The 112,021-nt window shown below is 38.7% G+C and overlaps 4 protein-coding genes and 1 pseudogene across 5 annotated transcripts; 2 read left to right on the forward strand and 3 right to left on the reverse strand.

The window, feature by feature from the left end:
* Positions 1 to 2,176: 2,176 nt before the first annotated feature.
* Positions 2,177 to 10,259, reverse strand: LOC103149636 (potassium voltage-gated channel subfamily A member 3). Its single transcript, XM_007568897.2, has 3 exons — positions 5,820 to 10,259; positions 4,078 to 4,148; positions 2,177 to 3,109 (listed from the first exon to the last, which is right to left on the reverse strand). The coding sequence occupies exon 1, from the start codon at positions 8,667 to 8,669 to the stop codon at positions 7,083 to 7,085; it is 1,587 nt and encodes a 528-aa protein (XP_007568959.1). The 5' UTR covers positions 8,670 to 10,259; the 3' UTR covers positions 2,177 to 3,109; positions 4,078 to 4,148; positions 5,820 to 7,082.
* Positions 10,260 to 46,681: 36,422 nt separating this feature from the next.
* Positions 46,682 to 48,112, reverse strand: LOC103149659 (sodium/myo-inositol cotransporter-like; annotated as a pseudogene).
* A 7,505-nt stretch (positions 48,113 to 55,617) lies between these two features.
* ngfa (nerve growth factor a (beta polypeptide)) lies at positions 55,618 to 76,633 on the forward strand. Of its 2 annotated transcripts, XM_007568898.2 has the most exons (3): positions 55,619 to 55,817; positions 73,546 to 73,650; positions 75,365 to 76,633. In XM_007568898.2, the coding sequence occupies exon 3, from the start codon at positions 75,376 to 75,378 to the stop codon at positions 76,234 to 76,236; it is 861 nt and encodes a 286-aa protein (XP_007568960.1). In that variant the 5' UTR covers positions 55,619 to 55,817; positions 73,546 to 73,650; positions 75,365 to 75,375; the 3' UTR covers positions 76,237 to 76,633. The 2 variants fall into 2 exon arrangements, with proteins under 2 accessions (XP_007568961.1, XP_007568960.1); XM_007568899.2 differs by lacking the exon at positions 73,546 to 73,650 and having other exon boundaries at positions 55,618 to 55,817.
* A 4,689-nt stretch (positions 76,634 to 81,322) lies between these two features.
* Positions 81,323 to 97,467, forward strand: LOC103149638 (tetraspanin-2-like). Its single transcript, XM_007568900.2, has 8 exons — positions 81,323 to 81,521; positions 90,654 to 90,756; positions 93,852 to 93,949; positions 94,034 to 94,108; positions 94,182 to 94,265; positions 94,363 to 94,422; positions 94,514 to 94,597; positions 94,678 to 97,467. The coding sequence occupies exons 1-8, from the start codon at positions 81,453 to 81,455 to the stop codon at positions 94,741 to 94,743; spliced, it is 639 nt and encodes a 212-aa protein (XP_007568962.1). The 5' UTR covers positions 81,323 to 81,452; the 3' UTR covers positions 94,744 to 97,467.
* A 1,061-nt stretch (positions 97,468 to 98,528) lies between these two features.
* On the reverse strand, positions 98,529 to 101,737 carry LOC103149639 (mitochondrial glutamate carrier 1-like). The gene is made up of 9 exons (XM_007568901.2): positions 101,595 to 101,737; positions 101,114 to 101,239; positions 100,951 to 101,006; positions 100,725 to 100,815; positions 100,516 to 100,634; positions 100,214 to 100,409; positions 99,961 to 100,118; positions 99,762 to 99,837; positions 98,529 to 99,669 (listed from the first exon to the last, which is right to left on the reverse strand). The coding sequence occupies exons 1-9, from the start codon at positions 101,615 to 101,617 to the stop codon at positions 99,510 to 99,512; spliced, it is 1,005 nt and encodes a 334-aa protein (XP_007568963.1). The 5' UTR covers positions 101,618 to 101,737; the 3' UTR covers positions 98,529 to 99,509.
* Positions 101,738 to 112,021: the final 10,284 nt, after the last annotated feature.

Genomic DNA, 112,021 nt, shown 5'->3' on the forward strand with positions numbered 1-112,021 from the left:
TATATATATATATATATAATTTTCTTGGAATCTTTTTTAGAGATATATAGAAGGAAGAGCTGCTCTGCCTAAACTGCGATGGTTTGCCAATTATCAATGTGGCATGAACAATCTAATTTCCAAGCTTTAGTCCAATAGATTCTGGAATATCCCTTTATCAAGTTTCAGTTCTGAAACAAGAGTTCATGGATTTTACTGACAAAATTTCTCTAGTATGATTTGTGTTACTGGCATTAGTCTGACTCATCTGCTGTTCAAATAATCTTTGCGCTGTGTCTTCCAATCTACACGTGGGACACCAGTCCTCTGTCAGAGACACACATACTGTAACAGATGATTGTAAATATTATAACAAATGCATGACAAAGTTTCACAGCTCCCTCCCTTCTCAGAAGTTGTTCGGACATACAGTAAATGATCTGGCCACTATTAAAAATGCAGACATTGGAAGTAGCTATATCTTCTGTCTACCTGCAGGGCTGAATCTCCCAGTCTCTTCATCTTACCAGCTGTCCTCGTTTGTTTCTATGGCGATATTCTGCTGCAGAACCAAGGGTGGTTGTGAGCTTCTGTGACATCAGATGTATTGTAGTAACATCAGATGGAGCTGCAGACATTGAATGAACATGCAAAAGGCAAAGTAACAGAAGCATACAGACAAGGTTAGGGAAACCAAGAGAGAAACATGTGAGCTAACACTTTTCCAATTTGCCTTATGAAAAAGCATATTGGAAAGGAATCACTAGTAAAGTGGCAGGTTATTCAGTGAAGCACTAACTCATACCTGCTGTTATACAGCATGACAGTGCAACTGCTGTAAACCTTTGTGAGAATGTTAATATTTACCCCTTTGGCACAGACAGGATTTGAAGTTTTCCACTCTGCTCCGGCTCACTTCTGTTATCTTTACGGTCCAAACACGCTGCCAACACAGCAGGGAATCACCACGTCTTTTCCAAGCCAAACATAAATCCCTGTAGCTTGTTCTGCTTTAGTTTTGTTTTTGTTTCTTTTATGTCTGCCACAGTGCGCTGCATCTTTTATTTTCTGTATGCCTTTCTTTTCATTTCATTGATGTTTGCTGACTTTGTGTTCTCTAAACAGAGACTGGACCGGTTATGATCTAACAGGGAGCTTTCAGTTGTTTTGACATCTGTTGTGTTGACGTGTTTCCCTGTGATCCAGAGACTACAGCTCACAACAAAAAAGTGTGAAACTCTGCTTGGTAACGTGAGGTAAATAGTGAGGTTCCCTGTGTGTTAAGGATCCCATTTAGTAGTGTATGCTTTTAACAAAGAGATCTTCAATGACTACAAATATAACAAAGCACTGAAAAAGAGATTTCAATCACAGGACTTTACAAAATGCACTACTTAAAAGCAAGAGGGGAAAACACAATTACACATTCTGTGCATGGTTGATGACAACACAAGGAGAAACATGGTCAAGCTCAACAGCTGTATTCGCAGACACCGGTGAACGACTGACCTTCGACACATTTAAAGAAGTATTTAAAAACAAAACAGAAACATCATACAACTGAACATACTCAGAGGAACTGATCAGATACCTTATGTGATGTCATCAGAGGTGTGTGCATGTAGAAGATTGTCTCAGGTAGGATAGATTTTAACCTGATCATGTAGTGATTAACATTGAAAATTACAAAACAAACTGAAAATCTGACCATCAAATCTTGTTTTATAGAGGACAAACTGTATTTAAAATGAATTTGACTAATTTTGACAGAAAAAAAAGGTCTGGCTAGTAGCTTTAATGTTTTGGGGTTTTTTTCACACAAAAATATCCAATCAATTCTAAAATTCAACCAAGTATTTTTCTTAACATTATTGAAAACGCCTTCAAACATTTAGTCACTTGACCCATTGATCTACTTTTAATTACGCTGAAAGACATATTTTTGTATTTTATTCGGGACTACATTAGAAAAAGCCTAGCTGCTAAGCTTGAATTGTATCTGGGATTAATAAAGAATATTCATTCATTCATTTAAGATGAGGAACTAGATAGTATATTGTGCATGTATGCCCAGTGTATGTTCACAAAACAAGAATAAAGCCTCAAATATTTTTCACAGGCTCGAGTCAGTTCTAGTATCTGTAAATAAGAGTAAACAGGCTGCAGCTCCTGTGAAAGAAAGACAGCACACCTCATAATCTCTTTATATGGGTCATGTTGAAGACAGTGCACAACAACGCAGAATAAATCCAGGCCCACACAGCCTTCAACTGTCAATATTCTGCTGTATCCCAAATGGAAAAAAAAACAACAATAAAAAAACAAAAAACAAAAAAAAGCAAAACAAAGTGCACTCTGGGATAGAGCCGAGACATGTAAACAAGTGTGTGTTTGTGTGTGCATGTCTAAAGTGTCTGTATCGACATGTGCCTAGACGCATTTGTGTTGCTCTTCATGAATACATCAAAAGAATAGCAGCAACCAGCACACATGAGAATGTGTCTGTTTCACATATTTAGCAATACAGAGCACACACATATAACAAAGGCATATGGCTAACAGTCTTTGATTGGTATCACAGTTTCATATCAGTCAAATCACAGATGGACTCAGTTTTTTCTTTTTCTTTTTGTCGCTTCTTTTTTAAACTTGCTTTCAAATATTTCTCATTTTTTATTGTCCATGATTATTATCACCTTTTGGGAAAAATAAATAAAAAACAAAGTAAAAAATAACAAAAAAAAAACCCCCCAAAAAAAAACAATAATCAAAGTCCCCGTAAAGTGAAAGGTGCTTTGCAAAAATGCTGGCAGATTGCTGTGCTTAACTACTGTATGCCATTTAGAAAATGTCCAGATGATTTTTTTTTCTATTTTTTTTTTTTTTTACATCTAAGTGACCTTTGAACCTGCAAAGGTTCCATTCATAGAGTATAAAGTCCAAACTGTGTGCTACAAAATGTTCTGAGAACAGCTTTATGTGCCTGTTGATTATGCATTTTGGATTGAAAAGTGGGAGAATTACTAGTCACCAATTGGAGGGCACCCGTCGAAATTAAGAAGGCAGGGGAAGTAGATCAGATCCACTGGGCCTATCCAGTCCAACAGAACCAGAACAAAGTCTCTGCATCCTGAGGAGAAAAATAGATTCACTACAGGTTAGTGGATGACCTTAACCAACGGTTTACAATCCTGATCCCAGGGGCTGTGTGTTAGACGAGTCTCTACTCCAACACACGTGATTCAGATAATCGCATTACCTCTGCTTCGTCCCATTGAGTGATGCAGTACTGTTTTTATCATCCATTCATTTAAGTTAGGTGAGTGGCAGAAGGGAAACTCATAAAACATGAGGGACAGTGAGGAAAAGTACAGAGAATCTCTGACCTAAACTATGCTGTTTTAAATTTTACCTTAACTCTTTAATCCCAGATGTATTGTTTTTGACATTTCTGAGACCTCTTAAACAAAGTTCTCCCTTTCTTCTGAGACCTGTTGTAAAAGGCAGTTCTTCTCTTATTCCCTCTGGTGGATGATCTGAGTACTACAGGAAGCAAGTGCCAATTGCAATCCTGATCCCAGTGCATAAGTAATTATTTTATGGAGTGCAGCAATCATTTTTTTATATAGTTGGAAAATAACATGCAAAGCAACTAAATATGTAGTCAAGTGAACATTTAGTAGACAAAAAAAAAAAATGCCAAGATTAACTTAAATATCCACAAATTCTTTATTTTTAAAAGAAAGTGAAAATGTGTTTATCAGTTGGACTAAGTTACATTTAAAATTACATTTTATGAGTCACTCTGTCAGTTGTTATAAGAGGATTTATTTGCACTATAATGAAAAATGTACAAAATACAGTCATATCTTTACTTCGACTTCTGTATTGCACTAAATGTTTTTGATTATTCCTTGATGTTTAAGCCAATGTGCAATGTATCAATGTAACACTGAAATAATTTCAATATTTGCTATATATGATTTACCAAAAGCTTTTTCTGAGAATTATTTTATATGTCAGACTTTGTGGGGTCAGGGTAATTTAAAACACATAACGAATTATAATATTCTTTTGTTTGTTGTTTGTTTGTTTTACCTTCAAGGGAGGCAACTGAAATGAGATCACCAGGGGAGCCAGGACGTCTGAGCAGAAACAAATTATTTCACCTGAGGGTTTGAGAAGAGACAGAAAGAAAAGGTGTCAGAACTGTAGAGTATGTTACTCTGATGGTCTCATTAACAAAGGAATCATCAATTATTTATACAACACGTCAATGATAATAGACCTGTTTTGATGAAACAAAAGAAAAACATGCAAACACAGTAATAACACAATTAATAAAAAAATGTCGTATCAGTTAATCACGTGAGCTAAAAAGAAGAGCATGTCTCATAAAATTATTTCTCTTTTTGTCTTAACGGGCGTTTTTAGTAATGGGATACTGATGTAGGTATCTAAGGACAAATAATCTGAATTCCCATAGTCTGTTTCCATTAATAGCTGCATTTTTACTGGTAGCTGTTCAGCTGAGGCACTGTTTTTTTCTTCAAGAAACAAAGTAAAAGTATTTAATAGCATAAATACATAATGTGAACTGCAGCAATGAAAAAGAGAGGTAAGTCAAAGGTAAACTCAAGTGACAGATAAATACAGTAAGAATTAGAAAATTAGAAAAAAAAGTAGAAGTGTGGGTTGTAAATCAACGGGAACCTCTCATAAAATCATAAAGTCCTAAATATTTACATAGCACCACTTAGTTCAATCTTCAAAGTGTGATATGCTCACCCTCATTATATTTCAAATGCCACAGATTGCTCTATTTTTCATTTAACTTTTACATCAAACTCTATTGAACATATAAGCATATAATGTGGTATGACCATAACTTATGTCTAAAGACAAATGTGTAGCTTTATGGCATGTTTAAAATGAGCTGGAATACATCAACTCCACTTAATGTTTTACTTCAAAGGGTAATTAAGTCGAATGCATAGATATTTGTGCACGAAAGCATTTTATATAGCCTCCAGAGGATAAGCCATCACAGAATAAGATAATCCAAAACACAGATGAAGAATGAACTGTTTTTTTTTTTTGTTGTTGTTGTTTTTGCACTTTTTGTGTTTTATCCCAATGTTGGTGAACCTCTGGAGAACACAGAGGTCCTGAAAGCAGGTGTGAGCCACCTGGCCTGTTAGAAGCACAAAGTGGCCACCAGGGGGCACAGTTTAGACGCGCTGATTTGGCATGCTGTCGCTGGTCCTACTGATTTTATATCCAAAGTCAAATGAAGGTGAAAGGCAACCTGGACACAAAGGAAGAACATTTTGCCCTTTGCACAATGTACACAGAGAAGCACACTGGCTGGAAGGCTAAACATGTGAAATATGTGCACCTGTAACTGATCAGAAGCCAGATTATTAGAATTATATACTTATATAAAAAAAAATAAAATAAACTGTGATGGACTGGCAACCTTTCTGCCTCTTGTCAAATGACTGTTGGAGATAGACACCAGACACCTGAGAAACCTGCAAAGAAAAGCAGGTAAAGAGAATGGGTGGATTTATGGATGGATGAATGGATGGATGGAAATATGTTTTCCACAAAAAAGAGATTTACTGATAAAAGCCATGAAACAAATCTAAACACTACAACAACCTACTCTTCCATGTGTGAGGGAGCCGTGTGCACAATCATCGATGTTGACCTGCTTGTTTTTTTGTTTTGTTTTGTTTTTTTTTATCTCAAACCTGTGTCTGACTACCAGACACACAGATATCGAAATACTGTAAGACTTTTTCAGTATAAACAAAGGGATCACAGAGAGAGCTTACCATTTTTGTCAGTGGAGAAACAGCATCCTCCGATGGCCACCCGCAGTAGTGCACTCGGGACAGACGTGCAACGTATTCCCAGTCCATTCATAATTCTTCACACGCTGCCTCTTCCTTTCAGTCTCCCACCACAACACCGTCTTGAGTTGTGACTCGTGATTGTTGGCCAGTTCAGAGTGGCTGAGGTCTTCACTGAATTTTTCTATTTATTTATTTCTGTACCGGCAGTCTTTAACAGTCGTTGAATCTGAATGTGTTTTGGTCTGATTGATTAAGACACCGAAAAGACAAGCCACTCACACTGGAATCTCCAATATAGCTTTGAAACCATCTGGGAGGTTACTGTGGAAACAGTGATGCTATGGCAACGGTGACTTGGGGAGTGGGGTGTGGGGGGAAGGGTTACCGAGGAAACACGCGTCACCATGGAGACTGCATCACAGCGGGCTCTATTTGAGGCTACCACAGGAGAAACGCGCCCCATCTTTGATCGGAGAAGGCGCCCTATTTTGTCTCCCTCCTCACGTGTGTCTAGTATCTATAATGAGACCCTGACGGCCGTCTTGACACTGGTGGTTTACGTGGAGCTGCTTACGTATTAAATAGCCTACCAAGACAATTTATATCTATGGATTTTTTTTTTCTTTTTTAAGACAGTAGTATTTAGACTAGACTTTAACGCACAATAAAGGTATACCACAAAACGGTTTATATGACATAGTATATTATGGTATATTATGCTGGATTACGTCATTCTGAGATGATTTATGCTTGACCACACACAGAGGCTACACATGACTCTGAATATTGAACATATAGGCTATTACTGTCGAATCACGACTCTTGATGCATGATAACGCCGTGTGAGCGTCCTTTGTCAGAAGCATCTACTCGTACTCGTCTTTCACAGTCATAAAGCTTTTATCTCTACCTGTTGTAATGTGCTTAACATGCTGGCCACTGCACGGCGCACAGCAGGTTTGTTACCGCTCATTCAGAGAACAACAGTAGATTTCAAGGTGGAGCTCATTCTCTTTTTGAAAGCAAGAATTACTTAAATATATATATAGATATTTTTTTTTATCCAAATGGTCTGAATGGCGCACAAAGCATCTCTTTAAAACAGACGGATCGTGCCCATTTTATATCCCCCCCTCCCCCCTTTGCGCTCACTTTATCTGCCGTTGCTTCCAAGCGCTGCTGCATATATGTTTTGACTCATCACGTCATCCTGTGCCCAGGGGTCATTTACTGTAAAACTGGCTACACGTCGGTGAAGATCTTTTTGTTTATGTTGACACAGTTCTGAGAGTTGTTCTGAGCGGTGGTCGTGGTGGTCGGGAAGTTCGGCTGCTGCTTGAACGCACTGTTGATCCCGTGCTCCTCTATCACCATGTACTCGCTTTTACTGAGTGAGGAGGAAGACCGAGTCTTCCTCAGCTCCTCCGTGTCCGCCAGGGGTTGACAGCTCCCCACGTGCAGATAGTGCGCCTGCTCCTCGCCGTCAGTCTCTCTGTGGTAGAAGTAGTTAAAGTTGGACACGATGACGGGCACGGGCAACGCTATGGTCAACACACCCGCGATCGCGCACAGGGACCCCACGATCTTGCCCCCGATCGTCACGGGGTGCATGTCCCCGTAACCCACGGTGGTCATGGTGACGACCGCCCACCAGAACGCGTCCGGGATGCTGTTGAACCCCGATTCCGGGTCGTCTGCCTCGGCGAAGTAGACAGCGCTGGAGAAGAGGATGACCCCGATAAACAAGAAGAAGATGAGCAGCCCCAGTTCGCGCATGCTGGCTTTCAGAGTCTGCCCTAAAATCTGGAGGCCCTTGGAGTGCCGCGAAAGCTTGAAGATGCGAAACACCCGAACGAGCCTGATTACGCGCAGGATGGCCAGGGACATGGCCTGCTGTCCGTTCCCCTGCCTCTCTGCCAGCTCCGTGCCCAGGGTGATGAAGTAGGGGATGATGGCAACGATGTCAATGATGTTCATAATGTTTTTGGAGAACGTGGCTTTACTCGGGCACGCAAAGAAGCGCACCAGCAGCTCGAATGAAAACCAGATGATGCATAACGTCTCCACCACGAAGAAGGGGTCTGAGAAGGGGCTAATGAAATAGGGCAGCGTGCCATTTATCAGAGGCGCAATGGTGATCGGGTCCCTGTTCTCATCCCTGAACTCCGGCAGCGTCTCTAAGCAGAAGATGACAATGGAGATGAGAATGACCAAGACAGACACTATCGCGATTCCCCGGGCGGGACCCGAGCTCTCCGGATACTCAAAGAGCAGCCACACCTGCCTTTGAAACTCATTATCAGGCAGCGGCCGCTCCTCCTCCTTAATAAAGCCCTCGTCCTCTCTGAACTTCTCCATAGCCTCCTCGCCCAGCTCGTAGAAGCGGATCTCCTCGGAAAAAATGTCAATGGGCACGTTAACAGGTCTCCTGATGCGCCCGCCTGACTGGTAGTAATAAAGGATGGCATCGAAGCTGGGTCGGTTCCGATCAAAAAAGTATTCGTTCCTGAGGGGGTCGAAGTATCTCATTCTCTTCTTGGGGTCCCCCAGCAGCGTCTCTGGGAACTGTGACAGCGTCTTCAGCTGCGTCTCGAAACGCAACCCTGAGATGTTGATGACCACCCGCTCGCAGCACTCGTGGTCCGGCTCATAGCGGTCCAGAGAGTGGTGGCCCGGCAAAGCCGCCGACTCCTCCAGCATGTTGTCACACGCCACGACCGTCATCACGTCGGCCTCTGTCTCGGTGTAGCCGTGGTTCACCAGGTTGTCGCCTCTGGCTTTGGTTGCGCTCGGCGGGGGTGATTGCAGGAGACTGAGGTGGTCGTCCATGCGCGGCTGAAGTCGCGTGCAGGGGCGGACGCCTCGCCCCCTCCGCGGACCCCGGTCAACCACAGCCGCCGCCACAGCCTCGGTTCTTCCACTTCTCTTTCCCTCTCTCGCTCCTCATGCGCCTCACTTACGCTCTTCTACTGTTGCCGTTCCCGCCCACGGGAGAGAGATCTGGATTTATCAACAGGCGATCCACCCGCCTACGGCGCGCCGTTGATTGCTTTATTTTTCCAATAGTCCGCCAATAGCAGGACGCACCGATACAGAAGACACAACAGACGGACGTCATTCAGTACTTCAGCTTGGGCGTGCCATAGCCTCCCTCTGCCCCCATCCACACATTGTGCTCACACACACACACGCACACACACGAGCTTACACTCTCATTTTAAACAAGGTCATTCCTCACAGACAGGACAGTTTCAATTAGGCTACTTATAAATATATCAGAGCCCATTTATTCTTGAAGTAAAAAAAGAGAGAGAGAGTCTGTTCTCAATTTCCATCATCTTAGGTTACTTCTTAAATTCAAAACCAGCAAAACGGCATACACAAGTATTTGCAAGGTGTCAAATGTGTATATCACTTTGTGGCCTTAAATGTGATCTATAAAAATGAAACGGCATTGTTACGTTTTACAGACAATACATAAAACCAACTTTTAACTATATTTTAACTTCTTACTCTGCTAACAGTGTAAGATAAGTGGCATGGGTGTAAACTGATTCACCACACTGCAGGTTAGCTCAAAATTGTTGGTACCTCTGGCTGATTAAGATTTAAGAGTTTAAAATTGAACCAAGAGGTTCAAGAAATGACCCTGGTTCCTAGATATAATCAACAAGTGGCTGGGCCACTCCCAAACATCAGCATCCCTTCCACTCAGAAGCAAAATGTTGGTAAAATTAAAAGATTTGTTTATTTAGAAAACTCTCTGTAGTTATTGTGCTATAGAGACAAACTGATAACTTTTTCTCATTTCCTTCTTGCATCACTCTTCAGTTTGCACTACTTGCCATTATTTCAGCTGAGAACTTTGTTTTCTCTCACTTATTTTTGTCTCTACAGGAGCTACACCTGATCTGGCATATCACTCTTCTTCCATTTCCCTGTCATGAACATAAATAATAATCCTAAACCAGTTAATCTGCTTTTGTTTCCCTTTTCTTTTTTTCTCCTCTGTCTTCTCAAACCCCCAGTCAGTCTTGGCAGATGACCACCACCCATTTGTGTTGAGCAAGGTTCTCCTGGCGGTTTCTTCCTGCTTTTCCTCTCTGCTGCTGTTACATGCATGCTCGGCATGAGTGATTACTGTCAAGTCAACAATAAAACCCAAATGATTTTCTGCCGTCACAGTGAACTTATCCAAGATGACTGAATGCTACAAGTCAATGACTTGACACAATCTGTTGGGCTTTCTAAGACAGAAACTTTTTAAAAACTACTTTGAATAAAACTAATTTAATTAACTGAGGTTGTGTTACTCTTTGATAATAGGATCTATTATAATGCATGCGTGATTGAATTGAATATGTTTTTTTTTAAAGTGCCTCGTGACAACATTTGTTGTGAATTGGTGCTTTATAAGTGAATTGAACTGAAATGAATTCAGACTGTTTGACTAATCACTGTGGTTTGTTTTTTATGTGCATATTTAGTTTGCCAGGTTTTAATTTGCTTTATTTAATTCAGACAATATTGATTGTGATTTGTTTTGGGAGGTTTTGTATAAACATTACTGTTAGGGACAGTGGTTTGCTGTTTGATTCCCAGTTTAACAATTTGTTTTTCATCCACCAGCTGTGTTGTTTCAGAAAAAAAAAAAAAGCCCAACCAAAAGGAACCCCTCATTGTTTAACAGTCTATTTTTTATGGACACATGAAGCCACATGCAGTCTGTACGGTCGTGTTAAAAGATAGCTTTACTACCTGCATGACGCAGGAACATTTCAGGAAATGGCACAGACTTTTCCATTCCTCCAAAACAACTGAACACCCACACATGATTGATTCTCTCTCAATCATTTGTTGATACCTCTGGCTGATTAAGAGGCATCAACATGCACTGCATGCATGTTTGACAATGCATACAGTGTTTGACAATGCATACAGTGTCAAACATGTATGCATTTGTTTCTGTGTCATGTGCGCTGAGGGAAAACTAAATAAAAGTATGACGGCTGACAGCTAACTGAGCTGAATCTGTTCAGTACAGAAAACACCAAACGGATGAGGCATCATTAAGTACTTCGCCAGTTGTTGTGTTGGCTCTTCTGTTTTTTATAGACGGAGCTGACCTTGCAGATGTGTCCAGCATTTTTATTTATTTATTTTTTTTACCTTCACTTTCTTAGGTTCATTACATGCTAGCACACAGGAATGCACTTTGGCAAGAAATGGAAGGAACAAAGCACAAAAGGGAGGAAAGGGGAAAAAAATATAACCAACTGTGAGAGATGATTGTGCTTGTGGCCTAACAACAGCTGCTTCCTCAAGATTAAATTATAGTGAATAATAAATGCCTGAACTAATCCATAAAGTCTCTCATCGGTGTAGGCAGTCTGTGCCAACACCCAGTCACACACATTCAGCCATACTTATAATTTACAGTGTAAATGTTCAAACTGCTGTTCATCCATATGTGTAGGAACATTGATTTATGTGTTACAAAATAAATATATAGAGGAAAAGATGTCATATCATAAAAAAACAACAACAACAACATAATTGTGCAAAGGTGGTGTAGGGTATGCATTTCCATTTTTTCTTTTTCACGATTCTATACAGATCAAAAGCTTTGATACAAAGTTCCTGGGCAGGAATGTCATTGAAATTTGTGCTTTTAATAATGACATTATTTTTGATGGTCTAATTTTCAAGCAAGGGGGAAAAACTGAGGGATTTTTAGAAAAATAAAGTTTATGAGCACATGTTTGTTTTTATGTTTTTATGTTATATTGCTTCACATAAAAACAATGTTCATCATTGTTGTCCTGTTGGAACATCTAATAATGTCCAGGTTCCAGTCATCAAACTTGAACTCTTGCTGAGAAGAAAGGAAGTTTGTAAGAATCCTCAGAAGGAGCCATCAAAGGTCAAACCTCTCAACTTCCCAGTGAAAAGTGCAAACCAACATAAGAGGCACCTGTACCAAAGCTGATACTTTTAACATTGGCACTCCTCCACTTGGACAAGGCAAATGTTTTGTGAGGACAAGCGTCATGGTTGTAGAAGGCAGATATTTGTAGTCAGAACAATAAGGGTGTTTCAAGGAGTCAAAGAGAAGCTTTCAGGCTGAGCCTCTAAACACACACCTACTGCATATTGCTTGTGAGAACCATAATCTCAGCGTTTTTCATGAAGGCTCTTTTATCAATGAGATACTTCGACTTTGTTTTTTTTTGTTTTTTTTCTCCACACGCTGTTATCTTTGAGTTATATCCATGGATCTTCAGTTGTTTTTGTGGAAGAACACATCAGTCTTTTAACACAGAGAGTGTGCCATATGAGGACACATTTGCCAGGCTTGGAATCCCAAGACTGATGGCAGAGTTTATGTCCTGAGCTGTTTGTTTTGATGTGCTGGCTCTCTCTTATACACACACACACACACACACACACACACACGCACACACACACACGCACACGCACACACACACACACGTCATTTCAGCTTTATGGTGACTCCCCTGTGCCAGCTTAACAGGTCTGCTGTGCAACAACCTTATTTTGGATCATAAGGACAAAACTGGTTATTACATTGTTCTCTTTTTTTTGTTCTATAGTTTTAGCTATATTTACATGACTTATTCTTTCTTTAAAACATTAGCTTAGTACATATTTTAAAGCTTTACTATCTGTTACACCTGGGTTTTCATGACAATGACATTGAATAACCATTTTCTGTAGAACTTAATTACCATCTGAGGAATTAATCAAATGTAATAGCAAATGGGTATTATTTATGGATGTTTTATTTTTCTGTCTTTACTTTCACTGTAAATGTGCAGAAAAGAACAATATCTTATTACTGCTTCAACTTTTTACAATTTGAAACTTTGTGTCTTTTAAAGATCAGTACAACTTTTATTCCTCCTTCACAGTAGGAGTGATTTTAATGGATGCATGTAGCTGTGGCACATTCAGTTTAGACCCTGTTTTCTTATTGAGGCCACATTGAAGCTGTCTTGCAGAAAAAAAGGGCCAGTCAGTCTACAGGGACAAAACTCTGGGACAGCCAAAGGGCCTTCTTATGTGGTTTCCTCCCTCCATGTTAATTATAGGTCCACTCTAGCTCCCTTATTAACCTACAAAATGAGGCTACCTTTCACAGCACTTGAATGCATCCAAAGTGGAGTGTAGCAGACTGAGAGACAGTGAAACAGAGTTGAGAAGCAGACGAAGTCGGGCCATTTGCAGAAGAAAATGCTTTGCTGGCTGAGCTTGTGAACATCTGTTGACACTTGAGGAACCAGACTGGTTTGGATCATCTTTTTATGGAAGCACAGTAGCATACTCTTGAAAGACTTCTCGGGAAAGGATGACAAAGAGGTCTTCTATAGAAATTGTACACTCAGTTTAAGTTTCCACCAGTAAACAATTTCAATTCATTGGAATTTTACCACAAATACAGTAATTAACCTTTTTCTCTTTTCCATATTTTAGTAATACTGCTACTGATATCAGGAAACATAATTTAATAAAATGATAATAAAAACGTTTGATTGGAGTTTCTGGTAATGAAGAAATACAGTTTCTTTGTTTGAATGAAGAAACACAAACTGTGTTTCAGGCACAGTCTGAAACTCCTTCAGCCGCTGCTTTCTTGCTACTCAGCTTTTGCATCTTTCTCTCCAGGCCCACATCCTGTTCTTTACCACATGTCCATAAACAGCAAGTGCACATAAGCACTGCCAAAGAATATTTGCAAGTGGAAGAGTAGGCTTGTGGAGATAGAGCACTTGCATGTGTGAGTAAATTTATTAAAACATTCAAATTAGCATAACTAGTAACACATGATGGCTGGCGTGCAGCTGCACATGATGGGGGACCATGGGAGGTCGATAGGAGTAGAAGCACCAAATGAAAGAGGACAGAGGCTTGACAAAGCTTGACTGGCCAGGAGCCATGTCAGGGCCGACTGTAACCCCAGCAACGGAGGGAGAAATGTGGGAGAAAGGGTAAGTATGGAGGAGGAACATTGTAAAATTTCAACTGGTCAAGACGCTGTGTACTTGTTGGAACTTAATGGACGTTTTTCCATGGTGTTTAGAGAAAAGAATATAAATAAATCTCAAGCACTTGCATAAAGCATGTGTGTGTGTGTGTGTTTGTAATACCTTGTGGGGACGATTTTCCTGACATATACTACGTTGTGGGGACCAATTGCTCCTTGTAGGGACCGGAGCCTGGTCCCCACAAGGGGAAACCCTGTTTTTGGGTCAGGGGTCAGAGTTAGGGCTAAGGTATGAATTGAGTTTTGGTTAGGGTTAGGGTTAGGTATATGATGGTTAGGGTTAGGAAAAGGGTAAAGGTAAGGTTTAGGCTCTAGAAATGAATGGAAGTCAATGGAAAGTCCCCACAAAGATAGCAACACAAACATGTGTGCATGTTTGTGTGCGTGTGTGTGTGTGTGCGTGCACTGCCGCACATGGTTGGTCAAATACTGGATAAACATATTGACACAACTGCATCCTAGGTCAGCCATTATCAAGCTCTGATTTTTGTTTCAATTGCTGGAAACCCACTCTGCCACTATCTGACATTGTGGTTGTGAAACTGAATTAGGCACAGCGAGGGATTCTGGAGAGTTCCAGCATGTGTTTCATGTCATGAATGTGAAGATGCCAAGCACCAGGTTGTATGACGTTATACATAAAACAGAAAAGTCTTAGAGAATCATGGGATTATTTATTATGCTGCAGTAGTAAAACCTGGGTATTCCCTGTTTTCCAGCCATGAATTATGTTTAGATAAAACACAAGAATAGACAGTAAAAAGAAAAAAAAAATGACTTGAGAAGAAAAGTTCACAGAGGCTGATTATTAGAAATGATACATCTCATCTTGAAACACTGGAGGCAATGCAGGATTTATATGGTCACATCCTGCTGAGGATTCAAACCAGGAAGATGTTCATGCTTCCAATAATTAGGTATGTTGTTAACTTGATAACTTAAAACAAAATAACTTTATGAACCAATGAGGTCCAGTCTCTCTGCTTCTTAAGAATGTTTCATTAAATTAGAGACTATGCTCAATTGTGGATTGTGAAACCACTTCATGAGTAAATCCACGCTGGACCAGGAGGCAGCAACAGTTTAGCTAAAGAGCAGCTAAGCATTTAAACCTGGTTCAAAGTTATGCTACATGATCTTTACATGATTATATCACAACATTTAACATGGGGAAAAGTGAAAGCCTCAAATTGTGAAGCCACACAGTACACAGTAAAATCTGCTTGGACTCTGAGTTTTGTACATCCAGATATTGTGACAAGAGAGCATAGCTGCAAAAAGTTGAGAGAGATGACCTACCCCGCTGGCCACCCATCCACCTAGTTTGAGAGGCAATAAGTCATTATGAGTCTGACACACACACACACACACACACACACACCCACACACACACACACACACACACGCACAGATAATTACTTTGTGCCTGGAGCTCCTTGGTGGACTACCCAACCTCAGCTTACATCCTCTTTAAAGTGGCACATCCCTCATGAAGTGGGTCAGCGTGTCTTTGCTTCCTTTTTATTTTGCTGTCTCACATCCAGTTCATCTAATGTTCTGCCATATTATTTTTCTTATAATCACAATAAGTAAATGATTAGCCAAAATGAAATGTTGTTTCATAAGCGGGTGCGTAGAGAATCTAATACGACACAAAATTTCTGAATTAATTGTTAATTTCTATGAAAGCAAGGTCGCCCAAGCAAAATCAGACTCATGCAAGTTAAGCACCCTTCTCATTGAAACACCTGTCTCTATGTTTCAATATTTATTCACGTTTCTCCCTGTTGACTACTTCCTGCTTGAACGAATCATTGCTGAAGGTTTCTTTTTGTTAAATACAATACTGAAATGCATAAGCAACTGTTAAATGCTCAATATTAGGGGTTGTAGCAAACTTAAGGGGGCTGTATTATGTAAAATCAACTTTTTGGACGTTTACATCATGTTATAAAGTTATTCCCTCATCAAAAACATACCTGGAGAGTTGTGTTGATTCTTTCGTGCATGTTTGAGGAATTCTTTAATCTCCCATGGCAACCATTCAGCTGTGCAAACCGCTCATGGGGACTGAACACCGCCTCCGAGATGCAGAGCACTGAGAATCTCCCTCGAATCTCCCTCGGTTAGCAACCGCAGACTAGCCAGCAGAAATTAGCAAACACCTGGTGGAAATGCACATCTGCTGAGCTAATTGCAGAAGCTACTGCTCTGTACCATGACAATAAAAACATTGTTAAAAGGTTAACAGAGGAGCGATGTTGAGTCAAAATGTGTCATTGATTTTGACTGATTAAGACTTACTGAATTGACTATGCATTTCTCTACATTTGCCTTGCAGTGACTTTTGCTGTGAAATGAATTTGTTCAATAAACTGAATTGTTCTGAAGTGAGGTTATCATATGGAAGAAACAGTGTGGCATCTAGATTTGCATATTTCCAATAAAATCTAAGGTGTATAGATTGAAACTCTCCCAAATGTCACTTGACAATAAATAATAATAAAAAAAGAGAATATGGATCTATTTTCATCAATCCTTCTTTGCATTGTCTTAGCATTGCTACCTTGTTTCTGTTTGTATTTTCTTCTGCTTTTCCGAGCCTACAGGTCATTGTTTATTCATTTTCACACTTACTCAGAGTTAATTAATTACTCCCTCAGTGTAAATATACCTCCAGGTTGTTCTTGATCAGATTCACATTGATCCTCGTCTCCTTGTTTGTGCAGTCTCGTCCAGTTCATGCTCAGGAAGGTTTTGTTTACCCTACCATTCCCGTTTTGTTACTTTTGCTTAATGAGGTTTGCCGTAAACCACTTCCCTGCTTCCCGGTTCACTGATTAGGCACTTCTTCTTTTCAACAATAGGCTGTGATGCATTTTAAAGGACAATGCTACATTTTTTTTGTGCAGATGTTTTCATTTTATGTAGATTATTACCTCTTGATCACATTTATTAATGTAGGAAAAAAAATGTTTTTTTTTAAGTTGTAAAAATGTCATGAATGATGTTTGCAGTGGAGTCAAATGCAAAGAAATATTGTTTTAATGAACACAAACCAGGAAGCAGATAACTTGGAAAGAGGCTGACAAAAAACTAGAGGAGCTGATAAGTGACTTGCTGAAATAATCAGACTAAAGAGCGATAAAGCTAAGCCCAAAGTCCATAACAGCATAAAGTAAAATTCATATGTCCAGTCTATTTCTCCTTTATTTAGAGGGTCCCTTGTATTTCAGTCACATGACCAACAACTGCCATGTATCTGAAACCACACTGTCTTTAAATAAAAACCATAGTGTTCTGCAGTTACTACTCACATTCGTCTTCCAAAAGGTGAATGCATGTATTGTTAGAAATGTTTAAACTGCAAGCTGATCACGGTTGCATTATTTTACCTCCAGTTATTTCTGTGACACTACAATAGGAAACATTTAGACGAGTAAGTAATTTTTGACCTCAATGTGGAATCATATTTCTCACAATAAGTTAAGAGGAACGTCTATGTGTTAGTATTAGAGAGACCATTTCGCTGATCTGTTAATGTGCTGATAAGACATTTTGGTTGCATGACCTAAGTGACTGTGTGTGCATGATATTTCTTTAGCAGCCGTCTTCTCCAGCCTCTCCATCGTCCCACTCATCTTTCTTAATCCCCAATCACTGTCATCTCTCAAAGGTGTCGCCTTGATAAATAATTCAGCACTGGCATTTAGGAGTCTGCCCTTATGAACAGAGAACACACACACACACACGCACACACACGCACACACACACCTACACACACACACACACACACACTTAAAAGCCAATGTCACACGTCGGACCTCAATGTACTTTTCTGCCTGAGTAGAAACGATGTAACTGTGAGGTTTCTGCGTGTGTCTAGATGAAAAAACATGCTCAACAAAAGCAGAAAGCAGAAACGCTTTGTGAACAACAAGTGAGCTCAGAATGAAGGATTCCCCCTCTTGGCCGCAGCTGAATGAATAAAAGAGTGAGACATAATGCAAGCTTTCAGGCAGGAGTAAATATAATTAAGGAATTATTTTAATAACATAATAAAAAAACAAAAAACAAAACAGAGACGCTGCTATGGAACACATTGAAAGAAACAAGATGGTTGTTGTAAATGCAACACTGCACGATAAGTAAAAAACAGCACAAGCGTACGACTGAGAACAAAGTAAACAAAGGAGCATTTATATTGAAGGAGGATCAGCAAACAAAGGTAAGTCATGGGAAGAAAACAAATCCAAAATGAACAAAGGAAGAAGAATAATTAGAACTCAAAACTAAAGGTATGAACAGAACATGTCATAAGACCTGGAACGGCACAACGAATACTCTGAACTTTGATGAATATTAAAGCAAATTAGTTTACAACTAGGTCATGGTACATTCATATTCGTGTAACTAAAAGATAACTTTTTTTTCCCTTTGGCACACGTCCCAGATCTTCATTACCCCTGATATTAACATCAAAGATAACTTACAGAACCATTTTAGCAGAAATTCTGCCATGTGCCAATATTTAATAATATTTCATATGTTAAAGTGACCGCTGGAGAAAGGCACCACAATGGATAAAGCATGTTGCATAATGGATGGATGGATATGTTAAAGTATCACATATCCACTATGAAAGAATGACAGGGAATTGTCATAAGAATCACAAACTCAGACCTATGATATCCAGTTAAACTCACTTCTCACACTTGTATTTCGACATATATGTTACCGTGCTACAAATCCACTGTTTTTGCACAATTTTACCAGACAATTTGTTTTCTTCAGTATGAGAAGCCTTATTTTTATATCTTCTTGTCACCTTGCATTTTAATTCCCTCTTCCACCAGGCACATTGTGTGACTTTGAGTCTGTTCCTGGTAATTAGATGCACAAGCTGTCTGCTGCCAGTTGTTGTGGAGTTCAGCACGATGAAAGAAGTAACCCAATTTTTTCCACCACTTCAGATAGAAAAACCTTGAGATCTGATTATCCCCTGTGAATAAAGACACAGAAACATCTAAAAGAGATATAAAAACACACAAAAGTATTCAGTCCCCTTAAGCCTCTTAACATTCGTATCTCATTACAACCAAAAATCTGTAACGGGTTTTACTGGGATTTTAGAAACCAACACAGAGAAAAAAAAGTCTTCGCTGGAAGAGACACTATATGAACACATTTAATATCAATCTATCTTTCTCTACGTATGACATGGTTTTATTTAGATCACATCCCTTTAACTCCTGTAAATAAAGCCCAGTCGATCCAAATGCCTTCAGAAGTCCCCACAGAGTCCACCTGTGTGTAATTTAAATACAGCTGTTCAGCCATGCCTTGGAGGTTTGTCAAAAAAACAACAACAGTGAGCTAATAGCATCACTGATATAAAAAGAATCATTGGGATTGAACACACCAGAAAAATCAGGCAGACGTTCACCTTCCAGCAAAAACCCAAAAAGTACAGATTAAATTAAATGGTTCAGACCAAAGAATACCCATGTGTTCAAATGGTCTAATTAAAGTCCAGGCCTAAATGCAATTGAGATCCATGGCCAGATTAAAATTGTTGACGTTCACAAATGTTCTCCTTCCAATTGGACCGAGGTCAAGCTGTTTTGCAAAGAACAAACGCTTTGGCATTTTTAAAAGTGCAAAGCTGGAAGAGGCACACACAAGAAGATTAAGATGTAATTGAAGTAAACGTGGCTGTACAGTGTGTTTTCTCAGGAGGGGCCCAAAATAAATGCGCACCACATGTTCCCAAATTTGATTTGTGATATGAAATGAAATCTCTGCATCATTTTCCTTCCTGCTATACTGTACATCCCACTCAGTTTGTCACTTAAATCCCAAATAAAATTCATTTAGTTTGGAGTCATAATGTATAGAAAACGTATCAAAATTCAAAGACTAAGAATGCCAATTGCCAGGCAATGTATTAGTAATCGAATGACTAATCCCTCCTGGAATGTGGAAACTGTGAGCCCATGCCAATGACGATGACTCAAACACGCTCTTTTAGATTACTTAGTGTTTTAAAAGAAGGAACATCTGTGCCTTTCTATCACCTCTGGTATGACACACTTCAGAGCTTTTGGAAGTCAATGCTGTTTAGCTTTGAAGGAGATAAGCTGTTCAGAGTACAAACGTACTGTCAGCACCACAGCGTTTTGTTCCAACTTCACCTTTACAAGAGGGCAAAGGGCTAATAGCACTGAGACTGTCAAGGACCTGAGCAACTGAAGGAATCAGGGCAAATAAAAACTGTCCCAGAAATAGCCAGACACACAAATACCAGATGCACTGCGAGGAGCTACCCTCAATTTTCACAAACCCACTTTGACAGATGACTTCCTCAGACATCCAGCAGATGTGAGACAGTGTGAATTGAATTTATATATATATATATATATATATATATATGTGTATAAGGACAAACACACAGGCGAAAGTGCATGTCAAAATGCACACTCATACACACATCCAATAATCACAATGGCAATGACACTTAAATCTCAATAACATTGCAGCCAAGCGTCGTTTTGGCCACCTATCTACTTCTCTATCATCATTTCCAACCTTTTCTGTCTTTAAATTTATGCCCCCCAACACCTGATTTCGAAAGGATTATAAATATTTAGCATTTCTGCATGAGAATCTATTACTGCTACTTTGTGCCTAGATAATTGTTGTATGTTTTAGGGCTTTTGAGGGGTGGGGTGGGGCAGAGGGTGTTGGGGTCATTCGAAGGGAAGACCAGTGTTTGAAATATTGAAAAAGAAAATCATGTCGACAAAACGGTGAGGCAGAGAGGGTGTGAGGCTGCAGGAGCTGTGCTTGTTCTTGAGGAAGTAATTTCAGACGCATGTGGCAGAACACAAGCCTAAGAGTTGTTGATGTCTAACCTCATTTCCAGAAGCACACCATGGCTGAGAGGCTTCAACTAAGAACATATGGGTTACATGATGACAAAAGTACATGGGGTGGGGGGAGTCCAAACAGGTAATAAGCCAAGTTCATATGAATTTTCCATGAAGAACCTTGGACACAATCCTTCATCCTTCAGCTCTTGTCAGTTTGAGTGTTATTTTGGTAAAGCTTTTGCATTGCAAATACAAACGGAAAAGTAAAGTAATGATACTTTTTGAAGATCTTTTATATCAAGTTGTGGCCAGTCCTGCTTCATTTATGTAAAACAAAAAAAAAAAAAAAAAAAACATTGAGGAAGTATTTGATTTAAAAATTTACATAAAGAAAAAAAAGATACAAGGAAAAATAAAAATGCACATCCTCAAAAGAACAGTTGTCTTATACCTATTGTGATTTCACCAGTGGGGAGAGTAGATTTAATTTTTTATTAAGTAGTAACTTAATATAATATAATACAATACGATACGATATGATATGATACAATATAATAAACAGATGGGAAAAAAAATGAAAACCAGTTTTTAATGAAAAAAGTTTACTTTATTTCCATTCCTTACGTTGTGTTGGTGGTTGTAAAGATAGAAAATGCAAAAAGAGTTTGAAGTATTATTACATGTATTTTAATAGAATAATCCACTTTAATAGCACTTTAATAGAATAATCCAAAAAGTACATTATTATTTAGCCTCTGGAAACAAAACAGACACGTCTTACTGCAAAGGCACAGCTGCAAATAGGTCATGTTCAGAAAGTTGAAGTTTTATAAATCTGAGTAATGAGTTCTTACACATATTTTAATTCTAGCGCTTCTTTAGCCAAAACTGCTCTGCACTACAGGTTGAGAAGTAAATTACACTGACTCCGAAAGAGTACCACTAGCGAGATTAAATGCAGTGTTACTTTCACTAAACCAAAGACATGAAAGAGGCATGGAGTGCATAAATCTACAGCAAACTTAAACAAACGTCAACTTCACATGAAAGAGAAACGAGTCTAATTTGTAACAAGGAAGCACAACAGACTGTAGGGACCAAAAGAACGGCATGCAGGCACTGATTTACCGAAGGGAGACAATGGCTAAGGGAATAAAAGTCTGGTAATTGGAAGCAAAGGACCAGATGTGTAGGACGAGTGGAAGACAGGAATGAACACCCGCAGGGGGAATTTCTCAAATTAATGCAGAACAAAACAAGAAAATAAAGTGTGGCAGGATGCAAGATGAAATGCTCAACCAAGACCCAAGGAAGGACGGGATGCTGAACTAAAAACGCTGGGATGGACGGAAAAGGCGACGTGAGTTTGTAAAAGGGAAGGTCTTTCCAATGAACCAATAATTCCCCTGTGCCCTTCACTGGCTCTCCTTATAGTAGCAATACCCAGTAGAGGTATTTTAATAATGTAAGCGATGGTAAAATAAAGCTGCCAATCAAAGAGCTTCAATCCCCAGTGCCCTGCGTGAATTATTCACCACAGGCACTGATTGGTAACAGGCAGACGGACAAGCAGAAAGACACTGACAAAGGTGTGGAGAGCGACAAAAGGATGCAGATTTGGCTTGCAGGAGAGTGGAGAGGATGGCATCCACGTGTTACGTAACTCAGAAGTATAAAGAAATGCTTATTTCAAATAGCTAAATAGGAACAATAAGGCAGAATCTTCATGGAACAATATTCCTCGTACTGAATTGTCATTTAAGTAAAAAAAAAGTTATGAAACTTTTTTGGAAAAAAAGGAACTTTATTGCCAGATCTATTTTTCTTTATGCCCCTTTTATAAAAATTTATTCTGCAGGTGATATATTTTATCAATATATTTTACACATTTTAAAAATATGCAAATTTAATTTCCTTTTAATTAATGAATACATTCAAGATGATTTTTTACTTTTTTTCATCAAGTTAATGTTTCTGGAAGGATTTGTTTTCTGTCACTTCTTGCCCTTTATATGAGAAATGCTGGGAACACATTTCTTCCTGGGAAACTTTTTGTAATTATGATGCAATTAGTGACTTTAACACACTGAGCTCATGTGCAATTTCAGTCTTTATTTGATCACTTCAACATAAGGCAGCATAAGACGTGGAAAGAAGCTTCTAATTAGAAGACTTTGGCTTTAAAGGAAGTGTGCCACGTTCGGTAATCACTTACACATGTGCACACATAGAAAGCTCCTCAATTTTTTTGTTTATTTTTTTTTGCTTCTTTTCAGGTGTTTACCATCCAACCAAGTGGGAAATGAAAATGAAAATGCTGAAACCCTGCACTTCACATCTCTGAGGGAAATACAGTCACCAGTTATTTATTTGTTTTCTTCTTTAATGGAGTTTACGGTTTTTCCAGGACTCAGGGCAACCGTTTATGATGAAGCTGTTAGATAAAAAGTGGGTTACTTGTTTGCACATGTGTCTGCCTTTGGAAAAAAAACAACAAAAAACAACAAATGCATCCTCTCAGGCAAAGTATAAATGTGTTAAAGATTACCAAGTTTACATTAAGGCTTAAGGCAGGGATCTTGGTTTGGGATGGCTGCCTGTCCAAAAAAAATGAACATAAATCAATGCACAGTCCTGTCTCTTTCTCTCTCTTTCCAAGCATCTCTGTGTGTGTCTAGCATGTGTGCATATGTGTGTGAGTGTTTGTTGACGGTGGTAAAATGTTCCTGAGTTCTGTTTATGTCATGATTACACATGGTGGAATAATGCTTCTGGCAAACAGATGGAGTCTCTCTGTGTCAGAGCAACACAATACAATTTCTACTTGCTTTTAATCACGATGAAAAACAAATGTATTGAAAATGTTCCTTGAACCACTTCTTATTTAAATAAGAGCTTTAAATTGTAAAGTTCTGTTTTTGTCTTTGTTTGTTTTTGTTTTGAGGGGCTATATTTCGCTGTCCCATTGCCACAGCACACAAGGAATCTATTGTATATTTTTCCAAATATTTACAGTTTTGTACCTGGCTTATAGGAAAATGAAAACAGAACATGCCATTCCTTTCTTTAAGCATCGGCTTTGCCTTGGACATTTTTGCTTTAGATCAAATTGGTGGCCTGTCGTCAGATTCTGGTAGGTTCCTTTGCCTTTATGATGCCTCTAAGGCCTGAGGCTGATTCCAGTGGCTCTCAGTTTGCTGTTTAGTTCTGCACAGGTCTGTTAGTGACCCACCCATTTAAATCCAATATGATGGGGCAGAAAAAACACATCTGAAACCTTCAGGACATTAGTTTTTGAGAACCAGGATTGGACTTTAGTTACTTAAATTGCTCATATCTTGGAAATACCTGCAAAATTTATTTAGACCCAACACCATTTAGGGTCTGAGAGACCAACTCTAAGATTTTTAAGCAAACAGCTTTTTACAAACAGGAAGTTGGTGCAGCAATTGAAAGGTCTGTGTGACATTGATCTATCAAGACAACATCTATTTATGTACTGGATAAAATATAAACTACAGACAGAAAGGTCTGCTCAACGGAGTAAAACTAGGAACCGTCTTGATTTCTTCCTGGTCATAATTATCCTAACATAATAGAAAATCATGTGCTCAATTTCCTGTCAGCCATGGAGCCTCAGTTAAACCTGATGAATGTGTCTGCAGATCCAGAACATCTTGCTAATTACCACAGACCTGCATTCATGCTCCTTTGTAACACAGAAAGTCCAGTTGCAGAAAAGCCCGTTTTGACCATCAGTACACATGTTGATTGGAGATGCTTCTCTTGAAGTTAACTTTTACAGACTTTCACAAGTTTAAAAAACATAGATTTTTCCCAAACTAAGTTTCCAAGTCAATCAAATTACTTTCATACATACAACTGAAAATCTAAGGAAAGAACTGAAGAGGAGAGTGCAAAGAAATAATTGCAGAAATATTTAAGATTTGAAGGCAGTTCATACGGACTGATCGATCAAAATCACACCTGAGCAATGTGGCTTGTGTCTCCTGGAGTAATCCTGAAGGTGTCCTTATCAAGAAGGGCATTTCGACAGAGAATCTTTTCAAGTGTATAGACATTATTATGCACATTTGTTTTGTTTGTTAATGAGTCATTTGGGTGTGACTTTTTTTTAAATCTGAAAAGCAATTTGAGTTTGAAGTTAATGTGATTTGTAAAAAACTTAATGTTGCCAAGCAAATTCGTTTTGAGTGATTTTTTTGTTTTTTAATCCCACATGTTTGGCAGTTATAAGACTTGATGTGAAATTAAACTCAGGTTTCTAAACAAAAGGTTGAATTACATCTGACTCAACAATGGGGGAGACTTTTTCACAAAGGGCCAGACGCCTTTGGATAGTCTTTTTATAATAAATAAAATGATTACTTCAAAACATTTTGTATTTACTCTGATAATCTTTATCTGATATAAAAATGTGAGTGATGTTCTGGAACATTTGTCTTACACAAAAAAAGGTAAAACAGATTTCTTTCTAGGGAAAGGCTTTTTTTTTTTTTTTACATTGCAATAACACTAAATAAGGCTGCTCTTAGTAATTATGAGCATTAAAATTTTGGAAATTTAATGTAAAGGTTGGTAAAATGCTTAAGAGTAAAACCCATCATTTTTCTCAACTTCAGTTTCTACCATTATTTTTTACCATTGAGATTCTCCAAACAACTGCTGCTCTCCAGTGGTCTGAATTTGAAACTGAAACCAAATTCAGGATAAAAAATAAAAAAAAATCACATTTAAATTCTATATTAATGAAGAATCGTAACAAAAGGGAATCATTAAAGTGGTTCGGTAAAAGAAAAAAAAAAGCTCAGTTTTGACAATGAAATTGTTAATGAAGAAGCACAGAAAGGAAGGAAGGAGTAAGTTTTGAAGAAGAAAAAAAAAAGCAAAACAAACCAGAAGAGATGTAGAGACAGACTGTCTTTGTTCTGCCATACAAAAGAACAGACAAAAAGCCACGGACACCTGATCACCAGAGCCTTCAACCAGTGAGAAACGGTGAAAAGGAATCAAGAGAGAGCCAGACGGGAGCATGAGGTGCATTTTAGTTGTATGTGTGCGTCCAAATGAATGTGTGTGTGCCTTTAGTGTTGAGAAGGAGTCAAAGCCAGGGAACAGGTCCCCATTGTGCAACAGGGAGTAATGAAGGAGGTAATGAGGGTTTGAGTTTCCAGAGCTGCCCATTATAAGTACACCACGCTAGGGCCCGAGAGAGCCAGGGGGCCAAGAGAGCAGAGAGGGGGTGGTGGGCATCAATGAAGATAGGGTAGCTTGATCTAGATAACACTGAACAGCCATCTGTCTCAAACAACAAAGGGAGTGAAGGTGAAAAGTGAATTTAATAACTGAAAACCGCTATTGTTTAATACGTCAAACTCTTATCTTGGATTTAAATAAGTTGTTCTTGCAGATGTTGAAGTAGGATTAACTGGCAGGTCATTTTTGTTTTATCCCTAGAGCATAACGGTTGGCCACCTGGGGGCAGCAGATAACACGGGAGCTGAAACCAAGTCTCTCGCATGTGGAAGGCATTTATCCAAACTGTATTCAATTTTGTATCGATTTTATAAGTTCAGAATTAAGTTTAATAATAACGGCAAATAAGGACTTAGAAGCAGACTTCATGTACACATAAATAACCCTGTTTTTATGAGAAACTGAACAGGAACACAGTTTTTGTTCAACAGAAAAACTCCACCTTACTTTACATGTATCATAGTTGAACCTGAAAATACATTCAAATTAGAAAAAAAAAGGATTTTAGTTGGGTGAACTTAAACACTGATTAAGTTTTGATGAGTGCTTTTATTTCCACTTTTTTTTACTTGATCTTTTTATAATGTTTTTTTTTTGTTTTGTTTTTTTAGACTGACAATTCAACCCTTTTCTAAATTACTTGACATCTCATTCCAACATGGTTGCTGAAGCAATAAACTGGTGACGTCATTATTTTCAACAGAGCAACACGTTGCCAGCTTAAAAAAAATATTTATTACTGCTTCATTTTTAATTGGGACTCAGCAACTCTATTACTAAACTACATTTACTGAAGTTTGATATGATTTATGGCCATAAATCATATAATTTATGGTCATAAATCATATCAAACAGAGCTAATAACATATTTAAAAAAACAAATCATATGTGTACCGACGCCATATTGTGAGCATTGCACAATAAAACTGAGCTGACATGTCCTCTGCCAATCTAAGTCGAGCAACTCCCACCCATCGTGCAAACAAAAAAACAAAAAAAAATTGGCTCATTGGACAAACTGAAAAGCAACAGTGGAAACAGTCTTTAATGGCTAGGTGAGGAGAGATTTAGTGCAATACATGTGTACTCATTATGTGAACGCAAACCAAATTTGAGAGCTGTCATCAATAGCCAACATATTTGTGGGATGTAGGAAGTTGACTTTACAGGAGGGGAAACAAAAGGTGCTTCAAGAGGATTAATATATCATTAATAGTCGGCACACTCATGTGAACTTTAGATTTTCTATTTGATTTTCTATTCTTCCTTAGAGTCCTCCTTCAGTGTTGGATCTACGTAAGATTTTTCTTCCAACACAAATAACCTTTGATTGTTCTCTGTGTATGTAGCTGTAAAGCCTTCAAACGCCACCTTGTCATTAAGTTGCATAGAAGTCTCACTCTGTAAACTCAAGAGACAGACGCAGGGATTTGTGCAGGACCAGCTACCAAGTGGAATGTAAGCATTTGGGAAATGTGAGAACTTGTCCGCAACTTTGCACTCCGCTTGCAGGTCGAAGCATCATTATGGTCTGGACTCATGTGGATGTGTTTATACGTGGTCTGAAAGCTCAAATTGTGCTCCACTTGTGTGAAGAAATGATTCAGGGGTTCTTTTGACAATGACAGAATAATGTAGTAAAAAAAAAAAAAAAAAAATCACTTTATGTCAACATCAAAAGCATAGAAGTTTTTTTTTGTTAGGTACTCTTTCTCAAAAAAGAAAGGCTAGAATGGACAAGTCTGAATGAGACTATGGAAAAATAAAAAGTAACACCTTTAGGTTATTTGGCAGTTTGCCATAGCGACACTGAGAGGACTGTATGCGAGTCTGCAAATCATTACATGGTGAAAAACAACAATGTGCTCACATCATTACATTTGGAAACACCTCTATCAAATCTCAATCACACATGTTAGGTCTCATTTTGGATATTGCAGACTAACATGTTGTATATTAGACTCAGAGGAGCAAAGCCAACAAGTTACAACCCAGCCGGGAAAATGTGTATTTCAACTCTCACAGAGGTTAGAGCAGAACATTATATGAAAATTTTGTTAAGGTTAGACAATTATGAAAACAGCAACAATAAGAATTACATAACCAGACTTAATTATGAAGTCATAAAGGCAGCTAAGGAGTTTTCTGATTCATACAAATATCGTTTCTCGCACCTGAATCTCATCAGGCTCAGTTCCGAGACGCTGACACTCAGCGCTCAGCTGCACCGGGAACCAGCAGCCTGTGGGAAAGAAGTCGTCATGAGGAGCATGATCAGAAGTGAGCTTTAGGAAATGTCTGGTCACATTTTGTTCGTCATCCAATAGGAAATTTTGATACTTTAAACTCAGGCGGAACGAGAACAAGAATGCATTACGGCATAGAAACTGCTGTCTGGGGCTGCTTCAAAATTATAAACTCTAGGTTTTAACATATTAGAAACCATTTAAAATGAACTACCCATGAATATTTAAACATATATATTTATTTTTCAAACAGACAAACTAAAACGATTCATTAGATACTTTGATTTGTTAAATACTTTAGACAATTCTTTTTTTGAGTTCACATCATATTCATAAAACATGAAAGCATCAATGCATTATGTTTAATCAGGTGGGACACAGGGAATGAGAAAAGGAAGTTGTGTTGAATCAACCCAAATCTGTGGTAAGGATTGTTGAGAATAAATAATTCTGTGTTTTCCTTCTATCTCTTTTAGCTAGTTGCTAAGCTAAACCTAAGGGATATTTTCAGGGTATTCAGGTACGTGTTGAAGGTAAATCAATTCTTTGGCCTTGCTTTAGTTCTATAATCACATGGTTTCAAACTGAATCAGAAACAATGTGATTTCAAAGGAAAAAAATAAAATAAATAAAACATACTGATAGACACACATTCCAGTTTCTCTGGGAAAAAAAACATAACAGTATAACAATTTTTTTCTAACAAGTTTCTCTTAATTTCAAAGTCAGAAAATAAGTACGTATCTTTATCAAGAATTAGGGTAAGGTTAAAGTTTTTAAACTGCTGCACAATTAAAACAAAAATATATACTAACAAGAAAAAAAACATACTTATACCAGTCACACATTTTTTTCTACTCCTGTGGCACAGGACCCTAATGCAGATTATTAGATGCACACATCTTAACTGCAATTCTTGCTTCCTTTCCAACATAGTATGCTTGTAATACCCAAGTTTTTGTGGTTGTATAAATTGTAGAAAATGACTGTTACTGACCATGAAATAATGATTTGATTGCTTCTCAGACAAGAAAAACTGCTAGCCAAGCAAAAATATGTTAAAGAATCCCAAATGTCAAGTCTGAAAGCAATCAAAGTGAGCAAGAGCAACAAGAACGTGCATTTCAATCCCAAGTCATTCAGTAACTTGGCCGCTTTCCATACCACTTATTGTGCCCTATTGGCCTGCATTTATGTAACTTCATCCAAATTTACTTATATTTACTATGAGTTAAGTGACTGTAGACAGAGGGAAATATTCTAAGGATTGTGATCAAAGCCTCAACTAGATTTTATTATTTACTGTCAATTTATTTTTTCCCAAAACAAAACTTATCTTATGGTCAAGTGATTGGGACTTTTGGGTTCCTCAAAATACTTTTTAAAATACTGTGCTTTTTCAATGCATTTGCAAGCAGTGAAATAAAAAAAGTATCCAACAGACTTCAGATTTATCTCTGTAAGGTTTGCTAAAATCATGCGTGGAAGATTTACATATATGTTCAAATAAACCTTTGCAAAGCTGGTAATAGTTTTTCTCTGATCATTTTTCAAACGCATCTCTCCGTTAGTGTTCTGGTTGACATGAGGCTGTAATATCAAAAGCCCACTCTCTGTTTGATCCCATGTTAAATTTCAAAGGGGGACACTTGATCTGTGCCCTGGATAACAAGGGTGAGGTCAGAAGGTGTGGGCATGGGAAGAGATAAGTGGCAGACAATACTGAGCTTGAGGAACAATCATGGTTACTTGGTTAGTTACTTCTCTTCTTAGTTTGTCAATGATAAAGTTTTATTAGAAATTAAAAAAAAGTAATGATTTAGGTTCTTGTGCAATCTTTTCCCTACATCCTCATCAATTACTGAATGTGGCAAATTTTGAATTTACATCTCAACATTTACTTTAAACCAAATGCTGGGGACCTCCAGATCTTTCTTGCTATGATAATTAAGGTTTCACAAGCCCTTGCCCTTATTTGGCTAACAGAGATATGTTACAAATTGTACTGTTTTAACCAATATCTGCTGTTCAAACTCAGCCTAGATTAGCCTATTTGAACATCCTCATTGTCACTGATGCGTAAGCCAAACACGCATATCAATGGACGTCTGTATATATGTGTAGACTTCACCATTTTAACCATATTTTTACATTAATAGATGGAAGTCAATAGCATTTGCTCTATTTTTATTCAACTGAAATATATATAAAGGGTAGTGCTGGCTATTTGCAGGACTAACCAATGTGTAGACAGAAGGGGAGATCCCCTGAACCTGTAAAGTGACAGAGTCTACTTCAAGCTTGCTTTTAGTTCTTGCATGACTAGTGGCACTGATGTTGACTTTGAATGTACCAATATGGAATACAAGTAACAGGTTTTATTTGATCTTATCTTGCACTTTTATTAGACAATTCCATTGACATGTAAAGAACGTCTTTATGAAATTCCTAAGTCACAGTAAGCCAAGGTTCAGCATGCTACAGACACTGACTTTAGGGGCCTAATGGTGTTCTGGAGCAAAAGCAGGAATTTTTAGAGTTCAAACTGAGGCCCAGTCGCCTTTTAGTCATCAGGAAATTCTGCCAGAGCATGTGACTGTTTTGCTCTGAGGACTTCATGAACGGCATTGAACTATCTTGGCTGTGACTGCTGAAGCAAAGGATCAAGGAAGTTTTATGTGTCAGACCTGGGAGCAGATGGTGGTGAAAAACGAGCTCGGATGATGCTGCACTCGTAGCATATTTACTGACTTACTTTTGGTGTAAATTTCTGAGCTTAGAGCGTGTTTCTTGCAGTGTTTAGGCTCTGGCATGAAAAGATTGGAATTATCGAACGTAAAACACGATCAAAGCAATGAAACTATCAAAAGCTTAAATCAGAATAAGTGTGTTTTGGCAGGACATTGATAAATCTCTTATTTGAGAGAGCCCATAAATGAAATCACTGTCGCTAGCCATCCCCTAAACCATAAACAAGACAAACTGTTTTCATCTGCCCTATAAAGCAACAAAGAAACCTGCACACTTGAAAAAAACAACTGCACCAATAAACCCTAGTCTAAATGCTCTTTTAAGGAGTTAAGCCACGTCTACATCTGCTAAATATGTTGAAAATACGATTTTACCATAATGTTGTTGACAACTGTAATGAGAGTATTGATTGGAATAAACTACTTTTGCATTTTTCCCCTTTCAAAGCTTTACTGCTTCTCTTGTCACGGAGCTTCTCAAGGGCAGGTACAAAAAGTAGAAACAAAAGTGAAAGTCTGACTAACATGCCTGAGAGAATTTTGGCAGGCACCAGGCAGAGTTTATATGTATGGATGCCAAAATGTTGCGCCATGCCAAATCTTTATGCATTCTAACAGCCCTTTGTGAGAGATCCGATTGGACACATTGGTACTGAGGCAATAAACCACAACCTTCTAAACACTGAAAGATCAAATGAATAACTTTGATTACCTCATCATCATTCCACCTGAAAGTGGGGGGGATGAGTTAAACCGTTAATATTTTGTTCATATGAAGTGATCATGTAGGTGGTCAGGTGTTTGTGTATTGATTACCTAGAAGCATGTGGCACCAGGATTCCCTGTCTGAACAAGGCAAGTTATCCGAAGCAGTGTGATGGTTTTGGCAATATTCTGCTGAGAAGCCATTGTTCCTTCCATAATGTGGATGTTTCTTGAAAATGTGTTATACACACCCTTTCATAAAAACAGCATTCTCCTAATGGTGGCACTGTCTTTCATGGGGGCAATGTGTCCCTCCATAACTGAAAAATATGTTTCAGGGAAGGTGTGAGGTGTAGAAGTTTGAGGTGTTGACTTGGCCTCCAAGCTCAATCCCACCGAGGATCTATGGGATGTGCTGGACAAACGAGCCTGATTCATAAAGGCCCCGCATCCCAATTTACAGTGCTTAAAAAATCTGCGGCTTTCATATTCCTTTGCTCACGAGAATATAACTCACAAGTTTGTTTCCAGTGGTGTCTACCACCATAGAAATTTGCATTATAGTTCTGCCTCTGCCTGTTTCAGCCTTTGAATGAACTTGAACCATGTTACGTTGGAGGGTTTCCACGGGGAATTATGGAAATACGGATAGTTAAATTCAGCAAGCGCAAGGAAAACCTAATGAGGAATTAGCAGGACTAAGAGTCTGGCTTACTCACATAAAACAGAAAGTTTAGATCAGAGGTGGTCTCCGCTTTTCTTTATGGAGTGAATTAATGAAACACGCAACTCATTAGGGGCAGGAGTCAGCATTTTCCTTTGATTTTGCTGTACGCATGTGCTTTTACATGCAGACAGACAGGCAAGCCCCTTACTCATACGTACATTTCCACTTTTATGACACAACTTCCCGAAAGTTTGGGTAATTATCTGTGATTAAATAGAGAAAGTTCACACCCTGGAAATAAAATGCTGTTAAAATGAACTTGTTCTCCCACGAAGCAACTAGAACACGGCTATTTGAGTGAATTATGTTGGCACGCATCGTTTCCAGAGTCCAAGTATTCCTTGGAAAATTCCCTAAGAAGGCCTAGTCCTCTACCGGATCACAAAATAGCTTGATGAAGAAATAAAAGTGAATATACAGGCAAAATACATTAAAAGAAAACCACCTAGCCTGGGTTATTAGAAAACTATTCTTTCAGTCAAACAGTAACATTAGAATATGCCACATAAATATTCACGTCAGCGTAGTGTGACGGTTAATGAAAGTGCCAAAAGCACTGAACACAAGCAAATCTAAACTGGGGTTTTTCAGCATAATCCAGCCTTGGAAATTTGTATTCATCCAGTGAAGATAATGATCCATAATGAATAGGGCGGTGCTGCTTTACCAAAACATCTCAGAATTCGCCATTATGGCTGATTTTCTTTTTGTATTCTGGCCTGTACGATCTCACTGGCTTCCCTCGTATTCAGTCGCATTCCTCCAGATCGGGCCGGTTGTGCAGAGTGTCCGCTCCAAGCTCTTATGCAACCGAATACATCACCTGGCAAATCAAAAGACAGCAGTTACCCCATGCTTTCTATTTCTACATCCAGTACTTTTTTTTTTTTTTTTAGGAAACAATAGTGTTACTAAAACTTTCTGTTGCTGCTAAAATGCATGTGATTTTCATTAGCGGGGAAAACTAGTCTCCTGGTTTAACCCCACCTCACTCAACTCTGACCCATGTTATGGTTTGCAAATTGTAACTCTATCCTGCAGAATGTCATACGGCGGTACAATACGGCGTGGAAGCCGACGCTGTACTCAGCATATGTGGGCAGGATTGGTTTACTAGGGTCCAATCTTTTATTTAGTATGTGCCAAAGTGCTCATGTGTATGTGTGTGTGTACGCTACAAGAACATGCAACTGTTTGAAAGAACGTCAGTAAAAAATTGCTAACCTGGTAACCGCAAATACGACTAATGAAGTTTGACTATACAGTCTGAATTTTGCATTGTTTTTGTGATTTTTTTTGGTTTGTCTTTTTGCTTCATTACATCCAACGAGGGGTCTGTGTGTCCATATGTGAGTGATATTTTATTTAGCAGATGTCACTGCCCCCGGTCACACTCCTCTGAGCAAAAAGACAAACAGTGGCAACCCAAAACCACAGGCCTGAATGGCTCCCTTGTAATAACCCTGACAGCATTAAAAATAAACGGGAAACATGGCAATTACCACCTATTAGAATCAGTCCTGCTCAGCTGCACAGTCTGCAATGAGTACATGGCCCTTGTGTGGAGTTTTTCTCAACATTTCTGAAATAATTGCTCAAAAATTCGGCCATTTTTAAAAGAATTCAATAATTCTCCTAGTGAAATGAGTACATTTACAACATGTTTCTTCCAATCTAAAAAGTCTAAATAAAACAACATTTGCAGCAACACCGATTGAAAAATAAATTCAAGCTGTTGCCACGTCATAGTTCCCGTTAATGGGCACATTCAGAGCGGTAACTGTTTAGTCACTTGCTTTCGGCTGAGGGAGGGAGTCTTGTTTGAAAGAAGTTGTCCCTTTCAAAAATCCAATATGAAGCAATGTCTTCATAAGTGTCAAATCACTGTTAATCAATTTGACCATTTAGTGAAAAAGCTTTCCAAATCAACCTGCCCTTGTTGTTTACATTGATGTGTCTCGAGTCCCCACTGCTTTAAATATTTCTGCAGTAAAAGCTTGTCTTTTTCTGGAAGCGTCTTGAAAATGAGTTTGTTACCAAGAAGTCATACATGCTGCCACAGTAAGACCTTTTTTCATTGCTCTCGTGTGTAAACACTTTGAGACTTCCTGGCTGGTTGTTTTGGCTCTTTCCAACAGGAACAAAATCCGCCATCAGGTTACTCAGTCATTTAGAAATGGTTTATCATTAAGAGAGGCCATACAGTTATACGTCTCGAGTTTTAAAAATGTACTGGGCCCCGAAAGACATGAAAAGTCTAGTTAACAGAAAGACCATCTTTAGCACAACTTGATCTCCAGCTAAAGTCTTCTTGAACCAAATATAAACTTACATCATTTCATACTGCTGTTCTCATTTTGGCTTTTCTCTCTGTTTCTTTTTTCTTTAACATCAGAGCATTAAGACCAAGTTTCAGCCAGGAATGGACGGTAGAACCTAAAGCTAAACTTTGTGAAGTGCTTAACAAATTAGAAGATCCTCACAAGGAAGATGTACAGGGGAAGTGAAGTGGATAAATTTAGGAATCAGCTTGTCCAGTACAAGTTTACTTTGATTGCCTAAAAGTATTTTTTAAAATAATTTTTTTTTTTACAGATTCTAAATTGATTTATGGTGTAAATGAATTGTGTGAAATGATTGTTGTTTTGCCTGCTTTCTTCCACTGACAGCTGAAAACCAGCAACAGCAACTCCAGTTGCTGTGATGAGAATCAAGCTGAAAATTAAACAATGCATAGAAGTTTAAGCTTTAGTTTTAATAAAGATAAATCTTTGGAACATCTCTGCAATAAGCCAGCTTTGGCTTTGTTCATCTCCAGTCAGCTGCTTTGTAGCAGTACTGATTAAACTACTGTTATCCTCTTGACATATCTGACTGACTGAATTAGCTGATTAGCATTACAGCAGGGATTTTCCATCGTCTGGCCATACCTCAAGACATCAAGTGGAAGCCCAGACACTGAGAATCTGAGACAGAGTTATAAACACATGCTAATAACCCTAGACACCTGTGAATACTTTAGCATAAAAAATGTGTTTCTCTCTGGAACATTCCCAAACAGACACATAATCATGTGCAGCTCTAGACAGTCAAGAACACATCTGCATCTTTAACAGCGTAGAGGACGTAGTGAAAGTTGTTCAGTTTCCCCGCAACCATTTCCTTCAGTCTTTGTGATTCATCTCCAAATGTGAACAAGCACACACTCTCACACACATAATCCCTCGTGCAGACAGCTATTGAGGCCACCTGGTAACAATCAGTCAAGGCCAGGGGTTAAAATCATAGCTTCTTCAGTGTAGCGAAATTGGTAAACTGCAGGAGAAGACTGAGTGTAGTTGATAAAGTGTGATGCAGTCACCCCAATCGAGCTTAAACACCTTTAAAATGCTCTTATTTGCCTGTTGGCTCAACCTCTGTGGTTTGCCAAGCGCCAAGTCAGGAATGATAATAACTATGTCTTGCTAACTCTATTGTCAAAAGTTTTTCCAAAGAATATAAAGCCACACAATCAAGAATTTACAACTAGTAGTCCAAATTAAACAATGACAAGTTTAGAAAACAGTATTGTTCAGTTTGGGTCCAAACACGTCACAAGATGACATTTTAAATCTGAGCAAAAGCACATAAAGTGAGAAAAGCTTAGCTAGTTTAGATTCACTGGGGTTATTGTTCAAGCCAACTTTTAAGATAAAGTTAATTCAAAAGCCATGGAACACAAGGTGGACAAAACTGGATTTAAAATAGCACACAAGTTTAAGCCCATTGTTAAGGTTCAGATGTCAATCTGCAGGTAAAATCTACAAGCTTTTAAAGCCAAAGATGAGCGTGTTTTCCTTTTCCTGCAGTTCTTGTTATATTAAGCAATAAGGTCTGTATTGTTCTTTATATCACATTGAATGTCTTTACTTCCATGTGCCAAGTAAACTATGACAATTCTTGTTCTAGCCCTTCTGTATTTGTACATCTGTCTATCCATGCACCTAATGTTAAGTGGAGACACCTGAACTTTTCATCTCCATCCTTTTAAAATTTGAATTTAAGGACAGCTTTTGAGTGACCCTGGTGACCAATGTCAAGAAGCTGGACTCACTGGGAACGGCGTAGGAAGTGCACCCTTGGAGGTGGGTCCGGCAGGCGTCGACGGAGGAGCTCGGGCCTCTGTGGGCGTCGAGAAGGCCGCAGGGACCCGGCAGAGGGCTCAGGAGGGCCAAAGGGAGAAGGCGACGAAAAGCCACTGGGAGCACTGGGAAGAGGAGACTTGGGGGGGCCACAGGGAGGAGGAGGCAACAAGGAGTCACTGGGAGGGGCGGAGAACCCACTTACGGGCCACGCCACCAATGCCGCCTGCCACCCAGGTACCGGCCTGGCCGCCTGGAACCCCATGACCATGGGGACAGAGGAGACAGCGGCGGGTGAAAGCGGGCTCACAGCGAGAGGCAAAGAGTCAGCAGCAGCAGCGAAAGGCGGAATGGCTGCAGCGGTGGCGGGAGGCGAAGATTCTGCTGCAGCAGCATCCAGAAGTGAAGATTTTGCAGCAAGTATCCCTTTGCCTTAAAGGGGAAAGGGCACCCACATTGTTATTATGGCCCGCTTTGTTTTTTTAATATACATTTTTCATCAAGCTGTGTTTGCACTTGTTTCAATTGATTTACACCCAAGCTTCCCCCTTTAGGAAAGTCATCATTCTGTTTTCAGGATGCAAAACATTCGTTCCCATTTTTTTTTTTTTTGCCATTAGGTCATAAGGCCCAGCCCATAACTGCTAGGCCCAGAATCAGACCACTCCAAACATTTCTTTGAGGATATGAAACTCATATTTTCAGTGAGATGTCTCTCTACTGGCTTTCTTTCCTTCAAAGTGTAGAAATGCTAAAAAACACCCACCATCTAACCTTGGATAGTTACTTTGTATCTTTAGGCGAGAAAAAAGAACAAAAACACCACTATCTTCTAATAGTTACTTTCTTTACTTTCTCTTGGAGGTGAAAAAAAATGTTTAAATACCCACCATCTGCCTCTTAGATGGCTACTTTCTTCCCTTAAAGGTGGAAAAAGATTAAAAATACCCACCATCTACTCCTTAGTTCACCAGCAAGTTGGAGCCTGTCCCAGCAAAACACAGAACAAAAGAAAAAAAACAAACAAAAACAATAGAAACAGTCCTCACCCGATAAATTTATTGAGGTTCGTATGGATCCGGTCGGTCAGCAGTCGCAGAGACGAGACCTCAGACTCCCCCCGTTCAGTTTGGAGGTGAACTGAAGACAAACTCCTCAGATTGGCCAATGCATCCGATCTCTCGTCGCCCTTGACCTCTCCAACTCGCTGGTCCTGTTCCTGATGCCAAACTGTTGTGGAAATTTTCTTTCAACAAAGAGTGAGGCAAAACTGTTTCAAGAACCAGACAAAGAATATATTCTTAATCAGTATTTATTCGAAGGCTCAACAGCGTTCGAACGTTCACTGAACGCAGTCAGGAGAAAGAGTCCTGAGCAGAACAAAGCTTACAGTTTCACAAGTAGAGGTTCATTCTGATTGCACAGTTTGATAATCTACTTGGTTGCAGGACAGACAGCAGACTGGACAACAGGCACATGTGTCTTCTTTACTAGGAGCCAGGAGAGATAAAGGAACAATTCAATGACTTCATTGTAATGCTAACAATAATCCAGGCAGCACAGAAAGAGCAGAANTTTTGCCATTAGGTCATAAATAACTGCTAGGCCCAGAATCAGACCGCTCCAAACATTTCTTTGAGGTTATGAAACTCATTTTCAGTGAGATGTCTCTCTACTGCCTTTCTTTCCTTCAAAGTGTAGGAATGCTAAAAAACACCCACCATCTAACCTTGGATAGTTACTTTGTATCTTTAGGCGAGAAAAAAGAACAAAAACACCACTATCTTCTGATAGTTACTTTCTTTACTTTCTCTTGGAGGTGAAAAAAAGATTTAAAATACCCACTATCTGCCTCTTAGATGGCTACTTTCTTCCCTTAAAGGTGGAAAAAGAATAAAAATACCCACCATCTACTCCTTAGTTCACCAGCAAGTTGGAGCCTGTCCCAGCAGATATGAAAAAAAAAAAAAAACACAGAACAAAAGAAAAAAACAAACGAACAAAAACAATAGAAACAGTCCTCACCCGATAAATGTATTGAGGTTCTTATGGATCCGGTCGGTCAGCAGTCGCAGGGACGAGACCTCGGACTCCCCCCGTTCAGTTTGGAGGTGAACTGAAGACGAACTCCTCAGATTGGCCAATGCATCCGATCTCTCGTCGCCCCTGACCTCTCCAACTCGCTGGATCCTGTTCCTGACGCCAAACTGTTGTGGAAAGTTTCTTTCAACAAAGAGTGAGGCAAAACTGTTTCAAGAACCAGACAAAGAATATATTCTTAATCAGTATTTATTCGAAGGCTCAACAGCATTCGAACGTTCACTGAACGCAGTCAGGAGAAAGAGTCCTGAGCAGAACACAGCTTACAGTTTTACAGGTAGAGGTTCATTCTGATTGCACAGTTTGGTGATCTACTTGGTTGCAGGACAGACAGCAGACTAGACAACAGGCACATGTGTCTTCTTCACTAGGAGCCAGGAGCAATTCAATGACTTCATTGTAATGCTAACAATAATCCAGGCAGCACAGAAAGAGCAGAAGGCTAAGGCTCAAAAGAGCTAAGCCTTCTGCTAAGGTTCAGATAGTTACTTTTTTTCGTTAGAAAACTAACAGGTTTTTCGTGACAAAACTAAAGACAGACTTGATGGCAGACTAGACGCAACAAGACAAGGACCCAACAAGAAACACAGGTGGGTTTAAATACACAGGGAGACAATCAGGAGAAACAAGGGAAAGCTGGGGACAATCAGAGGGTAGACGGGACAACAAGAAGACTCAACAGAACACAGAATCCTAAATAAACACACAAAAAACCCAAGTCACTACAAAGCCCATCTTATCCCCTAATCTTATATTCATCAGCAAAAGTTTAAAGATCAGCCTCTGTGCTCTTCTGTGAGTCAATCCTCTCTTCTGTGAGAGGTTTGATTGACAGACCGACCCATCAGGTCAGGTCTGCATGTTTTTCACCCCCAAAAATATTTGGATGAATATTCACCCCACTGTTGCAACTCAGTGACTTTCTTGATATATTCAGCGACATTTCAGACCAAAAAAATGTATATTAGCTAAAATTTAAATCGGCAGGTCGAGCTTTTTAAAGATCGGTAACCAGGGATCGGTCAGAAAACTGCGATCGATGAAGCTCTACACACATATTCATGAGATTCTTTGATTAAATAAATTTCTCTTAACTCCAATAGCTAAAATTTTAATTTATACCAGGTGAGTCTTTCTCCCCTGAGAATATAGACCGATACAGGTACTGGACTGATTCGGAGCCTTCAAATGATTTTAGTAGATGTTTCACATAACTTAGAAGTTGATGTAAAAATAATGTTTGTTTTAGCTACAAAATGATTCTGCTCAGCAGCAAACAACATATCCCCACCTACAGCATAGAGCAGCTCATCGATGCAGCAGCTATGTAGCCTGAAGTAAAAACCTTTTGCGAGACAATGTCAAAGATAGAGAAGTTTTAATTATTGTTATCAAACGTTATCAAACACGGCGTTTTGAAACCAAAACACCTCTGAAATATACAGAGCCAATCATGAGAATCAACTCATTTAAAGTTTAAACTCATTTTCACACAAAGACATAAATGTTTGGCTGTTGAACTGGACCGTTCCAGGTCGCTATCAAGCCAGCAGCTTTACAAATCTTTTACATTACATTAGATTACCAAGGCACATTAAAACAAACCTTTATCTTGGCTTTTTTGTACTCTTCCTCTATATTTTCTCCCTTCCTGGAGGAAGGGAGAAAACATTGTTTTGCTTACTTAACTTCTGACCGGAGCTTTGGACGTTTTGATGCGCTCTGCTCATTGCACGGCAGCTCATGATACCGGCGAAGCGTGCGGTACCTACCGCGCCCACCAGGGGCCCCAAGAGCAATTTATTTTTTTCTTTTTATCCTTAAAATAATGATTTCTACATACATTATCAAATATATATTATTGTAAAAACAAATCACTTCATATTGAAATTGTGTCTTTTTAATATTATAATGATATAGAAATTATTACTTTAAATAAAAAAAAAAAATATATAAAAAATCAGTTCCACTGAGGGTGCCCCTTAGTGGCCCTGGGGCCCTAAGCGGCTGCTTAGTTTGCTTATGCCTTGGGCCGACCCTGTGTGTATTAAAAATTGACTTTGACTGAAAACAGGACACAGTAACTCTCAGTGCCATGTCACACTTTCCATACATGTTTCTCTCTTTGCCTGTACCTTTCCAACATCACTCTCTGCCTGTATTTCTTTTCTTATGTTCGTTCTGTTACCCATTCAGGATGTAAACCAGACCTGGGTCAAATGACAACACGAAACAAAAACCTGTTGCTACAACAATTACTAAAATAAGCAGCTGTTACCAAAGAATAACATCTGCAAAGGGATCTTATTGTACTGCACACCATGCTGGGTTTGTTATGAAGGCCCTTTGCTGCACATTAAGACCATAAGATATAAGTAAAACAAAGTAGCATGACAAAATGCAATTCATTCATTTATCTTGTACTGTTTTTTGTGTGTATTATTCTTTCAACATTGCTGATTTTACTCCTTTTTTTTTTACAATGTTTATAATTAGAACACATTATACTTAAATATGAGTATACTTTGGTTCTGTTTTCTCTTTTACAAACTGAACCACACATTCTAACTTATACAACCCTATTTATTCAGCCACGTTTAGTTTCTCCTGCTGTTGTTTGACATGCTTTACTAGCTAAAGAACTAAGAGTAATTTTTCACTCCTAATTAGAAACCGATTACTATCTTGACTTTATCTAAACACGTGGAACACATTTCTGTCCTGCTTGAATGGATGTCCACCTTTGAAAGGAACTAGGCATTCATCCAGTAGCGTTCTCCAGGAATGACAAATGCTCCGGCCACAATTTTCTAACTTATTATGGTGATAGAAGATTGTTTTATAAGCAATTAACAAATCACATAGCTAAACTAATAAAATAATAGCTGATTAAACTTTGATTTAACATGGGTTCAAACCTAGTTCTGTGTATTTTGGACAGAGTAAACAGACCCAGAAGTGATTGGGTATCTGTCATGCTGTCCTTTTCCAGGCTCTTTAAACAACAATATTTCTTTTAAATTTGTCACACTTTGGATAAAGCTTAGATTGACTCCATATGGGTACACCCCAAACTGGGATTTGATGTCATCACTTAGGTACATGAAATAGCTACATTCTTCATGGACTGACATGAGTTTGTTCTACCCCACAGATGGGCAGAATAAATCAAACACCCAAAATGTACTGATGGGACTTGTGTGAAGGGTAAGTCAAGACAAGCCCTATTGTGCAGTTTTCTACACAGTATAATTTGTGTCTAACTTTCTATTTTTGCAAAAAAAAAAAAAAGAAAAGAAAAAGGAAAAAGTTAAAAACTGGTTACACATTTTGATTTCTCAAAAACTGGATTTATTTTTTAACTTTCCCTCTGCTTCCATAGATGAGCTCAGAACCCAAAAACAATAATTATTTGTAAATCTTGTTTACATATGTTCCAGTTCTAGCGAGGAAGCTTTGAACTTGGAAAATTTCATTTGTTGATGAAACCATTTAAAAGCTTATTGGGGCAGTGTTATTTATTTTCCAGGCACATAGTGCAATTTTAAAGCACAACTAAGTAACTATGTTACCTCCAGTTGTTATGCAAATGCTATATACATCATATGACTTAAGGGGAATTTGACTTTGTATTTTAACCCCTTGAAAAAGGACCCCTGTCTATTTAAAAACTCCTGCTCTTTCTGAAACTCCTTTAGAAAATCCTCACATCACTTCTCTATTAATCCTTTAATTATGTTTTTGCCAGTGTTGCACTGAGAAGTATTTCATATCATGAGCTCAGCAGATGCACAATTTCTCCAAGTGTTTGCTAATTCGTTCTGGCTAGTCTGAAGGAGCTGTGTGTGTGTGTGTGTGTGTGTGTGTGTGTGTGTGCGTGCGTGCGTGTGTGTGGAGGGGAGGGGGGAACTACCTGAGCTTGTAGTTCCCAAACTCAGCAGACTGGGAACTACAGCTTTGAGGAAGACTGTGCCTTGAAAGTGGTGCTCGGTCCACGCAAGCTTTGTGCACAGCTGAATGGTTGCCATGGGAGATTAAAGGATTTCTCAATGTATGAAAGAATCAAGATAATACTCCAAATATGTTTCTGTGAGAGAATAACATAACATTTTGTAAAGCTCAAAAAAGTAGTTTTTTTTTTTTATAGGTTGCCCCAAGTAGCCAAAAAAAGTAACATAATTTATAAGAAAATATATCATGTTCCAGGTCCAAGCATTAATTTTGAATAGGTAGAAACCAAGTATCTGCATAATTCTCCTAAGGTTTTGGAATATGGTGTGAGGATTTGGTTTTTCTGTGTGTCAATTTAGTTCCTGTGTTGTCTCGTCTTGTCTGCCCTGATTTCTCCCAGCTGTGTCTCGTGTTTCCTAATTACCTCTTAATCCCACCTGTGTCGGTGTTTCCCCATCGGATCCTTGTGGTTGCTGCCATTCGTTTGTGTCACTGATTTAGTTCTGCACCAGTGCAATCAGTGATTGAGCTCCTAGTTTTTGCTCACCTGTGCTGCCTGGACTTTTGTACATGCCTGTTATTTTCATTAAATCATCAAATTCAGTTGCTGCCTCACCTCTGTTTTTGGGTCCACATTCAACACCCCAAATCATGACAGTTGGGTCATTTTTGTGACATTTGAGATGTGGTTTGGTCAATTTCAGAGTATGTTTACATATCTAAAAAAATATGTGATTCTGTTAGATGTACATGCTACATTATTGCATGGCTGGTTACTTGGACTCCATGCTGTTTTAATGGTTTTGCATCACAGCAAGATGGTTTCTTGTTCAAATTTCAGCTGGAAAATTTATGAGTAGAGTTTGCATGTTTTCTGGGTATACTCTTACATTCTCCTGCAGTTCAAAAACATATATGATACTTTATCTAGTACATCCAAACTGACCAAAAGCCAGAGTGTGCATGACTGCTGTTTGACTTGCTTATGCCCTTCTTGGCCCCACAAGGGACTTCCAATTTGTAATAGGTTTACCTCGCAATTTGCCTGCAGATTCAGGTAGGCCGTCTCAATAGAAGTGCTATAACCTTAGGGAGCTTGCAGAAAAACTGGTTTTAAAGAAAGAGTTTTAAAAAATACTGAAGACTATTAATGTCCAAAGATCTTTAAAAACACAACAAATTTGATTGTGGAAATAAAATCGGCCATTAAACGCAAGATGAAATTTACTTGAACAAATTGTGTAACACGGTAAGCGGTTCCAAGTTTGTTGTGCAGACCCAGGATATTTGAAATCACTTTCGGCTCCATCATGAAATGATTATGGAACAGTCCCAAACTTCGAAAGAAATGTTGCAGCTCTGAACAGAAAGAAGAGTGAAGCCACAACATCTTTTCCCAGTTAGGAAGGCTTAGGGTGCAGCTATCTCGCTTCATTGACCTGTGTTGATTACAGAAGTATCTGGCACGGAGGCTGGGTGTGTCTTGCCAAGCTCTAACCACCCAGGAACAGCGGAGCAGACACGCATACATCTATGCATATGCACATACTCGAACAACAATAGCTTTTTGAAGCTGCAGCTTCAGGTTGTTCTTATGATTTTTGGGAAGTCATACCTGAAACGGCAATGGGTCATAGTGAGTCTGGACTTCTCATCATTTCCAGTCATTCAGGACTAATTAGTAACTTCATTCCATTGTGGTGATTTTTTTCTTTTTTTCTTTTTCCATGTGATTCAAAAACGTCATATTCATCGCCAGATGCTTTGTAAGGACATTACTGACTTATCACTTAGCTCATTTCAATATTTATTTTTCATTCGTCAATATTATATTGACTTCAGCACAACATTATTAGTCTTTTATTGTGGAGCCTGGAAATGTCTTGTAGACGTTTCAGGTCATGTATGCAGGAATTATGTTATCGTGATTATAAGAAGTGCAAAAGTTTTTTCAAATGTGATAAAAAGGGGATTTATGCAACATGAGCAAAGACTGTCAGAGTTCCCTCTCTCACAACTTCAACACTCCAAACTCCTCCAAACTAGCAGCAGCAGCAGCAGCAATTAGGAAATACCTGGTGGAACTTCTGAGGATATCATAGGAACTACTTGTCAGTGAAATGCTGCAAAGAATGTTACAAAGTAAATTGGAATATGGAGGATTATTATTGCAATGACGTGCTGAGGATCAGAAAAAGCAGGATCTTCTTAAAGAGACAAAGGCCCGATTTCAAGATATTTAATCGCAAAGTGTTCTTTTATGCCTTTGATATATACAGCATTTTTACTAAAACTGAAGGTAACATAGTTACTGTGCGATGAAATGGCGCCTTGTGCCTGGAAAATTCATAATACTATCCCTTTTAAAACTGTTTGGGCATCCTAAAAAAACTAAGCAAAACCACAAATCCTCATAAAGGCAAATAACTTTTTTAAAGAGTTGTGTAATATGAGCAGCTCTTTTTAATCTTTATGTGGCCACAACTTAAATATAGAAAATATGTGCAAAAAGGAGCAAAACTGCAGAAAAGTTGCAAGTTTTTACCAGCCTCAAACTTGCAAAAGCCATTAATTATGAATTTCCTTTTAAAACAATGCAAAGTATATTATGCTTACTACCCCAAGAACAACACTGAGATAGTCTAAACTGACAGTAAAAAAGTAATATAAACATCCCAATTTTTCAGCAGAGAAAAAAAATAGTTTTATTTAACTTAATTTATTTAACTTTTATTTTAAATAGCACCTGCATGTAACCAGCGAGTTCATCAAAATGTCCATTGATCTGAATCATTAGTTCCGTCCAGGCCTCTACCAGTGAACTCAGTGTTTTGATAAAGGCTTAAAGATTCTTGGAAACACTTGTGTATGCGTGTGTGTGTGTGTGTGCGTGTGTGTGTGTGTGTTGCTTGTATTTATTTGTGCTACTGTAAAATATTGCCTTCTAAGCCCATGGCAACTCCAGAGCAAGCTTGTAAGTTCATCTGTATTTCATGTCATGCTTTTTTTCCCCCCCCCCTTTGTTCCCCCAAGGATTAATTTGCTAGTTCAGTCTGATTTATTCGGGTGTACCTGAGAATAGCTCAGATTATATGCCTAAAAGCTCATAAAAGTCTTGGATCAAACAATAGTTTTATGTGCAAGTGATTAAAGTCATTTCAAGTCTCAAAGGTTTGATCTTGTTGAATGCTTGTCATGTGACTCATGGCAATTTTACCTTTACTATGCTTTTGTTACTGGCAATTAAGCTCTTAAAACGCTAGCACACTTTTACATTTAATTCTACTGCCGCATAATGTACAAGTGACATGCTGTACTAAGTTTTATTACTTTAAGCACTCTTTGTCAAGCATAAAATATTTACTTCTTTCTTTTTACCCATGCTTACCGGCCCTTCCAGTGTTGGAAGTTCAGCCTTGCTTGACCAATTAAACAGATCTGTGTGACCACAAAACGCAACCAAGAGCTCTTTTAGTGCAGATTTAGAAGCTTCTGAAGCAAAGCATAATAAATACTCACTTCTGGGAAGATTCTTCCAGGGGCCCATGAACATCCTCAAAAACACTCATACATTTACCATTTATTCTCCTCCTTCCCAAAATCAGCACCCCTCTTTGTTCTCTACATCCTTCACTTGTCTCTTTTTTCCGTCACTCTCCTATCTCGGCTCAGATATCAGATTATAGCTGCCATTCTGGAGTTCTGAGTGGGTTGGGATGATATTGCCCTTTTTTAACTATGTTTTCATCTTGCTGCTGAGCTTGTTTTGGGGGTTATGGAAAGTTTCTCAACAAACATCACCGTTATCTGATCCAGAAGCCTAAAATTGTTAAGAACTTTTTCACCTTCTTGATATGTTCTTTGCCTTTTTAGCTTCCTTCTCTACATTAACTCTCACAGAGTGGTTGTTCTGATTTGTTCTTGTTCCAATGGAAGAGTGGAGACTCTCAATGACAATCAGTAAAGCTGATAACCAAAACAAGAAAGCTGCCACATACATGAACTGGACATCTTTGATGAAGGATGGTCACTCATCAGGCTGGTCGCAATGCAGTTCTATGTGAACAAAGCCTAAAATTATCCACCCAGGTCCAAGAATAAAGCCAACCACTCCAACCCCAAAAAGCACCAGTAATGTTACAGCACTACCACAGAATACCAAGCAGGAATAGTACTGCCATCAGGGGAGAAGGAGAACGATTAAGAAATCTCATACCTCTCTGATATGGTATCAGTGCTACTTCTATTTTAATGATAACCAGCACTGAAGCAACAAAAATCCTGCAATTTATCACTAATTCCTTGGACACAGCATCCTTTCACAGTTAATATGGTGCTTGCAGAGTTGAAGATCAAAGCCATCATGAAGTCCGTTCATGAGGACCTCCATCATGAAGTCAGGAAACTGATGTCTATCAGTCAGGAAACTGATAGACATCACCGACATGAAAAGCTCAGGGTATGTCGCATTGCTGCAGCCATCCCCAGAACAGCACACCACCATACAGTGTTTTGGACTAATGCATGCCAGCTCGTCAACAAAGGAGACCCTGGAAATCATCCCTAATATGAAAATAGGAAGAATTTTGAGGAAGCCCTGATGTTAGAGTCTTTGGCATCAGCGATGTTCTTTGCAGCCACAACTCGCTGTACAATCACCTAATCTGCACACCACTAGATTGAGGCAGGGGTCTGACCCAGCAAGACGTCAGGGCAAGGGAGGTCAGGATCTTTTGGACCTTGCAGGACTTTCAGTGACTTGTTGAGCATCTGAGATACTGCTTGCAGGATACAGAAAATGTCAGATTTGGAGAAGACAGAAAAAAAGGAAGTGATGTTTAGATTGACCTCCATGTCTTTGAATCTTATCCTGCCAAGGCCTTCAATTTGGATAAAGATGATCATTATAAGATGGATGACTTCAGAGATTATCATGAATGCTTTGACTGCGACTGAGTAGATGACAGCAACCAGACCTCCTGCGACTTTCGGCACAGCTGTCATTATGATGAGGGGGGATGATGGAAAGATAAAGGTTCCACCCTAAGGATTCCTGAATGAAAGGGGCTCCTGAATAGAGGTTCACAGACAGCATGGTGTAGATGTAAAGCATGAGAGATAAAGCAGAAAACACACCTTCAGGCACCGTCCTCCCTATTGTTTGGACAGGTACTCTGTCACTGTGTAAACTCCAACACTGAATATACACAGCAACTGAGGCAACGGTAGTGTTGAATTCCCACGCAACCACACTAAACCCAACAAGTCCAATGAAATGCTCACTTCCTCTGGTGCTGACAAGGAGAGATGCTTCCAAAGCACCCCAGTTCATGGATCAACCTGCCTTGAAGTAGCCCCTCACTGTGCCTCTGTTGGCTTGTTGCATTGCCAGGAAGCCAATTCCAAGCACTAAGAGAAAGAAGATTAGGACAATAATGTGGTGATATTGGGGAGCCATAGTTGAAGACATATGACCCCTTAGCTAGCTTCTTATTGACACTACGTTTTAGTCTACATTTAAAACATTTGGAAATCAGTAACACTGTGTATAAATGACCTTATTGAGCTTTACATCATGTTATAATGTTGTAAAGCTCATGTTTGAAGAATTCTCGAAACTCTGGTGGCAGCCATTTGGGGATGCCTAAACGCTTGCTCTCATGAAGCATTGCTTATTTTCACAAAGCTCCTCCTCTGAGCCGCTGATCCCCCGCCGATCTTCCGCCTCACAGAGCACCCCTCCTACGCACCTTTCTTACACAACTCCTCCAGAGTAGAGGTGGCAGCAACTAACAAGCACCTGGTGAAAATTTGAGTATTATACAAGCTACTCCTCAGTCCAATGCATCTAAGAATGACTGAAAACAGCATAACGGCAAGGCATTATTGGGAAAGCAAAGTGTCAGAAAGAGTAGGAGCTTCTTCAAGTGCATCTACTCCAAAACAGCATATATTAGAGTGTTTGCAACCTTGCTGTTGTGCATTTAACTTTCAAACAGTTACTACAATAGCAACAGGCAAAACTGTGTTTGGATTGTTTGTTAGTGATGTGTGGGTGTGAGGTCTAAATTATCATGTTTGTAATGTGGTAATTGAGGTTTTCCTGAAAATACAACCTTACTACATATACAGTACCATCGAAATTCAACTCCCATGCATTCCAATCATATACTGTAATCACCTTCAGGGTTCTTGCATGCCTTCACCTGGTTCCTAAACTATTCAGATTAGTCACAACTGGAAACACCCTGGGATCTCTTAAGCATCATAAGGTGAAAAAAATAGATGTATATTTGTTGGGCTTAAGCTTATAACCCTGTCAGAGAAAGCAACCCTGCAACAATTAATAGCCAAAATTGACAGACTGCCATGTAGCAGAATTACAGTTTTATATTAATACACTTAATGCTGTCACTTGAGCATCTCCACATAAACATGCACTGATACAGAAACATTAAATCTTTTTCATTTCAACCTAAGGAAACACAGCTTCTCATATGACAAGTTGTGTTTGGACCTGTGTGAGCCACATGTGTATAAATGCCTTCCTATTGGTATGTGAGGGGGTATGTGCACGAGTGCGCATGTTGACCCAGTTTAACCCTTTTCAAAGACACTCTGTGGGGTTTTCAAAGAGTAAAGCCAAAACAGCTGCAGCTTTGTTCAGATACCAGGTGTCTTTTTTTTAACTCACCCCTCAAAACTAACTCACATTTCTTCACCTCTTCTCACCCAAACATTCTGTCTATATGTGGTTGAATTTTGAAATTCCTCTAAAATACTAACAAACTTACAATTTTCCTTCCTTAGTTAAATCATTAGTGCGTGCTTTCGAACGACAGGTAAATACTTTCTTCAAGAGAATTAGTAGAAACTTGCAAATAGCAGTGTGGCCTTGGAAAACAGGTTGGGTTGCTGTCTTATTTACCTGGATGAAGCCAAAGATGTAGTCAACAGGAAACAGAATTGCCTCCATCTCTTAATGTTGACAGGTTTTGCCTCAAGGTCTTGTAACTGAGAAAACAAAACCCAAAATGGAGCATTGGTTTAATAGTGTGCTCATTTTGGCAAATGTGCAATGTTGAAACAGGTCTGTTATTTGCCTGACTCATTTCTCCAAGTAGCGAAGGTCCCTAGAGCAAAAGGACATCTTGAATCCAGCATCTGAAGCCTCTCCTTGTCTAAAAGTTTAAAATTTATCACATATCATCAAATCGCCCATTGTTTTCTGATTGCACAGTAATAATGTGCAACTGAACCAGGCTTACGTGATTTAAAAAATTGCTGGTCATAGGCTCGTAAAAATCAGACTTTTCCTGTCAAGTAATGATGTTACCTGTCATTACTGCATGACTCACTTCAAGGTATAAGTTCAAGGTTGGACCTTTCAGAGCTTATGTTTTTGCATGTTGCTCTATACCAGTTGATTATCTTGAAACTAGTATTTGTAGAAAAATGATGTAAATCAGCACATCTGGTGCATTATCTGCCATGACTGCCAGGAACAATCGCCTGACAAAGCAGGTAGCCTGTGCAGCATGGTCTATCCCATCAGCATCATTCCAGTCAAAAACATTGAGAAGAAGACATGCTTCTTCTTTTTTTTTTTTTTTTTCTATAAGATGAATTCACGTTCTGGTCAGTGTCTGGAAAATGCTGAGTGCAATCCCCAGTTTAAAAAGAAAATGTTTCCAATAAATCCAGATTTAATAAGCCCATCTCAAGACTTTACAGTTAGGTTTCATTGTAAAACATCGCTAGGATGATGTTGGCATGACTGGGAGGAAAAAAACAGATTGCATCAACTGATGACAAGTTGATGCAACCTGTTTGCAAGTTTCTGTGGAATTCTACTAGATCCACGTTGAGATGAAGAAACTTTTACTTAACAAAAGAAACAATGGCGCATGTGGTAAATTGAATTACGCCAACTTAGATGTAAACTGGGAACTAAAATGAACATATTTCTCATATTTATTTTCAGTGTGCTTGATGCAAGATGGCAAAAACAGAATTAGGTCAGCAGTCATAGAATATGTACATATAAAAAAATATTTTATTTAAATACAAAATGTTTTTTATTTAAATTTCTTAATTTGTGCAGATGTAAACAAGTAATGCTTGTTGTGCAGCAAAATATGACTTATGTAACTTATTTTATTTTTATTTTTATTTTCAATATTCTGTGCTAGCAGATGGAGTGGCTGGGTTCAATAAAGACATCCACAAGAAGCTGTGATGTGTTTTGATGTTTAATTGTGTAGGATACCAAGTGTTTGCTGGCAACACCACAAATCAACCGATACCTGCTTGTGCTTGCTTATTGCTCAGCTATGCAGGGTTAATGACAAGTGAAAGCGAAAAAAAAAAAAAATCTTTAACAAATTGACAAGAATGATCTTCAAGAGCTTTGTAACATGTTGAGAATATGCTCTTACATGTGCTGCAGTCGGGTGAGTCACATCACTGTCACAATCAATGGAGGGCAATGACCGTTGAAACTGTGTATCTCATATAATCTCTGTAAAACGAGAAATACTCCTTGTGACTTTTGCTTTTCTAGAACCGGCAAAAGTCAAACCACAAAAATGCCGGAAATGCCATGTGGAAATTAGATTAAGGGTTAGATTGTGAGATTGATAAGGTTTTCTCGTTCTGTCTTTGGCTATGCTTATGGTTTAACCACAGCAAGATTTCTCAATTTTGGTGAGGGCAAGTGTTAAGTGATTTCCTGCTCATCATTAATGTCTTTGAACATATCTTTTGTTACTTTGCTAAAATCATTACTAGCTCTGGTTCTTTGACATTGTGTGTTCTTGTACAAGTATTCCATATTGATTTTGTAACTACAGTCAGTAAAATGTTTTGAGAGGAGGCCTGTAAATCAGCAGATTCTCATGCTGGAGTAACATCATGGGACATTTTGTGTGTAGAACAGCCAGTCATTAAACAAGACTTAACACTTATAAAAATGACAGAAAGTTCAAATAAATGCCTAAAAACTTAGTGTCAAATTACAAAGAACAAAACAACCTGAACCACTGAAAACAAAAAGTTTTTAACATCTAAAGCAGATACTGCTGAAGATTGAAAGAGTATTTGAAAGATTCTATTGCCCCTAATCTCAATACTGACTCTCATCCCTTCACTTTGGCAAAGACCCAGATGTGAAATTAACACAAGATGTTGGTAGATTTAAAAATTTCGCAGAGATCTCTGGGAATATGTTTCAGTAGCAGTGGGGCATATCTCGGACACAATGGTGAGAGAGGCTAAAGGTTACTAAACTCACTTTCCCAGTATGTAGAAACACAGTAAGAGACACAGGAACACATAAACACACACAAGGGGGTTGGGTTTAATAAAGTTCTTGATTTCCACTGAGAGAAGATTGGGCTTGGAGGACAAGTGTGGGAACAGCTAGAAAGGTATTTAAATTGTGAAATCATGTTGGAGATCATACACCAGGATATACACGTTTTTTTGGGGGGGTTTTTCTCCGTGCAGAATATGTTTTGCAGTGATTCCAGATCCATCTGTGCATACTGAGCGTGATGTGTCTGAAACCAAACCGGGCTGTTTTCTCCTCTGTGTCCGTCCCTAGTGGGACAATAGCTGAATTCTGTATAGCGAGACCGTGGGTGGAAGGAGACAGAAGAGTCAATGAGTGAAGAGGCTTCTGGGGTGCGTCAGCACAAGGCCATGATGAGGGTGTAGGAGGATGAACTATCTAATGGGCAGAGCAACGGCTATTCAGTTACCTCACAGGACAGCATGCATGCATGGATGTGACTAACTTTAACAAAAGTGCAGATGATATTAAGAAACTAATTTATTTTCTATGTCACATATGGACACCCAGGCAGACGGCCACAATCGGTGATCTTTGTGAAGGTTTTCACTGTGACTCGGGGGGGCAGATGAAATAATGTTTTGAATATGTCAAAAGAATCTCCCTGATGCTCACCTAATTAATAGACTGCCTGTGATTCATACTGTTTTTTTTTTTTTGCAAGCATTACAAAGCACTGCTGATGATGTTGTAACATGTCATAATTATTTGCTGTCAATGCAAAACGTGTCACGTATATTAATATAATTTATATTTCATCCAAACTTTTGTATGTTCAAACATTAACTTAATAGATTCTGGGCTATGTCTTCATTGACCAAGTTCCTTGCATACAGAACATTTATAGAAATGGCATATTTAAAGCCTTAAACACACACATTAAAAGTGTAACACAGACAAATTTAATAAACAAGACAGGATTCATAATTCAGGAAGAGTCCTCAATTACTAAATCAACTGTTGGTAAGAGGGTGTGTCTGGCTTCAGATGAAAGGGAATTTGTCCCATCAAACAATAATGGATAATTGGGAACTTACGAGATCAAATCGTAATTTCCCAATTATCCGTCAAGATAATTGGGAATTACCCATTGGGAACAAACAAGGTCTTAATGTACGTCTTTCACCATTTGCAGAGTAAGACATTAGGAAAATGTTTGAGAAGTCTGGGAAAATCCAAGAGTGTAAAAACCAAGACCGGAAACCAGAGTGAGGGAACCATGCAACTGTCAAGGTTAGATCTCCAGAGGTTTGTGTTTATTCTGTTTTGCACGAATTGCAGCAGGCTGTCTTAGATGAAATGTGCTTGCTGTTGACAAGCCTGCATGCAGTCCATACCTGTCCAATTTTTAACAACTTATTGTGCATCAAAAAGGGAGAAATCTGACAAAATCCAGCATTTGTTTCTTTAAAACCCTTGCAAAAAATGTTCTGCACAGATTGCAAAGGATTTTAAACAGAATGTAAAAGGTAAAGCAATATATAATAGATAATAGATTTTATTCTTGGACAAGAACATTTTTATTAGTTATTGAGATTGACAGTAAAATTGGGGCTTCACAAGCACCTTTGTCCATCTGGTGTTTCACATCTTATTAGACAAAATGATTTTGCATTGTACCTTGAATAAAGAAAAAAAGTTAAAATATTTTGGAAACTGCTCATTCAAGACATTTCCTCTGTATTGCAGTGTTGATTTCTTCTTGAAAAGATAAACTTTTACCATTTCTGAGAAAAATAGTCAAGAAGGAGTTCTATGATGTTCACATACGCCAGAGTAGACAGCAGGAATTGGGGTTAGTCCTGCAACTACATGAGCAAACGCTGTCCAATTTGAGCTCTAACCAGTTTTTACATTCTGGGAAATGGAGTTCTCTTAAAGACAAACAACAGATACATGATTCTGAAGTTCAGAGAAGTAAGAATACTTAGAATATTGTGAACAGCTTGTGTCGCTTGACGTAATAGTTATGAGTGTGTGGACACTCTCTGTCTTGAAACATTTTGTGCCATGGAAAAACTTGTCCAACCACTTGACTGCTATGTCATTCAGAAAATTATTGACAGACTAAAAGGTGTTGTCTGTCAAACAAAGAGTTTTTTTTATGTGTTGTCTAGATTGCATGTCGCTTCATCTATGTGGTATTCCTTTATTCATTGTTACAATGAGAAATTCCCCATTAACTGCTTGAAATCCTGGGCACAAGCACAAAAAAATACTGCACCTTAAGATAACTGCCTCTTGCAGACAACTTATTGTCTCTGGATTATAAACATCTTTAAAGGGGTTTTAAAGTACTCTAATAAATGCAGCTGAGAAAAAATAATGTATAGATTCTATCCAAAAATTTTGCCTAAAACACATTCAAATTTATACACAAATGACATCTGCAGAAGCCCCTGTGTTTAAAATGCCTTAAATATGAGAATATGGTTGCACTCTTGACCTCTTCTCCACCCTCTCAGTCAAAGTACTCAACCCTCTTCAGCCTTTCTCGCCCCTTAACCAACCACTGAGCGGGGTGCAGGGCCATAGTTCAATATCTGGGGTTTCCCCTTTCAGAGGCTTGATAACAAGGACAGAGGCGGTTTTGACAGTGACCGTCTTGTACGCACGGCCAAACACACACAAGCACCCATGCATGCTGGTGGACGTCTGAAAGGGAACAATGTTCGCTCGGGTTTGAAGTCAACCCCATGGGGTCAAAACTCTTTAGCGGTAAGAGAGCCTTCTCATGTCTTTTACTGGTTTTCCTTTCAAGGCTAATTTGAAACCCATAAAGTTTCCGATTGTTCAACTCGATATATCTTAATTTTTCAGATGAAACAATACATTTAATCTTCCCAGCAAGAATAAAAAGCGGTGACAATGACACACAATCCCTCCTTTCTCTTTCTTTCTTTTTTTTTTTTTCTTCTGTTGGTTGGCATGGTTGGGATATCTGAGTGTTCAGCGCTAGGGGCTCTGACAATGATACGGTTCAGGTCGAGGGGAAGCCATGAAAGGGAAGACGCGCACAAAACCAGAAAGACTGTGCAGAAACACGTCCAAGACATTATGATAAGACTTATATATTCGTAAACAAGAAAGTCAGAGAAGTGTTGCGATACCAGAGCAGAGGGAGTCTGCTGAATGCAGGGTGTGGCTGGCAGCTACTAGGGTGATGGGATATCACAGTCGCCCGTTTTGACATTTTTCTTTGCTTTCTTCACATTGTCCGCCAATGACAAGTAGCAGAACTAAATAAATTCCTGACTCCACCAGACCATCAAACTTCTTTTCTTGTACGTGCTTGCGTGTGAAAATAAACTTGTTTTTAGGCACGCGTAATTTTACAAATTCAACTCTCGGGAGTTAAACGGCGTGGGAATTTTATCAAAATGTTTGAGAATGGGTTTTATTGACTTTCACTCCTTCGAAATGTTAGTGGTTAATTACTTATATTCAAACTTTTGCAGAAGGTTATGTCAAGGAAGTTGTCAGACGGGACCCTATAGCGACAGGACTGGTTAAAAGCATTTGCGCGTCAGAAAGAGTCGCACAGAGGAAGGAGTGAAATGAAAGGAATACATGAATGACACCAGCACTAGGACCTGCAGGGAGGAGACTCTCACTAAAGATCACCACAGACTGTGGGAGGCACACACAGACTGAAGTGGATGGCCCAAGACCTGGATGCAGAAGCGGGATTTTGATTTTGGGATAATTCTTCTGCAGCTCTGGGGGGGAAAAAAGTGAAGAGGAATATAACTGACTTACTTTTCAACTTTTATCCAACAGTGGAGAGAGGAGAAGGAGCATTATTGACGTGGTGAGTTTTGCTCTTCTGATTTGGGAGCTGAGGTAAAACCTGAGGAGCGTGCATGGCGTGTATTTTTAAAGACTCTTTTCCTTTTTTTTTCTTTTCCTCCTTTACCTGCTTCTTAGTGAGAGTGAAGCCCTCTTGGTAAGGCTGAGGTTAAGCAGCAGGCAGTTAGTCCTGCTTGCTGGGGAGAAAATTCCAGCTGGAAACAGCACACAGGAGGTGCCATAAAAAAAAAAACAAAAAAGTTTTACAAGATAACACTGCTAATGTTTGTGGTGCCATGTGCTGTCAGCAATTTTGCGTCACACACAATCATTTTCTGGGTTTATTTAGAGAGCGAGAGGGGAGGACCGGGTCGAGCTTCAGCAGAGCAGAGAGAACAGAAATGAAGATTAGAGAAGAAAAAGAAAAGCAAAAAAAAACAAAAAAAAAAAAAACGGGGTTCTCCAAACTTCAATGGGAAGTCATTTACTGCTCAGTAAACTCCTGGGACATCAGGTTACCTTGTCCCCCCACCCCTACCTACCTCTTTTTTTTTCTATCTGTCTTTCTTTCCCACTCATGTTACACAACCCTCAAAAGACTTGTAGATTCTGATGAGCTCCAGTGTCTAACATGAAGTTACGGAGGTTATCTGAGGGAGGAGCCTGGTGCTTGTATGGGCGTGCCTTTGAACTTTTTTATTATTATTATTCTACAGTTTTTCTATATCCAGAGTTGTATTTTTAAGTTTCAAGGCAAGTTTTGTGAATTTAACACAGACTCTACGCCTGCCACTCCTACATGGAATTCTTTCCGGGCTTTGACAAAGCAGGAATGTCATGACGAACAAACATTTACTCACACAAACCAACATTAGACATCGATTTAGCCGTAACCCGAAAGGTGAAGTTGATTTTGTTTTGAATTAAATATCAACATCAAAAAAACAAATGTGAGACTAAAAATAAAAAATAAAAAAAAAATTGTGATTTCATCACTTATTTTTGCACTAACATCAATGTATCTGTGCTGCTATTTCCCTGGGTAATTATGCATCAAACTTGCGTATCAAAGATAAAACTGTGGAAGGTAAAAAAAAAAAAAAAAATCCTAAGTGATTTTTGTGGCTGGTGTGAACCAACATGGAAGCTGACAAGTTTTCAATGACTTCTTTTTAGGACACAAAAGGCAAAAATCCCATGGTGTGGTTCATCAAACCTCCCCTTGGGTTCCTGTTGCTTTTGTTGTTGCAACTGCACATTCAAAATTAACTTTCTAAAGAGTCCTAATTCGTTTTCTTGCTCTGTGAAATAAAAATAAAAAGAGATAATTTCTGCTTGAGAAAAAGTTTATTCTGTCAAATATGTTGCTTAGTGAAAAGAGGTGAACCAAAAATCTCCTAGATCTTCACTGATTCCATACATGTGCTCTAATCAATCTGTTAACTGTGTGTCATGGCTGTGGCCTGCTGGCATAAAACTATGTTTCATTTATGAATAAGTATGAAATTTATTCTTTCAAATTGTTTGACTTTACAACAGATTTGCACCAATTTGTCACGGACTAAGAAGCGAACCCGGTGCTAAAAACAGCTTAAGGCATATGAACTCATGTTTCTATGTGTATGGAGGGCAGATGGACAGTGCTGTTTTCCCCTTCAGACAAAGATGTCTGTGATTATTCATGACCCTCTCAGGTTTCCCTTTGAAGTTGAGTTACTGCTTTCTCTCTGTTAGCACCAGTGTATTCCTGTGTGCATTGTTTATGTGTGTATTTCTGTGCAATTTGTGTGAGTGTGGACTATATGTTGAAGAGGGAGCAAGAGCCACAGAGAACTCTGAAGAGACTTGTACACCATTCTGAATGTCTTGCATGTTAGCGCAAACTATGATGTATGTCGGGTTAGCCAGAGGTTGAAACATGCTACACTATTTACACGTTTGCGGAAAATAACCACTTGTTATTAACGGTCATATCGGGTGTTCATCAGTTTTAAGTTGAACCATTTTTAAATTTGAACTGTTATGAAGCGATATGTGTTACTTGGAGGACGGTAAGATATAAAACAGGCATAATGATGATGACTTGACTAGATAAAAAGCATAATATTGCTAATATAACATAATATAATAGCTTTATCATGTTGAAACCTGACACAGAAAACTCACAAATCTGATTAGGGAAAGGACACTTTGTCTTGAGAACTGGAGTTGGAGATTCCTTCATCTTTTACGCTGGTTGTGTTTTCATCCAAATATTGATTGAACAAAACAGTGACAACTGTGTTGTTACAATCTACATATGTCATCTGTCAATGTTCCCAACCTTTCAGTTTCACATTCTACAAAAATAATCTAAAATCTGATGTGACAAATACTTTATGGTAAACAGGAAAGAATAGATACATGGATTTGTTTTTTTAATCACCTGAATGGAAAAATACATATGTAGTTATTATCTGCATACCATACCATGCATATTACCATTCCGCAACAAATGCATCTGAAATGTTATTGATGAAAATGTTAGTTATAATTTTAACTACTAATGTATTTTTCCAGTTGTCATTTGTAGCTTAATATTGGACTTTAAGTAAATATATTACAATACATTTGTAATTGTTGTAACTATGGGTAATAAATAACCAACTAAATAAATAAACGACATGTCAGCAGGTAAAGGCGTAATTCTTTTCCACATATGAGTGCATTTCTTTTTAAAATTCAACTGAAATTGTGATTCAAAGACTTGCAGGAATCTCATCTGTGTTTTCAATTATATCCTAACTGACTTTTTTCACATTTGGAAAAACAAGTGATGTTGTCAGTCTAAGAGCAGTTGCCTTCTGCTTGATTTTGCTACCTATAATGCAAGTTTTAGAAAAACTGAAATAACTGCTTAATTTTAACCTCACGTTAAAAATTATTGCTTCAGCAGTGGCTATGCAATAATAGTAAATTAATAACTTTAAAGAGATTGAATTGGAATTACCAAGATTTTGTGTCTTAAGCTGATGATATATTTTTTGCAGATTTTGATTTTTCTTTAATAAATGTAGTATAAGAAAATATAAAGACAGACATCCACGTATTTGTATAGCCTTCATGGCCAAAGCTGTCAGGGCACGACAGAGAGGGAAAGACCTGAGGTCGTGTTTTAAAAGTTATCTACCATTCTGTAAATTTCATTCATATGGTGGCAGTAGAAAACCCTTCTTACATGCCAAACAAAACAAAAACTGATCTATACATAATTCTGCCTTCCTAACATTTGCTTAATGTCTTGCGCTTCCTCTCAATCTGAAATAACCACCAAAGTATTTCCACGCTTCATAGACAGTTGACCGTTTCCTTTTAAGGCACTTAAACTTTATTTTAACACAACTCACTGATACCGAAAACACATGACCTCCTTATGCTGGACGTGACACTTTTTCCACTGATCAGAGGTAATGAAACTGATTTAGCTACTGGGACGGTGAACGAGTGACTTGAGAAGCAGGTGTGAAAACTTTGTGGAAGGCAGAGTAACTGGGAAGAAACCTGAGCAGGGAAACTGAGGGAAGGAGATAAATTAACACAGAAACTAACAATAGATGGAGCCAAGCAAGGATCTTATGAACCAAAAGCTAAAAAACTAACACTAAAATAAATATCTAAAGCAATACACAAAAACAGAACACAAGAAATTGACCACAAACACAAGCCAAAATCTAAGCCAATTGAAAAGCAAAAGCACACTCCTTGCCATTTTCTTTAATGTCCTTCATTATAATCTTCTCATTGTTTTCTGTTAGCTTAAGAATCTCATAAAGCAAAAACTTTAATCTGCTGTTGGAGTCGAGGAGAGTTAGAGTAAAGCTGCTGACAGGTATCATTGGCACACCTGGTGTGAATGCCTGTCACTTAAAATATAACAGAAAACAAAACGGCAAGCAATCCGTTGCAGCTGCATTCTCCCTCAGCAATTTCCATCTGAATACAAATTCTCCAAATGCATAAAAGATGTTTGTTTTATTTATATATATATATATATATATATATATATTTCATTGTTTTGTCTTCACTTCACTTCTTTTATTTTAAGATGATGATGATGTTAGGTAAATGACATTTTGCAAGCAAAACATTTTCACACTGACCAAACTCAGATTGCACAAAAGTTTACTCTGCAAGCAAAACATGCAATTAAGCAAGTGGAATATCTCCATCACCCTTCCTGTAGGAAAAAAAAAAAAAAAAAAAAAAAAGATGTTTGAACATATACAGGAAAGGATCTATTTACAAGAGGTAAGGAGGTGATCATTCATGGCTCATAATGTAAATTGAGCATGGTTCTCATTTCATTCAGCACTAGGGTTTAAAGGCATCTGGTGGAAAGCAGCCAATTGTAAGATCTGTCTGGAATCAGTGGGAGGGCAAAAGGTCAGAGTTCGTCCTTGGGATTTCACGTCTGAGCCTATGGAGGAAAATAGGCATCTGGTAGTCATGGAAGGTCAGAATTTAAAACCATAAACACAGGAGCTTAGAGCAGAGACCAGGGCAGAGAATGGGAAATGTGGCCGGCCTTAAAGCTTGAGAAGTGGTTCTTCCTGTGATTGTTTTGTGCATTTTTAATATGTTCTTTTCACTTGTTATGTACAAGCAAGTTGTGCTTCATTATCTATTGTGCTATGTGAAAAATGTAGTTATTGTTGTCGTTTCTTCTATTGTAATTGTTGTTAAAGTGGCTTCATTTTACATTTTCTCACGAAGTCTAAAAGCGAGGTTGCTTAAGAACAGCACCCGATGTTGTTTGACATTTAGATCTTCCTGAGTTTAGACAGACGAGTTGTCTCACATGTGTCGTTTCTTCATCCGGACCAGTTTTTCTGCCTCTTCCTACTATACAATAGGTCAAACCATCATACTCCCATGTTTGGATTTTTCCAAACAGAAAATTGAACCCAGGGCTGTTGCTGTGTGAGTCAGCGTTTGACTATTGGCGCTCTTATTTTTGCTCTTATTTTTGACAGGTGCTGCGTTTAGGTTTTCGGTCTTCCTCCGTGCGATACTTTTCTTGTGTTTGTGAGCACAGTATATATGCTTCAAAAAGTGACACCTAAGTGTGCAGACATGTCTGCACATTCTGCATTAAATGCCTCTCTGGTGCTTAGCTACGAGTCGCTGTCTCTTCATGCATGTGCAAACACAGTAGCTGATAAATCACCAAATCGCTGAGACCTTTTTCAGAGCAAGAATAACTTTGTCATGGTGCTAATCTGTTGACTTAGTGCACGTCTTCTGTTTTGAATTGTTTCGCTGCAACTCTTTTGATATCTGCGCGTCTGTGTGTGTGTACATTTGGATTGTTTTGATGACACCGTTTTTCTTCTCCCTCTTCCTTGCCCTTTATCCCAAATGGTAGTTTGGCTGCAGCTTGTCTGGACATGACAAAAACCTCTACCTTGTTGCCATCATCATGGTAAAATATTTCATTATTTTATGGTGTTGATTAAGAAGCAAGCAACGTTTTAGGCTTTTAAAAACATGCTCTACAGTGAGATGAATTCATAAACTTCCGTTCTTATTCATTTCCTGTCAGAAGTCAAATGAAACAGGCATGTTATTTTTTTAGCACACACACACACACACACACACATATACACACATATACACACACGTTTACTTGTGTTGGATGTGTATTAAATGCATGCACACACCTTAGCCCCAAGGACCAAAGCGAAGCCACTCACTGTGCACTTATTTGGATTGTTCCGATGGGAGAATGCACAGAATGCAGAGGGATGAGCCACTGGCTAGTTGCTACAGACTGCTCTCAGCCAGCAGACAGAATTAAAATGCCGTCCTTGCTTACATCTGTGTTAGCCAGAGAGGATCCCTAAATCACTATGACTTCAAGGACTTTATAACTGCTTTTCTTGGCCTTCGTCTTCAAATTTTCTAATAGGACTGTGATCTAAAATTCGAGTATTCGTGCCGTTTGATTCAGATTTTTCACCGAACACGGAGGTATTTTGAGGAGACTTGATTTTATCAGAGATTACACGCACAACCAGAAAACACAAGCAGCTGAACTGGAAAGCAGGCACTTTATCTCTTTCACCAGAGATCTGCTCACACACTTAACATGGCATGCTGCTTGCAGACAGAGGATGGGCCTGGGAGGTCCCACACAGACAGGTGGTTGACATCAGCTGGAGCGGAGGGAGGGAGCGAGGGCAGAGAGACACAGAAGCACAGAGAGAGAGAGTGATGACAGAGTGATGTAGAGACCACACAGAACAGAAAATGGTGGGGTCAAGTCTTTAGTAAGCATGACGGCAAACTGACAAACACCGGGAGTAACATTAGACTTTTTTTTTTTTTTTTCCTAGCTCGGTTTGTTGTCTACAGAATGCGCAGCAGTCTTGCATGTGAAACTCGTAATACCAGCAAGTAGAGGTAAATTTATGCTTTATCTTGTTCTCCAATAACATTTAGAAGGGTGTCGTTTTAAACGTAATAAAATATCTGGTTAAAAATAACACACACAAAAAACGTGTGATACTAACAAAAACATACATGGTTTACTAGAGTAATTAGATTCACATTATTTATTTTTATTTGCTACGAGAGTAGTCCCTTGCGATTCAAAAAACACATCTTGAAACTCTAATAATATAACCCAGTGCCATTAATCATCAACAAATAATTTACTGTCGTGGCAATGATATTTTAAATTTAAAGATAATTAAAAACGCTTTCTAAATTGAGTGAAATAAAGGGCGAGAGACTGAATATCACTAAGTGGCAATAATTAATTTCAATAGATACTTTTTTAGTAAGACTCCAACCAAAAATTTAAAGATTATTGGTTTTACCATTTAGTTGAAATTGCAAACAGGTTTATATAAAACCAGAAGGACCATTCAAACAATGCACAGTTTGCATATCCTTATTTCTGATGCAACATATACATATTTTTTGTCTACAGGGCCACACCCATGCTTGTGGCACCAGGACAGCAGCGCAGCTGGAAAAGGGCACGATGGAAAATTTTTGGCGGCTGAGCAAGCACATCAGTATCTTTACGCCCACGTCTGAAAACATGCAAATTTTACCCGACAACTTGCTTCTGATTGATTCTCTGTTTTGTTTACTATCCCGCACAATCACAGGTGCCATAGAAATGTATGTGCTTACATGTCGACGGTGGCGAGGTCATTAAAGCGCAGATTCGTAGGAAAATGAGTCAAGGTCGACTCAGGCTGGTTAACCGTGTGACTCACCCTTAGTCAGCGATTTATATTCAAAACACAGCTAAGATTTATTTCATGTAGTTGCTGTTGTTCAGTTTCTCCATTGGAATTAATAATGTACCAACCTCTTCCACACTGTAGTGATTCTGATATTAAGCTAGACTTAAATCAAAGTATTTATCTACTAATGTCACAAAAAAGGTTGGTGGTTTCGAGGTGTGTGTGTGTGGGGGGAGGGGGGGGGGCACCCGAATGTGAGCAAAGGGAGGCAGAAGTGGAGAAAAAAAAGACATCTCACAAAACCAAAGTCCAAGGTTCAAAATTTCAAACACAAAATAAAGACATTAAATAAATCCCAAAACAAAGTAGAAATATGGAGGGAAGAATTACACAGGGCACACTGGGGTAGTTTCAAGTAGAGTACAACAGCTAAGCCAACAAAGAACAATGAAAAACGGTCATCTGATGTACCGAGTGATGACTGGAGAATGACATTGAATGCAGGTGAGTTAATCAGGGGATTAGGAACAGCTGTGAAAGACAGCAAACAGGCAGACTGAGGAGAAGATGAATAATTAACACAGAGGAAGCTGAACTAGACACATGGAAAAAAATGCAAACCATGGGGCAAAAGCACAAAGAAAAGAATAGGATAAACCAGGTAGCTAAATACAGAGGAATTAACTAATATGTCATAGCCCTAATGGAAATAAACATAAAAAACCCCAACATTTTCTTACAGTAATAAACTCAGAAATAATTAGAGTGGAACACAAAAGAAAAAAAAATCTGTCAATAGTTTCTTGAGAAGAAACGTTGTGCTGAACCTCTACCTGGCCTCTATCCATGAGTGATTTTTAACTCCCCAGAAGGACCATTAGCTCAGCTCTTGGATTCAAGTTAACCTAAAATTTTGTCCATTGTTTTTTGCTTCCTCACACTTTAATCTACTTTTTTTATACTCCCAACACAATATAACATTCCCCTTCTCTAGCCTCCCTAACAACTCGGTTCTCCCCAACCCTTCATGTATCCGACTCCTTTCTCTCCGTTTTTCCATCTTTGCCTTTGTCCTTGTCCGTGGCCAAACAAGCATTCTTGCATCTGGCCCTCCTCTCTAGTCAATGCTGTGGGATTTTAGATTCTCTCCAGGAAGGGGGAGTTACAGCCGTAGCTATGCTAAAAGATTAACCACTTGTCATGAGAAGATTGCTGAATGTCAAGGTCATAAAAGCTAGGGTTCTGGAAAACATGTTAATCATTTTGTTCATTCTGCCTTCAAGGCCTTAAAGACTGGACTCCCACGTCCACTGGTCCACTTCAGGGAGAGGGTGGGTTTTACTGGGGCTGGACCCAATTATAGCGAGGAGAGACAGGAGAGAGAGCAAAGCCTTTCCCCAATACAACTGGGATGCTCTGCCTCCAGAGGTTGGTGTCAGCTAGTAGCATTTATTTAGTTTCATTTATTTGAGTACAACTAGTGTAGTTGCAGTAGCCCAATATTGTGGATCTTTAACAAAGTAAATTTATTCTGAAGTATTGCAACTCAATTTGCACCTGACTTTATTTTATTTCTGTCAGATGATATCCCTTTATATGTTAAATCAGATGCTGTGATTTTACTTGAGTAGCCTTTTAAGCAAATACTTTTTTTACTCTTTTTACTTTTACTTGAGTAAGAATGTAGCGAAGTAGCGCTACTCTGACTTAAGTACAATTTTGGAGTACTCCGGTCCTGGAATATGGACAACCTTTAGTTACTCAATTGCTCATATTTACATTTCCTACCCCAAGTGATACAACTATTATCTTTTCGGGGGGGTTTTCTACCCAAACTATTTTACTAAATCTTTAAGTGAATTAATTTCTTGCAATGCAAAAAAAGTAAATCAAATCTTTATTAGATTATAATAATTTTTTGACTTGAATGAAAAAGAAACACTTCAGGAAAAAAAAAGAAGAAAGTATCTCTCGTTTTACTATATTCAAATGCATTTACTGCTGAAATGAAAGTCAGAAGAAAATGTTTGTTTTGGAGTTACTCATAGATGCCACAAAGTGATAGTGCTGTGTCTGTTTGGAATTCCCTTCAGGAATATCACAATGACTCAATCTTACTGTTAGTGATTCATACTTCAACGTAGTGCAAGTGCCTTGAGGTATTGTTTTGGTGTGTCCACTTTAAGTCAGTGTTGCTGTTTAAAAACCCACAACTCTGAAATGGAGACATCATTTCAAGAAATGATATCTAGGATTGTTTGCATTAAACTGTAGATCAAAACCAGATTAGAAAAGATTGTCAAGGCACAGACATACAGGGAATCCTGGGAGTTTTTTTTTTAATAAAATAATCTCCTTCTGTTGTAACATGAGCCACAACACTTATGATGCTCTTCAATATAATCCATGCGATTAGCTGTAGACAGGTGACTTGGTATCGAGGTCTTCCAAGGTTTTAAAAAGTTAGTTTTAAACTCCTAAAATGTTCTATTATTTTGTTATTGTTTGAGCTTTTATTCAAAGTTATATTGTGATAATCTGACACCAGCCCAGCTGTGAAATTATAGGACAGCATGAAGCTGCAAAATCTGTCACAAATTTATCATTATCACAAAATGACCAGATGCAATGTGCATGTTTTTAGTGTTAGCTAATTATTTAACCTTCCCTTGGTCCTAACTTGAAGCTCAGGAGGAATGCAGCAAATGTCACGGCCAGACAGCAGGGATGCTGGGGGAGTTTTCCCATCATGTCATCAGTTTCAGAAACCAGACATACACAAAAAACAAACTCGCAAAAGTGCACACGGGGTCAGAGCGAACCTACCAGACAGAATAAAAAATCCTTGTGGGGACCCCGTCTCTTAAGATAGCAAGGGAGTTAAGTATTAACCTTCATTATGCCTATACTATCTTTGGTGAAACATGTTAAACACAGCATAAACATTTTAGAAGGCAACTGGTAGCAAGTTGTTCTAGTCAATATGAAACTACTTTAAAGTAGTTTAAATGCTAAAATAACGATACCCAAAAGCTCTTTTTATTAATGTTTAGTTTTCCAGAAGCTAGAACCAATTAATGCTGTTTTTTTATGAACCAAAAGAAGAAACAATATATTTTTTTATTGTTTATTGCAAGTCAAGTCACTATTGCAACATTCACTAATATCATTGCATATCACATGCTTTCCTGACACTGTGCAGCCCTAACACAGTTGTACCATATGACAGTAAACAACTCAGACACATGATATTTATGGCAATAAGTTTTTAAATTAACACAACACGCACCACACAGAGATGTAGATTTACTGCAGAAAGCTAATGGGTCAAAAAGAATCATTATCTGCATCATCATCTGCTGTTGTTTCAAACTCAAAAAAGTCATGTTTATTTTTGGTCCATATGGAAAAAGGTAATTTCCTTAGCACATATTTATGTGCATTAAAAGAGGAGTAAAGGCGCTTGTAGACACAAGTGTGTTTTCAACCACACAACTGTCTTAACTGAAGTTATCGGGGACATACTATATAGGATGTGAAGTCTTATCTCATATATAAGATGCTCTTCCAATAGGTCACTGTTTAGCTGCTATGGCACAGTATGGTCATTTTCATCCAATTTCAGTTAAGTTCCTAATGGGAAGGAGACATGTAATCTAACCTTGACCAAAAAGACCCATGGATTTTTAAAACAATGATTGTGTAATTTTCCTCAGGGACAAGACAACGTTAACTCATCCCAGTGCTCTCCACCTGCACGTATGAACTTGCATGGTTCTGAAATCTGTTCTCTGTTAGACACAGAATCTGCTACTCAGGAAGTAACCTCTGACTTATAACTATGAGCCAGGCAAAAAGTGGGGATACAGATAAATGAAAGACCATCAGAAAAAAACTGAGTTGGATGATGACTTTTTTACAATCCCTCCTTTTGATTTTCCACACCATGTCTGTTCTGATTCTCTCAGGATGTCCCTCAAATATACTTTAGTTCATTTTTTTCCACAGCTAGTAATCGAAACATCTGTGGGAACTGATAGTCTGTGTTTATTACAAACTTACTTACTTTCTTTTATTTTTGTTTAAAATTGGTTCATGAAGGATTTAATTTGCTCCAGAAGTTTATTTGCATAATAAGGCTGAATTATGAAGCACTCAGATAAAATCTCACACCTGCATACCTACCCGATTCATTTTTTTTTTTGTTTTGTTTTACATTTAATTGAAATCTCCATTCAAGTGTTTAAAATGCTGTGCCTGTGGGCTACAAAGTTTAGGAATGTTGTAGAGCCCCACTCAATAAATCCATCAAGTTAATACAATTTGATGTGAAGAAGCGGCGTCACCTTTTTCCCCCCTTTGGAGCATTTTGACTCTGCAAGCCTTTGCAAATGTTTTTTGTACTGTGTGTTACATCATTTGACATTTTATTGGGGAATGAAGTGCTTTAGCAGGAAATGTATGTCTGTCACATTGGCACTGGTTGACTCATTCTTCCAGTATCCTGGACTTCAGGGCAGAAAATGTAATGTTTCCAGTATTTCTGATTCACGACAGCTCACTTGGGTCTCAAACCATATGCTTTTAAACATAAAAACATGGAGATGCACATTTTAAAATAAGGCATATCAAAAGTTAATTGAAATAGCTGTTCTTAACTCAGTCCAGAAGCCAAAGATTATAAGATCCTGAGCAAATATGTTTCACCTCAGTACATATTTTCTACAACAATGCTAATTTTTGTTTTTCCATTTGGGTCTCTACTGCTCTTAGAAACAATTCAAGCACTCAGAAAAAAACAAAAAACAAAAAACAAAAAGAAAACACCCAAGCATTTTCCTGAGGGTGTTCTACATCCTTGCTCTAATCGGTGTAGGATGCATCTCCTGAGCTCTTTGTAGGAATTACTTCTCAGTGCAACTCAAAACCTAATGGAGAAATGTTGTGATGGTGTCCTGAAGGCAGAGTGTTAGATAGAGCAGGAGCTTCTTAAAGAGTCAAGGCCCAATTTCAAGGCATTTAATTGCATCGTCAAATTATGTTTCAAGTCATGTTTGATATATTCAGTGTTGTTGTTTTTTTCTTAATTATGCTCTAAAATGGCACTATGTGCATCCTAAATAGGACCTAAAGTAGTTGTATTTTTTTTCAGATTCACTTCCTGCACTTGAAGAGTGGGACCTTATGGTTATTTAGAGCTTTATATAAGTTTAGTTATTCTTCAAAACATGCTTATGCTGTTCAAAGTGTCACTGAAATGTGTTTCAGTGCTGTTTCAAAGAACAGGGAGATTTACTGTTGAGGTTCATACATTTAAATGTGATATTTCAACAAAACATTTCTACAGCACTATCTGATGAAATACAAGGCATCAGAAGTGTTTTCTAACATTGTGGATAGCTTGCAAAACTTTCTGAATTTCAAGAAATTTGATAAAAAAAACACTTATTAATTAGAGATTACAAATTAGCTTACCTTTTTATTGGCATTAAATTAAAGTTGACTTAAAATAATCACCATCTGAAGACAGATATAGGGTATAAAAGTTTAAACATCCGTGGCATAACTTGAGTTTAAAACGTGCAGCTTGATTTAAAGTGAACAGATACCATCAGATTGCTGAGTTCCTTGTGTAAATTATAAATAAACATATAGAAAACACATTTTATGGAATGTCAATATTTTTTAAAGCTGTTTGGTTAAAACGGCACATTTTATTTAAATAAAATATATTCTTGTATATATGTGAATTACATCTTTTGGAGTTATTTGAGGTGGCTGACCCCATCCTGACATCACTTAAGAACACATTTATTTTGACATTGCGCGTTTCCATGACTACTTCTCACAAAGCACCTAAAGATGCTTTTGGAAACAATATGACATCATTTTACGTGACAAAAAACTAAATTTATGGCAGCACCTTGGTGCTTGAAAGATTTTGTGATTGCCTGCTTATCCAAGTGAGACTTTGTTTATTGTACAAACACTGAATAAATAATGATTACAATAATAACTTTTAATTTGAACTAGGGACTTTCATTTCTAATCAAACAAACCCCAAATGTCAATCCCGCTTATGGGAAGCAAGTTGACCTGGCAGCCATCCCACTCGATGATTATTTCCAGTGGTTGACAGTGAGAGGAAATGCATTACACTGAGCTGTTGAGAGACTCAGGAAAACTGTTTACCTTTCTCAGTTTTTTTTTCTCTGCTGTCCCGTCGCCATCCTCTTTGCTCTTCCTCCCTCCTCCTCTGCTGCTGTCACGCTCTCCCTCTCACCCGCTCATAATCTGATGCCGCTGTCATCGTGCTGACAGATGTGTGTGTTTGTTTGACCAAACTGCTGAAGCGACGCTCCTGCTCGTCTTTTAACAGGGACTTGTTACTAATGACTAATGCACGCCACAGATAGGACAAATCTGTCACTTACTGTAAACTAACCTCGCACTGATGGAAAGCAACGCTCGCCTTTCATGGTGTGGGCCACCTGCGTTTCCTTTGCTGTTCGCCTCAGCCAAATGTAATTACGTGGCATGTCACTGGCACATTATATAAGTAGATCTTTTTTTTTTGTTGACTCGCTGACAAAACAAAGCCATGCTACAAGAATCTGTTGTGAGTACCAGTAACCGTATGGCTCCACTGGCACCGGCTAAGAGAAATGTCTCCGTCAGAAGTGTTTCCGTCTCCTACAGGACTTTTTTTTTTTATTATAATAATAGCCTTGCAGCTGAGTAATCTGTGATTTTTCTCTGCTTATACACATTTTGTTCATTCAAACAACCTCTCTCTGCCTAAACAATCGCTTCTTCCTCCATGGGGTGCCTTGCCATGCTCATGCTGTCACCGGATACGATGGGGAGAAACTCCACAACAGAAAACGGTTCTGATTAATTGGGAAAAAAGGGAACCTCCTCTCTTTCCAGTAAACTACGCAGGGCTGCTTCTGCCACATATCAATTCTCTTTGGAGGGTCCTGCTTATTGTATGATTCATAACAACTTATTAAACAATTGCTTTGTTTACATGACTGTGTGAAAACGTGAATCACACTCAGTCTGTTGTTCCTGTTGCTGTGAGGGTTTTGGAATTCCTTCGTCATTATTTGGACACAAAATCATCTCCTTCCAGCGGTCCAACTCTTTCGAGACATATCTCATTGTGTAGAGTATTAAAGAGTGATGCCTATGCACCAAATAAAAATAGGTTTACTTGTGGCTACGGGAAGGAGATGTTGCACTCTGCAAAACGTTTTCCTCCACATTGCTATAGTGTGTAAATCTGTCGCTTTTGGAAAACCGATGTGAACCCTGACAACAGCGGACACAATCTCAGGTGAACCGTCATATGCATCGGTCTGAGCATTAGCAGGAGACACCATAAGCACTCATCATCTGTTTCACCTTCTAAACATTTTAAATGTTTAGAAGACTACTCTTTATGTTAGATAGTTGCGTCAGCTGACAAAAGCTTGGAGGGTTTTGTTTGTACATGTTGCTCTTAAGGTCTGACCACAAAATTTGAATCAGATGCAAATCTTAACTCTTTTTGGCCAATGCGACACATGGTTTTATTTCGTTTGCTCTGCTCTGGATGTTTATGCTGCTAAGTGACCCGTTTTCAACAGCCAGACTGATTACTTGAGTACGCAGAGCGTAGTGGATCAAGTGAAGAAATAGTTGACGTCCGTTCACCGTTCGTGGAAAACAAATGTTTCCACAAACGCGTAATTGCACAGGAACTCACCTGAATGTTTTCCTGCACTAAAAAAACAACAAAAAAACAAAAAACATTTCATGCATGCAGAGATTAGCCCTTACAACAAATTAATTAGACACTTTAAATTAAAAACAAGAATAGTCTCTTCTTAAACCAGCATTCTTAGAGATTTTGAGGCAAATGCTAAGGTAATCCTATAACTCAGAAGTGTTCTCTAAAACTCTCTGACCCCTGTGCTCCTGGGAACAAGTGTTTACTCTGCCTCCACCAATATTAAACAAAAGCCACATATTTTCAACATTAAGATCCTACAGGCTCACCTCGGGCCCGGCTGCCCGTCAACCTGGATCAGTCAGCTTGTCCCATGTTTGGACCACCTCCGGATGTGTATATGCGAAGCCAAGTGTGTTTGATTGTGTTTATTGAAGTCAAAAGATATCCCTGTTCTATCAGTTTGTCAAAACAATAGCTATCTGCATGGCCAAAGATTACGTGCTTGTTTTGGAGATGCAATGCGAACTGACCTTCCACCAGAGTTTCCGTATACATTCAAGCTGCTTAAGGCAGTGAAAGAGTGGGAAAGAATTTGGATGTAGAATCCTCACATTTTATAGTTGTTCTTAAGTAAAACACAACAGAACATCACCAAAGGAGAGCAACAAGAAGTAAAAGACTGAAACCACCGTAAAAAGTTTTCACCACTAATTATTATTATATTGGACTAAGAAGCGCATTTCCCTTCATCATGTAAGTAGGGCAAGAAATGAACTAAAAGTCAAGCATAGTTCATATTTGTCCTGTTGTTTTACACAGTTCGCTATTCATAGGTAGCTATATACAGTAAATAGCACAATTTTCCAAGTTGCAGTCAAAAGCTTCAAATGGATTTTATTGGGGTTTCACGTAAAAGACCAATGCACAACAACAGACAATTATGAAGAGGAAGGAAAACCATACATGGTTTTCAAATTAGTTAGTGTTTACAAATTAACTTAAAAAGCCGGTTCTTTGGACGCCCAAATGTCTCCTCAGATTTTATTGCATAAAAAGTATGTTTGAAATAAATTACCAATGAAAAAATAATAATTATATCAAATGTTTATTTATATAGGACAGCCAAAAAGAAGCATCAGCTTCTATAAAATGAGAAGAGCAGAGTGCTACAAAACAAATAAAAAAATGCAACTAAAAGTAAAGACATCTGAAGTATACAAAAGGGTTAAATCACACATTGTGTTTACTGTTCACAATCTTCAATATAAATTTTTTACTTTGCATGGGCTACAGTCGGCCTTTTAGCTGTCTATCACATTAAAATCTGTCCCGACTTTGTGCAGATTTATTTTGAGTGTTTTCTCCCAGATTTGTCTAAAGGTTGAGTTATAGTGGGGCTTTTGAAAGGGCACCCATCATTATGTTTTAAACTTTTGCAGTTGTGCATGCTAATCACTTTTCAACACCTTTAAGGAGTAAGCACTGTCCTGAACGCTTCAAACTCGGTCCACATGCTAAGAGATACAGTGATGCCACACTGGCAGGATGTGGGGAATAGTGTGTGTGTGAGAGGGTTGGGGCAAAGGTCAAACTTCCTGGGTAAGTCTTGGAACCCATAGGCAACTGCTTGCAGTTCTACATGCATTTGTGGTTGTAATGTGACAATATCTGGTCCAAGTTGCATTGATACTTTTGGAAGCTGTGTCTTAACTGCCTTGCACATTGCCAAATGTGGAAATTGTAGTTTGAAGAAAAAATATAATTATAGCCTTTTACAATATTAGCTTGTGGGAAAATACCTGAGCATGGAATTAAAATGCCAAATTTCTCCTCCGTAGTCCAGTTAAGATTTCCAAAGGGAACTGAGCCAATGATATTTTTGATAAGCCTCAGCTGCCTGTCTTTGTAAGCTGGTGGATACAAAGCAGGCAGTACTGACACATAATGGATCTTGCTAAGTTGTAGACGAAAAAATTTCAGAGGACCTCTGTGCCTCAGAAGGTAAAATTAAAAACAGAAGCCACTGTGTTTTGTTAAGAAATATACCATCGACCACTAACTGCTTTCTGAGCTTTGCTATGTCCAACCAGAAGGCTGCAAACTTCACAAGGCAATAACATTAAACTTGAAGAGGTAAATATTTGCAGCACCCATAAACTTTGTGGTATTTCAACACTGAGACTATAACAGTGAGATGGATGCAGCAAAGCATTGTTGATGAGTAGTAACTGGTCAGGTTTAACTCACCTTAGTGGCCTCTTGAATATTTGCACTATTGAAAGACATATTCTTATACATTAAGGCATCTAAATATGCAAATTATTCTTACAAACACACTCATATGCATTCATGCACATGGATGGGATGTATTTTGAAGTTGGTATGGCAACATTTCTATGCACGTATTCACATCCTTTGAGTGGTGCATGTTTGACGGCTGTATATAGCTTTTAACGATGTGTGAGATGCCCCCAAATACCAATGAGTCACAAGTCTTAACTTTGAAAGTTTTAAATGGTGAGTGTATGCATTTAGACTGTGAAAGCTATACCTTTAATTTAACTTTTTATACAATCTACATTGTATCAGGCTAATAGATGACAGCTTGATATTTTGAGACATTAAAAACCAATAACTTTATTTATCCAATGGTAAATTTGGCTTCCAAAGGAAAAAATAAATAAATACAATATCAACCTAAAAGACTACTGATAGCTACTTGTTTTAGTAAAATTATATTTCTTCTAGCCTTTATTTTGTGTGTGTGTGTGTGTGTGTGTGTGTGTGTATCACAGAGATACGGTTCAAAGGGTCCAGGTGGCGGGCATGAGGGCCCCAGTCTTCGTTGGAGTTTGGCTCTAGAGTCCACAGGAGCTTCTTCAATTGGACACATTTCACAGGTACATATAGACCTTTGCAAAGCAACAACAAAAAAAAGATGCGCAAGAAAGGCAAGACCGGAACTGTTGTGGTCAGTCCTTTTCTGAGTTATGTGTTTATATAAATATTCTAGATAAGTGCCTTGCAAAAGCATACACACCCCTGGATCTTTTTTTATATATACAGTATATTTTTCATGTTACAACCACAAACTTTATTTGATTTCTCATGATAGATGAACACGAAGAGCTGCACCACTAGGAAGAGGGAAAATCGTGTTTTTCCAATTTGTTTTTACAAGACAAAGTCTGAAAAGTGTGGAACTTTTAGAAGGATTCATCTCCTCTAAATGGCTTCTGACAAACTCCAAACAGGACTGCTCTTTCAGAGTTATTTCACATGAAGATCTTATATGTGGAGCGCAAAACTAATAGTTCTCCTGTCTACAGATTCTTCCATAAGCCGTCGCTCTCTGGACGTCCTCCAGAATTACATTGGGCCTCTTGGCTCCTTGCCTGACCTGCCAGTTTAAGTGGATGCTAATGTCTTTGTCGGTGTGAATCTGTCAAACTCTTCTCAATTTAAATAATTTTATCTCTGACATGTATAGTGTGTTCCTTGGTGTTTAAAGTTATTTAACAATCCTATGGGTGTCAGGGTACTTGCTTGTTTGGGATTTGGCTTTTGTATTTTTTAAATATTTTCTGGTGTTTTATTGATGTTTTAGAAGTTGGGCCAGGTTTCCATGATTCGAGTACACAAACTGAAGCAAAGCATTACATCACAACATGAGCGGAACAGGTGCTGGAATGGTCCTGTCATAGTGTGAATGGCTCACGTCCTGAGTCAAGCTGGAAATTGTGTATCGTGCTGGAGGGGGAGTCGTTTCCCTTTGTACAAACCGTGTGATCCAAAACTGATCTTGTGAGTGGGTCATTTTAATTCACTGATTCTAGATTTAAAACACTAAAATGAATGGCCCTCCCCATGATTATTGTTTGATATTTAGTTTATTCTTGTGTTCTCCTCTTTGTGCGTTTGGATTTAGTTATTTTAGACCTGTCTTAATTTTTCCCCCTTTGTTTTTTAGTTCGTTTGAGTTTTAGTCACTACCATCTACCGAGACCGTCTGGGATGACTCCTACCACCGTCACCCCAGACGGTTTCAGTAATTGTGTCTATCGGCAAGACGCTACACCCGCCCGGCCTGCTGGTGGTCAGAGGGTGCCATTTACCGTTTAGTTCAACTCCCTTTGTGTTCGTCTTCCTCTCTTCCTCAGTTTCCATTTTTCTCCCTGCCACAGCTGTACCACATTTTCTCTGATTAGCTTCTTTGTCATTTCCTCAACATTCAAGCTACTGGTTTTTGTTTGTTTCTTGCTGGATTCTTTCCTTAGACAGTCCGTCACACTCATGCCAGTTCCATGTGCTTTCCCCTTAGTGACTACTCTATAAGTCTGTATTTTTATCATTCAAGAAACTCTCCAAACTTTTGCCTCTGGTTCTGCCTGCATTTTGGTCCAACTAGAACCCAAATACAACGATGCCTTCACAGAACACCTGTTTTAGTACTGACGATAAAGTTAGTTATATTTATTAAATGAGTAACTTGTGAAGGATGTTCTTTGAACTTGACTTTTTTTAGGGTTATCAAAGTCTATCAAAAAATTATCAATGAAATACATTACAGTGGTAATAGTGCTAATTAAGATGATGTTTCTGTTTTTGACCCAGGACGTGTGCCCATGAGGTCATCACTACTGGTTCTGCTCCTCCTGATCGGTGTCCAGGCTGTACTGAACATGGGAGGTGGTTTGGCCCGGAACCCTGGAGCAGCCAATCACAGAGCAGGGCAGCAGGAGACAGCAGCAGCCAGGGAACAGCTTTCTCAGGACCAAACTTCATATCAGCAACACAGGACCACCCATCTTAGAACCAAGAGGACACACAGTGCAGCCTCAAACATGCACAACAGAAGCCCTGTCATTGGGGACTCTCCAGCAGGTTCCTCTCCAGACCCCTCCAGCCCGGTGGTGGACCCGAAGCTCTTCTCTAAGAGACATTACCGCCCCTCGCCTCGTGTCGTCTTTAGCGAGGTAATCCCTTCGCATGACGTTCTGGATGGTGAGGGTTATGACTTTGAAAGGGTGAGGGGGCTGAGGGTGAGACGCAAAGCAGGATCACACACCATGCATCGAGGAGAGTACTCCGTGTGTGACAGCATAAATACCTGGGTGAACAAGACGCGAGCGACAGACATGTCTGGAAATGAAGTGACAGTACTCTCCCACGTTACAGTCAACAACAAGGTAAAGAAACAGCTTTTTTATGAGACCACCTGTAGGTCCCCGACGCACAGGAGTTCTGGAACCGTAATCGGAGGACGATCTGGAGTACGAGGTGGAAAGCAAGGCTCCAAGTCAGGCAACTCGGGCTGTCGAGGCATTGACAGCCGCTACTGGAACTCCCACTGCACCAACACAGACATATATGTAAGCGCCCTGACCGTCTTCAAGGAACAGACAGCGTGGCGTTTCATCCGCATCAACGCTGCGTGCGTGTGTGTTCTCAGCCGGAATTCTTGGTCAAGAAAACCGGGACACTGACTGAGGTGGACCGCTCTTGACCACTGGACTATGAAAGCAAACACACATTTCTACGAAACAGCCACTGCAGCTTCTATGCCAATGCTCCTATCATACACCCACTGATGACAGCAGTCAATAAACATACACACACAAACACACACACAAACACGCACACACACAAACACATTTCTTCATTCAGTCCCTTGTTCCCTGACCCTACCTCAGTCAAAGAAGTCCTAGTAGTTTTAAGTTATGAGGACTGCATGTTATATTTATGGTTTATACAGACAAATATAAAAGTATATACAGTATGTGTACATATACAAAATTATTTCAACTTTTTAAATGTTAATGTTCTTATTGTTGTCGTGTTGTCCATGCTGTTATTTATTAAACACCTCAGTGCTTGCCTGCCTGGTTGTGCTGTTTTTATCCCACTCAGACACCCTTAAAATGCTGTGGAAATGTGTTTGCTCCTCCCCTTTCTTGCTTTTTTGCCACACTGAAAAGAAATTACACTAGAAAAAAAAACGTGTGGTGGTCAATAAAAATTAGTTTTTAACGATTATACCTTTGGTGATTGGATATAAATAGCTAATCTAAGCAATTGAGTGAATCGCGCTTGAGGACAATGGTTTCCATCAAAAGTTTGAGATAATTGACAATGAAACTTTTACATCACCACATAGGGATTTTGGTCGACTCCTCCTTGCATAATTGTTTAAAATTAGATACTTCAGCTTAAATTCAACTGGTGGTTCGACATTCTCCTTAAAGACTTTCTAGTAGAGAGCAGAATTTCATTTACAGAAAATCATTCAGGTTCTGAGAAGCAAGGCAACAATAGACCATCACACTATCATCAGTGTTTGATTGTCAGATGTTTCTATTCTTAAATATTGTACTTTTAAATTAGATGTAATGCATATGTTCTAAAAATTTCTATTTTTTTCTAATCAGAGACCAGAATAATTTCCCAAGAGTCTTTGGAATTGTGATGTGTTTTGGCAGATTTAAGACGGGCCTTTGTGACCTTCAGGGACAGCAGTGGTTCTCCCCATGGAACTCGCATGGATGCCATTTTTGCCCAGTCTCATTCCGATGAACGCTGACCGTAACTGAGGAAAGAGAGGCCTGCAGTTTCAAACGCTGTGCTGAGTTTTTTTGGTGACATCCAGACATCCAGGATCAGTTAATACACTCTTGGAGTAATTTACCTTTTTTTTTTTTTTTTCTCAATTTGTTGGGTAATTTCTTTCCCTGTGATTCGGTGGAGTCCCAAAGCCTGAGAAGTTGCCTTGTAACTCTCCAGACTGGCAGATCTCAATGAGTTTGAGTCTCTCGTAAGATCGAGGTTTTTGAGACAATGTAGCTTAGTTTTTGTTGTCAGACTGGTTCTGTGTATATAACTTTTTGACTATACAGGAATCCATGTCAAAACATGGACTCCTATGGTTTATAGACATTTCTGCTTTTCAAAGTTAAGAGGTTTGCTGGAGCAAAATTTAACATTTATTACACTGCGTCTACTGAAGCCATATATGAATCCCACTTTGAATGAAATTACTAAAGTAAAGCACATTTCATTCCATTTATTCCTGTTATCACTATTAGGTAAACATTGTTCGTTCATTCAGGCAAATCGTTATATTTTACCGGACAATGCCGCCCTCTTGTGGTGAAAAACGGAACAGTGTTCCCTCCCTGCTGTCACATTGATTCCCCACCTCTCCTCACATCACCAGGTGCCTGGCTGTTCTCTCACCATCACTAATACTGCTCCCTCACACATAACTCTTCCAGTATAACAAGTTTTCAGTGTGTTTCCAGGAAACATCATTATGCCAAGCCTGTGTGATCAAAGGTATTTTTTTCTTCTTCTTCTTTTTATTTTTTTCAGAAACTGACTGTAGATAAACTCTATTTGGCAGAAGCTACTGACATGCGTTGAGACTTACTAACAGACCACTGCCTCCTTTTGATCCTGAAACAGCAGCTGTGAAGTTATACAAGGTATTAAAGTGCATAACAGTATGTAAGTGAAGCATAAATCACAGAAAATATGCAAAGGGTTCTAGATTATGTTTTTTTTATACCACTTACCACTTTTACAACTTAGTCCAAAATTGCCTTGAAAAACGTATGATTGGTTTTACCAGTTAACCAAACTGTGAAACAGATTGGTGGATAAGAAGTTTACTGACTAACTGAAAAGATAAAATGAAAGAAAAATAAAAGGGTTTTGGAGTAACCTAGTCAAAAGGACTTAGAACCAGTTGAGATAATGTGAAGTGGCTTCAACATAACGTTGGTGCTCAAAAACCACCAACGTGGTTGAAATAAAACACTTCTGTAAGGAAGCGGAATGAAAATTCCTCAACGGCAACATGAAAGTCTTAGAGCCATTTATTCAAATTGCTTGATTGCAGTTGGTGCCAAAAAAGGTATATATGTGTCCCTGAAAACCTTTAACAGTGGTGCCACCTTTGCAGATGACAAAACTGTTATTTGGTCTGATCCAGGACACTGACGAGTCTGCAGAGACAGGAGGTGGATGAGCTGGTCTACTGGTGTGGTCAGAACCAGCTGAAGCTTAACCCACACAAGACACAAGTAGAGATGGTGGCAGACTTCCAGAGAACGCCCCCAACACTCCCTCCTCTTAGCCTCCTCAGCAACACTGTGTCTACGGTGAATTACTTCGGGTTCCTACGAACTACCTGACATGGTCCTCACACCTGGAAGAAGGCCCGTCTGAGAAGGCGCCTTATGTGGCAACTAACTGGCCACAGGAGTTGCTGGCACTACTGCTTTTTGCAAAGGTAAGATACCACATGGACATTTCCTTAACTCAGAGTATATTCATAAACAATTAAAGTCCCCAGATGAATATTGTGCATATTTGCACAAATTAAAGCTTTTCTTGTTTTGTAAAAAAAAAAAAATACTGTATATATTTAAATGTACAAGAATACATACTACGGCATATCAAATATCTTCTTTGAGAGAGAAAGCAAAAGGACAATAACATAACTGAAATCAAACTAATTGTGCGCACAAACTTGGAGAATAAAGCTGATACTGAACAAAACAGAGAACTATCGTCGCCTTAATGTGAAGCTTTGAAATTGCCACCAGAGGGCGGTGCACTGCCACAGAAGGAAAGTGTCCTTCAAATTCAAAACATCCCAAAGTTCTGCTGTTGGTTTATTGAATAATGACTTTCTCAAATACGTCAGAAATGGCAGAGAAGCTGAAGTAGATATGGGTGGAACAAGAACAGTTATTACATAAATATGATCTCAATATATTTCCATGAACTGTCTATTTCTAACTCCTAAGTCAACACAACATATGTGCTATAAATGGTCTGGTGATCTATTTACATCTAACTGTTCCCATTAAGACCATGACTTACACACATTGTTTCTTCCCACATTAACATAGCAACTGAACCACCACTGGCACAACAAACAGGCTGGGACTTCTTGGTCTTATCAGCATGTCCTTTTACTCTGGACAGTTTCCAATCTAAACTTTTCTGTTCTCTAACCACACTTCATCGTTCTTCCACTGGGTCTGGAAGCACAGGCTTGCAAACTTGCAGCTAATATAGTTCTGGGGCAGAACAGAGTAAAAGTATCATGGATAATTAATCTTTCAATACAACATCAAGCGGCCTGTTTGTGCAAGACTCGCTGCCTGCCCCCTCTCCATCACGCCATTCCTGCCTAATCACCTCCACCCTCCATCAATCAGCATGGCAGAGTGCTTTGTTTCTCAAGAAGGACATTTCCTTATGATGGCCTAATTGCCACTAATAAAGCAACAGTGCTCTTTGGATGTCCATTCCATTGTTCTCTGTGGCATTGTGGAAAATATGCATTTACTTTGATGGAGCACTCTCAGTTGCTCCATCAAAGTCCCTGCTTATTTTATATTTTATTTTTATGTTAGCAGTAGTAAATTTAGTTTGTATCTTCTTTGTGCTTAGCAACTTCTATGTTGGGGTAAGTTGGAAAATTCATTAACACTGACATGGAAAAAGGTCAAATCCAGCTCAGGCGGAGTAATGGATTGGCTTAACTCAACATCCAAAAACTGAAAATGAGCCAAGAAAGTACACAGTGAAACAGTTACATCAGTGTTAAAACAGATTCCTCCTCAGGTGTTCACTACTCTGAGCATTTTGATGGAAAGTTGTTTCTATCTATCTGGCTGCCACAATTTTTAAGAAGTATAAGAAGAAACTTTTGAGCAGAAGCACAATTTCACTGTGACATTTTGGAAAAGCAACTAAAAAATGTTAGCTGAAAAAGGAAACAAAACGCATTGTATATTTTGTAATTTTGTTGCAAAAAAAAACATTCCTGGATTAACGGGGGTTGCAGAAATTACTCTTTCCAGGAGTTTTCTTGTTTTCTCAACACCGTAATCAAATTGAGTTGCATAGCACATTTAAAAACAACCAAAATAACCTAAATGTTTACACTTCTGCCAAACAAGCAATAAAATATATCATGCAGAATAAAACTATGAGTAAAATACAGTAATGCACAATGAGATATTCATAAACACTTTAGCGTCTCATGCGCCACTAAAGTTGGGCTGAAGAAAACAGATGAGTTGTGTTTATATTTCCTTCTTCTAGTTAACCTTCCAATCTTAAACAAATACATTGAGTGTTCAATGGTTAATCTTTATTACATATTAACAGTTTACTGTCACTTTTATATGGCAAAGGTAGTGGCGTAAAAACAGAACAGAAACAATGATGTGAAATGAGTTTCTGCAATTCACTTTAGTTTAGCCTACAGACGGTTAGAAACTTTGAATCAAAAGGAGGTTGGAACATAAGAGACTATGTATAAGCAATACTTTCTATGGAAAATATCTCTCTTGAGCAACCAACAACAACGTCTCCATCGAGTAGCTTCAACCCCCCCTTGAGCCACCCTCGGCTGTATTGAAAGGGGCGGTCTGGAAAGATTAAGCGGCTCCTGCGGTGTTGTGTAGTAGGCTATGTGCGTGTGTGTGTGTGTGTGTGTGTGTGTGTGTGTGTGTGCGTACTGCGTAAGTGTACGAGAGAGGAAGAGAGAGAGAGAGAGAGGAAGAGAGAGAGAGAGAGAGAGAGAGAGCGCTTCTAAGTGCTTTCGGTTAGACCGTTAGCTTATTGTGAGTTTGTTTCATCAGTGTGAGCATTTTACACGGACAAATACCATCAACCAGCCGACATGGGGAAGGTAGAAGGAGGAATGAAATGTGTGAAGTACCTTTTGTTCGTCTTCAACTTTATATTCTGGGTGAGTGCCTATCGCTTATTTGCTGTGCTGCGGGATGAAAGAGATGCGAGTTGAGCAAGTGCAACAGTGCAGAATAGTTGCTGCTCCCCTTAAGCATCCGATAGTCAGAGTTTTGGCTTTGCCTAGCTTATGCTTTGTGAAATTGCCCTGCGCGGCGCAGGAAGGGTGACAGTCTAGAGGTTTTTTTTTTTTTTTTTTTGGTTTTGGCTCACCGGGCACAAATCAGATTTTCCACAGAGGAAAAGAAAAAAAACCCGCCCTCCTTTTCCCCGGGAAGCGTGTTTTTGAAAGGAAGGCTGAATGAAAAGCCAGAGAGAGGGAGAGAGAGACTGACAGGGCATGGAAAACAAACTGCTGGGCTTCCGCGCCACGTTGCTTCATTAACAAACTCCGCGAAGGTCTAATGAAGTGACTGTGCCACCGCAACACTTGCCCTTTTCAATGTTTTGGAAACAACAGTTCTTGGGCTCTCAGGTGGAGGGCGCACTTAATTACGTTATCAAAAACAGGTGCGTTTCTTAAATAAAGACAAGGTCGCATGGTCGTCCTCTCAGATAATATTAAAATGTTCAGTCTGTCGTTAATAATGTCCTGCATTGACGTTCATTTATATCACATTTCATTTCAGCAATAAAGACATTCAGTGTTTTAAATGTTAAAAACACATAATAGACAAACATTGCACAAGTAAAAGACAAGAAATAGGAAGCTACAATACAGACTATTAGCCTGTTTCTCTTTACATGAATCAAAGGCAACTCTAAACAAATACAGCATTAATTTAAAAGGTTTCAGCATTTTTAAATTTTTTCTGGAGGATGTTGGTAAGTTTGTTCCAGATTAGAGGAACATATAAACTATTGCTTCTACACTTCACCATGTTTTGTTCTGACTCTGGGGATGCGGAGTCGACTCGAATCAGAAGAAATGAGTGGTACTTCTACTTTACCTAAATCTACTTCTGGTTTTATTTACATCGATATGTTTCTTCTTAGTGGACTCAATACTATCTTTCAGAATTTGCCTGTCTAGAGTCCTGACTTGAATCTGAGCTCATCACCAAACATAAATCATCAAAATACCAGTGGAAAAAATGCATGAAAGGTATTGCTGCAAAAACTTCCTTATTTATGTTTGGTGATGTTTGTGTGTACTGCTGTTTCCTCCTGATCAAGAGACATCTTTTTGTGTTTGTGTGGAGAAGTCCTCTAATGTGCATCTGCTGAGTGGTTGAAGGGCTGAAAGCACTCTGAATGAATCCATTGTGACAAAAGGACAATAGCATAATTTCAATGGGATGCGTCAGCTCTGCTAAGCAGCAGCACCTGTCAGAGACATGAATGCAGCAGTCTTTAGGGTCCCAGCTGTCGTTCCACTGACTTCTCTTATCCCCATGCGGAGCTATCTTTGGTTTATCATGTCCGAGTGTGGATGTCGGCAGCAGCCTGCTGGGAGAAATAGAAAACAAACTAATGTCAGATGTAAAAAGTAGGATTCGTAGCAATGCAAATTCACAGGGATAAGAACGGTGAAGGAGAGAGAGGGGAAAAAGAAGGTCAATAGGAGATTGAGAGGGATTTTTATGTGGGTGTTTGTGCGCTCACAGAGAAAACACGGACAGTTGGCCGGAATTTGACCCAGATACAGATAAAACAGATCAGTATGATAACAGAGTTACATTCCATAGAGGCATGTTGTGCTTTATTACTAGTGATTGACCATTGACATCGTTAACTTTTTCAATATTGTTGGCAGAATATTCTTCAAAAAAATAAAAAATAAAAACTCTTTTTCAACAAGATAATTTGTACTGTTGCCCAACAATGGGTCCTGATTGTCATTTACAGCTTAATCCATTTTATCAGGAAGTAAAAAATTGCTATGTCATCAGCGCCTCAGTTAGCATTTTTTAAGTGAGTTTCCTCAAAAATATATATAGAATTGTTTTTTCTTCCCAGTGAATTTGACTACAACGAGACAAAATAAAGCATGACTCTATTCTTGGATTAATTCAAACATGGATCTGGCGCACACTAAACATAGGTTTTATACTATAAACAAGAATGCGGTCCATGCACATGTTTCCAGCTTCAGCTTTGCACAACTTCTTTAATTGTAATTCTGCACAATATTCTGTTCTTTAGCTTATGTCGCCCGGAAAGTTCACTATTTTATACGGGAGCTCTGCTGACATTTTTATGTTGTTTTCAAACATCAGTGTGCTAGGGTTGTTACAGCTAGCATGTGATGTCGAATGGCATTTTAATTTTTCACTCTGTGCGCCTTGTAAGGAAAGTGCCTCCAGACAACACTTTTGTGTTTACTTTGGAGGCGGCGATGTTTTTGTTTTTTTTTTTTGTTTTGTTTTGTTTTGTTTTGTTTTTCTGGCTGATGGTGGTAAGCTAGCCACAGCTGCCCTGGGGCAGTCAGACAGAGGCGAGGCTGACGTGCACCAGTGCTACCAGGCCCTCTGACCATCACCAGCTGGTAAGGCAAGTGAAGCATCTTGTCCAAAACTGAGACAGACGGAGTTTGAATGGATGGATAGGTTATTGATTTTTAGGGGTAAAAATAAAAGAAATTCACACAAGATGACCCCTGGTGGAAAATCATGTCCTTCTTCCAATTTCTGTGTTAATCATCATCAGCAAGACAAAAAAGTCGAATTTGGTCTTGACCCCTCTCCTGTTAGCTTCAGCCTACTATTCGTGATTTGTGATATCAAGAACAGTTTGTGCTACAAATAAGATATGAACCTTTTATAAAACTTTGTAAAAGAAACTCGCATTGAAAATTTGTAACTACGCCTTTAAAAAACTTTATTGTCCAGAAAAGTCGCAGTCGGCATAATTTTTTGTGTTTATCAAAAGGGATTTGGGTGACTGAAGAAAACTGAGAATACAATAAATATCTGCATAAGCCACAAATCGTCTAAAATAATCTCTTCTGCTATCTTGTGTGTTTTAATTCCACCACTGTTTTCACTTAGTTTACATTTTCCCACCTGCACATGACTGAAGCATGTACAGTGCCCCCATTTATCTGCAGCTACACCGTTTCTGGTTGGGGAGGTGATAAGATGTTTGTGATGCGAGTTGAAGGGAAATTCTGATTTTTCTCAAACTTCCTTGCGAGAGTTTGTGGAAAGTAAAAGTCAGACAAGCTGTTATTCGGAAAGCTGTTAACTAATCAAACATTCAAAACAAGGGCAACTCAGAGGTGAAGGTCGCCAGTGTTTGGTCAATGATTACCTTCACAGAACCTCTAACGTTGCTGCTATGACCTTATAAAAATCACACTGCTGTGGTGTTGTGAGATTTCTCTTAAGAGCGGCAATAAAAATTGCAAAACAAACCAGATCTGTTTTCTAGTTGGACTGTTTTGGTTTTACGCCTTGCTATGACTGCTCACCTTTTTATTGATTCCCTTAGTCAAAAATTAAACCTGTGTGATTAACAAGTCAAGGACATCTCATCTGTTCATTATGCTCAAAAGCTGCAGAAGAAGCTTTCTCCAAATTAACCCACAGTAAATCGTCAGTGTGATTTCTAATGTGAATGTCAACTGTTTTTTAAGTATACATACATATATTTTTCATTCATCTTGCACCTGTGGAATTAATTAAATAACTCAGAAAGTAATTGGGGAAAATATCAGAAAAAACATGCATTCCTCTTAAGGAACACATGCATCATTAAATTATCCATAATTTAATTCATAATGAAAACTACAGTTTTTTCTGACCATTTCATAGAGCTATTTTTTTTGCTACTAATTTAGCTATTGTCCCTTAGTATGCTATATGTGAAGCAGAGAGAGACTGGTGTGGCTTGACATTGTTGCCTCTGGTCAAACGACAGAGTTATTCAAAGTGAAAGATATGGTTTGTGTGTGTTTGTAAGTCCAGACACAATGAAAGGTGTCACTCTGGACACTAACACACCGAGTGTTTGATTCTGCAAAGTTCATTGATGTGAGAAAGCTTACAGTGAGATGATGCCATTCTCGCTCTGTTTAGACAGCGATAAAGGGCAAATGTGAGCAACAGCTGTGTACTAAAATCTCCTTCTCAGTGGCATTGCTATACGAACGCTGTGTAATGTTATAAATTACAATCAAGTTGCTATGTTACCTTTAGTTGTTATAAACTGTGTATATCAAACATGACTTAAAATAAATCTAACGTCACGATTTGATACCTTGACGATTGGCCCGTTTGTCTTTAAATAATTGTGCCTTCAGCAAGTCTTCACACCAATGCTCCATTATGCCATTTACAACCATTCTTTGGAGACTTGAGTTTCCACGAGGTGTTTGCTAATTAGTGCTGCCACTAGCCTGATGGAGCTGAGTGGTGAAGGCATGGAGCAGGATTATCTGTAGGATGGAAGACTGCAGCTCCAACGAGGAGCTTCGGGCGAATAGGTGGCACTTTGTATGAGCAAGTGTTTAGGCACCCCCAAATGACAGCCATGGGAGATTGAAAGATTTCACAAACATGCATGAAAACAATCAAAGCAACACTCCTTGTATGTTTTTGATGACGGGATAACATTATAACATGATGTAAAACTAAAAAAAGTTGATTTTACATCAGTCTGGCCAGACCACCTTAAGGACAAAGGAAGCATTGTATCTTCTGGTTAAAATTCATTCCTCCAAGGAAATCTGAGTAAAGGTTTATTCAAGGGGGAAAAACACAAAATGACAGCAGCCATAATCACTGTAAAGGATGGTGGCTCAGGTCTCCTGCTGTGGGGATGTTTCTCATTCTCTGGTCTCAGGTTTTATGCTGCCTACCAGCAATCACAACTCGGTATGAATACATCTCAAGAGGCTAAGTTGCCTAATGCTGAAGATGAAATGCGGTTGAAATTAGTATTTTAACAAGACAGCGACCCCAAACGCACCAGGAAGTGTCTTGGTTCTAGACTAATACAATTAACATTATGGAGAGGCTTGTCTAAACCCTGGATTACAGAGGAATTGTGCAACACAGTTACTGAGTAGGAATACCTGTTTACAGGTGTCGGAAGTTTCGTCATTTGCTGTTGAATGATAACAAAATAGATTTTTTTAAATGTTTGCTTTTGGATAAATGCACATATTGTGTGGAAATAAAAGCTGCCTATAGTATTTTTAGTATTATTTGCTTTTTTTTTTTTACAACACTTATTTTGAACACAACTGAAGTCTCAATCATTGAAAAACGTGTAATAGGACATTATGAAATCGTCCACTTCCCGTTTGATTCAGAACTGTGCAAAGTTAAACCTGGCACCAAGTTAATAAACAGCTAAAAGGTTTATGCTAGAACATCTGACTCTCCTGCTGTTTTTCATTCTGAAATTATGTTTTGTTTGCCGATTGCAGTTGATGCTGTCGCAATAGTGACAGCATGAACTTGGCCCATCAAATTAACATAAATTGGATTGCCGACTGTGTGCACTCACTGACATTATAATTATTGCTGAAGACAAACGCAGCCCTCCAAACAGGCACGGCTACGTGGTGGAAACCAGTGTGAGCCTTTGCCCTGCCTGTCACCGGGTACAATTGGATTTACTCCCACCCCCATAATTATCTCCTCTATTTACATTCTCCATCTGCCCATCATTTTTTAATATGCCGCTATGTTGGTTTCCCCAGACATGTGTGAGACATAGGACTATTTTTGACAAGCTTAAATCGCTCACTAATTACTGCTAGATTTTGAAAAGATGTTTACAGTCATGTTGCTTTAATATACAGTAAAGCTTGTTTCTTTTTCTTGTTTTTTTTCCAGACTTTGTGCCACAGATTGTTTCTGACCAAGACCACAGTCCTGTCTCAACCCCCACCCATGTTCTCATGGAAATTCCCCTCACAACAAAACAATCTCTAGCTGCCACATTAAAACCAGTTCTTTAAGTCGTGAAGAAAACTTCAATAAAGCTTCAACAGAGAGATTTTTATCTCCTCCTTGTAATATTCCGACATACAAGGGTTTTGGTACAGAAAAGTGCTTGTGTCTGCAGGCAAAGAAAAAAAAAAGGATGATGGGCTCTGTAATGACTTTCTGTTTTTTTTTCTATCTTCCTTCCATTTTCATATATTCTCTTTCATTGTGTCTTTCTCTTTCGCTCCCATTGTGTAATAAAGCGTGCAGTCAGAGAGCGAGACAGTGGGTTTTTGTCCTCTGGGGAGATTGGGAGGGAGGGGCTGAAGTGAGGTGGGGTAGACGAAGGGGGATTCACGGTGTTGTCAGGGGCTGGAGGGAGGGGTACGCGAGGTCAAAGTGGAGTGGAGCAGAGAGGCCTGATAGCAGATCGGGTGTTAATGGGACCTCTGGGATACTCGGGCTCCTGAGTGCCAGAGTTGGGGATGCTTTTAGTAAATCACTTCTTCTGCTGTTGAAAAAGCTTTTAACAGTAATTGCAATTACATCAGCTTGTGTTCGGTGTTTTCACCAAGCATGCACCGACCACTTCCCCTAAATAAAAAAAAACGACAATCTGCAATATCTTTGGAACACTTCATCGACGTCAGGTGTTATTGTGCAAACCAGACTCTATCTGTAGACTAATCCAACATGCTCAGTAAATCTACAGATCCTCAGTATTTGCTTCACTGTGCTTTATCACTTTGGACCTGATAATCCTGAAGCCCCAAGAGCTCAGCCTACTCATACATCACCCTGCATGACACTAAATCCTCAGTTTGGGAGGACCGGCTTCCCAACACCTGTCCTATTCTGATGCTTTACAACTAAGCTACTGGCTTTACTTCAGAAAAATGCTGTGAAATATAACCTGTGGGTCTGGACTAGCAGCAGGGAAAGAATTGTAGACAGAAAAAGATGAAAGACATGAGACAAAACAAAGACAAACTTAAATTGCAGGACCCAACCAAGATAGGTTATACTGAGTAAACAAGAGATTTCAAAGTAAAATAAATTTGGTAGAGGTTTTCTTGACTTTGTTTCTCCTAAATATATTAACAGAGCTGGAAGACTGCCAAGCCAGCCATCACACAAACAGCGGTTTACCTAAATTCTGTATCTGGGACACAGACTTATCATGTGAGAGCTGCTTCTGAATACTCTCCATTTACAGTAATTTTGTAAGCAAGTTATCTCACTGTGCACAAAAAAGGCAACGTGTTGTTAGGACGTTTAGCTTGAAGGCTTTTTTCTTTTTAGACTGAATTATCCTCTGGGTACATTGATTAAGTCATTACTAAAACCTCACGATAATGGTCTGTCAGAAGTGCATCTAAAGAGGCTGCTGGAAATTTCTCAGATTGATGAAAACATCCTTTGACAATTGGATAATGTACTGCAAGTACATTTCCGATCAGTCACACTATGGAGTGAGCAGTATCCGATGGAGAATTTGATCAAGGAAAATATAAGATACATTTCTAGGCAAGCTGGATAGTCTGTAATGGGCTTCTGGTGAGACACCAATGAAATCATCTTCTCTATATTAGGAAACTGGAGATTACTGTTTTTGGAGTTTGCTGTTTACAGGATTCCACTTGGGCTGGTCCCTGTTTATTTGAAGGATCTTTCACTAAACACACTTCTTCAAGAGGAATCAGGTCTATGATTCAGATCATCTTGAACTCAACACAAAATAAGCATAAACAAATCAGGGCTGGAGTTTTGTAGTGTCTGAAGCCATTCTGTGATGCACATAAATGCTTTAAAAAGTATTTTTGAAAACTCTTACTAAACTGATTGACTTTAATTTTTAAAAGTTTGACAACCTGATTTAAACTTGTCTTTTTTGTGTTTAAAATATTGTGTTAATTTGGTAATTCTATTTCTTTTTCATAATTCAATCTATGTAGTTGATTGTTTCATTGATATGACATGTTCTTCCTGCTGCCTGTGGTTGCCAGCGTTGTCAGAGTTGTACATCTACAATACAAGTGTCAAAACATTTTGTTAAAACTTTTAAGTTGAAAGTATCTGTGGAACACTTTTTAATACAAAAACATCATTTAATAAAGTGAATAAACAATATTTTTAACAGAAAAGTAGTTGTTCTGTAGAAAATGGGTCTATAAATATCTTAAACATAAAAATGGTTGAGTGTTTTTGTTGCTGGATGTTTGTGGTCTCATTTATTATCGAATGCAAATAGCAAGGCTAACAAAAGTTGAACAGTTTGGGCTTTACTGATTATGGACATCTTAATTTGCCTGTATTTTTTATGAACAGCCTGGGGTCAGTGAAAAAAATACCCTTCTCATTTATTTATCTATTTACTTTCTTTATGTATCTACATAAACCAGATTTATCCAATTCTCAATTATATTTAAACACATTACAACTCTCACTTGGCCATGAGCTCATAGAGTCTCACAGCAAGAATAAAATACCACAGTTTCAGAATAGCATACAATTTACATAAATATTTAAGCTAATATGAATGATGTAATCTAATTGCTCTTTAAAACATGAAAACATGAATTATTGATGTGTCTATACCTATTTGCACTTTAATAATAGAAGTAAGACAAATGCAGAATTAAACAAAGCCTTCCTTTGGGTCAGCTGACGAGCAGTGTGCGGCAGCAAGCAGTCAAGAGTCCAGCGCTACTCTTTTCTTTCGGTATAAACTGGTCACCTCGGGACTTTCCCTGGCATCTTAATTTAGAGTTTAAAACCTGGGAAAGGTGTGGTGGAAAATGTTAGAGGTTTTAAAACTGGCTTTTGGTGTACCTTATTACCTGTAACCTGTACTCGCCTACTCTCCATGCAGTCATAACTCTGTTCCTATAAAATATAATGACTAGACCAAGTGGACTAGTGAAAAAACAATTTTAAGAGAAGTAGGAAAAAAGGTCTTTGCAGGGCTAATGATACAAAAATAACACGTATACTCATGGATGTGCTTCATATGAATATAAACCCATTTATTTGCGAGTGGCAATTAGTTTTTAACTTTAATTTCAAGTGTGTTACCATAACACAATGTGTTAATATACAGGAAATGCTTAAAGAACACATGGAAAACCTCTTTTTTTTTATGAGGATATATTTAAAATGTAATACAACATATAGAGATAATATATAGAACAAGACTGTGTCAATCTTTTTCTGCAGTTGCAATAGATGTCTTTGTGTTTCATTTTGTCTTTCAGTTAATGGGATCATTTGTTCTGGCAGTGGGACTTTGGCTGCGTTTTGACCCAGAGACTGTTTCTCTTCTTAGTGGCAGCAAGGCTCCAGATACCTTTTTCCTCGGTAAGTGCCAGACCAAACCCTAGCTTATCTAGACACCTTGTAATAAAGGGTAATTTATAAAAAAAAAAAATACAATTTATTGTTTAATGTCACCCTAATATGAAATACATGGCAAGTGGCATGTATGTATACATGCATTGCATGTATACATACATGCAATGCATGTATGTATTGCATGTATGCAATACATGCAATACATGTATTGCATACATGTATACATAAGTTGTATACATACAACTTATGTATACAAGTTGCGCGATGAGAGCGCGCAACTTGTATACATACATACAAGTGGCATGTATGTATACATGCATTGCATGTATACATACATGCCACTTGCCATGTATGAAATACAGTGGTCAGATGAAACCAAAATTTAAACTTTTTGGCCTAAATGCAAACCTCAAGCTAAGATCACCCGTGGCCCTTAACGTACCATGTCCAAGATGAAACTTGGTAGTGGCAGTATCATGCTGTGGGGAAGCTTATCAGAGGTGTTGGGTAAAAAACTGGATTTAAATACAGGACAATTTTGGAAGAAAACTTGGAAGGGACTGGAAAAGAATTCAAAATGTGGTGGAAGTTACCCTTTCCTCAAGATAGTGACCCTAAACATATAGCCAGATAAAAAAATGTAATGATTATGAGGCTTATTCATATGCTAAAACATCCCAGACCCAGAGTAGCCCTTGTTGAAAATCTGGGATAAACACACAGTTTAGATTTGATACTAAAAAAAATCTGTACAAATGTCACACTTTTGCAGCTATAAAACTTTTCTTACAGCTGCAAAAGTACAGTTAAACTTTTGCAGCTCTAACAGATTCTTCATATTTTTATTTGTAAATAAAAGAAAATCTAAGACAATGGGGCAATTACTTTCCTCCGACCTTGAATTTATTCACATTCTTTTATTCGAGTTATGCGTGTCTGTCACATAAAATTCTTAAAGATTGACATTTGTGGTTGTAGCATGTCAAAGTGTGGAGAAGCTAATTGGATAAATGCTTCTGCCAGGCTTTCTATTGCATCATTCCACACCCAACTCATCAAATCACACCTACAACTTTCCAAATAAGTTTTCTTTTTTTCATTGGTCATCACAATCTGTTTTTTCCATGCACCAACATGCTTTCCAACATTTTAGAATATTAAACTTTTATGCAAAAGATGAGTGTGTAACCAGAGAGAGAGAGAGAGAGACACACACACACTGAGAATCCATGAGGGAAACCACAGGCCTGCACACCACCTTTCAAGTTGTCTCTGCCCAGACGGAAAGAAGGAGACAGACGGCAGAACAGCCACTGTAAAATACCCATGGAAAAAATCTTTGAAGCAAAGCAAAGCTGGAGGAAGTAAGAAACGAAGACAGAAATGTAATGAAAAAGTGCAAAAAGTAATAGAGAAATAGGTGGCTTGTTTAGATTGGTTATAGATTAGAAAAAATAACTCAAATTTAATTTACATTTTGCATAAACTCTCAAAAATATCAGTAATTTCAGCAGTCTAAAAAGAATAGATTCTTCTTTTCTTGACTCATACTTTACATTTGTTAGTCGTAGACCAGTGACTTAGTGAGAAATACGTTTGTACAAAATGGTAAAGGTGTGCCCTTGAGAAAAGCCTAAGCAATTCAGTGTAAGATGCATGGCTGTGATTATGTTTTCCTAGATTGTAGTGCTTAATCCAGTTTGGACAGGGAGTGGGCTGTTCTCGCTGGTACAGATGAGAGCGCGCAACTGTTGCCATGCCTCATTGCATCACCGTTAAACTCCCCATGGGCTCTTCTTCTTTCTCATGCCATAAAGTTACAATGGAAATCGATTTTTAAAAATGTGAAAAAAGCTAAATTACTTTGGTGTTTTTCTGTACGTTGAGAAAAAGGCTGAATCATTTCTGATTAGACAGAGGAAGTCAAGAAAGGACTCAGCCTATTTTCTGTTTGCCTCACAACAGACTAAACTAATCTTGTTAGGTTTCTCCATGCATACATATCTATGATGTTTATATATTGTTTTTTTTTTTGTTTCCTTTTTGTAATAGTAGATCCTTCAAAATCATGGCACCAAAGGGAAACCTCCCAGGCTAAACTTCCAACAAATTATAACATATGTAAGGACACGGAAAGAGTGCTCCAATTGAACAAATCCTAAAAAGGCAACTTGGAGAGCAGCAACATTAATAGTAAATGACAGCTTCAAAGTCTGGTTCAGATCTTGGAAACAGAAGTACTGACAGCATTAGCTCAGATCCTTAGCTGTCTGCTGCCATCTGCTGTTTATGTTGGTAAATGCAGCTACTACATGAATGAGGTGGAAGATTGTTGAATATGTAGCTAAAGTTTGGTAGGTGATTAAAACCATCGAAAGTCTAATGGCGATGAGCTGAGAATTATTTTTGATCTTAGTCATTTATTATTTGGAGACTGAGTTAAATGTAAACAAACTTACTGGATAACATAGCCATTAGCCAGTGCATCTAGCAACAAAACAGTTTTTTCCAGCTGATATGGCTGATTGTAGCATTGCTACTTTATCCCTTCTAGCTTAATATTTAGTCTGATGTTAACAGCACAATTTGTTTTATGCCTGTAAATATGCATGGAACATTCTTGTGAGTGTGAACAAGGAAGCAAACAAATCACACCTGGCCAGCAAATTATGTCTTTTGCATCTTGACTAGTTAGTGTCGTATATGTTAGGGGTTAGCACTTTCTCCATCCAGCTCAAAAATCTAACTAAATAATTGTTTATGCTATGCCTATATTTTAGATATATTGTCATGTTATTTGCTTTTGGTCATGTGTATTTATGTTGTAGTAAAAGAAAAAGCTTGAACACTTTAAGTCGCATTGTTTCTTCCTCATTCTGATGATTGGTTTGAGCTTCAGCAAGTCTTCTTCATCGCATGGCTACAGACATTGAGTTGATGCTATGTCATTGCTTGCTTGTGCCCAACTAAAATAGCCAGTGAGTGTGTATTGATATATTCCATTCATATAATAAAGTGGTGTTGAAATAGTTTTATTCTTCAAAACTAAAAGTCTTGTTTATGTGTTAGCATTACCATTCCTTATTTCCCTGTCTTTGCAGGTGTGTACATACTAATTGGTGCCGGCAGTCTGATAATGCTTGTTGGATTCTTTGGTTGTTGTGGAGCTGTTAGAGAGTCTCAGTGCCTGCTGGGTTCAGTGAGTGCAAATCCATAATTATTATTGTTTATCACATGTTTGTGTTAGGAAAACCATTATTTAAGGATTTGTCTTTTCTTTTAGTTTTTTGCTTGCTTGCTGATCATTTTTGGAGCTGAGGTGGCAGCAGGAGTGTTTGGATTCTTGAATAAAGATAAGGTACCATTTCCTACAGCCTTGGTCACTTCTTTGAGGTTTTCAATCTGTATAACCCTTCTCTTCTCTCATATAGATAATTGAAGATGTGCAGAGCTTCTACTCAGAAGCTTACCTTGAAAACAGCAACAGCACAATGATCTTGTCCTACCAGAAAGTGGTAAGTTTTCAAACAACCATGTGTTTAAGTTACGTTTTCATTACTTCATTGGAAGTTTGAAAGTGTCTCTCTTGTGTTATACGTCTTATTTTTTTAGTTGAACTGTTGTGGAACCAAATCGAACCCTTGTGATGCTGAACCCGAGTCTGAAAACAAGGCATGTCATCGGCTTCACAGTCACTAATGAATCAACGAGTCACTAATGAGTAAAGTAACACTACTTTACTGCCCTTATCTGTGCTCTGCAGGATTGTGAGACAAAAATCAAAGACTTTTTCGACAGTAAACTCTTCATCATTGGTTATGTGGGCATTGGCATCGCTGGAGTAATGGTGAGTCACAACACAAGATATGTCAAAAATAGTTTTACAAGCTTCAGATATGACCAGATTTTTTGCTCTCTGGTCCACAGATCATTGGGATGATTTTCAGCATGGTGCTGTGCTGTGCCATTCGCAACAGCAGGGAGGTTATCTGAGATCCATGTTAAATCTACGCTCGCCATTTCCATAAGTTTCAGAAATTCCTTTTCAACTCGGTGCTCTGCTTCCATTTTTTTGATCTGTTTTTTTTATTATTATTATTATCATTATTCGTAGTCACAACCAAATAGAATAATAGCTTTTGTAAACATCTGTTAGGACAGTTTATTTTGACCTTACAATCTCCTAAACAGTTTTTTTCTCTCAACCATTTGGAAATGTTAACCCACATACTGTCACAGCAGTGTCAGTGCTTTTTCACACAATCCTGACACTGACCCCTCGGCTGTGGGAAACTGGAGCCTTGGAGTGCAATTTGAGGTGAAAACAGCTGAGTCTGCTTATGTGTGACACAGAAGCACACACATACTAACACACTAATGCCATGCTATGTGAGACCATAACCTTAGGGAAAAAAAACTAACCTTAAGTCCTGAGTAGTAGTGTCTCAAAAAAGGCGGAGGCACATACTGTACACAGAGTCTGTATACTGCTCACATGGGAGTTTTTCTTCAACAAAACAACCCTTAATTGTAGAAATTGTAAATTTAATTCATTTGGTTTTTCATAAAATCTTTATTGAAACCATTGTTGCTCAATCCAACCCTTTCCTCTGAATTTGAAGCTCAAAAACGGATCTAAACAAAGAAAACAAAAGTGCCGCTACACATTTTCTGAAGGGATTTTAGTGTCTTGCAAAATCAACACAAATTACTGCTAGAGCACTGATCTCTGTGAGAAAATAGACCACCTCTTGTTAATTTATTCTCATTTGGGCAAGCTGTCTTTGTGTTTAAGGCTGTTCGCAAACTTGAAATGTTCAGCTCATTTAATACAACCTCCAGTTTTTTTCCCCCGTTGTTGCGGTTCGTTTCTATAAATATGAACACAACTATTGCACTAGTTTGCAGACCAAGGCAACCGCAACGAGACCGTTTGGAGGAGGTGGTCTTGGTGTGGTGCCAAATAAACTCTAGGGTGAGTTATTTATGGTGTGAACGTCATCAGACCTCAATCTGACACAGACACCAAGTTTACACAGCAAGATTGAGTCGTACTCCTTCCTCTTCCCAGATTAGCTTTGCATTCTGGGCGGCGGTAGAATAAGCAACCTAACACACAAAGACCGTGAATCTTTTGTATGAAAGCAAGAAAACTCAATATAACTTTCAAGATCTTGTCAATCAGTAATCTTCTCAGATAATTTTTTTTTTATCTAGAAACAAAGTAATATGATTAAATTCTCAGTGTTTTCTATTAGCTCAGAAGACTTAGTGTCAAAAAATATCCTGGAGGTGCAGATACCCCTTACACCCTTATGCATAGAGAAAATCGATAGATTGTGAAGACAGTCTTTGTTGCTTGTGTTGGAATAGTGAGGAGGTTCAGTTTTGTCTTGATCCAGCCACAGTCTTGGTCCATTGTGAAGGGAACCTAGCACTCAGAAAAACACCCGAAAATACAGGTGAAATACTCATGTGATCGTCCTTCCTAAATATGCAGCAGAATAAAACTACTTTTTCTGAAATATATTTAGAACACAAAGCTTATGAATAGAGATGCTTAAAATAAATGAAAATGCTTCTTTTGTCAAAATGTTTTACCCAGAAAGTTGAACAGAGTGTCCCAGGTGATTAACTGAGAACTTTCATTGTCAGTTTAAAATCTATATCTCATCTCAGTTTAATCTTTTGTGCCTTAAAAATACCTGTCCCAAAACATAAAAAATAAATTTTAAAAAGTCGATGTGTCCCTTCTAATTCATTAAACCAAGTACTGGATGGGATCATCTTGACCAATGTGAAATTGTTTACATTTATGTAGGTTGAACCAAGTCGCTGAATCTGCTGTCGCAGTCATTTGAGTGTCAGGATTCCAACTTGTAAATATGGTTTTTTTTTTGTTTTTTTTGTTGTTTTTTTACTTTTATTTTTTATTAGTTGTAAATTATTTGTGGCAGATGTGGTAGTTATTATTTAACATGTTCTATGTCGATTCATGTTTGGTCTAGATGTACAGTGACAAAGTAATGTCAGTTTTAACAATTCGGAAAGAGAATTAACTCATACAGAACTTATTAATGTGCCTTTGTTTGATCGCAAGCATCATGTGTTTAAAGAGTAAATAAATGTAGCAATGTGTGCATACGTTTGTAGAGATGGACTGCCAATACAGTAGTAGTAGGTTCGATTTGAGAAGTGGTTCAAATGTTGTGCTCCTGAATCTTTCCTCACTTAAACTGGTTAAGGTTTCAAAATTGAAACCTTTCCTTATAGCCATAATAAACCCGTTTTTATACCCACAAGTAAGTTTTCTCACCCAGAATAATCTGCTTATAGTTGGTTGATTAAGGTCAAATACACCTGTTGTTCGTCAAAAGCACTGATCTACTGTGGGTTTTGCTTTTGTTATGTCAGTGAAGAATGAGTCAAATATAAGAACTAAAAGGCTTACGCACTACTGCAGGCTGCCTGTTGGCAGTACGATTCAGGCAACACATAAGAGAGCCACTAAAGTGCCATTTGGTTCAGCAGACTTTTAGTGTTTACTGCAATTCACTCCAAAAGCTGTCGCTGTGTAAATTTGGAGTTGTGACAAAATGTGAACCTTTAAAAGTAAAACTATGCACAAGCTCATAGATGGTAGTCCATTTTAGTCAAATGTCAGGCTTCTCAGGAATGCAGTTGTCTGAGGTTTAATAAAGGTTTTACACAATCTCTTACGTCTTCTCACTGCCAGTTTGTCTTTAAAATCTGGTTTTGTGTGATCTATACATTATTAAAGCTATCTACCTATTTTTCTGTAAAGGTCTGTTAAAAACTATTTATAATATAGTGTATTTATAAATAGTTTTTAGCATTACCCCAACCAAACCCAGGTATTAAGAAGTCCAAATTATGCACAAAATCCTTGAGTTTATCTATTTGAGAGAAAATGCATTGATAAAAATTTGTCAAAAGTTAAATCTTCATTCAGCTAACCATGACTACTCCTTGAGTAGTCATATTTTATGCATGTTTGCATTACATTCATGTTTCTGTCCTTAATCATTGAAATTTATTTGCATGATTACTCTTTGTTAAATAATTGACTCTTAATTTAAAATAATTAGTTCAAATATAATAAACTGAAATGTTAAATTGTGATACAATTTTTATTAGACTGCTCATTTTTTCTATGATGTATGCAATTAAGGGTCCCAGACAAACAAAGTATACCTGTGTAATGATTTTTGTAATTGATGCAAAATTATATTAAAGGGAATTGATTCTTTAAAGTATAATTAGGTAGTCTTCTCTATAGCTGCAGTTAATGATCAACCATTCAGTGGAACAAGTTATCTCCTTTCAGCAGGACTAGCACATGTCCTGTTAACAGCCTTAGCTCTGGATCCATGCAGCTCCTCCAGACTTGCAATGGGACGTTTTTAAGTAAACACAATGAATTGCTAAAGTCCCATCTCCTGTAATAACATAGCTTGTCCCTTCATGTCGATGGCTCACCTCTCTGCACCTGAGTTTCAAGAACAGCTGAAAACTTAGTTGAAGGGATAGTTATGCGTGTAATGCATCCGAGGCTGTAGGACTACCCAAGATAGAATTTCCCAACGCTGCAACATGAGCACTTTCGCTGCCAAAAGCTAAAGTATGCGTGTGGTGCATGCTTAGAGGGTTAGTGTAACACCTATCAGGCTTGCATCCGAAAAAAGGGAATCTACATTTAGCCTCTTGTATATTATGCAATGCTTTACTGTAGAAAACAAACACTGGATTCATAACAATCTGTTTGGCATGTAGACTTTTTATTTATCGCCTTAATGACCTTGAAAAATGCATGTTTCACTTTCAGTTGCACAGATTTTGAGTAGTAAAAATACAGGACACAAGTCACTGCTCTCATCTTTGACATTTAACCGACAATACATTATATCTGCACATGAAATAAACATAACTTTTCAGGCTGAGGTCCTCGGTGCACAGTGAAAGTACTAAGCTGTGACTCTTCTTGAAACAAAAATGTTCCCTGTGTGATTTAGTAAAGGAAAACATTTTGGACAAAGTTCTATTTGAAAGCCCCTTAGAGCCCTTAAAAGTAATCTGGTGAACAGACAGCCCAAATGTTTACTTCTTTGCACGCCTTGACCCCTTAAACAGTCTGTTTTCCTCATCCCTCCTTGTCAGGTTACAGAAAGGGCACCATCGCAGAATTATCTTGTGGCACTTGTATGAAAAAGTTACTCATCTTTAAAAACAAATATACAATATATACAAAGGCCAGTATCAAGCAAGAGACCTTAGCTGCACGTGTGTTTCAGTTTTATGCCTGTGGTCTTTTGAAGCACTGCTCCAAGACATCAAACTATGATTCCCAAGAGACTGCAGCTGATATGATATCCAGGTTAGGCTTACAGTAAGAGTCAAGTGTTGTGGGAGTATATTTAAGGGTAAGGCTAAAGTTTAAACAGGGGGGAGAGGTCTGTGCAAAACATTCATCAAACAACATAGACCCTCAGTGAGGGAAGCAGTAAGCTCCACTGAAGCCCATAGACAAGGAAGTACCAGCTTTAGTCCTTTTAAGACTTAAGCTATAATAGTTAATCAAGCTAAAGGCATGTTGAATAGAATATTTGTGGTCCCTTTAGCGTTGACCTCTAGAACTCTACGAATAAAGAGTCTAGACAGCTGTAGAGAGCTGGGTCCATTGCCCAGAGCATAGCACTGGCAGTTTAATAAGCCTCCGTAAACGTCCAGGGACAGACTGTTTATGCAGAGTAGATATTGTATGGAGTGTACTCCAGCAGAAATTCGCCCACTCCAACACAATACACCACCTGGGCAATGCCAAAGAGTGGGGCAATGACCAACGCCCGGCAACTGGCTCCTTTAAGGAAAGCTCTGGGACCCTCTTTTCTCAGGATTTTTCTGCAATGGGAAGAAAAAGCCAGGATTATTAGAATGTAACTCATCCCAATTTTGATGTGCTATAGAAAGCCCTCTAATAAAGAAATAAGTGCCTGATGCAGTCCACAACTCCATTGTAGGTCTCCTCATTGGATCCTTTCTTGAGCGATTGCAACCTCGTCTTCACCACTGTGGAATACATGCAAAACACATTTTGTTGCAGGGATATATGATTTCCGCATGATCCAAAAAATGTCTGTAAATCTAATCGTTGCTTGCTACTTTCCCAAAATATGTATGCATGCATCTCACCGTCACAAGGGCTGACGGCTACAGCGGCAACGGATCCAGCCAAACATCCGGACATAAAGGACCAATAGAAAGGCACGGATAGATCTTCTGATGAATGCTGACCAAGCTGCTGCAAATGGGCAAAAAGAGGAAAGTACACAACAGAGAATGGGATGTCCCTAAAAAAAGAAAGCAATAAAATAAGTTAGTAATCCAATTAATTACTATAATAACCTATAAAAATAAAAGAAAATGCACAGAAAACTCCAGTCACCTCATCAGTGTGGCCCCAAGGCCCCTGTATAAACCTGCGACCCCTTTGGTCCTCAGCAGCTCCCTAGTTAGCTCTATGGCAGACATACGAATAACCTGAGGTGTAGGGGCGGTGTTGTAGGAACGACTGAGAACAGCACTGGTCCCCCCCATCTTCAGCGTAGTTACAACACTTGGCATTACCCTCTGCTGAGCCACTGGGAGAAATACCAAGCAAAGCATCTTTGTCTTAAGAGAGCAACATTTTAAAGAGGTAATTCAAAGCCGATTGCACAAAGATGGAGGTAAAGATTTATTTTTTACCTATCCTGCCTGCATCTTGCAGCTGGATCTTGAGCATTTCCATTGGTGTGGTGATGATGACTTGGCACATTCCCGCACAACATCCTGCCAGCATCTCTTTGAAAACTGTAAGCCTGCCACTGAGGGTAATGGCATAGGGTTAAAATAACCCAAGAGTGTACAATAATGAAAAAAGAGGAAAATCTGAAATAGTTTTTATTATCACTCACGTGTCATTACTCAACTGGTGGCGAAAAAAGTCATTAGCAGCTAGTTTTATGGCCTTCTCTGGTGTTACCAAGGTAAGATTTACCGCAGCACCTGGGCAAGGGCAGGAGTAATTACAAACTGAAATATATTTTTTAGATGCAGCTATTCTTTATCATTATTCTCCTAAATGACCCAGGAAACAGGAAAAAAATAAAACATTTTCATTCAAGGTCTGCTGATACTCACCTCTGTACATGCCAAAGTACCCTTCAGATTTAACGGTTTTAATGAGGCAGTCCATCCTGAATGAAACATGAGAACCTGATGAGTGAAGGTTGTCAGACGTTTTCTTTTTATGTCACGTCAACACAAAGAGACTGCCGTCTTTCTCTGCACAGTTACTTCTTACATGTTCTTATACATTTGCTGCCCACTGCGCTGGTTCTGCAGGCGGGTCTTGGCCAGGTCTATTGGAAACACACAGGTGACTCCTACCATGCCTGCAATCCCTCCATTGATTAGTTTGGCAGGTAAGCTGTACAAAAACACAAAGGGTGTAAGACCTGGCATTGTCGTTCTACAACTGAATGAGGGAGGATAATGACAAACTTCTAATACTGGACTGAAAGATTTTTGCAATAACAGAAAGATGGATTGTGGGGAGATTTTTCTTTACACTTCTTAAGTGGTATCTATGGGATGTGTCAGGGCTTATTTCAACCACGCTTCTGGGAACCCGGCCACCTAAAAATAACTTGACACATCCTACACACGGGCAAAAGGCCGTCTCAAGGCCTGGACTTTTTATTTACAGGAGTTACTCATCTTAAATAACAAAGTCATATTTGTGTCTACATGCATTCTACGTATCATGCTGGTAAGGTTCATACCTAATCTGCTGTTGCTGGGCCATGGTTTCTTGTTTTTGGCAAGTGCAAAAATTGGTCAGGGTGACAAAGCAGGCCGCAGATGGAGACGAGGCTGGGAGTCCCTGAGAGACACGGAGCAAGGCAAGAGTGGAAAAGAAGAGCAGAGTTATATATAGGGAAGGGAAACTTAGCCCCGCTGGATTTAGGATCAATTTCGCATCTGGCTCCGCCCACATCCCCTGCAGCCAGGAAACTGAGCCAGAGTTGCTTGTAACCTCAGCAAAATTCCCTTCTGACGACACACAGTCTAACTGTGTTAGAATTCACTGAATTTATAGTAACTGGTTTCCCTGATCCAGATTAAAACAAACCCACATAATAAACAACCGAAATACTACTCACAGTTGAAACTAGATGCAGACATGAGTTTTATAAAGATACACATGTGCATTTCTTTCTCACTGTATAGCAACAGATCACACTAAACTCTTCCTCTTTGAGGTCATTTAGAATTACTAGATATCATATATTTGTTAAATGCCAGAAAAATGAGAAAGACAAGCTCCCAAGACCTGTCCACACACAGGCAACCCTTCTTCTCTATATTTTCTACTGTCTGATTATAGGCTGAAACTCTTCACCTCTGCATATGTGTTGTCAGACTATCAGGATCATGGTATTGCCTCTTGAGACTTCGAGACTGCCTCTGTGCTCTTCTGACGAAATTGAGAAGAGCACAGAGTCCCTGCACAAAAAGATATCATTCATGCATGAAGTCAAGGCTGCTTCTTCCAAGACAGAGAACGAACCCTCCAACGCCAAAGCCGGACCTTCCAAGACCGGATGTTTAGAGTTCAAAGGACATCGTTTGTTTGTGTTTTTATTTTTGGTATTTTTTGCAAAAAATGTTACCAAAAGTTCATGGAACAACCACTCAACCAAAACTACATGTTGGTTTTTAGCTAATACTCGTCACAATAGATTTAAGTTGTTAAATCTATTCACATCTACTGATCATTTATTCAAATGACACAAATTTCTTCTTCTTTTTGCGACTCTTTGGATCAAGTGTAAAACAGTCACACCAAAATTAAACTGTATAATTTAACTAGTATAATAACTAAGCAGAAAATATGACTGGGTTCCAAGCCCAACAAGTCTGCCGCCGCTTCTCCATGAATATGTTTGTGTACCTGGTTATCTGTCCCATGTCTTTTTTGTGTTGCCCTGTGATGGACTGGCAAACTGTCCAGGATGTACACTGCCCCTCGCCTAAGTGCACTAATAAATGTGGGTATGTTGGTGTCTTTAAGCCATGAACTTTATTTTGGACTAGAAGGGTTAGTAACCTTGTTGATTTATCTCAATAAGCATGCATCTCACACTGTATCTAAGTAGATCATGGGCAGTGAAACCCTTTGCTGTAGTGCTGATATGAAATATGCAAATTTGTGTCCCCCTAAACTTAACAATGTGTTAAAGTTTTTATGAGTGCACTGAGCATGAAGTCCAACAGAAGCAAAATGATACAATAAAAGTGTCCAGAAATTGTAATGCCCGTTTACAATTATTTATTAATGTGCATACACAATCTAATTTATTGATGCAGCACACGTTCAACACAGGGCTTCGTTGCTGAATCAGTTTCCAATAGGACTACAGAAAACGCTACAGCCATCTAGTACAAATACTACTCAGTCAGCTGGTTAACTGCCATTTGACATGTAGGTGCATTGCTTTTATGAGCAGGTTGTCAGGTTTCCAAAACATTTCAGATTCTGTTTCTCCACACCACCAAGTTTCACAGAGCACTGGTCGTAAGAGTACGGTCTGGGTTTGACACAGTGGTGCGTGCGCGTGTCACAGCGCCTGCAGCTGCAGCAGCGGGCCGCGGGATAATACAACTGTGAGCCGACATCCTGAGGACAGCCAGGAATGAAGACAGCCCGGTACACAAGGGAGATGGGCACACAGCTTCGCTGAATCAGGAAAGCCCTGCCAAAGCTGCCCTTCAGATTGGTATCCTGGAGGACAGGAAGGAAGGATGAGAGGAACAGAGCAGTTTTTGACCAGAGCTTCAAAAATGTTTAAAAAGACTAATATTTCAGAATCTATTCTTTGAATTCTTTCTTTTAATTATCCATCCATCCAACCACTATCTATACTTGGTTATCTCTGAAGATCATAAGGAGGCTGGTGAGTATCTATTGCTCTCATCGGGAGAGAGCCGGGGCACGACATGGACAGGCTACTCGTCAAACACAGGGCAACACAGAGACACGCAGGATAAAAACACACACACACACACACGCACACACACACACACACACACTCGCACACTCGCACTTAATAGTTCTTTTAGAGTAACTAAAAAACCGAAGAGTCAGATATTTCGACTATGGGTGGAATCGTGTGTGTGTAACCGCAGCACGCTGAAGGACACCTATGGGGAGGACCTTACTGGAAAATGACCCTGGGCTGGAATTCAATCCCAGGACCTTCTGACTGCAATGTGACGGTGATGACAACTGTGCCGCCGCCATACAGCCACACTTCAAATAAAAAATACCTTTGCAAAAAAACAGAAACGGTCTGTTCTCACTCACTCTCGTGTAGCAGTAGCCACTGCATATGGTCGTGTTGACAGCCACACACTGGGTACAGTTTTTCTTCTCAAGCCATATGGTGTGATTCATCAGGGTACAGGTGTAGACGGCTCCAACCATTAACGCAAAAAGCAGAGTCCGTCTCAAAATAAACAGAGGCATGCTAGAAAATGCAGATACAGACATAAATGAGCAATCAAGACGCAATCACACGGAAAATGCAAAGCACGAACATAAAGATAAAACATTTGAAAGACGCAGAGCACTTCATCTGAACAGAATTTCTTTGAAATGCATACAGACCTGTTTGTTTAATCTTGGTGAATTGAGCTATCGTTGTTACCACATCAGACATGCAGCGTAAAAAAAAAAAAATAAAAATTAGTCCCTCTGGATGTGCAATCTTTCACGTCTAGAAAAAATAAAAAATACAACGTTTTGCACTGCTGTTTTTCTACTTAATGTCATCTAAGCTCTCTAACTCTTCTCTGCTTTTCTCCTCTGTTAAGATTTGAAAATACTGCGTCTGTTCGGCGTCTTTTATACAAACCTTAATCCATCTTGGCTGCCCCACTAAACTTCAGTCTATGATATCCTCCCAGACATTATGTCAGCTGACTGCAGGTGTGTGCATGCTCACATGAATATTCATTTTCACAGGTCACACTATTTGATGCACAGAGGGGAGGAGGTGTCATGCTTATATAAATTTGAGTCCCAGCAGGTTCAGATGGCGGTCAGAAAACCAGTACATGTGCCAGCCAGAAGTGGTCAGTGAAACTGTTTACTTGGGTTTCTGTAAACTGAACAAATCCAGATTTTCATAAAAAAATGATTTCTTTTCTAAACTTATGGCACATTTTAAGTCAATGTTGTTAAAATAAAAGAAAATCAAGCGATAAGACAGTTATAATGAGGAAATAAAACAATCTAAGTTTTTCATCGAGAAGTCAGTCGCAAATTAAATCATTAATATTAAATCTGTTTGTGAAAATCAAGCATCTTTGCTGTTGATCCACCTTATGTTGGGACAATACTCACATGAATGAGTCCCACCTGAGAAAAAGGATGTCGCTGGCTGTCAGACTTATCTAAGCAGTTTTAGATAAACTCAAATTATAGCCTGAAAACATTGCTGATGAAACACATGGTTTTTATATATTAAATTTCCTTCAAATTGCTTGTTTTCATAGGTAAATAAGGAAAGAATAGGTAAATAAGGAAAGAATGGTCAAACAATGAGTAATTTCATGAAAAATGAGCAGTGTAGTTTTAAATGACTGCAGCTGTGTGCATATCTTATGAGGGCTTAATCTTGATTAACGACAATTTTACTGTCAATATGACAAACACTATGGCGAGGAAGTTGATCATGCAACTGTGTGACGCTCTACATTTCCAATGATGGGTCAGAACTATGTAACAAAGCTATCAGATGAATACAATAAACTGGGTCATAAACAGTTCAGCAATTATCTTCCTTGACATACATATGAAGGTTTTTCATAATTTGGGTGACAAGAGGTTTATGAAAAAACCAAACCAACAATGCACATAAGCAGCTGTGTATGTCCACAAGCAGCTAGAGTGTGTCAGTGCTATAAGAAAATAAGACATATTAATAGCATTTGTTTAGTTACATGTTTTATTGTTTTTGATTTAAAAATGATTGAGAAGCTATTCTATTCTTTCTGGATTAGTAAAGAAAAAAGAGAGAAGAAATCAGGACAAATCTGTCTTGGCGAGAGTGATATCAACAAAGTATATCACTCTTCAATATTGTCCTCCATCCATTAACAAATAATTTAAGGGCGACTGTGGATCTGTGGATAGAGTAGTAATTGGAAGGTTATACCACATGTCGGTATGCCTCTGGGCAAGGTACTTAACCCCAAATTGCCTGTCTGCGTATCGGTGTATAAATCTGTGAGCGTTTGTGAGTGTGAATGGGTGAACGTGACTCTAGTGTAAAACGCTCTGAGTGGTCAAAATGATTGGAAAAACGCTATTTAAGTTCAGACCATTTAAAATATTTGCCCACATCTAAATGGCTTTCGTATGACAGTCAGTTGTTCTTTCCAGCATTAGCACATTTAGCAGTGCATACATGAGATTGATTGACAGTGATAAGGCACCTCCCCTGGCTCTGATTGTTTATGGTGTGGACAACTTGACAGTGATGCATTTCTTCAGATGGCAATAGTAGCTCGGGAGATGGGGAAGCTCAATTTTTTTTCACAAATTAGCTGTCATATACTGTCACGGCACAGTAACGCCTTTAACAAATATGTAAAAAATAATATATATATATATATATATATATATTTGTAAAGAGGAAAGCATGCATTAAATGTCCGTGAGCTGAGAATCAAACCCAGAGGCCACAGTCCTCTGGGTTTGAGGCCACATTCTCAAACCCACATGCACCTTACACACGTGCACCTTACACCTTACGTAAGGTCTCAGTAAGGTCTCAGTCTCAAACCCACATGCACCTTACGCACATAAGGTGCATGCACCTTGTGTGTGTAAGGTGTACATGTGTAAGGTGCATGTGGGTTTGCACATGCACCTTACACCTTACATAAGGTGCATGTGGGTTTGAGACTGTGGCCTCAAACAGTGGCCTTACGTGTGTAAGGTGCACTGAGCTACCTGGTGCCCCCAATGTCATGTTAAGAGATAATGTAAACAGGGATGTTGACAGAAAAATAATCATATTTTTGATCTTCTACTCAATCTACCTTCATGCCTCTTTCCAAAAACACTTAACATTCACTAGCTGATATCAGGCAGATCTGTTTTGCATTGTTGCCTGTATTTCTCAGCCATGAGGTCAGACGGTTCCAGAAAGGGCCAGTGGAACTGTGCTGTGAAGGACAGGTCATCTGATTGCCCCCCTGCTCACCCTTTTTGTTTTCTCTTTGTTATCACAGTGACACCTGCAATGGGAGCAGGTTGTTTGGCTCTCTGTTGCAGATCATATGAGTAACTCTACTCTCTAAGATAATGCCCTGAAACTGGGTCAGACAGATCAATGGACACTTTCTGTTTGGTGGAGGCATGCCCTGACCATGTCCTACAGTCAACAAGTTTTCAGGGTAAGGCACAGTATGAGTTTTACTTATTGTTCAGATAGTTCAATTTTGGTCTCTGGTCTCTGATCAAAACCGTCGTCTTTCATATATTTGCTGTGCGTAGGGATAGGCGGCATCAAAAGTAGCAATAAACTAACAAAATTAGCAATAAACTAACAATAGAAGGCATATTAATATAAATAACTACCTGAATAAGTAAATGACTTTCGCAGCTCATAAACACCCATAAACTCATTTTCTAATCCAATGTATAAGAAATCTGATGCACGTTATAATTAAGACTGTTTTGTTATGTTTTGTAAAAAAGTTTGATCGAGCTTTTACAAGCTAGTTGCTTAATCTGACCACTAGATGGCAGACAAAACCAATCTCCTGTTTCCTCCTCAACCAGGATGAAAATATATCAAAGATTGATCTTTATGAGTTTAACAAATCAGTACAAGCTTCCTCCTTGGGAAGATGTGGAATGTGAAAGTGTTATGTACTGTAACTATTATTATTATTTTGTTTTTACCTTTATTTATTCACCTTTTAATGATGAGAGCCTTAGAGGAGTATTTGCAAAATATTCTGACCACGTCTTAGAACCGGTTCTGAGGACAGATTGAAGTATTTGTGATATTTTCAAATGAAGGCATTCAGACTGTTACAATTAAACAGTAGAGATTTTTTTGAGCATGTCATTCTGCTTCCTTGATCTTACAGGTAATAGGTGCTTCAAAGTCCTCTTTGCATAATTTAACACAGCTTTGAAATGGATGATACATTTGACAGTGTGTGCTTAACGCAAAAAGCTTCGTTCAGTGACAGTGTTTATTTGCTTTGGAATATTTCTAGTTTCAACAATTTGCCTCCCTGACAGACCTTCTTACATCTGTTTTGATTACACTGAATTCAATGGGCAGCATCTCACAAAATCATATCAGTCAAAAGCACTGTAGAAAAATCAAACGGTTGATCATTTTGAGTATTCCCTTGTTCTTTGCTCACTGAAAACACAAGGACAATCCTTTAAAGGTTGGGAGTGGGAGATATTTCTGGTGCCATTTTTAGGGGACTTTGGCACACCGCAGGAGGAAGAGGGAATAGTTTGACCCAAATCATCACAGATGTCCTTGAAGATAGTCACTTATTAATAACATCAGGAATCTGGAGGCCACCTCTAGTCCTCGTTCCAACTCTCCTCCCTTGCCTGCAAGGCTCCAATCCAGTGTGATGTCCTAAGTTTTATCCTTTTTTGGTCTGCATGGACCTTCACTTGCACTCGCACGTAACCACAAGGCCCCCACAGGGCCTCAAAATCAATCTAGCAGCGCTTAAAATAATCAACCTAGTTGAGGGAGAGGGCTTACCAGTGACATGTACAGTAGAGGAGTATTCCTTCCCTGCTTTGACTCTAATCTTATTCTCTATTTTTAATATCTGAATTGCCAGCCTTTTTTTTCTCTCTCTCTCTTTTGGCTTTGTTTGATTTGCAGAATCCTTAAAACATATTTCAGAGTCATAGATTTACATCAAATTAACCAGACCTACTGGAGACATTTTCATGTTGTGATCATAGAAGCACAAGTTGAATCAGATGCAGCTCCATGCAAAAATATTTATGGCAATCTATTTACACATTTTGTTATATTACATGCAAAAACTTGGGAGTTTTATTTCTATGTTATGCATTGTGCAGAAGCATAGTTGGTATACAATTGTGGAGCAGGAAGAAAGGGATGGATTGTTGTCTGATGTTCTTCACAACAAAAATGGGAAAATGTAGTTTGCATTTGTCAATAACCACCATTTGCTGCAATTACAGTGGTCAGTCTTTTAGGACATAAATCTACCAGCTTTGCAGACCTGAAGACTGAAAGTGCCACAAGTTCTAATATACAGTAAAAAGTTTGTTCTTTATTTGTAAAAATACAAGACGTAAGTATGCTTCCACTTGTTGCCATCGTTAAAAGCACTTTCAAGTGATCTGTTGCTGAAATGTGCTATACAAAAAAACTTGACTTGCCTTGATCTAGATCACTTCATTAGTCATGAAGTTTGTCTTCATGGGTTAGTCATGGGTTTGTTTGTCTATCACATAAGATTGCAAAGAAATACACTGACTTGTGATGATGAAACTTCTAAATATTAATCGGATAATAATACCTACCTCTGCAAGTGACTTTAAACATGGCTGTAAAATTGCTTATTTACTAAAATAAAAAAAATAAAAAAAGAAGAATGGAAATAAAAGGTGTACTTTGAACATAATTGGTGACCTCTGCCTCACTGAGATGTGAACCTAAAGCAGCTGGAAAAATGTGATCGATCTCCCAAGACAAGAATAGCATCTTGATGCTGGCCTGTGGTCATCGGTGAGACCGTCTCCTCCTTCCTGGATTGGATAATTAACTGCACCATTCTCTGAGATGCATCAGGCTGGCGATCTTCAAACAATCCCTATTTCAGTCTGTTACAACCTTTAGCTAATGAGCTCTCCTGCCATTTAGGGAGGACACCGAGACGAGAGGACTGGGGAAAAAAACAAACAAAAAAACCCCTACAAAACAAGCCAGGTTAGATCTAAAAGGCAAAGAAATGTCTGGAATCCCACTTTTTGATATTATTTCAACTTATTCTAATGTATGCTGATTTTTAGACAGCGACGGGTTTTAAAAGGTTTGCAAATTTGTCCCAAACCAATGCAGAAGTCAAGGAGGCTGTGCCCGCCCTACATTGAAACTCAAATATAGCTGCACGAATTGAGGCCAGCACCGAAATGTTGCATTAAGCGTGTGGGAGAAATCCTTCTGTTTTATTCATTGCAAGATGTTGGACTGTGTAAACTGTTCTCAAATAGAACAGACAGTAACTGTGCGAGTGGTAAGTGCTTTGCATAAATAAAATTTTCATTAGTATTGAAAAGAAATGTTTATATTAATCTGACAGATGGAATAAACCGTCATTTAGTACGCTGTTTTGTCTTTTTTAATTTTTTTACACAAATATCCTCCTAATTTTTTTTTTTTTTACTTGTTTTCTTTAGCCATGGCTGTCAGAGGAGGAGTAAAGTAATTACAACCTGTCTCTGACTCACACTGGCCGAAAGCCCAACATGGAGGGTTTGCAGAGGACTACAAATAGAGAAGAAGGAGAAGAAGAAGAAGAAGAAGAAGAAGCAGGAAAACACGACAAACAAGAAACAGACAAATGTTAGAGATGATAACGAAGGAGCAACATAATTAAAAAAAAAAATCCTAAGATGGAATGGTGGAGAGGGATTGTGGTGTGTGACAGATAGATGGAGGAGAGGAGAGGCTGGATGAAAGGATGAGGGGCGAGCAGGTTGGCAGAGGGAGAAGAGGAGGGTGAGCTTCCGATGAAAGGAAGTGGGAGACATTCCAATAAAACACATAGTGAGTGAGTGCATCTGTGTATGCTTTCAGTCCCTCCTTTGTGAGCAACAGTGTGGCAAGGGAGTGCAATAATCACAACCCCAGTAGCATTGTATTACTGAGTACCAAGATTAAAGTTGCTCAGTGTATAAATCTAAGTTAGGTCTACAGTGAGCCGTTATACCATTATTACGACAGCGCAGATAAACTAAGGCCAATAAACTAGAAAAGTATGAGACGAGAATTCGTGTACATTGGAGTGTGCTCTAGTTAGAACGTAAATATTAAGATAAATCAGTTACTTTTTGAAGTTTGGAATACAATTTTGATTTCCATCTCGTAGGTTAGGGTGAAATGTGCAAATAGAAGCAAAAGGAATGAAGCTAAAACTGACAGAGTCTGGAGAGAAAGGGTGGGGGGGCGGCGGGAAAACCAAAGTGACACTGTGATTGAAGGACAGCCAGAGCTCTGAGCTCTCTGTCTAGATGGCTCCCGGCCTTGAAGGCTGCCCGCGCCGAATGGCACATTTGGCAGCTGTACTTTTGCTTGGATTTCTCAGAGCTGTAATGCATCTTGCTTTAAACCCGTCCACTTTACTACCTTTTTGTTATTTAGCGGCCTAATTTGGCTGACCTCCTCGTTTTCCTCTGACCATCAGTCCATAATGTAACTCTGGAGTCTCCCTCAGTTTTGCCGCACTCGTTGAGGTGAAGGTGATTGTTTAACGCAGCAAATAGGATGAGTCACAGTGATGATTCATAATTAAACATATTGGTTAGATCACATATTTTTTGGATTTGCTCTCTTTAACATAAAAAAACACTATTCACAATATATTATATGACTGTTGAAACATCAGCAAAAAAAACAAAATGTAAGTGTTATTCGTTAAAGTGTGCAACACAAATAAAGGGGATGTGAATAGTTAGTGTGATGGTCTTGGCTACTTTCCTGCTTCAAGACTTGGACAACATGCAGTAATTAATAGAACCATGAATGCTGATCTCCACCAGAAAATCCCGAAGGAGAATGTCCATCAGTTTTGGCCAAAGCACACTTGGGATTTGATACAAAGCATATCAACAAGTCCTTTTTTAAATAGATCAACGAAACCAAAATGAAGTTTGAAGTGGTCAAGTCAAAGTTTTTACTGAAATCAGATGGCGAAGGTGTAGCAGAGGGACCTTAAACAGACCATTAATCATTGAAAACTACATTTTGTATTTACCATAGTCATCTGGAACCCTACTCAGACTAGTTTAGATAGAGCTTTTAACCAGCATTATTTTTGGACAGTGGGAGAAAGCTGAAGCGCTGAGACAGAACAAAGACATGAACATAAAGAACGAGCAAATGCTGCACAAAAA

Source organism: Poecilia formosa, unplaced genomic scaffold (assembly GCF_000485575.1).
Source record: "Poecilia formosa unplaced genomic scaffold, Poecilia_formosa-5.1.2 Scaffold232, whole genome shotgun sequence".
In the NCBI taxonomy this organism is placed as follows: domain Eukaryota; kingdom Metazoa; phylum Chordata; class Actinopteri; order Cyprinodontiformes; family Poeciliidae; genus Poecilia; species Poecilia formosa.

Coding starts and splice junctions, on each gene's coding strand:
- LOC103149639 (XM_007568901.2), bottom strand. CDS start 101,617: ATGGCCCAGCAACAGCAGATTAG. Junction 100,410..100,515: donor GCAAGATGCAGGCAGGATAG/GTAAAAAATAAA, acceptor TATTTCTCCCAG/TGGCTCAGCAGAGGGTAATG. Junction 99,670..99,761: donor GGAGTTGTGGACTGCATCAG/GCACTTATTTCT, acceptor TTCCCATTGCAG/AAAAATCCTGAGAAAAGAGG.
- ngfa (XM_007568899.2), top strand. CDS start 75,376: ATGAGGTCATCACTACTGGTTCTGCTCCTCCTGATCGGTGTCCAGGCT.
- LOC103149636 (XM_007568897.2), bottom strand. CDS start 8,669: ATGGACGACCACCTCAGTCTCCTGCAATCACCCCCGCCGAGCGCAACC.
- LOC103149638 (XM_007568900.2), top strand. CDS start 81,453: ATGGGGAAGGTAGAAGGAGGAATGAAATGTGTGAAGTACCTTTTGTTC. Junction 81,522..90,653: donor TCTTCAACTTTATATTCTGG/GTGAGTGCCTAT, acceptor TTTGTCTTTCAG/TTAATGGGATCATTTGTTCT. Junction 94,266..94,362: donor TCTTGTCCTACCAGAAAGTG/GTAAGTTTTCAA, acceptor TTATTTTTTTAG/TTGAACTGTTGTGGAACCAA.